This window comes from Trichomycterus rosablanca, chromosome 14 (genome assembly GCF_030014385.1).
Source record: "Trichomycterus rosablanca isolate fTriRos1 chromosome 14, fTriRos1.hap1, whole genome shotgun sequence".
Taxonomy (NCBI): domain Eukaryota; kingdom Metazoa; phylum Chordata; class Actinopteri; order Siluriformes; family Trichomycteridae; genus Trichomycterus; species Trichomycterus rosablanca.
The window spans coordinates 22,116,072-22,237,002 of record NC_086001.1 but is presented as its reverse complement, the minus strand read 5'-3'; the positions used below and the strand labels follow the sequence as shown (position 1 = coordinate 22,237,002).

The window sequence follows — 120,931 nt, the reverse complement described above, 5'->3', positions numbered from 1 at the left end:
GTACAGTACAGTGTGGTACAGTATGGTACAGTACAGTGTGGTACAGTACAGTATGGTACAGTACAGTGTGGTACAGTACAGTATGGTACAGTACAGTGTGGTACAGTACAGGGTGGTACAGTACAGTATGGTACAGTACAGTGTGGTACAGTACAGTATGGTACAGTACAGTATGGTACAGTACAGTGTGGTACAGTACAGGGTGGTACAGTACAGTATGGTACAGTACAGTGTGGTACAGTACAGTGTGGTACAGTACAGTGTGGTACAGTACAGTATGGTACAATGTGGTACAGTACAGTATGGTACAGTACAGTGTGGTACAGTATGGTACAGTACAGTGTGGTACAGTACAGTGTGGTACAGTACAGTATGGTACAGTACAGTGTGGTACAGTACAGTGTGGTACAGTACAGTATGGTACAGTACAGTGTGGTACAGTACAGGGTGGTACAGTATGGTACAGTACAGTTTGGTACAGTACAGTGTGGTACAGTACAGTGTGGTACAATGCAGTGTGGTACAGTACAGGGTGGTACAGTACAGTATGGTACAGTACAGTATGGTACAGTACAGTGTGGTACAGTACAGTATGGTACAGTACAGTGTAGTACAGTACAGTGTGGTACAGTACAGGGTGGTACAGTACAGTGTGGTACAGTACAGTGGTACAGTACAGTATGGTACAGTACAGTGTGGTACAGTACAGTATGGTACAGTACAGTATGGTACAGTACATTGTGGTACAGCACAGTGTGGTACAGTACAGTGTGGTACAGTACAGTATGGTACAGTACATTGTGGTACAGCACAGTGTGGTACAGTACAGTATGGTACAGTACAGTATGGTACAGTACAGTGTTGTTAGTATTGGAGTCACTAATCAGTAGAAATAATAAGAGAAAGTGGATAGTGGGATTAGAACCTGTACTGTACTGTACTGTCCTGTGCTGCTACATCAAACCCACAACCTTCAGTTTCCTCCAGTTGTTGAGTTTCTTCTTCTCATATTGATGAATTTCAGGTGAAGTCACTTTAATCCCTGCAGAACTTGTGGCTTCTGTGGAACTGCTCTTCTCAGAGGACCAACAGTGTGGAGGTTTCCAGATGAAGCCTGTGAAGAAAGAAGAACCTGAAGATAAAGATGAACTCAGTAAGATATTTTTATCTTGAACAAAATAACATTTTTATTTTATAAAAAATTATTTGTATCTAATTTTTTTCTAGTATTTTCTAATCTTGTTTTTATTTAGGAATGTAAATGTTACAGCTAGTCCTGCTACTATTACCACTCATCACCACCCCACAACCTCTACTTCAAGTACTACTATTACCTCTCATCACCACCTCCAATACTACCACTCCCACAACTCTCAACAATACCACAACCTCTACTACAAGTACTACTATTACCTCTCATCACCACCTCCAATACTACCACTACCACAACTCTCAACAATACCACAACCTCTACTGCAAGTACTACTATTACCACTCATCACCACCTCCAATACTACCACTACCACAACTCTCAACAATACCACAACCTCTACTGCAAGTACTACTATTACCTCTCATCACCACCTCCAATACTACCACTACCACAACTCTCAACAATACCACAACCTCTACTACAAGTACTACTATTACCTCTCATCACCACCTCCAATACTACCACTACCACAACTCTCAACAATACCACAACCTCTACTACAAGTACTACTATTACCTCTCATCACCACCTCCAATACTACCACTACCACAACTCTCAACAATACCACAACCTCTACTGCAAGTACTACTATTACCACTCATCACCACCTCCAATACTACCACTACCACAACTCTCAACAATACCACAACCTCTACTGCAAGTACTACTATTACCTCTCATCACCACCTCCAATACTACCACTACCACAACTCTCAACAATACCACAACCTCTACTACAAGTACTACTATTACCTCTCATCACCACCTCCAATACTACCACTACCACAACTCTCAACAATACCACAACCTCTACTACAAGTACTACTGTTACCTCTCATCACCACCTCCAATACTACCACTACCACAACTCTCAACAATACCACAACCTCTACTACAAGTACTACTATTACCACTCATCACCACCTCTAATACTACCACTACCACAACTCTCAACAATACCACAACCTCTACTACAAGTACTACTATTACCTCTCATCACCACCTCCAATACTACCACTACCACAACTCTCAACAATACCACAACCTCTACTACAAGTACTACTATTACCACTCATCACCACCTCTAATACTACCACTACCACAACTCTCAACAATACCACAACCTCTACTACAAGTACTACTATTACCTCTCATCACCACCTCCAATACTACCACTACCACAACTCTCAACAATACCACAACCTCTACTACAAGTACTACTATTACCTCTCATCACCACCTCCAATACTACCACTACCACAACTCTCAACAATACCACAACCTCTACTACAAGTACTACTATTACCTCTCATCACCACCTCCAATACTACCACAACTCTCAACAATACCACAACCTGTACTACAAGTACTACTATTACCTCTCATCACCACCTCGAATACTACCACTACCACAACTGTCAACAATACCACAACCTCTACTACAAGCACTACTATTACCTCTCATCACCACCTCCAATACTACCACTACCACAACTCTCAACAATACCACAACCTCTACTACAAGTACTACTATTACCTCTCATCACCACCTCTAATACTACCACTACCACAACTCTCAACAATACCACAACCTCTACTACAAGTACTACTATTACCACTCATCACCACCTCTAATACTACCACTACCACAACTCTCAACAATACCACAACCTCTACTACAAGTACTACTATTACCTCTCATCACCACCTCTAATACTACCACTACCACAACTCTCAACAATACCACAACCTGTACTACAAGTACTACTATTACCTCTCATCACCACCTCGAATACTACCACTACCACAACTCTCAACAATACCACAACCTGTACTACAAGTACTACTATTACCTCTCATCACCACCTCGAATACTACCACTACCACAACTCTCAACAATACCACAACCTCTACTACAAGTACTACTATTACCTCTCATCACCACCTCTAATACTACCACTACCACAACTCTCAACAATACCACAACCTCTACTGCAAGTACTACTATTACCTCTCATCACCACCTCTAATAATACCACTACCACAACTCTCAACAATACCACAACCTCTACTGCAAGTACTACTATTACCACTCATCACCACCTCCAATACTACCACTACCACAACTCTCAACAATACCACAACCTCTACAAGTACCACTCATCACCACCGCCAATACTACCACTACCACAACTCTCAACAATACCACAACCTCTACTACAAGTACTACTATTACCTCTCATCACCACGTCTAATACTACCACTACCACAACTCTCAACAATACCACAACCTCTACTACAAGTACTACTATTACCTCTCATCACCACCTCTAATACTACCACTACCACAACTCTCAACAATACCACAACCTCTACTACAAGTACTACTATTACCTCTCATCACCACCTCTAATACTACCACTACCACAACTCTCAACAATACCACAACCTCTACTACAAGTACTACTATTACCACTCATCACCACCTCCAATACTACCACTACCACAACTCTCAACAATATCACAACCTCTACTGCAAGTACTACTATTACCACTCATCACCACCTCCAATACTACCACTACCACAACTCTCAACAATACCACAACCTCTACTACAAGTACTACTATTACCACTCATCACCACCTCCAATACTACCACAACTCTCAACAATACCACAACCTCTACTACAAGTACTACTATTACCTCTCATCACCACCTCGAATACTACCACTACCACAACTCTCAACAATACCACAACCTCTACTACAAGTACTACTATTACCACTCATCACCACCTCCAACTCTAACTACAGAGGGATAACATTGCTCTCAACCCCAGCCAAGATTTTTAACAGAGTCCTCCTAAATAGGATGAAGGACGTGGTCGACCCACATCTTCGAGAACAACAAGCAGGATTCAGGAAGAGTAGATCCTGCATAGACCAGATTACAACACTAAGGATTATCCTTGAGCAATCCTTGGAGTGGAACTCACCTCTGTATATCAACTTTATTGATTACGAGAAGGCTTTTGATAGTATAGACAGACAGACCATCTGGAGAATACTGAGACACTATGGGGTGCCGGAAAAGATAACCAACATCATTAGGAACTCATATGAGGGAATGACCTGCGAAGTGGTACATGGCCAACAGCTCACAGAAGCATTTCACATACGAACAGGAGTTAGACAAGGATGCTTACTATCACCCTTTCTTTTTCTGTTAGCGATAGACTGGGTAATGAAGACATCAACTGCCCAAATGAGGAATGGCATCCAATGGACACCTTGGTTGCAACTGGAGGACCTAGAATTTGCTGATGACCTGGCACTTTTTTCCCACACTCACCAACAAATGCAGGAGAAAACCACAACCATAGCAACTCACTCAGTACGTCTTGGCCTCAATATACACAAAGGGAAGAGCAAGATCCTCAAAATTAACAATAACAACATAACCCCTATCAGGCTAGAGGGAGAAGCACTAGAGGAAGTGGAGAGTTTCACGTTTCTTGGAAGTGTAGTGGACAAAATGGGTGGGACCGATGCCGATGTAAAGGTACGGATTGGAAAGGCAAGGGCAGCTTTCCACCAGCTGAGGAATGTATGGGGATCGTCTGAACTGCCACGCAACATCAAAATCAGGATTTTTAACTCTATGGTGAAGCCTATACTGCTGTATGGCGCGGAGACCTGGAGGACAACAGTCAACACCATGAGTAAAATCCAGACATTTATAAATACCTGCCTCAGGCGGATCCTAAGAATATACTGGCCAATTACTATTAACAACCTGGAGCTGTGGCATCAAACAGGGCAGCAGCCCGTAGAAGAAGAAATCCTCCAAAGAAGATGGAGGTGGGTCGGCCATACCCTTCGCAAACCTGCATCAAATATAACAAGACAGGCCCTCTTCTGGAATCCACAAGGGAAAAGGAAGAGGGGCAGGCCAAGAAACAGCTGGCGCCGTGACCTAGATGCGGATGTGAAGAGGTCGGGGTACACATGGGGACAACTGGAAAAGATGGCCCAGAATCGCGATGACTGGAGAGCACTTGTTCGTGGCCTATGCCCAAAGTTGGGTGGTAAGGCGTAAGAAGAAGACCACCTCCAATACTACCACTACCACAACTTTCACCAATACCACAACCTCTACTACAAGTACTACTATTACCACTCATCACTAGGGCTGTCGCGGTGAAAGAATTTCCCCTTGCGATATTCAGTACTACTACTATTATTACTACTATTACCACTCATCACCACCTCCAATACTACCACTACCACAACTCTCAACAATACCACAACCTCTACTACAAGTACTACTATTACCACTCATCACCACCTCTAACACTACCACAACTCTCAACAATATTACAACCTCTACTACAAGTACTACTATTACCACTCATCACCACCTCTAATACTACCACTACCACAACTCTCAACAATACCACCTCTACTACAAGTACTACTATTACCACTCATCACCACCTCTAATACTACCACTACCACAACTCTCAACAATACCACAACCTCTTCTACAAGTACTACTATTACAACTAAATCCGAATGTATTTATGTAGCACAGAATCCAGGACCGACAGACCAAAAACCTCCTGTTGAGCAGCAGAGGGCGACAGTGGCATGAAAAATAAGGTACCTTAAATAAGGTAGAGGAAAAGACAAGATTTCTAGGCGTGGTGCTAGATGATGAGCTGTCTCTGGTCCCGTGCATGATCACTAAAAGAAAGACGTCTGAAAGCCATAATAACAGTGTTAACAAAAGTAAAGTGGGGGAGGAAATAGATTTATACTGCTGCATCTGTACAGATCCCTGATCTGATCTCGTTTATTATTGTAGCATCATCATCTAGAACAGAAAATCTTAGGAACATCAGATACAGTGCAGCACCAAGGACTCTCCCTAGGTGCCTTCAGAAGATCCCTAATCCCAAGTTTGTATGTGGAAGCAAACGAACCACCACTGAGCATGAGACTGGTTTATAGAACATTACTAAGCTTAGAGCTAACAAGCAAAACCAGCTCACTTTCCACAGCCAATCAATCTTCTCCATCTTTCTCTGTCCTGAACATCCTCATCTGCACAAACCCAAACCATGTCCCTGTAATAAATTCACTCCCCGTGAGAATCACAGCATCTTCCTCTCTGGCATTTCCAGCTCCCTCCTCTGTCTTTTAGTCAGTGCTGCTGTCTCCATCTCTCCAGGCTCAACTCAACCTGCTCACCTCTCCTGCTACAGATCACAGTGTCATCAGCAAACATCATATTCCTGTCTGAGCTCGTCTGTCAGCCTCAAATTCCTCAAACCCCAGTTCCTCTCTGGGCACTTTATCATGAGCTTCCTGTAGAAAAACCCGCAGTGCAACAGCTCCTTCTGGCCTTCCCTAAACTTCTCTATCAACATTCTCAAAATGCAAACATCAAATCTGCTCACTAACTCTGACTTGTTTTCTAAGTTCAGCTTCCACCAGATCTTCATTCTGTAGCCCATCAACTTGATGTCCCTGTAGTTGCAGCAGCTCTGCAGATCACCATTATTTAAAACATCTGAACCATTACACTTCTTCTCCACTCCTCAGGCATCCTGTCACTTATGCCGCCTGTGCCAACTGCCTTTTTACTCTTCATTTTTTATAGCTGCCACCTTGTCCTCCTTGCTAACCCAAGGCACTCCCTGTTGTAATATTTCTAATCCAATTTACTTCCAGCTCTCATCATTTGTCAGTTCGTCCCCATCTGTATCCTTTATCATTCTAACCTGCTGTATATCCTTCCTAACTCTGTTTCTTTTGTCTTTCCTAGTGTCCAACTTCTCATGTAGCTCAGCATACTCCATTTTCTTTACCTTCACTACATCTTCTTGTACTCCTGCCACTTTGCCTCTCTGCCTCTTCCTTCTTAAACTGTCCTGCATTTCACCTCCAAATCTCTTTTTCTTCCTTTCTCTGTTCAGATTTTACACAAAGTACCTTTCTAGCTTCACCACTTTGTGGTCATTGGCAAGTCGTTTAGCTCCCCTTCACCACCATTCAGTCCCTGAATTTATCACCAGTTTCTTCCTTTACTTTCCCCTATCTGATGCTTGGTTCACTCTCCCTCTTCCTCTTCACCTTCAAAACCATCCTGCAGACCAGCATCTGCTGCTGTCTAACCACACTTTGATGTCTCTTTGATATTGCTTCTTCTGTGTAGGATATGGTCCACCTGTGTGCACCTTTCCCAACGAACCAGGACCAGGATACTGTTTACAGATAAGTCAGTTCTTGCAGTGGTTCTGTATGTCATTCTGGATGTGAGGCATAAAGAACAACACGTGTTCCTCTTTCCCTCTTCTGAGCCATCATAGATTCCAGACCAATGTCACTGGTGTCAGCTATGAAAAGGGTTTTCACTTTTATGTGAGCAGGAATTTAATGATAAATGCAGGATGAATCACGTTACAGGACTTTTAGCATCAGATCTCAGTTTAACAATTACTAACAGAATTTATTATTTATAATGTTATAAATGTATTTTATTATTTATAATGTTATAAATGTATTTTATTATTTATAACGTTATAAATGTATATTATTATTTATAACGTTATAAATGTATATTATTATTTATAACGTTATAAATGTATTTGATTATTTATAACGTTATAAATGTATTTGATTATTTATAACGTTATAAATGTATTTGATTATTTATAATGTTATAAATGTATATGATTATTTATAACGTTATAAATGTATTTGATTATTTATAATGTTATAAATGTATATGATTATTTATAATGTTATACTGTGGTGCTTGAAAGTTTGTGAACCCTTTAGAATTTTATATATTTCTGCATAAATATGACCTAAAACATCATCAGATTCCTAAAAGTAGATAAAGAGAACCCAGTTAAACAAATGAAACAAAAATATTATACTTGGTCATTTATTTATTGAGGAAAATGAGCCAATATTACATATTTGTGAGTGGCAAAAGTATGTGAACCTCTAGGATTCGCAGTTAATTTGAAGGTGAAATTAGAGTCAGGTGTTTTCAATCAATGGGATGACAATCAGGTGTGAGTGGGCACCCAGTTTTATTTAAAGAACAGGGATCTATCAAAGTCTGCTCTTCACAACACATGTTTGTGGTAGTGTATCATGGCTCGAACAAAGGAGATTTGTGAGGACCTCAGAAAAAGAGTTGTTGATGCTCATCAGGCTGGAAAAGGTTACAAAACCATCTCTAAAGAGTTTGGACTCCACCAATCCACAGTCAGACAGATTGTGTACAAATGGAGGAAATTCAAGACCATTGTTACCCTCCCCAGGAGTGGTCGACCAACAAACATCACTCCAAGAGCAAGGCGTGTAATAGTCGGCGAGGTCACAAATGACCCCAGGGTAACTTCTAAGCAACTGAAGCCTTCTCTCACATTGGCTAATGTTCATGAGTCCACCATCAGGAGAACACTGAACAACAATGGTGTGCATGGCAGGGTTGCAAGGAGAAAGCCACTGCTCTCCAAAAAGAACATTGCTGCTCGTCTGCAGTTTGCTACAGATCACATGGACAAGCCAGAAGGCTATTGGAAGAATGTTTTGTGGACGAATGAGACCAAAATAGAACTTTTTGGTTTAAATGAAAAGCGTTATGTTTGGAGAAAGGAAAACACTGCATAAGAACCTTATCCCGTCTGTGAAACATGGTGGTGGTAGTATCATGGTTTGGGCCTGTTTTGCTGAATCTGGGCCAGGACGGCTTGCCATCACTGATGGAACAATGAATTCTGAATTATATCAGAGAATTCTAAAGGAAAATGTCAGGACATCTGTCCATGAACTGAATCTCAAGAGAAGGTGGGTCATGCAGCAAGACAACGACCCTAAGCACACAAGTCGTTCTACAAAGAATGGTTAAAGAAGAATAAAGTTCATGTTTTGGAATGGCCAAGTCAAAGTCCTGACCTTAATCCAATCGAAATGTTGTGGAAGGAACTGAAGCGAGCAGTTAATGTGAGGAAACCCACCAACATCCCAGAGTTGAAGCTGTTCTGTACGGAGGAATGGGCTAAAATTCCTCCAAGCCGGTGTGCAGGACTGATCAACAGTTACCGGAAACGTTTAGTTGCAGTTATTGCTGCAAAGGGGGGTCACACCAGATACTGAAAGCAAAGGTTCACATACTTTTGCCACTCACAAATATGTGATATTGGATCATTTTCCTCAATAAATAAATGACGAAGTACAATATTTTTGTCTCATTAGTTTAACTGGGTTCTCTTTATCTACTTTTAGGACTCGTGTGAAAATCTGATGATGTTTTAGGTCATATTTATGCAGAAATATAGAAAATTCTAAAGGGTTCACAAACTTTCAAGCACCACTGTAAATGTATTTGATTATTTATAATGTTATAAATGTATTTGATTATTTATAATGTTATAAATGTATTTGATTATTATTAATGTTATAAATGTATTTGATTATTTATAATGTTGTTAATGTATTTGATTATTTATAATGTTATAAATGTATTTGATTATTTATAATGTTATAAATGTATTTGATTATTTATAATGTTATAAATGTATTTGATTATTTATAATGTTATAAATGTATTTGATTATTTATTATGTTGTAAATGTATTTGATTATTTATTATGTTATAAATGTATTAGATTATTTATTATGTTATAAATGTATTTGATTATTTATTATGTTATAAATGTATTTGATTATTTATAATGTTATAAATGTATTTATTATTTATAATGTTATAAATGTATTTGATTATTTATAATGTTGTAAATGTATATGATTATTTGTAATGTTATAAATGTGTTTGATTATTTATAATGTTATAAGTGTATTTGATTATTTATGTTATAAATGTATTTGATTATTTATCATGTTATAAATGTATTTGATTATAATGTTATAAATGTATTTGATTATTTATTATGTTATAAATGTATTTGATTATTTATAATGTTATAAATGTATTAGATTATTTATTATGTTATAAATGTATTAGATTATTTATTATGTTATAAATGTATTAGATTATTTATTATGTTATAAATGTATTAGACTATTTATTATGTTATAAATGTATTTGATTATTTATTATGTTATAAATGTATTTGATTATTTATAATGTTATAAATGTATTTGATTATATATAATGTTATAAATGTATTTGATTATTTATAGGGCTGTCGAAGTTAACGCGATAATAACGCATTAACGCAATCTCAATTTAACGCGATTAAAAAAAATAGTGCCGTTAACGAAAATTCTATTTGGCCTTGCGAGTCATCCGTAGTTCATGTTGAGACTTACCAGCGTTTTTCATTTGCGGTTTGTTATCATAATATAACCGAGCGTTGTAGTGATGCACTTGCTTAATAAAGAAATAAATACACAGTATATTCACAAGTTGTCGGGAGCAGAAAACTTTTATTACTTTTTCTGTTACGGTACCGGACAACTAGTCATCGCGTTAGCCAAGCATGCTAGTCCATGAACTATGGAAGCCCCAAAGGGTCAAATCACACTCACTTCGTGTAGAAACGTCCATCAAATGTCACGATACAAGCACAGAAAAGTCTGTTACAATAACTACGCCTTATCCCACCTAAAGCACCGCTGATCTACAATATTTGGAGAAATTCTAACCTACAATCTGACAAATATACGAAGTCAGGGTTCTCTGCTGGATAGTATTTCTGCCTAGTATGTGAGTGAATTACAGTTTTCTCTTGTCCCAGCAGTTTTTAACATCAGTACATTTAGCATAAAATGTGTTCACCATTTTAATTGTAACATTTCACTTAAAAATCCTTGTTTTCTTCTTTTTAAAAAAAATGTGATTAATCGCGATTAACTATATGAAATTCTGAGATTAATCGCGATTAAAAATTTTAATCGTTTGACAGCCCTAATTATTTATAATGTTATAAATGTATTTGATTATTTATAATGTTATAAGTGTATTTGATTATTTATTATGTTATAAATGTATTTGCTTATGTATTATGTTATAAATGTATTTGATTATTTATTATGTTATAAATGTATTTGATTATTTATTATGTTATAAATGTATTTGATTATTTATAATGTTATAAATGTATCTGATTATTTATAATGTTATAAATGTATTTCATTATTTATAATGTTATAAATGTATTTGATTATTTATAATGTTATAAATGTATTTGATTATTTATAATGTTATAAGTGTATTTGATTATTTATAATGTTATAAATGTATTTGATCATTTATTATTTATGTTATAAGTGTATATTATTATTTATAATGTTATAAATGTATTTGATTATTTTCTGCTTCAGAACTGAACAAGGATTTCTGCTGCTCCTCGTGTCCACGTTCCTCTACAACCCAAAATCAGCTCCACAATCACATCAAGAGCTGCAACCATGATAAATATGAGACTCTGGTGAAGATTAAGACTGAACATGAGGATCTGACGCCCACCAGAAGCTCCAGTAATCAGCAAACGTCCTCTGGTACTGTCAGCATTAACGCCTCTCTCAGTCCCACACAGGAAGAAGGAAACGTCTGCTCACAGTGTGGGAAGAGCTTCAGGTTCCTGAGTTTTCTCAAAATACACCAGCGCATTCACACTGGAGAGAAACTGTATCAGTGCTCACAGTGTGGAAAGAGTTTTATTACACAGGGTAATCTCAAAATACACCAGCGCATTCACACTGAAGTGAAGCCGTATCAGTGCTCACAGTGTGGGAAGAGTTTTAATCAACAGGGTAATCTCAAAATACACCAGCGCATTCACACTGAAGTGAAGCCGTATCAGTGCTCACAGTGTGGGAAAAGTTTTAATCAACAGGGTAATCTCAAAATACACCAGCACATTCACACTGGAGTGAAACCGTATCAGTGCTTACAGTGTGGGAAGAGTTTTAATCAACAGGGTAATCTCAAAAAACACCAGCGCATTCACACTGGACAGAAACCGTATCAGTGCTCACAGTGTGGGAAGAGTTTTACTACACAGAGTGCTCTCAAGATACACCAGCGCATTCACACTGGAGTGAAACCGTATCAGTGCTCACAGTGTGGGAAGAGTTTTAATACCCAGAGTGATCTAATAAAACACCAGCGCATTCACACTGGAGAGAAACCGTATCAGTGCTCACAGTGTGGGAAGAGTTTTATTAAACAGAGTAATCTCAAAATACACCAGCACATTCACACTGGAGAGAAACGTATCAGTGCTCACAGTGTGGAAAGAGTTTTATTACACAGAGTAATCTCAAAACCCACCAGCGCATTCACACCGGAGAGAAACCGTATCAGTGCTCACAGTGTGGAAAGAGTTTTTTTACACAGAGTAATCTCAAAATCCACCAGCGCATTCACACTGGAGAGAAACTGTATCAGTGCTCACAGTGTGAGAAGAGTTTTAATCAACTAAGTAATCTCAAAACACACCAGCACATTCACATTTCACAGAAATGATGCTCACAGTGTTGGAGCTGATTTGCTCATTTATCAGCACTTAGACACAAGTGTGACTCATCAGATTTTACCAAACAAGCTAAAATATAAAAATATAAAATATAGTGAGTGAGAGAGTGTTGGGGAGAAATAGTTAGCAATGAATAAATTATACTGTGTAATTAATAGGTAATTAATTACACAGTAAACATTAATAGGTAAATAGTAATAATAAAAGTATAAATCTTTAGGTTAAACTATTACTGGGAAATAATGTGATTATCTATAGTGGAGTGAATGGTGGGTAGAACCAGGAGGTTTAGAGCCTGATGTAAGTTAATGCTATCAGTTAATAGTGGAAGTGAATTGAAAACAAAAGGTATTGGATCGGCTAGCATATATTGGTCTCAGTGATGCTGTGCTTGATTGGTTTTCTTCATACATTTCTAGACGTGTAGAGTATGTTCACAGTAACTCCTGTTACTAGTGGTGTCCCTCAGGGCTCTGTCTTGGGGCCTCTACTATTTATAATTTACCTGCTTCCCATTGGACGTGTCTTTAGGAAATACAACATTCAATTTTATTGTAATGCGGACGACACCCAGTTATACCTGTCCTATACCTGTCCACTGTGCTCACGGCTACTCTTCCTCCTCCATCTCTCTCTGATTGTCTAATAAAATTAAGAACATGGATCTCTTACAATTTTCTCAAATTAAATGCTGATACAACTGAAATTCTTCCTATAGGTAGAAAATCTCCTCTCTCTAAATCTAACAAATTCTCGGTGATGATGAAGAACTCAGTCGTCTCTCCTTCCACTCAAAATCTTTCATTTCATGCACATATTAACAATATCACACAATCTGCTTATTTCCATTTACGTAACATAAATCGTCTACGTCCATTCCTTTCTCCTAGAAGTGCTGATGTTCTTGTTCATGCCCTGGTCACATCTGAATTGATTATTGTAACTCTCTCCTTTTTGGTCTACCTCATATGGGAGCTAGAGCTTTTAGCTACTCTGCCCCACATCTCTGGAACTCTCTCCCTCCTGACATTCGCACCATTGATTCAATCTCTAGTTTTTAAAACATGCCTTAAAACGTATTTCTTTAAACTTGCCTACCCTTAATCTGTGTCATTAATTATGTACTGATGTTTTGTATTGTAAGGTGTCCTTGAGTGTTTTGAAAGGCGCGCATAAATAAAATGTATTATTATTATTTTTATATGTTGGCACAGATGTTACTTATATTTGTTTTTCACACATTTTCATAGTTTGGCTTATACAGAGGTGGAAAGTTACAAATTACATTTAGTCGTGTTACTGTGATTGAGTAGTTTTTTGTGTACTTGTACTTTTTAAAGTAGATTTTACAATTTGTAATTTTACTTTTGCTTAAGTATGTTTTGTATTAAGATTTGTAATTCGCTACATTTTAAATAACTTTCGTTACTAAAAAAAAGTAAACAATTAAAAAAAGTCAACATCAAACATACTTGTACTTGTACCGTTGCAGTCGTAGTCGCAATTTAACTGTTACGGGACGCGTTTTGTTCTGTATTTTTATCAGTGGGAGAGAAATGCTGCAGATTAGACTGAGACAGGGTGATGTGTATGAAACTGAAAGAAAACCGTGGGAATTAGGAAGTGTTTAGTTATTATTTTAAGTAGTGTTCACTTTTAATCTTGGTGACGCCGTGTGTGCAGGTTTAACAGCATAACAACCTGTTTATTACTCCGCTGTTTGAGTAACGCAGTGGGCAGAGCCCGTATTTTTCTGCCCTAGATTCGAGTCCAGCTTAGGGCGAAACTAAATCAACGGGCATTGCTCCCCCTGGATTTTCTCACTGCCCGCCTAAGCAACACAGCCAGAACCGGGGCTGCATATCAGTGTGTCAGTGTCACCGGATCATTAAGCTCCACTTGGCTACAACTATTAAGATTCTGGAGTGTATATGTGGGAATTTGTGCACGTCCGTATGTGACAAAAATGCCCAGGTTTTATCCCAAGTTAAGTTGAGGTCAGGGCTCTGTGACACTGGAGTTTCTTTCAATCAACTTTTCTTCATGTAAAACAGGAAAGGGCCTTCCCTAAACTGTTGCACTTTGTTTAAATCGTTGATTTACTACACCTGGGAGAGTCCTGACACTTACAGTACAGGTATGTCCGGGTGGTGTTTTTTAGAAAGTGGTGCAACAGCGACATCTAGAGTTTACATGCGATACCGCTCAGAAATATAAAGGACCATAACTCTGTTAATAACAGTGCTGCTGGGTCCTAGTGCCCTATAGTTCATCTTAAAATAAATGCTAATCACAACAACCGATAAAATAAAAACATTAGTTTAGCATTACGTGCAAAATGGAGAAAGCTTAAAAAAAACACAAATAAGGGGATAAAAAAGCGTGTGAGAAATACATGTGAGAAACAGCATGTCTAAAATATATATATATAAAAGGTTTGTTCAGAGCATTTCTTTCCTTAGCTAACTTTGCCAGTTCGTTCAGTCTGCCGTTTTGAGTGAAGACTATCGGCCTCGTTTCAAATGACGCCTACTCCCTACTTAGTGCACTACTTAAAATAAACACTGTAAAAACATTCACAATAAATACATATTTTGTTGGATAAATACTTTAATTTAATTTAAGATTTTTAGCAAGAGAAATAACTCACATCAGCATTTTATAAAGGCTTTTACAAAGCATTAACAAATTGAGACGCGTCCTAAATCAGCTGAGGTAAACAGTACAGACTCCTCTATACTACCTGATTACAGTTTTACCTCACTCACTTTTAATTACTAAATTTTCTTTATTCTTTTACACTATTGTAAATTGTTCCACACTAACACACCACCACCATGTCAGTGTCACTGCAGTGCTGAGAATGATCCACCACCTAAATAATACCTGCTCTGTTTTTCAATGTGACCACTGAAAAACAGAGTAAGAGCAGGTAGAGAAAAAGGTGGACTACAGTCAGTAATTGTAGAACTACAAAGTGCTCCTATATGGTAAGCGGAGCTGAGCTGATAAAATGGACTACACTGATCATCCATAACATTAAAACCACCTCCTTGTTTCTACACTCACTGTCCACTGTGTAGTGTTAACTGAACAGAGATCTGAACACAGTCATGTAGTGTGAACTTGGTATTAGTGGTTAAGGTACTGGGCTAGCAATCAAAAGGTTGCCGGTTCAAGCCACACCATTGGTGAGTTGTCACTGTTGGTTCCCTAAGCGAGGCCCTTAACCCTCGATTACTAGAACTGTGATAAGTGTAAGTAAAAATTGGAGTAGTAAATTGGTTCCTTTGCCATGTACAGCCTCTTTTCCTTAAATATCTGGACACCTTTACTTCCTCTGTATTGTGTCCACATTCCAGTTCCCAGTTTGTTCCCACATCTCACAACTCAGATTCCCTCAAAATAAAGAGCAGCATGGAGAGCAACTGTAACTTTAATCTTCCATAAACCTTCCACTCTTTTTCAGCCTCTGTCCCAACTTTTTATAGCAGTCAGTGAAATCATTGGAAATCTTTTTTTAAGAGAATAAAGACACCAGAGAATGAACGAATCATAGTTTCTTCTTTTTATTACATTTTTACAGAACATCAGCTTTTAACACATTTAGATCTGGTTCACGAAGTCATCCGTCGTTGTCTTGATGTAAAGACGTCGTCTTAATGGCAGCACGTCTCTCTGAAATCCCGATACATGCTTCCACATCAGTGGTATCCTCACACGTCGCCCATGTCGTGGGTCCTGATGCACCTCCACAGGTACAGAAACTGTGAACACATTAAAAACACTTAAACCACCAGACCTGCATCCCTGACAGTTAAATAAAGGTTCTAATCACGGTTGGCCTTTAGATGTCTTCTGTTTCCAGCTTTTCATGAAACCGTCGGCGGCTCCGCCATAAAAGCGTCTCCAGTGCAGCAGCCAGGGCTTCAGGTTCTGCATACAAGACTCGTCCAGAGTGAAGATTTCATCCAGGAGCTCAGCATCTCAGTCTGAGAGAGAAAAATAATAAATAACAGATTACTAGCAGACAGTTCTATTCGAGATCATTCGTGATGTAAAGAACACGCACCTGAAGATGGAATAAATAACGCTCTGTGTACTGCCGTTCAGTCCATCTGGGCGTAACGCACGAATAGATGAGAGCAATCAGCCGGTCCAGAAAGAGCTTTCATCTCCGGTACTGCGTCAACTAAACAATGGTGTGTTTAACTACACTTGTAGTGCAGCACAGATTAATTCTAGACTCTATAGAGCACAGACTCTCTTACTGAGATGATCTGATGCACCCTCGCTCTTCACAGAATTCCCAGCAGCACCAGCTCAAAGACGATGGCCATAAAGTTGACGTACTGGATCTGTGAGTAGAAGGAAAACAGATTTTCTATTAGAATGGTAGGACTGTGGTTCTGACTGATGGCGTAGTCGCTATGGGTAACTGCATGGGTGGCATCTGGCAGTCGACACATACAGTGTATCACAAAAGTGAGTACACCCCTCACATTTCTGCAAATATTTTATTATATCTTTTCATGGGACAACACTATAGACATGAAACTTGGATATAACTTAGAGTAGTCAGTGTACAGCTTGTATAGCAGTGTAGATTTACTGTCTTCTGAAAATAACTCAACACACAGCCATTAATGTCTAAATGGCTGGCAACATAAGTGAGTACACCCCACAGTGAACATGTCTAAATTGTGCCCAAAGTGTCAATATTTTGTGTGACCACCATTATTATCCAGCACTGCCTTAACCCTCCTGGGCATGGAATTCACCAGAGCTGCACAGGTTGCTACTGGAATCCTCTTCCACTCCTCCATGATGACATCACGGAGCTGGTGGATGTTAGACACCTTGAACTCCTCCACCTTCCACTTGAGGATGCGCCACAGGTGCTCAATTGGGTTTAGTCCATCACCTTTACCTTCAGCTTCCTCAGCAAGGCAGTTGACATCTTGGAGGTTGTGTTTGGGGTCGTTATCCTGTTGTAAAACTGCCATGAGGCCCAGTTTTCGAAGGGAGGGGATCATGCTCTGTTTCGGAATGTCACAGTACATGTTGGAATTCATGTTTCCCTCAATGAACTGCAGCTCCCCAGTGCCAGCAACACTCATGCAGCCCAAGACCATGATGCTACCACCACCATGCTTGACTGTAGGCAAGATACAGTTGTCTTGGTACTTCTCACCAGGGCGCCGCCACACATGCTGGACACCATCTGAGCCAAACAAGTTTATCTTGGTCTCGTCAGACCACAGGGCATTCCAGTAATCCATGTTCTTGGACTGCTTGTCTTCAGCAAACTGTTTGCTGGCTTTCTTGTGCGTCAGCTTCCTTCTGGGATGACGACCATGCAGACCGAGTTGATGCAGTGTGCGGCGTATGGTCTGAGCACTGACAGGCTGACCTCCCACGTCTTTAACCTCTGCAGCAATGCTGGCAGCACTCATGTGTCTATATTTTAAAGCCAACCTCTGGATATGACGCCGAACACGTGGACTCAACTTCTTTGGTCGACCCTGGCGAAGCCTGTTCCGAGTGGAACCTGTCCTGGAAAACCGCTGTATGACCTTGGCCACCATGCTGTAGCTCAGTTTCAGGGTGTTAGCAATCTTCTTATAGCCCAGGCCATCTTTGTGGAGAGCAACAATTCTATTTCTCACATCCTCAGAGAGTTCTTTGCCATGAGGTGCCATGTTGAATATCCAGTGGCCAGTATGAGAGAATTGTACCCAAAACACCAAATTTAACAGCCCTGCTCCCCATTTACACCTGGGACCTTGACACATGACACCAGGGAGGGACAACGACACATTTGGGCACAATTTGGACATGTTCACTGTGGGGTGTACTCACTTATGTTGCCAGCTATTTAGACATTAATGGCTGTGTGTTGAGTTATTTTCAGAAGACAGTAAATCTACACTGCTATACAAGCTGTACACTGACTACTCTAAGTTATATCCAAGTTTCATGTCTATAGTGTTGTCCCATGAAAAGATATAATGAAATATTTGCAGAAATGTGAGGGGTGTACTCACTTTTGTGATACACTGTATAGTAGTAAATATAGTGCCAGGTTCAGACTGAGTCAAACTCACCCCGATCTGCGCCAGCTCCACTTCGGCCCACATCAGTCCGATTCGCCAGCATCTGTATCAGCCGGTCGTACCTTCAGTGGAAGACGCGCAGATCCTAGGAGAGAAACGCTATAAAGACGCTATAAAGACGTTATTAAATCATTCGCACATCGCTTGAATTATTAGATCTGTGTTTTTCTGTCGTGTTACCCTCTTTTTTGCAGCCGCCAGTACGAGTGTAAAGATCTACACCGTCTGGACCTAGTCTTCGGGTTACTCATTGAACCACCCGTGCAGGAGGATCTGCCCGAGGTTGAGACGCTTGCTGGGCTTCTTCTTGAGGCATTGTTCAATCAGATGGCAGCAGGCTGGCGAGTGCGACAATGCACATTCAAATTATAATGTGTTTAGATCTGAAGAAGATACACCGATCAGGCATAACATTATGACCACCTTCCTAATAATGGCCTCCATTGATCGGACTCGTTTGTCCAGCACATCCCACGGGCGCTCGGTTGAATCGAGATCTGGGGAATCCATGGAAGGGTGGACGTGGTCCTCAAATGCTTAGGTAGTAGCTACGACCCAACCCAAAGTTTCTCAGCAGAATGTTGGCAGAACTTCTTCCCATAGTGCGTCCTGGTGCCATGTGTTCCCCCAGGTAAGCGACGTGGACAGGGGTCACCATGGGCATCCTGACTGGTCTGCTGCTACCTTTGAGCTACAGGAGCTTGTCTGTTGGATCGGGCCACACATGCATCAGTGAGCCTTGGCTGCCCATGAACCTGTCGCTGGTTTACCACTCTACCCTCCCTGGACCACCCCACAAGAGCTGCAGATTTGGAGATGCTCTGACCCAGTCATCTATCCATCACGATTCACTCCTTGATAGAGTCACTTCACCTGTCAGTGGTCATAATGTTATGCCTGGTTAGCATATGTGCAGGTCTTAATGTATATATTTCCTTACCATCAGACACACCAGGTTTGAACACTAGATACCAAGACAAACAGAAGTACGCCCAGACTCCAGACGGTCGCAGGGCAGCCATAGTACTTCTGCTTGGTTATCCACTCAGGTGGCGAGTATACCCACGTGCCTACATAAACAAAGAAGACAAACTAGTACCCAAAGTCCAAACCAAAGTAACCATCCCCCCATTGGTGCACAGTTACCTGAATATGTGTTGTAGGGAGTGTCCTTCAACAGGTCGCCGCATCCAAAATCGATCAGCTTCACCTCCAGCGTCTCTGTGTTCAGAAGGACGTTCTGGAGCTTGATGTCCCTGTGCAGGACCCCGCGATCCCGGCAGTGGAGCACCGCCAGGACCACCTGCCGCATTACGTGCCGGGCGAACCGCATCCTCAGCCTGCCCGTCTTGAGCATCAGCTGGTGGAGGTCTACACAGGGGACGGGCCGCTCCAGGATCAGGATGCAGCGCTCGGGCATGTCGAACCACTCCAGGAGCTTCAGCACGTACGGGCTGGCGGGCGGCCTGGACACCATGCGCATCAGGGCCACCTCGACGGGGAGCAACTCTGTCTCACCGGGCTGATGGTAGAAGAGACAAGGATAAATGATTTAATGTAAATCCAGTCCATACAGTATTTACTTCATCTGAAAGGTAAAGTCACTTACAATCCTGGTAAATCTGAGGTCCTCATCCTTCACCACGTATTTGATGGCAACCTAAGCAAATACAAGTAAACAATCATTAGTAGATTTTTAATACAAGGATTGGGAGAGACTCGAGAAGGTCCTAGTAGGACGCCATGGGTGTCTGGAGCCGTGCTGACTGCATTTGCTCAAGGCGCTCCACAGGGTTCAAGTCTGGGAAGCCAGCTCACGAAACGAGACCTTCTTCAGGAGTAACTCGGACCGCCGACACGTGGACTCCATGAGACATCCAAAGGCATCCCGTGGTATCCGGTATCACCAGGGACTCAGATCTTCTTAGTGTGCATTCCGGGTTTGTCTCAATAATGTCCCGGTAGGTTGTAGGGAGGATCCTGGGGAGGATCCGTAGATAGGGAACAAAGGGAATTCAGGGTGAAGGGTACTCGGAAGCCCCTGTGACCCTATAAGGTCCTGGAAGGTTGTCACAGGTATCTGAAGCAAAGGGAGGATCCAGGGGAGGATCCGTAAAGCCAACACGACCATTAAGGAGGTCCCACAGATGCTCAATTGGGTTCAAGTCTGGGACCAAAGGGAATTCAGGGGGCCAGGGTGTTACTCGGAAGTCCTCGTGACCCAATAAGGTCCTGAAAGGTCGTTGCAGGTATCTGGAGACATAGGGCCAGGGTAGTACTCGGAAGTCTTGGTCATGCTCTTCTAGCTGTGCTGGAAGATCCCATCTGTCCCAGTGACCCAATAAAGTCCTGGTAGGTCATCACAGGTATCTGGAGTCATAGGAGGATCCAGGGGAGGATCAACACAACAAACTGATACTCACCTGGTTCCCGTCCACCTTACAGACGCCTTCGTAGACTGAACCGCAGCCTCCCTTTCCCAGCAGCTCTCCAATGGTGTATCGGCTCTCGAAGCTGTTCGGGTTCGTGTCGGTCGTCTTCTCCTCTTCACGTCCTCCATCGGCAGTTTCTCCTTTAGTGGTTTCATGTTTAGCGGTTTCTCCTTCACCGGGTTCTCTTTCAGTGGGTTCTCCTTCAGCGGGTTCTCCTTTATCAGTTTCTCCTTTACCGGGGTCTCCTTCAGTGGGTTCTCCTTCAGCATCTTTAACACAAGTATCACCAATGATGCTTCATGTGTTATGTGGACCAAAAATAAGGGTCCAAATAAAGGGCCGGCGTACTCACCCTTGTTCTCGGGAGCATCACAGACGACTTCTCCAGAACTGATCCCTCCTATGAAGCCCAAGGGTTAAATATATAGTCACTAGAGTTCAACAGTGTGGGACTCGAATGTGGTGGTGTTAAGGTTACCTGGAGCTTCAGAAGACGCCTGCGGTTCCTGTGATTCCTCCAACTGAATCTCCCCGTCCAATAACGTCTCACTGGAGTCTGATTTCGAATCGTCCTTGTACCCCTTCTGATTCAGACGCATTAAACTGGGGTTACAGAGCCGAGAACCGAACCCCTCCCCTCCCGGAGTATAGTGGTGATGATAATTCACCTCGCTCTCGACTGTTTCTTCTTCTCTCTCAGTCAGGTTCTGAATGGCGCTGATCCACGCCCGTCTACCTGCCTCACAGTCGGCCTGGAATGTACAGCTCCTGTACACACACGGTGATAGATTCAGATTACAGTGGGGTCAAAAAGTATTTAGTCAGCCACTGATTGTGCAGGTTCTCCTACTTAGAAAGATGAGAGAGGTCTGTAATTTTCATCATAGGTACACTTCAACTATGAGAGACAAAATTAGAAAAAAAATCCAGGAAATCACATTGTAGGATTTTTAAAGAATTTATTTGTAAATTATGGTGGAAAATAAGTATTTGGTCACCCACAAACAAGCAAGATTTCTGGCTCTCACAGACCTGTAACTTCTTCTTTAAGAAGCTCTTCTGTCCTCCACTCGTTACCTGTATTAATGGCACCTGTTTGACCTCGTTATCTGTATAAAAGACACCTGTCCACAGCCTCAAACAGTCAGACTCCAAACTCAACCATGGCCAAGACCAAAGAGCTGTCGAAGGACACCAGGAAGAAAATTGTAGACCTGCACCAGGCTGGGAAGAGTGAATATACAATCGGCAAGCAGGTTGGTGTGAATAAATCAACTGTGGGAGCAATTGTAAGAAAATGGAAGACATACAAGACCATTGATAATCTCCCTTGGGGTCAAGATCTCATCCCGTGGGGTCAAAATGATCATGAAAACGGTGAGCAAAAATCCCAGAACTACACGGAGGGACCTGATGAATGACCTGCAGAGAGCTGGGACCAAAGTAACAAAGGCTACCATCAGTAACACACTACGCCGAGAGGGACTCAAATCCTGCAGTGCCAGGCGTGTCCCCCTGCTTAAGCCAGTACATGTCCAGGCCCGTCTGAAGTTTGTCAGAGAGCATATGGATGATCCAGAAGAGGATTGGGAGAATATCATGTGGTCAGATGAAACCAAAATTGAACTTTTTGGTAAAAACTCAACTCGTCGTGTTTGAAGAAGAAGAACCCAAGAACACCATACCTACTGTGAAGCATGGGGGTGGAAACATCATGCTTTGGGGCTGTTTTTCTGCAAAGGGGACAGGACGACTGATCCGTGTTAAGGGAAGAATGAACGGGGCCATGGATCGTGAGATTTTAAGCCAAAACCTCCTTCCATCAGTGAGAGCATTGAAGATGGAACGTGGCTGGGTGTTCCAGCATGACAATGATCCCAAACACACCGCTCGGGCAACGAAGGAGTGGCTCCGTAAAAAGCATTTCAAGGTCCTGGAGTGGCCTAGCCAGTCTCCAGACCTCAACCCCATAGAAAATTTGTGGAGTCCGTGTTGCCCAGCGACAGCCCCAAAACATCACTGCTCTAGAGGAGATCTGCATGGAGGAATGGGCCAAAATACCAGCTACAGTGTGTGCAAACCTGGTGAAGACTTACAGGAAACGTTTCACCTCTGTCATTGCCAACAAAGGTTATGTTACAAAGTATTGAGTTGAACTTTTGTTATTGACCAAATACTTATTTTCCACCATAATTTACAAATAAATTCTTTAAAAATCCTACAATGTGATTTCCTGGATTTTTTTTTCTCATTTTGTCTCTCATAGTTGAATTGTACCTATGATGAAAATTACAGACCTCTGTCAAGTAGGAGAACTTGCACAATCAGTGGCTGACTAAATACTTTTTGACTCCACTGTATATAGGATGCAGACAGACAAACAGGTTGAGTAGATACATAAACAGACATTCAGACAGACAGATGGATAGACAGATAGATAAATAGTATGTCTATCGATCTGTCTTTTGATAATCTATCTGTCTGTGTGCCTATATCTGTCTGTCTTTCGATTATCTATTTATCTATAATCTATAATCTATCTTCCTGTCTATCCATCTGTCTATCTAGCATTTGTCTGTCTTTTTATTAATCATTTGTCTGTCTATTGATCATCTATCTATCTGTCTTTATATCAGTCTGTCTCTAACAGTCTGTTTTTCTATCTGTCTATCAATCATCTTGTCTATCTATTGTCTGTCTATTGATCATCTATCTGTCTGTCTGACTATCTGTCTGTCTAATATTTGTCTGTCTGTCTAATCTATCTAGCTATCATCTGTCTGTCTATTGATCATCTATCTGTCTGTCTATTGATCATCTATCTATCTGTCTGTCTGACTATTTGTCTGTCTAATATGTGTCTGTATGTCTATTGATCATCTACCGGTCTGTCTGTTGATCATCTGTCTGTCTGTCTGTCTATTGATCATCTGTCTGTCTATCTCTAATGATTATAGATCTGGTCTTTCCTTGTGGGCGTGACCACCCAGAAGCAGAAGTGTCTCCCGGCGTCCTCACAGCTCTGGACCGAACAGCGCTGCAGGTCTTCAGCCAGCACCGTGAAGTCACGCTGGGGGAATAGAACATAAAACCTTCTTATTTATACAGTCGATGATATAAACACCGGTGAAATCGTCCCAGACGTAACCGCGATGGGGGCGGTTTGGGACACAGCCCGGCACAGAAGTCCGCTGTGATACGCTAGAATTATGAGGGGCGTACGGCCGCGGTGCATTATGGGTATTTCACAGAGTCCAGGAGAGAGCTGATTTAGATCATGTAAAGTCATGTGACCTACCTTAAACCTCTTCTTGTATAGAAGCTGATTGTTCTGTATGATGAACCACCGCCTGCAGATCAAACACATCGTATATATATATAATATTGAGTGTATATATATAATTGATATTGATAATTATATATATAAATATATATACAGTGCCTTGCAAAAGTATTCAGCCCCCTTGAACTTTTCAACCTTTTGCCACATTTCAGGCTTCAAACATAACGATATGAAATTGTAATTTTTTGTGAAGAATCAACAACAAGTGGGACACAATCGTGAAGTGGAACGAAATTTATTGGATATTTTAAACTTTTTTTAGAAATAAAAAACTGAAAAGTGGGGCGTGCAATATTATTCAGCCCCCTTGCGTTAATACTTTGTAGCGCCACCTTTTGCTGCGATTACAGCTGCAAGTCGCTTGGGGTATGTCTCTATCAGTTTTGCACATCGAGAGAGAAATTTTTGCCCATTCTTCCTTGCAAAACAGCTCGAGCTCAGTGAGGTTGGATGGAGAGCGTTTGTGAACAGCAGTTTTCAGCTCTTTTCACAGATTCTCGATGGGATTCAGGTCTGGACTTTGACTTGGCCATTCTAACACCTGGATACGTTTATTTGTGAACCATTCCATTGTAGATTTTGCTTTATGTTTTGGATCATTGTCTTGTTGGAAGATAAGTCTCAGGTCTTTTGCAGACTGCAACAGGTTTTCTTCCAGAATGGTCCTGTATTTGGCTCCATCCATCTTCCCATCAATTTTAACCATCTTCCCTGTCCCTGCTGAAGAAAAGCAGGCCCAAACCATGATGCTGCCACCACTATGTTTGACAGTGGGGATGGTGTGTTCAGGGTGATGAGCTGTGTTGCTTTTACGCCAAACATAACGTTTTGCATTGTGGCCAAAAAGTTCGATTTTGGTTTCATCTGACCAGAGCACCTTCTTCCACATGTTTGGTGTGTCTCCCAGGTGACTTTTTATAGATATCTTTGAGAAATGGCTTTCTTCTTGCCACTCTTCCATAAAGGCCAGATTTGTGCAGTGTACGACTGATTGTGTCCTATGGACAGAGTCTCCCACCTCAGCTGTAGATCTCTGCAGTTCATTCAGAGTGATCATGGGCCTCTTGGCTGCATCTCTGATCAGTCTTCTCCTTGTTTGAGCTGAAAGTTTAGAGGGACGGCCGGGTCTTGGTAGATTTGCAGTGGTCTGATACTCCTTCCATTTCAATATGATCGCTTGCACAGTGCTCCTTGAGATGTTTAAAGCTTGGGAAATCTTTTTGTATCCAAATCCGGCTTTAAACTTCTCCACAACAGTATCTCGGACCTGCCTGGTGTGTTCCTTGGTCTTCATGATGCTCTCTGCGCTTTAAACAGAACTCTGAGACTGTCACAGAGCAGGTGCATTTATACGGAGACTTGATTACACACAGGTGGATTCTATTTATCACCATCAGTCATTTAGGTCAACATTGGATCATTCAGAGATCCTCACTGAACTTCTGGAGTGAGTTTGCTGCACTGAAAGTAAAGGGGCTGAATAATATTGCACGCCCCACTTTTTAGTTTTTTATTTCTAAAAAAAGTTTAAAATATCCAATAAATTTCGTTCCACTTCACGATTGTGTCCCACTTGTTGTTGATTCTTCACAAAAAATTACAATTTCATATTGTTATGTTTGAAGCCTGAAATGTGGCAAAAGGTTGAAAAGTTCAAGGGGGCTGAATACTTTTGCAAGGCACTGTATATAAATACGACCTAAAACATCATCAGATTTTCACACGAGTCCTAAAAGTAGATAAAGAGAACCCAGTTAAACTAATGAGACAAAAATATTGTACTTCGTCATTTATTTATTGAGGAAAATGATCCAATATCACATATTTGTGAGTGGCAAAAGTATGTGAACCTTTGCTTTCAGTATCTGGTGTGACCCCCCTTTGCAGCAATAACTGCAACTAAACGTTTCCGGTAACTGTTGATCAGTCCTGCACACCGGCTTGGAGGAATTTTAGCCCATTCCTCCGTACAGAACAGCTTCAACTCTGGGATGTTGGTGGATTTCCTCACATTAACTGCTCGCTTCAGGTCCTTCCACAACATTTCGATTGGATTAAGGTCAGGACTTTGACTTGGCCATTCCAAAACATGAACTTTATTCTTCTTTAACCATTCTTTGTAGAACGACTTGTGTGCTTAGGGTCGTTGTCTTGCTGCATGACCCACCTTCTCTTGAGATTCAGTTCATGGACAGATGTCCTGACATTTTCCTTTAGAATTCTCTGATATAATTCAGATATCATTGTTCCATCAATGATGGCAAGCCGTCCTGGCCCAGATGCAGCAAAACAGGCCCAAACCATGATACTACCACCACCATGTTTCACAGATGGGATAAGGTTCTTATGCAGTGTTTTCCTTTCTCCAAACATAACGCTTTTCATTTAAACCAAAATGTTCTATTTTGGTTTCATCCCTCCACAAAACATTCTTCCAGTAGCCTTCTGGCTTGTCCATGTGATCTTTAGCAAACTGCAGACGAGCAGCAATGTTCTTTTTGGAGAGCAATGGCTTTCTCCTTGCAACCCTGCCATGCACACCATTGTTGTTCAGTGTTCTCCTGATGGTGGACTCATGAACATTAACATTAGCCAATGTGAGAGAGGCCTTCAGTTGCTTCGAAGTTACCCTGGTGTCCTTTGTGACCTCGCCGACTATTACACGCCTTGCTCTTGGAGTGATGTTTGTTGGTCGACCACTCCTGGGGAGGGTAACAATGGTCTTGAATTTCCTCCATTTGTACACAATCTGTCTGACTGTGGATTGGTGGAGTCCAAACTCTTTAGAGATGGTTTTGTAACCTTTTCCAGCCTGATGAGCATCAACAACTCTTTTTCTGAGGTCCTCAGAAATCTCCTTTGTTCGTGCCATGATACACTACCACAAACATGTGTTGTGAAGAGCAGACTTTGATAGATCCATGTTCTTTAAATAAAACTGGGTGCCCACTCACACCTGATTGTCATCCCATTGATTGAAAACACCTGACTCTAATTTCACCTTCAAATTAACTGCAAATCCTAGAGGTTCACATACTTTTGCCACTCACAAATATGTAATATTGGATCATTTTCCTCAATAAATAAATGACCAAGTATAATTTTTTTGTCTCATTTGTTTAACTGGGTTCTCTTTATAGGACTTGTGTGAAAATCTGATGATGTTTTAGGTCATATTTATGCAGAAATATAGAAAATTCTAAAGGGTTCACAAACTTTCAAGCACCACTGTATATATACATATACAGGTCCTTCTAAAAAAATTAGCATATTGTGATAAAGTTCATTATTTTCCATAATGTAATGATAAAAATTAAACTTTCATATATTTTAGATTCATTGCACACCAACTGAAATATTTCAGGTCTTTTATTGTTTTAATACTGATGATTTTGGCATACAGCTCATGAAAACCCAAAATTCCTATCTCAAAAAATTAGCATATTTCATCCGACCAATAAAAGAAAAGTGTTTTTAATACAAAAAAAAGTCAACCTTCAAATAATTATGTTCAGTTATGCACTCAATACTTGGTCGGGAATCCTTTTGCAGAAATGACTGCTTCAATGCGGCGTGGCATGGAGGCAATCAGCCTGTGGCACTGCTGAGGTGTTATGGAGGTCCAGGATGCTTCGATAGCGACCTTAAGCTCATCCAGAGTGTTGGGTCTTGTGTCTCTCAACTTTCTCTTCACAATATCCCACAGATTCTCTATGGGGTTCAGGTCAGGAGAGTTGGCAGGCCAATTGAGCACAGTAATACCATGGTCAGTAAACCATTCACCAGTGGTTTTGGCACTGTGAGCAGGTGCCAGGTCGTGCTGAAAAATGAAATCTTCATCTCCATAAAGCTTTTCAGCAGATGGAAGCATGAAGTGCTCCAAAATCTCGTGATAGCTAGCTGCATTGACCCTGCCCTTGATAAAACACAGTGGACCAACACCAGCAGCTGACATGGCACCCCAGACCATCACTGACTGTGGGTACTTGACACTGGACTTCAGGCATTTTGGCATTTCCTTCTCCCCAGTCTTCCTCCAGACTCTGGCACCTTGATTTCCGAAAACAGTACTTTGGACCACTGAGCAACAGTCCAGTGCTGCTTCTCTGTAGCCCAGGTCAGGCGCTTCTGCCGCTGTTTCTGGTTCAAAAGTGGCTTGACCTGGGGAATGCGGCACCTGTAGCCCATTTCCTGCACACGCCTGTGCACGGTGGCTCTGGATGTTTCTACTCCAGACTCAGTCCACTGCTTCCGCAGGTCCCCCAAGGTCTGGAATCGGCCCTTCTCCACAATCTTCCTCAGGGTCCGGTCACCTCTTCTCGTTGTGCAGCGTTTTCTGCCACACTTTTTCCTTCCCACAGACTTCCCACTGAGGTGCCTTGATACAGCACTCTGGGAACAGCCTATTCGTTCAGAAATTTATTTCTGTGTCTTACCCTCTTGCTTGAGGGTGTCAATGATGGCCTTCTGGACAGCAGTCAGGTCGGCAGTCTTACCCATGATTGCAGTTTTGAGTAATGAACCAGGCTGGGAGTTTTTAAAAGCCTCAGGAATCTTTTGCAGGTGTTTAGAGTTAATTTGTTGATTCAGATGATTAGGTTAATAGGTCGTTTAGAGAACCTTTTCATGATATGCTAATTTTTTGAGATTTGAGATTTTTTGGGTTTTCATGAGCTGTATGCCAAAATCATCAGTATTAAAACAATAAAAGACCTGAAATATTTCAGTTGGTGTGCAATGAATCTAAAATATATGAAAGTTTAATTTTTATCATTACATTATGGAAAATAATGAACTTTATCACAATATGCAAATTTTTTTAGAAGGACCTGTATAGGGGGGCCCAAAATAATTTTTTGCACTGGGGCCCATGAGCTCCTAGTTACGCCACCGAACTCTGTTGTCTTGCGTTGTGTACTGATTTTATCAAAACTATACGTGGGGGCCCACAACCAGCCGTAGCCCCTGGGCCCACAGGCAGGTTAAAGCGTCTCAGCATGTGACCCATGTGTACTGTCCAATAAAACATCTGTACCTGTGTCTCTGTGGTGCAATCGGTTAGCGCGTTCGGCTGGTAATTGAAAGGTTGGTGGTTCAAGCCCACCCGGGGACGAGTGCCTTTTATTGCACAACCTGCCTGTTGATCAAATGGATATGAGACACAACAACAATGTGTAGTCCCACAGGATAGTGGAAATAAGTAACTGAAAACATCCAGTAAACAACAGTCCTACAAGCACAAATATCCACCTGATAAGTGACTATACAAAGTGGAAGAACGTCCTTTTGGTTTCAGTAGACGTTAAATGAAGATACTCTACCAACGTGGGGCTCGAACCCACGACCCTGAGATTAAGAGTCTCATGCTCTACCGACTGAGCTAGCTGGGCTTAAGCAACATGTCAGAACAGACAGCTCATCGATCAGACCATCAGAGAGATGTAGGTTTAATTCACTAACATCACGACCAGATTAAGAACTAATTCACAGTTTACAAACAAACACAATTCAGAATAAACAACAGAAACAGACACAGACTTACTGTCACTGTATTGTATTATAGTGTTAAATTGTAGCCTATTTTATTGAGATTATGCTTTAATGCTGTATTTTCTTACATTTATTTAATCCAGCACAATGGTTAAACTGCACAACCCAACAAGTTAAAATAACCCATCATGTGTTCTGTCCAATATTTACACAGTGCTGGTTTCCAAATAACACATTTTCACCTGCATTCATCCTTTTCTTTCCCGTATACCAAAAACAGTCGCCATTGCAGGTCTACAACACGTTACAAAAACACTTGGGACACTTTATTTTTGCTTTCTTTATCTTGCCGGTGTCATGTTGTATTGAAACTAAAATAAATAAATAAAAACTTAAAATTAAAAAGCAAGTGTTTAGGTTCATTCATCATCTTAACACATATTACAAACTAATCAAGCTCGTCAAATTTCAGACATTGTTCACGTAAACAAAAATCTCAGTTGGAAGCACAAGGTGATTCATTTATTTATAGACGGTGCTGTTTATGGTTTTATACTTTAAAACATGAACAGTTAAAAAATAACAACAAACACGACAACAACAATTTAATAATAATGTCACAAATCTGTACCCAAGCAACAAGCTGTAATTTATCTAGCACCACTAGATGGGAACGATCTCTGTACAACATTTCGAACTTCACTTTAAAAGTCAGTTCAGTGTGTTTTACTGTAGTAAGAATAGCTCCACATGTTTTGTATGTAGTGTTTATGGTATTTAAGCTGGATGGATAGATGGAAGTTAACATGTAATCTAAGGTGACTCTTAAGTTTATTCGCTGCTGTTGGTTTATAAAGTTTTACTGAACAAACTGGCTCGTATTTTGGCACTGATATACCTTCCTGAATGGTGATCTGCTTGGTTGACACAACTAGCACAAGTAATCGTGGTCTACACCCCACAAGCGCTCTGTTGTACTTGCGCATGTGCTGAACGCTACCATCCTGAAACTGCTAACGTTTCTAAACCTTGAAACTCACACCGGCTCCCAAATGAAACTTGCCATTTGCTGAGTAAAGAAAGACAAAAAGAAAAATACACACACACAACTTCAGACTTTACTTTTACATCTCAGATTTTTTAAACTTACATGATTGATATAATTCTGAGCTAATTTAGAAGTTTTAGGCAGTAAATAAAAGTAATTTTAGTTAAACATTACCACCCAAGTATTAAAAAACAAACTGTTCCACTGTTGGAAAATTGCACTGAGTTAAGTTTAGGACCCAGTTGGCCATTTTGGTGTTACAATTCGGCATAGAGCAGTCACAGGTGGAACACTATTCTCTACTCAGCATTGATAACAGTGTTTTTACCCAAATAAAACCAGGTTCCACCGAGATTTGAACTCCGATCACTGGATTCAAAGTCCAGAGTGCTAACCATTACACCATGGAACCAAGTTGGCTGTTAGATGGCGCTGTAAACAATGATTTGTGATTATATTTTGGGATGGAGCAGTCACATGTGGAACACTATAACACTACTAGTGCTATTATGATATTCAAGCTGGATGAATGGATGGAAATTAACATGTAATTTAAGGTGACTCTAAACTAGCACAAGCAATTGTGATGCTCTGTTGTACTGCACATGCGCTGAATGCTACCATCCTGAAACTGCTAATGTTTCTCAATCTTGGACCTCACACCGGGGCCCCTAAATAAAAGCATTAAGGTCCCACCGAGATTTGAACTCGGATCGCTGGATTCAGAGTCCAGAGTGCTAAACATTACACCATGGAACCCTGACACCACCAGAACTAAAGATAATGATTAGCCATTTGCTAAGTAAATAAAGCAAAAATACACAGCTTCAGACTTTACTTTTACATCTCAAGTTATTTAAACTTACATGATTTATATAATTGACTGAAATCAATTGACAAAACTGAGGTAAATTAGAAGTTTTAAACACTAAATAAAAGTAATTTTAGTTAAATATTGCCACCCAAGTATCAAAATCACAACAAAACGTTCCACTGTTGGAAAATTGCACTAAGTTCAGGATGCAGTTGGCCCGTCCCTCCTTGTCGCTCTGAAGCAGATGATTTGATGTTTGTGCACCTGTTCAGGAGATCACAAGTCACTAATGATCACACAGAAGTCACTTGATTTTAATACTGTTTGTTTTTGAAATGAGATCCAACAAGCTCATGGTAAGATGTCCAAATAATTTTTGCCACATAGTGTATCATTACTATTGCTAAGGAGTTAATATGTGTGTCTACATCACTTCATGTATCTATACGTGTCTAACATACGTATCAATTCTATTAATATTCATAAGCATGCACACACACACACACACACACACACATGCTTCCACATTCACATGTTTTTGCAGTATGTGTTATGTAGATAATATTTAGGTGATTTGATGTATTTTTTTTAGTTTAGAGGTTTTGTGTTTTGCTTCACTGTATGTATGGTGCATCATTAAACTGTTATACATTATTTATTCTATTTTGTATTAGATGAGATGGTTTGTCTCTGTATTGACTTGCGATTCATTTTTAAATGACAGCTAACGATAGTGATCCGACACTTTTAAGTATTGTGTATAACATATAAAATGTTGACTTCATCAAAAAGAATCGACTCCTTCAGCTTCTAACGGCTCATTGCTGAGTACGATCAACTTAGTGAATCGACTCTTTCGAGTTTATTTTTGTCGTTTGCCTTAAATAACCGGATTAAAGAATCGACTCATTTGATTCATTTGAACACGCAGACTCACTCGCTCTCCCGCTGTGAGCTTCTCAAACTGAACTGCGTCTTTCTGTACATGAGGAAGAAATCTATGTAGAGATCTCAAATAACATGAACCTGAAGGTATGAACTTACATTGTAGAAAAGAAAAACAAGCCAGTAGCAGCAGTGTGCACATTAAACCATTTACAGAAGGGTCATTAAGTTTGGCTAATAGAAATAATGGCATGTTTCTGACCTGAATGAGAGGGGCAGTAAAAAGATCTCACACTTGTCAGAGACAACGTTTGAAGTCCAGGTCAATAGGACCTGCTAGTTAGAGAAGGCTCACTTGTTTGTTAGTTTAAGTCCAAAAGTGGGTGTGGCCCGTACGGGGATCGAACCCGCGACCTTGGCGTTATTAGCACCACGCTCTAACCAACTGAGCTAACCGGCCTGTTCATCTATTCTCTCTTTAGATCTTTATACATAATTCTATTCTAGCAGCTGAAACGGACTTTCTTAATACACATCTAAGAGGTTTTGTGGGTTCTTATATGTGTGAACTATATAAACTATATATTTCTTAAAGTTCTTGACTGAGCTTAATGCCACCAACCAGTGACTGGAGCAGATACGACTCAGGTCCTGCACACAGTAAGTAGTGCTGATACACAGTACCAGCCTGCACACCAGAGAGGCTCCAAACGTCAAGTTTTTACTCATTAAATCATGTTTGTGAACTTTGTGGAATGAATGTAGGATTTGTACGTGTAGATTCTGGGTTTTAGGAAGTTGAGCTACTGCTAATATTGTAGCGTTTCTACGGCATCAAAGATGAAATGGGATTGGAAATCTGTTCTTTCAATGAACATGTGGACAAACACCCATTCACACACTTAGACATTCATACCACAAATACACAGCCTACAGCTGATAGCTGCAGAACCCAAAGCCATTGATGCATTTCTCGCATAGCCAGCCTATTTCCAGTGCTGAATAACACGGTCACGGTGGATCCTAACACCACAGCCGCAAGTCCTTCTGGGTAAGGCTTCTCAGCCACAGCAGCGGGTCGTTACAATATTTTTTCCCCAGTTGAACTAAACCTGAATTGATGTTTTAATTGTTCATTAAGACTTCACTAAGAGTTATTACCATCAAGCAAATGTAAAGCATATTTCTATATGAAGAGCATCTGTTTCCAGATAATATACACTGAGGTTTAATTGTCTGATCATCAGACATGGTTGTGCAGTAAAAGGCACACGTCCCTGGGTGGGCTCGAACCACCAACCTTTCGGTTAACAGCCGAATGCGCTGACCAATTGCGCCACAGAGACACATGCACAGCCAACAGCACAGCTGTTTCATTGGACGGTACACACAAAAAATCTAATCTCTCTCTATACAGGCTCACTGTGGAGGCAAATTGGTGGTTAAGTGGGCGGGTCTAAACTGATGAAGGCTGAATGAATGTACCACAATACAGTATAGTTTAGATAGAACACACATATAAGAACCCACAAAACCTCTTAGGTGTGTATTAAGAAAGTCTGATCATAAGAAATGACTAGACAGAGATGTCTGAAGTAGGACTGAGATCTCGGATCATTAAAATAACATGAAACTGCTGCATTTCTGGTACAATAACAACCAAATTCAGTTTAGGAGCCGCTCATTTCTACAGATCTTCACTGAAAGTGTGCAGAATCTCAAATGGTTTTTGTGCTGCCATGCAGCTGGTTGAATGGAGGTAGTGTAGAATTATGTACAAAGATCTAAAGAGAGAACAGATTAACTGGCCGGTTAGCTCAGTTGGTTAGAGCGTGGTGCTAATAATGCCAAAGTCGTGGGTTCGATACCCATGCTGGCCACACCCACCTTAATGATTAAAGCTAGCATGGCTGAGAGTCAGGTGAGCATGTGCTGTGTATCAGGACTTTCTAACCTGAGTAATTTAATCACTGAAAGTAAGAATACCACCCTGTTCTTCTGCCATCTTTAATTCTGGCTTCATTTCACCTAATGAACGTGGCATGACCTTTATAAATGGTTCGGACGCGACTGTGAGGTCGCTTTTTAGATCGGAGGCCTGAAAAAAGGTCTTGGTGACATGAAACCTGAAACGCAACCCTATAGGGTCGCGTGAGGCACGAGGGCGGTGTCAGATTGCCAAAAATTCAAATTTTGAGCTGGAAAGGGTGGGATTACAAAACTGGTATTAGATTACCAAACAGTCATGACAGCCTCCCAGGTCGTTTTGAGCCCAACCGATGTCATATACAACACCGCCGCGATGAGTGGGTCGCCCAGATGGCATCAGTTTGTCCCCAAGTGTCATCGTTCCCAAAGTAGGGAACTAAAGGTGCTGGGTTAGTATTTTTTTTTTGACGAACCCAAGGTCGAAACCTTACCAAAACTGTACAGGAGGGTCTGCCGTGCCGAGACGCATCAAATGACACGTTCCGTTTTGAGACTTTGTTTTGGCAAAACCTTAGTGTTTAGGGGTTAGGATCACCAAAATGACCCGGATAACCAAAGTGTTTTTCTCATTTTTAGGCCGAATCAAAGTACCAAACTTCACCAAGCTTGTCCACGGTGATCCCCTCGCCGAGCCGCACTAAGTGACTGAAGCATTTACCACTTGACTTAACCCTTTCAGCCAAAAAAATATCACAGTGTTAGAGCCTTACCGAAAAAATTTTTCAGAAACTGACTGTGCCATTTGGTGCGGCTCGGCGTGGCGATCCTCCAGGACGAATCTGGTAAAGTCTGGGCTATTGGTTTGGCTTAAAACCCTAAAAAACCCTTTTGGTAATCCAAGACGCTTTGGTAATTTTTTCCCCTAAACATGGGTGAAATGGTTCCAGAATGGAAGAAAAACCCGTTTTTCTCAACAATTCGCCATTTATTAACAACATGAACATATCACACACAAGCGCAACGGCAAAAAACACTATTTACGAGAACATTACTCACCGATACAAACCCATCAACAACACGTGGTCATGGCACATAAACATGTGCACCCGATATTAAACATATTCCGTGATTGAGTAAAAGAAATGTAAATATTCGTAAAAAAAAAAAAATTTTAACTTATAACTTAAAAACCCATTATACAAAATCAACTTGAACTTGCCCCTAGGCTAAACAACAATGTACTGCTGTGGTAACAGTAAAACACCCAAAAAAACATTAAACACTCTAAAACGTGGCACTGGGCTCGAGGGGCATTTCCTCCACTTGTTCTTCTTTGTCCGAGGAAGAAGAGGACGTGAGCACCAGCATGCTCAGTCGAACGGTGGGCTTGCCGGATTCGGTGATCGCCTTCATTGCATCCTGACTTACCTTCACTGGAGTCCCGACGTAGTTGTGTTCCGGAGAGGGCCCACCTCCCAAGATGTCGTAACCCTAGTTCAACATGAAAAGATACTAAAACATTAGACGATGCCAATGTTCACTGTCACTATTACATACGACAATCGACGTGATGTCTTACCGGGTGAGGACTAGACTTCCTGGGCATCCTCAAGACGAAGGGTTCATCCGACTCTGATGAAGTGTCCAGGATGGCACGTCTCACGTGCTTGCGCTTGGAACCTTGAACCTCTTCTGAAGAGGACTTTTCCTTCTCAGGTCGTCTGGTGTCCTCTCCAGAAGAGTCGGTGTCGACAGTCCCTGACTCGCCGAATTCCTGGCGGAGGCTGCGGAGGGTACTGGGGCGGCTGCTGCTGGGGCGGCTGCTGCTGCAGTGGGGGCGGTCTTCGGGCTCCTCCTCTCCCTCCTGCAATCTGCGAACACCAGCGGCCTCCTGTACCGTGTTCAGCGGCACATAGAATTTGGAGGCGACTGCCTCGGAATGGCACATCGCCCGGTGTATGGACAGCCTTTTGTGTGGAGTCAGGTTCTTTGTCTGAGAACACAACATTAAACAGATAAATCAAAATGAAACTTTATAACATTATTGAACATGCATTCTAACACCTCGATGACTGTACACTCACGTGGTGCACCATGGAGGTACGAAGATGGCGGAAGGTAAAACTGCCTCCAAACCCCATCCGTGTCCACTCAGTCTTGAAGTAGCTGAGGACCTTCTCGCACCTCCCGCCGACCGAGTTAAAGAAGAAGTACGGGGACTCACTGCCGACGAACTGGTCACGGACACTGAGCAGCCCATCGAACCACTGGAGCTCGGACAGTGTCAGGCTCAGCTGGGCGTGGTCTTCCACCTATGGGATCACAACACAAGACAACATTTTAGCAAGCCTAACCTCCCCCCCCACCCCCCCATACCACGAACTGGTCGGACCTAAAAGTACAACGTAACACTCACATCGATGGTCGCGTGTTCCCCGTCCACCTCAGCGTTCCGTACTTCTTCCACCTTCAGGTTCTTCAAGACTCCGGCCCGATGACCGGACATGGATACAAAGTATCCGGTCAACAGGCCGAACACCTGGTGAAGGCTCTCGGCTGAACCTTTTTTTAGAGACTCTATGAAAACAAAGAAACACTTCAATAGGGTTTATTTTTGTCTTGCACAATTTTGGAAATAATTAATGGGACAATACTCACTGATCTTGGCGGGGAGGATCAGACGAACCTCCCTGCGGAAGTTCTTCTGATCCTCCTCGGACACGATGTTTTCTGTAGGGCAAAACAGGCACGAAATTAGTATTAGTACAGCTACTTTGTCCATAACGTAAGTGTCATTTTCTCGGACGTGACACTTACTGGAGGCAGCTTTACGGACTGCTTGACGGTGACAAGTCACATCGCGTTGCATATCCTTTATGCGACTTGTCACCTCGGTGTTCAGCCAAAGAAAATCCACCCTGGTCAATTTTGTGGTCTTCCGAGGAACGTACGGCAGGTATTCGAAGAATTTCTTCAGACTCATCAAGTTGGCACGCACTGTTGTGGGCTTCAACTTGTCAGCCAATAAAACTCCGACCCAACTGAAAAAAAAAAATGTGAAAGCAATGATGAATGATCATGCACAGCAATAAACCAAAATGAGAATGTGTCTAATACTTAAAGTCTTACTCTTTGATGGAAGACTGCTTCTTTAAGAAGGAAAAATGGCCCTTCAGGAGACGGTCCTCACCCGCGAAGATGAGGAACCGCCTCACGTGACTGACAGACATGACACGTGACTTTGGCATTTTCCTTCTTCTTCTTGGAGGGGTTGGTCCCGACACAGAACCCCAAAAAGTGAAGGAGCACCTTCTCTGTGAAGACAATAGAATTAAGGATTAAAACAATGCCTTGCATTTCATGGAAAATGTTATTGTGTATGACAACCATAAATGTACTTACCGTAGACGGGAGAGTCCTTTATACGGAAGGTATCCCTTCGGGAAAACTTCTTCCGCAAACTTATTTGGGGGCTGCGGGACAAAAGCCGCTGGAGGCGGCCAAGCTCGTACATGGACTCTTGGCAGTCCTTCCTAGGGCACGCCCCCTGAGGCACCAGGTTGAGACGGGACTCCAGCACCCTCAACCTCCTTGCCATTGCCACGCAGGTGGGGTTCTGACAGTCGGTGCTGGTGCCCGGCTGTCCCTCGTCCACCTGGTCTCCAACACTGGCCTGCACTTCTGCGACAGGCGTCGCCTGGGAAGCAGCGGTGTCGGGTGCGGCAGAAGTGGCGGCTGGAGCGTACAGCCTCCCGGCGTGTCCGATGTCCAACGTAGTGACCATTGGCACTTGAGGGTGGCTGGCCCTCAATTCGGCGAGCTTGCACAAGACGTAATTCGTCTTCGCTTTGTTGGCGTAATGATTCATCTCGGGCAGCTGAAGAACAGAAACAGAACAAACCAATATTTTTAAGCTCGTTGTTGTACTTTTATAATGAATTACAATCATTTACAATAAAATTCAGTGTTCAACAAACATGAAAGATTACCTCTAAGTCACTGTGCACCGTTGCGTTGTGCCGGTCCAACCTCTTCACACTTTTGGACACGCACCCGGGCACGCAGCAAGTGAACTTGGACCTGATGCTAAATAGAAAGAAAATATATATATTTTTTTGGTTTAATACAATGCATCCAACTACTTATAATTTTAATGCATTTTTAATAACATTTGAATGGAATTTTCAAGCTCAGTCTTACCGCCCACTTGCCAGCTGCAGCAGGAGGGTCTTCTCCTGGGCATTACCAACAAGATGGTACTTGCGCAAATGCTGGGATAGGTTGGAGTAGTCTACCCCGCACACTGGGCATCGCTGAATACGATACGGCATCTAAACGTCACAAAAAACAATAAACACCAGTGAAAAAAACATTCAAAAACCAATAAATAACATTCACCTAACCTTACACCTCACCCTAACACATAACCTCAGTGTTTAGGGACTGGGATAAACCGATTGTCATTGGATCTCCTAGGTGTCACTTCCACCATGACACATTTCAGAAAACATTTTGAAATCTATAAACTTCACCAAACTAACCCTAAACTACTAAGTCACACAACATTGACTCCTAATCTTTCAAATTGCACAGCTGAATCCTCAAATCGTCCACTTTTCACTGACCACAAACCTCACCAGACACTATCCTCTGTCCTACAACAACCCAACAACTGTCACTTTCGGTTTCAAAAGGTCATTGCACATTTGAAACCTTAAAAACATTTCATTAATTCACCTGGGTGTACTGGAAATGTTTTGCAAAATATAAAACTAAATAATCAAACGTTTTGGAGCTTGGTGTTTGGTGACCCTGTGACAACCGGCCCATTTGCATCTCATGTGATGAGAAAAATGCAATGATGTATCACACCTAGTACTTGGAGTGCTCGTATCGGACCCAAACTTGACCCGACCTGACCCTGGTTGTGATTTTAGGTTTAGGGGACAGGATCACAGAAGTGTCATCGGTACACTTTAGTAAAAAGGGCCATATCTCTTCCACCATAAGACCTAGGATCCCCAAATTTTCACCCGGCGCACCGACTTGACAAAGGGCAGAAGGCTGACAGGGTGTTTTGAACCCTGGGTCCTTGTAGATGTACAGACTGGGAAAAAAGTCCTCCGAAACACTGAGTTTGGGCTCGGGTGCGTGGCCCCCGCCCGAAACTTCACGGGCGACCCCGCCGCGTGCCCCCGTAACAAATGTTGCTGCGCCAGAACTCAAAGTTTCTGGGAAAACCACTTAGGCTCAGGCATGGTTTACAAAAAAAATTACCAAACGGTTGTTGGGACCACTTCGGGGGTCTAGCCACACACCCCTGACCCCACCCACGTTTGGAAGGGTAAAAAGGCAATTCTAAAGAATGGGAAAGTTAGTATCCGTTTTTTTGAATATGTCATTTACACTTTTGCATATCCATGAATGGAAAAAATGACACTTCCGTGAAATAAACACTGACCCTAACCCTAATATATGCTAGCCGATCCAATACCTTTTTTTTTTTATTTACTTCCACTATTAACTGATAGCATTCACTTACATCAGGCTCTAAACCTCCTGGTTCTACCCACCATTCACTCCACTATAGATAATCACATTATTTCCCAGTAAAAGTTTAACCTAAAGATTTATACTTTTATTATTACTATTTACTTATTAATGTTTACTGTGTTATTAATTACCTATTAATTACACAGTATAATTCATTCATTGCTAACCATTTCTCCCCAACACTCACTCACTCACTATATTTTATATTTTTATATTTTAGCTTGTTTGGTACAATCTGATGAGTCACACTTGTGTCTAAGTGCTGATAAATAAGCAAAGCAGCTCCAACACTGTGATCATCATTTCTGTAAAATGTGAATGCGCTGGTGTAATTTGAGATTACCATGTTGATTAAAACTCTTTCCACACTGTGATACGGTTTCTCTCCAGTGTGAATGCGCTTGTGTAGTTTCAGATCACTCTGTCCATTAAAACTCTTCCCACACTGTGAGCACTGATACGGTTTCTCTTCAGTGTGAATGCGCTGGTGTATTTTGAGCACACTCAGGCACCTGAAGCTCTTCCCACACTGTGAGCAGACGTTTCCTTCTTCCTGTGTGGGACTGAGAGAGGTGTTAATGCTGACAGTACCAGAGGACGTTTGCTGATTACTGGAGCTTCTGGTGGGCGTCAGATCCTCATGTTCAGTCTTAATCTTCACCAGAGTCTCATATTTATCATTTTTGCAGCTCTTGATGTGATTGTGGAGCTGATTTTGGGTTGTAGAGGAACGTGGACACGAGGAGCAGCAGAAATCCTTGTTCAGTTCTGAAGCAGAAAATAATCAAATACATTTATAACATTATAAATAATCAAATACATTTATAACATTATAAATAATCAAATACATTTATAACATTATAAATAATCAAATACATTTATAACATTATAAATAATCAAATACATTTATAACATTATAAATAATCAAATACATTTATAACATTATAAATAATCATATACATTTATAACATTATAAATAATCAAATACATTTATAACATTATAAATAATCAAATACATTTATAACATTATAAAAAATCAAATACATTTATAACATTATAAATAATCAAATACATTTATAACATTATAAATAATCATATACATTTATAACATTATAAATAATAAATACATTTATAACATTATAAATAATCAAATACATTTATAACATTATAAATAATAAAATACATTTATAACATTATAAATAATCAAATACATTTATAACATTATAAATAATCAAATACATTTATAACATTATAAATAATCAAATACATTTATAACATTATAAATAATCAAAAACATTTATAACATTATAAATAATCAAATACATTTATAACATTATAAATAATCATATACATTTATAACATTATAAATAATCAAATACATTTATAACATTATAAATAATCAAATACATTTATAACATTATAAAAAATCAAATACATTTATAACATTATAAATAATCAAATACATTTATAACATTATAAATAATCAAATACATTTATAACATTATAAATAATCATATACATTTATAACATTATAAATAATCAAATACATTTATAACATTATAAATAATCAAATACATGTATAACATTATAAATAATCAAATACATTTATAACATTATAAATAATAAATACATTTATAACATTATAAATAATCAAATATATTTATAACATTTTAAATAATCAAATATATTTATAACATTATAAATCATCAAATACATTTATAACATTATACATAATCAAAAAATAATCAAATACATTTATAACATTATAAATAATCAAAAAATAATCAAATACATTTATAACATTATAAATAATAAATACATTTATAACATTATAAATAATCAAATACATTTATAACATTATAAATAATCAAATACATTTATAACATTATAAATAATAAATACATTTATAACATTATAAATAATCAAATATATTTATAACATTTTAAATAATCAAATATATTTATAACATTATAAATAATCAAATACATTTATAACATTATAAATAATCAAAAAATAATCAAATACATTTATAACATTATAAATAATCAAAAAATAATCAAATACATTTATAACATTATAAATAATAAATACATTTATAACATTATAAATAATAAATACATTTATAACATTATAAATAATCAAATACATTTATAACATTATAAATAATCAAATACATTTATAACATTATAAATCATCAAATACATTTATAACATTATAAATAATCAAATACATTTATAACATTATAAATAATAAATACTGTTAGTAATTGTTAAACTGAGATCTGATGCTAAAGTCCTGTAACGTGATTCATCCTGCATTCATCATTTCCTGCTCACACTGATCTGCATGAGCACAATACAAGCTTTCACTGTATGATGCTTCATCCCAGGTTCCTCTGATTCTATTCCATCCAAATCTTATTTTACTCAAGATAAAAAATATCTTACTGAGTTCATCTTTATCTTCAGGTTCTTCCTTCTTCACAGGCTTCATCTGGAAACCTCCACACTGTTGGTCCTCTGGGGTGAGGTGTTCCTCAGAGGTGACGTGTTCCACAGGGATCGAGGTTCCTTCACCTGAAATTTCTTTGTTTTGTGAAGAAAAAAAATAAGTTTGTTATTGTTGGTAGTAACGACCGACTTCTTTATTAAGCACTTAAGTTAGAACTGACAGACACGTACTTCTATACTATCTGTCAAAAAACACGACCTATAAACATTTGTTCAAACAAGGTTTCAGCAGATTTAATAATAATAATAACAATACAACCCCAAATCAGAAAAAGTTGGGACAGTATGGAAAAAGCAAATAATAATATAAACACAGACTTTGACTTTTATTTGATGTCAGACAGGATGAAACTGAGATGTTTCATCTTTTATCTGCTCAACTTCATTTCATTTATTAATAAACATCCATTCCTGCATTTCAGGCCTGCAACACTTTCTAAAAAAAGGAGGAGAGTTAAGATCTGGATGGAAGGTGCAGACTCATCTCTCCAGGACCATCAGCACAAACAGTCACGTATATATTGAATATATCAGCTTATATACTCGACTTTATTTCTTCTCATTCATTACCCGATCATTCAGCCACTTGTATTCACCTGGCATTACTCTGTAATTATGTACTAGTGTAAACACGGTACAGTCAGCATGATCTGTTTAATCTTCTTTATCTTCTGTCTCCTCATTTCACTCACCTGCTCACTTCTGCACTAAATATACTAAAATATTACAAGACATTCACACACGACCAAATTAGGAGAAATGATTTTGCTAATGTCTTACTGAGTTTATCTTTATCTTCAGGTTCTTCTTTCTTCACAGGCTTCATCTGGAAACCTCCACACTGTTGGTCCTCTGAGAAGAGCAGTTCCACAGAAGCCACAAGTTCTGCAGGGATTAAAGTGACTTCACCTGAAATTCATCAATATGAGAAGAAGAATCTCAACAACTGGAGAAAACTGAAGGTTGTGGGTTTGGTTCCTAATCATAAATAAATCCTAGTTAGATTAAAACTTAAATCCAGACTGGAGTGCAGCAGCTGTACTGTAATGTACCACACTGTACTGTACTACTGTACTGTACCACACTATCTGGTGGAAAAGTGGCATCATGCTCTATATTTACTTACAGAAGAAATCATCATCATCTTCCTCCTTTTGTATTAGTTTCTTCTGCAATTCTTCATGTTGTAGATCCACAGGGGTGACGTCTCCCTCTTCTGCTGACTGCATTATTAAAGATCTAATAGACAGACAGACAGACTATTCAACTATTAACAAAGTTCAGCTGTAAACAAAGTTCAACTGTAAACAAAGTTCAACTGTAAACAAAGTTCACCTGTAAACAAAGTTCAACTACAAAGTTCAACTGTAAACAAAGTTCAACTGTAAACAAAGTTCAACTGTAAACAAAGTTCAACTATAAACAAAGTTCACCTGTAAACAAAGTTAAACTATAAACAAAGTTCACCTGTAAACAAAGTTCACCTGTAAACAAAGTTCAACTATAAACAAAGTTCGACTATAAACAAAGTTCACCTGTAAACAAAGTTCAACTATAAACAAAGTTCAACTATAAACAAAGTTTAAAAATATGACGTGTTTATATAAAACTGAGATTTAATCATGAAGAAACTCAATCAGTTCCGCTCAATTGATTCATTTTGGTGGATCGGTTCAAATGAATCGGTTCATCAGTACTGAATCATGTGTGATGCTAACAGTTAGCGGAGCAGCTAATAGTTTGTGTGTTTAAATAAAACTGGAGTTAAAGCTCCTCAAATCCTCACAGTGATGTTTTATTATGAACTCTAGTTTTATTATTAATTAGAATGTGGTTATAATTAAATATAAGGGTTATAATTAAATACATATTTTACTTACAGATGAGGCTCTACAGTACAAACACAGCAGCTTCTTGTTCTTCTTATGATGTTTAATGGCGGTTGGCAGAACAACTTAAGACGCACCAGCGTCACCAACTGGACTGGAGTTGAACAGCAGCTTAGTAGTAAAACATCTCCATTAGCACATCTGTATTAGTGGTGTGCGTATGGAGGTAAATATGTAGCAAAAGTTTTGCACCTGTAAAAAAAAATCTGTAACTGTGAAAAAGATTTGTACCTGTAAAAAATAAATCTGTAACTGTAAAAAAGATTTGTACCTGTAAAAAATAAATCTGTAACTGTAAAAAAGATTTGTACCTGTAAAAAATAAATCTGTAACTGTAAAAAAGATTTGTACCTGTAAAAAATAAATCTGTACTTTTATTTTCGATGTGAGAATAAAAACATTGCAGCACAGTTTCAAATCTGCCCGCCACGAGTTTTGCAACAAATATCTCAAGTCAGCGTGTTGCAAAACTGATCTGTACCTGTAGCTGCAGGGGCGGGGCTTAGAGGGGCAGGGGGCGGGACTACTGGGGAGATAGACGTAATTACCGACCAATCAAAAGAGCTTGTTTGTAGCGCAGCAAGAAGCGTGTCAATCACAAGTTTCATTGTAGTTGGATCAGAACATCATAACTCACGTCATAACGTCCTTATTAGTGTTGCTGTGGGTATTATGGTGGATGTTTGCTGCGTGTTGTCTGCTAGTTAATGTGTTAATGCGTTTAACCCTGCTAGTTTTATACTGGACATATTGGACATTCGTCTGACATTCGAGTTTCTTTCATCTCGTTCTCGGCTAATAAACATTCAAAAGCGAATTAACCTGCACGAACTGACTCTGCAGTAAACAAAGCACAAACTACAATCTAATATGTTTTTAAAAGTCTTTCTGTTTATTTTTATTTAACGCTATTTCGTGATTGTGAGCTTTATCTGCCTTGAAAAGCCAAGGGAGCCTCTCAAAAGTGCATAAAACCCGTTTATAGTTCTGTATTACCTAGTGACATGTACCATTCACCACAACTGTATTAAGTCCTAAAGAAATCTAAACAAACATTTTAATGTAATAAGCAATGTAGTGACATGCACCACCTACTACCCCTAAATTACAGAAAAAAGCTCTACAGTGTGGGTATAGTAATAAACAATAAAATATAGCATAGAAACGTACATTTTTATACAAAAAAGGTTGTAGTAGTTACCATGTCACTTGCACTACTCACTATTTTACATAATAGTCTTACAGCAGCGATAAATCATACAAAGTCCTATAGTATAATAATAAAGAATGAAATATAGAAATTTTTCATTGCAATTTACATTGCTTATTACATTAAAATGTTTGTTTAGATTTCTTTAGGACTTAATACAGTTGTGGTGAATGGTACATGTCACTAGGTAATACAGAACTATAAACGGGTTTTATGCACTTTTGAGAGGCTCCCTTGGCTTTTCAAGGCAGATAAAGCTCACAATCACGAAATAGCGTTAAATAAAAATAAACAGAAAGACTTTTAAAAACATATTAGATTGTAGTTTGTGCTTTGTTTACTGCAGAGTCAGTTCGTGCAGGTTAATTCGCTTTTGAATGTTTATTAGCCGAGAACGAGATGAAAGAAACTCGAATGTCAGACGAATGTCCAATATGTCCAGTATAAAACTAGCAGGGTTAAACGCATTAACACATTAACTAGCAGACAACACGCAGCAAACATCCACCATAATACCCACAGCAACACTAATAAGGACGTTATGACGTGAGTTATGATGTTCTGATCCAACTACAATGAAACTTGTGATTGACACGCTTCTTGCTGCGCTACAAACAAGCTCTTTTGATTGGTCGGTAATTACGTCTATCTCCCCAGTAGTCCCGCCCCCTGCCCCTCTAAGCCCCGCCCCTGCAGCTACAGGTACAGATCAGTTTTGCAACACGCTGACTGAGATATTTGTTGCAAAACTCGTGGCGGGCAGATTTGAAACTGTGCTGCAATGTTTTTATTCTCACATCGAAAATAAAAGTACAGATTTATTTTTTACAGGTACAAATCTTTTTTACAGTTACAGATTTATTTTTTACAGGTACAAATCTTTTTTACAGTTACAGATTTATTTTTTACAGGTACAAATCTTTTTTACAGTTACAGATTTATTTTTTACAGGTGCAAAACTTTTTTACAGTTACAGATTTATTTTTTACAGGTACAAATCTTTTTCACAGTTACAGATTTTTTTTTACAGGTGCAAAACTTTTGCTACATATTTACCTCCATATGTGCGATACTGCAACATTTGGTATCGATCCGATACCAAGTAAATACAGGGTCAGTATCGCCGATATCGATCAGATACCAATATTTTGTACTTAGTTTCATGTAGGGAAGAGCAGTGTATCATGATTTATGAGGTGAATGTATCATCAATTTGCTTTGACTAATAAATGATTTTGTGTTAATTAGTTCATCATGTGCAGTGAAAACCCACTACAGTTTGTAGGTGAATAAAAAGTAATTTTATTAATGTAATAAACTAATGAAGTCTGGGGTTTTTGTTGAGAAACAATTATATAATAAGAAACATAATTCCCCTTCTCATTGTACACTCTGGCTTTTTGTAAAATAAAGTACAGAAAAAGTTCCGTGAGTCTCCAGCATATACATAGCGGCTCCCTGATTCCCGCAAGTCAGATAAAATCTCCCAGAATCTAGAACGAGCGGCCAAGAGAACACACACACACACACACACAGGCGACACAGATTTTATTAATACAATCGCGTATTAAATCCGTTATCTGATATACAATCTAGCGCACTGTGTAGGGAACATAAATCTATGATCAAATATACAATCTAGTGCACTATGTAGGGAACATAATTAATTATGTAATACACTATCTAGTGCACTATGTAGGGTACATAATTATGTAATACACTATCTAGTGCACTATGTAAGGAACACAAATCATCATCTAGTTATACTTTCTAGTGCGCTGTGTAGGGAAAATTAACCAATTGTCTAATTCACTATCTAGTTCACTACGTAGGGAACATAAATTCATATCTAAAATACTATCTAGTGCACTATGTAGGGAACATAAATCCATTATCTGATATACAATTTAGAGCACTATGTAGGGAACCTAAATCCGTTAACTAATACGCTACCTAAAGCATTATGTAAGAAACATAGGTCTATTATCTAGTACACTATCTAGTGCACTAAGTAAAAAACTAATTATTTTTTAATATACAATCTAGTGCACTATGTAGGGAACATAAATCTATTATCTTGCACACTATCTAGTGCACTATGTAGTACACAGTAATGTGTTTGTGATGCCAACAGTTAGTTCAGTAGCTCAGTAAGCAGCTCCTAAAAGTTCTGTTATCACCCATAATCCTTTGCTGTGTGCGAGAGGGTTTTAGCTTTGTTTTAGCTCCGTGAAATGAGTTTTTGCAACTTGGGATGTCTGACATGTGAACTTCTATCTATCCATCCAGCTTAAATACCATAAACACTACATAAAAAACATGTGGAGTTAATAGTGTAATTATTAACCTTTGTGCTCATTTCTTCTTTTATGGTGTAATGGTGTAGTGGTTAGCACTCTGGACTCTGAATCCAACGATCTGAGTTCAAATCTCAGTGGAACCTGGCTTTATTTAGGTAAAAACACTGTTATCAATGATGAGTAGAAAATAGTGTTTCACATGTGACTGCTCTATGCTAAATTAGAACACAAAGCGTCAAGTCATTGTTTACAGCACAATCTACCGGCCAACTGCATCCTGAACTTAGTGCAATTTTCCAAAACTGGAATGTTTTGTTAAGATTTTGATCCTTGGGTGGCAATGTTTACCTAAAATTACTTTTATTTAGTGTTTAAAACTTTTAAATTACCTCAGTTTTTTCAATTGATTTCAGTCAATTATATCAATCACGTAAGTTTAAATATAAATAATCTGATATGTAAAAGTAAAGTCTAAAGTTGTGTGTATTTTTCTTTTTTAATGTGGTGTCAGGGTTCCATGGTGTAAAGGTTAGCACTCTGGACTCTAAATCCAGCAATCCGAGTTCAAATCTCGGTGGGATCTTACTGCTTTAATTTAGGGCCCCGGTGTGAGGTCGAAGATTGAGAAACATTAGCAGTTTCAGGATGGTAGCATTCAGCGCATGTGCATTACAACAGAGCAGCGCAATTGCTTGTGCTAGTTAAGAGTCACCTTAAATGACATTCCTTCCATCCATTCATCCAGCTTGAATATCATAATACCACTAGTAGTGTTATAAGGCTTGTTCGACTTAACCCGGCGCTGCGCAGACCGATCGCCGCCTGGCTTGCGTCGGCGCCACTGGCGCGTCTCGGTGACAGACTCGTTATAATCTCGCGATAGCGGGGCGGCTGCAGGTGGCAGAACCGGTCCCTGCAGTTGCTCTCCACGGGCTGCGCTGCCTGAGAGACGGCTTGATGACGACAGAGCTTAATCTTCATTAGCTAGAAGCGCCGCTGAATCCTCTGGCGGTTGTTTCGTTTCATTCTAAAATGTAAATCTCAGTTTATTTGTCTTAAAGACCCGATATGTGTGAAATACTATCATGCTTTCTAGTAGCATGACAGTTTATTTTCGTACAAATTGCAACATTTCATAATTATCATTCCATATCATGAAAAGACTCAAGTAAGCTACCTGATATTTCTTTAATGTAACATATCTTTTTATCTTGATGTTTTTCTAGAACTTCTGATGGGTCTTGTCTTCTAATTTTATTAATATAAGGCAATCTAAATTGCTTTAATATTTTATATCTTAACTGTTTTAATACCACTATCACTATTACACTTTGATTATTTTTCATTGTTCTCTGTAAACTTTGTAAACATTTTAAAATATGCTACATTAATAAAAATGTGTGGATGTGCATGGTGGATGTTTACAAGAACCAAGGCCAGAAGGTAAGCTGTTCTGGAAGAACAAAACAATCTTGTTCAGAAGATGATTGTGTTAAGAGATTGATCTTCAATAAACCACAGCCACTATTCATCATCAATGCCTAAATAACTGATGTGTCAGTGCTCGAAGAAGCACAAACTTCTACACAATTGTACAATGTACTTATTAACCACATTATTCATTAGTGACTCATACTGGGCACATCGGTGAGCATACTGAAGTTTACTGTTTAACAATGTATAAAATACAGTGGCATGCCAACATTTGGGCACCCTGGTCACAATTACTGTTACTGTGAACAGTTAAGCAAGTTGAAGATAAAATGATCTCCAAAAGGCATGAAGTTAAAGATGACACAAAAACATTTTTTTTATTATGTCTCTATAATGAATTGCATCTTGGTTGTGAGGTTGTAGTGAATGCTGTTCATCATCCTCTTCATCCTGCACATCATCACCATGGTCTCCTGGCTCCAAGCAAACACTGTGTAGAATGCAACAGACACTGCTGAGCTGATGGACTGGACATTCCTCATGTGCAGGCATCGGAGTCTCCTAAACTTTGCCGAAGGCATGCTCAATGACCACACGGCCAGTGTTTAGTTTTCTATTAAAGCGCTTCTGCCTAGCTGTCAAGTGCCCATTGTCTCTGTAAGTCCTCATCAGTTGGGGCAATAGAGGGTAGGCTGAATCCCCAATTATATACATCCCTTGTGGGACCAGGGACAGACAGGGGATCTTCTTCTAAAAGACAAGCAACCTCTGTGAGGCGAAAGGCTCTGGCATCATGACAGCTACCAGGATGACCCACGCTGATGTGGGTGAACTGCCGGTGACTGTCACAAAATCCAGTGAGAATGATAGAATATAACTGTTTCCTGTTAAAATATGCCAGGGGGTTGTCACAGTGTGGCTTCTGAATATGAATGTGGCATCTATCTACTGCACAGATAGTGTTTGGAAATCCAGCTGCTTGAAAGCCTAACAAAGAATTGTGCAGGGTTTGTCCTAAAGGCCAGGAAATGTGGTGTGCCATGTGAGTACAAAACTCATGGAGATGTTTGGCAAGAGTGGATTTTGTGATATTGAATCTGTCTGAAATACCCCTATATATATGACTCCTGGTTCGAGACAGGCTAGGACACTCTTTGTCAGTGGCAATTTTGTCTGCTGTGGATTCATATAGACAGGGCCAATGGTGCTTATAAGATCCTACATAGTAAGTGAGAGAAAAGAAGGTTATCATATCGTACCTCCACTTGTCCTTTGGAGAGTCTGCAATGACCTCTAAATTCTGAGAGACTATAGAGGGGGACAACATCCTCTACAAAATGTTTTATTTTTGGAACAAGCCTAAAGAAGGGTAAATGTGATTAAGTCCTTACGTAGACAATATAATTAGACAGTTTGGATAATTAAGCCACTTTGACACAATATAATTGCAGTCTATTTATCATATACACAACCATAATGATTAAGGTCTGATTGAGTGCACTTTATAATTTCCATTTAATTATTTCTAGAACACTTTTACGTACATTGTTTATCATATTCACTAATTCTACCTTGAACAAACCGTATATTTGGAATTATGTATTCACACGTTTTCATGTGAAATGTCTCAATAGACAGTCTTGAAAAATAGGCTACATAGTTTAGGTCTATTCATTTAAATTGTTGTAGACAAATATTTAAATCTATTCAATAACATAAATATGTGTTTGATAACATGTTTGTTAGAACTTTTCTTTTTCACCAATCTACAAGATAAATGAATGATGAGTAAAACTATATTTATTTACAGATTAGAGAAACTTAGTTTGACACTTTAAACCCAGCTTTTGTTTTCCAAATCCATAGTGGTGAATATAGCTGACCATCATCTATATTTACCACTATGGATTTGGAAAACAAACGCTGGGTTTAACCTGCTCAATGATCAAGAATGTTTAGTTCGATTTCACGCAAAAGCAGAGCGATTTCTACTGCATTCACTTCATCAGCCACGAAGAAGGCAAACGCCACGAGATCCGCTGTAGCTCACATGGGTTGCAGGTGGCGACTGTCCGACTTGATGGCTTTCTTTTAACCTCCTCCCCCAACTGCAACCGGCAGCTCTCACTGACCACCAAGGCAAGGCGCAGTTCATCTCGAACAAGCCTACTGACTGATCAATCAGCTGCAGTTCATCAGCTTGGTTCACGTTAAACAGTTAGTTGCAGATTGGAGCAGCATTTCTTCCATAATGAAAGATAATTCAGTCTTGTCTTTACAAAGAAACACTTTCACAAAGCGTTCACTGGAACAAAAAAAAAAGGATAAAGAAGCTCGTTCCAATTTACAAATTCAGCAACAGGCAAGTGATCGAGGACGAGACTACACCCGAGCCTTTTCCAGCTCTTGTTATGACAAACGGAATTGGCTAGCTGGATGCGACGTAAGTAATGCCTTTTACTGCTTTCCCTGTTTGCTATTTCAAAGTCCTGGCACGGAGGCGTTGTGGATAACGACCGGGGTACGAGATTTAAAACATCTTTCAGAAAAATGCAAACGGCACGAAAACAGCCGCAGCCATCTAGACAATGCTATGAAGCTAAGTTTTTTTGGGAAACTTAGCATTGCTCAACAGCTAGATTAAGGTTACAGGATTGCTGTTAGAAGGCACAATGAAGAGGTGACAAAAAATCGGCACATCCTGTCTACGTAGAATAATAGACTGTGTGATTTTGTGGAGCCTTTGAGCTGGCCTTGCGTGGCCATGATGAAAGTAAGATCTCAGATAATCCCGGAATTTTTCGAAGGGTTGGAGGATTTTGTTGCTTCTCTTGATGGAGTGCTGAGAGAGCACATTGAGAATGCCACTGTGTTTAAGGGAACTTCAAAAACTGTGCAGAATGAGCTACTGGACTGTGTGTTGTCTGTTCTGAAGGAACATATAATCAAAGAAGCCCAGGGCAGCGATTTTCTTTCAATCCAGGCAGATGAGACAATGGATATTGCCACGCAGTGCCAGCTTGTTCTTGTACTACGCTATATTGATGCTAAAAACAATGTGCAGGAACAATTTTTTTAGTTCGTCCCTTTGCAGTCGGCCACTGCTGATTCCATTGCTACAGCCCTAAAAGAACGTCTTGCAACTATCCTTCCTGAGGATCAAAAGGGTAAGCTCATCTGCCAGGCATATGATGGAGCCAGCGTGATGAGGGGTGCCACTGCAGGTGTTCAGAAGAAGATACAAGACATGTACCCAAATGCACACTACATCCACTGCTACGCACATCAGCTCAGTCTGATAATGCAGCAGGCTACTTCTCACATAACCAAAGTGAGAATTTTTTTTTCTAACCTTGGTGGATTTGCCAGCTTTTTTTCCAGATCACCCAAGCGCACAAGTATTCTTGATAAAGTTGGGGCGCACAGACTACCAGCATCCAGCAACATCAGATGGAACTTTCACAGCCGTACCATCAATACTGTGTTTGAACACAGAGAGGACCTCATTCGCTGTTTTGAAAGCATACGAGACTCTGGTGACTTTGACCCCATTACTGTCAGAGAGGCAGGTGCGTTTGCCATGCTACTGGAGGATCAGGATTTTAAGTTCTTTCTGCAGCTTTTCCACCATATCATGCCTCATGTGGACCTCCTCTATTCCAAACTCCAGAAGAAGGTCATAGATTCAGTTTATATCAAGGAGAGCATTCAGCAGTTCCAGCAGGACATTCAAAAGATCAGGTAATGGTTGTACATTTTCCTCTTTTGTTTATTAGTATTATTGTTATTATTATTGTTATTGTAATTTTTTTCCTTTGCAGAAATTATCTCCATTCCATGGTTAAACAAAGCAGTGAAGGTAGCGGTCAGCCAGTAAAGAAGCGTCGGACACTCAGTGTAGAAGACCATGAAAGGATTGCTGCAGAGGTGAGTTGTGGAAGTCACAGTCCAATTAGATTTGTTTAGAGCTGTTTCTATGCTCTGCATGAATGATCAGTGTATGTTGGTGTAATGCTTGTCAGCAATATATGTTATTATTCTTGCTGTACTGCAATATATGGGTAATATGGATTAAAACAAATTCTCATAACATTTGGTTCCTGGATTTTCTATAAACCTGTTCCACAAAAATTCTGTTCCAAAAATGCTTTAACACATTTTGTCTTGAAAATAACAGCAAACTCATTTCTATGACTTGATCTATGACTAAATTTCAACAGTGATAGAAAAATAACTATTTAGATGTGAAATAAATAAATTATGATCACTTCATAATTTTCATGTTTATCCTTCTCTAGGTCTGTGATATCATACACACCAGTGAGCACTTTTCCTTCACAAACCACCTTGTTAGTGCCACACTCTTGCAGGGGGACAGGTTTGAACAATACAGGACAGCATTTCCTAAAGATGCACTGAGCAACACCTTAAAAGCCTATCCAGTGCTCAATCAAGGCAAGCTGAAGACAGAGCTTAGTCTTATCTACAGCAAGGAAGAGTTCAAAGCCTGTTGTGGTGCTGTGGGCCTATTCCAGCTGTTTATGGAAAATAATCTTGAAGTATTTTCAGAGACTGTCACTCTCCTGAAGATCCTCATCACCACACCACAGCAGAAGCTGAAAGGTGCTTCTCAACCTTGAAAAGAATTAAAACTTTTCTGAGAAACTCTATGACCCAGGACAGGCTGAATGCATTGGCCATGCTGTCAATGGAGAAGAGACTAGTGACTGAGATTACTGACTTTAACCATAATGTCATTGAGAAATTTGCAAGACAGAAGGAAAGGAGGGCAAAATTCATGTTCAAATAGTGCTACTTTTAAAGGCTTGTTTTTTTATTGTTTTGTTTTTAATTTGTTGTTTTGTTTGCGCCCCCCTCAAATTTTTTAGCACCAGCCGCCACTGCTTTTGGTGTTACAATTGGGCATAGAACAGTCACATGTGGAACACTATTCTCTACTCAGCATTGATAACACTGTTTTTACCTAAATAAAACCAGGTTCCACCGAGATTTGAACTCGGATCACTGGATTCAAAGTCCAGAGTGCTAACCATTACACCATGAAACCACACAGTGAGGTCTTACTTAAACCCAAAAGTGAATAATTAGTCATTTAAGAGCAAGTTGGCTGTTAGATGGCGCTGTAAACAATGATTAGCGATTATATTTTGGGATGGAGCAGTCGCATGTGGAACACTATAACACTACTAGTGCTATTATGATATTCAAGCTGGATGAATGGATGGAAATGAACATGTCATTTAAGGTGACTCTAAACTAGCACAAGCAATTGCGATGCTCTGTTGTACTGCACATGCGCTGAATGCTACCATCCTGAAACTGCTAATGTTTCTCAATCTTGGAGCTCACACCGGCCCCAAATAAAAGCAGTAAGGTCCCACCGAGATTTGAACTCGGATCGCTGGATTCAGAGTCCAGAGTGCTAACCATTACACCATGGAACCCTGACACCTCAAAAACTAAACGTAATGATTCGCCATTTGCTAAGTAAATAAAGCAAAACTACACAACTTCAGACTTTACTTTTACATCTCAAGTGATTTAAACTTACGTGATTGATATAATTGATTGAAATCAATTGAACAAACTGAGGTAATTTAGAAGTTTTAAACACTAAATAAAAGTAATTTTAGTTAAACATTGCCACCCAGGTATCAAAATCACAACAAAACGTTCCACTGTTGGAAAATTGCACCAAGTTCAGGACTCAGTTGGCCGGTAGATAGAGCTGTAAACCCACTTTAGGACTTAAACTAACAAACAAGTGATCCTTCTCTAACTAGCAGGTCCCATTGACCTGTGCTTCAAACGTTGTCTCTGACAAGTGTGAGGTCGTTTTAATGCCCCTCTCATTCAGGTCAGAAACATGCCATTATTTTAATTTGCCAAACTTAATTGCCCTGCTGTAAAAGTTAGCAAGTCATGTGACCCGTGTGTACCGTCCAATGAAACAGCTGTGCCTGCGTCTCTGTGGCGCAATCGGTTAGCGTGTTCGGCTGTTAACCGGAAGGTTGGTGGTTCGAGCCCACCCAGGGATGAGTGTCTTTTATTGCACAACCTGCCTGTTGATCAAACGGATTTTAGAAACAATAACTACATTCTGTAGTCCCACAGAATAGTGGAAATAAGTAACTGATAAACATCCAGTAAACAACAGTCCTACAAGCACAAATATCCACCTGATAAGTCACCAGACACCGGTTGTCCAAAGTGGAAGAACGTCCTTTTGGTTTCAGTAGATGTTAAATGAAGACACTCGGCCAACGTGGGGCTCGAACCAACGACTCGGAGAGTAAGAGTCTCATGCTCTACCGACTGAGCTAGCCGGGCTTAAGCAGCAGGTCAGAACAGACAGCTCATCGATCAGACCATCAGAGTGATGTAGGTTTAATTCACTAACATCACGACCAGATTAAGAACTAATTCACAGTTTACAAACAAACACAATTCAAGATGGTACTGACACACCCCCATACCATGACACACCCTGGTACTGGTACTAATAGTAATGCAGAGAGAAATTTTGACTGGGACAAACTAAGTCCCAGCTAACACAGAACGTTCCCGTAACGTTAGATTTTGGTTCCCCTATGGTTATTTTTAGGGAACCATCCCATAACGTTATGGTGACGTTCTATTTTCGTTAAAAAAATCAGCGCTGTTCCCGGAACGTTCCGGGAACTATGAAACCTAACGTTCTCTCATGGTTTTATGAAAACTAACAGAGAACGTTAGTTAAAGCTTGTAAAAGGTTTTCTTTCTTATGTGTATAAAGTAACGTTCCAGTAACGTTCCCAGAAGGTTTCTAAGTTAACCCAGCTAGCACAATCATCTGGCCCATGTTGAACAGCGTCACCATAGCAACAGTGCGACGCGAGCCGTTGAAAAAGAGGAATCGTTCGTTCGTGTGAGGTAAATAAACGTTTAATCTTAACAACTTTTTACTTAGTAAAATGTAAGCACAATGTCTATTAATGAGTTCTGGATTAAGATAGAGAACAATTTGGAAATGGAAACTGTTAGGTAATGTTATCTAGTGAGTTTCAGGTTAACTGGTAGTCTGAACTGAAACACTTCAGGTAACGTTAGCTAAAAGGCTAACAGTTTCTAGCATTAGACAACAGCTGCTAAATAATTGAAGCTCACTGAATACTGTAGATAACGTTAACTTAAAAGCTACAATAAGCAACAAGAACAAGAACAACAATAATAGTAATACAATAATAAGCAACAGACGACCTACCATCTCTGACTACATCCACAAGGTGGACCAACAAAGCAGGTGTGTATAATATAAGAGTGGACAGTGAGTGGACACGGTATTTGAAAACTCCAGCAGCGATGCTGTGTCTGATCCACTCATACCAGCACAACACACACTAACACACCACAACCATGTCAGTGTCACTGCAGTGCTGAGAATGATCCACCACCTAAATAATACCTGCTCTGAGGTGGTCATGTGGAGGTCCTGACTATTGAAGAACAGGGTAAAAGGGGGTAACAAAGTATGCAGAGTAACTGATGGACGACAGTGGAACTGTAGAGCTACAAAGTGCACCTATAGATAGATAACTTTATTAATCCCATAGGGAAAGTCAGTAAATGGTTAGTAAACTATCCGTAAACTATCTGTTAGTGGAGCAGATAGAAAAAGTGTATACATACAAGGAGGTTTAATGTTATGGCTGATCATATATAGTTTTATAACCCAAAGGTTGTCCCTTGTATTTTTTGTAGATATTCAAGTGTCCACTACCATCACTGAGCCACATTTGCTTATTCACCTCTCATACATGAGTAAAAACTATGAACACATCAGCCAAGGTTCAGCAAGAAGGTTCTGGGTTCGATCCCCAGGTGGGGCGGTCTGGGTCCTTTCTGTGTTGTTTGCATGTTCTCCCCATGTCCGTGCAGGTTTCATCCGGGTGCTCCGGTTTCCTCCCACAGTCCAAAGACATGCAAGTGAGGTGAATTGGAGACACTACATTGTTCATGACTGTGTTTGATATAACCTTGTGACCTGATGAATGTTGTGTAATGAGTAACTACCGTTCCTGTCATGAATGTAACCAAAGTGTAAAACATGAGGTTAAAATCCTAATAAACAAACAAACATTGCTTCTTTATATTGTTTATATACAGTATATATATATATACAGTGTATCACAAAAGTGAGTACACCCCTCACATTTCTGCAAATATTTCATTATATCTTTTCATGGGACAACACTATAGACATGAAACTTGGATATAACTTAGAGTAGTCAGTGTACAGCTTGTATAGCAGTGTAGATTTACTGTCTTCTGAAAATAACTCAACACACAGCCATTAATGTCTAAATAGCTGGCAACATAAGTGAGTACACCCCACAGTGAACATGTCCAAATTGTGCCCAAATGTGTCGTTGTCCCTCCCTGGTGTCATGTGTCAAGGTCCCAGGTGTAAATGGGGAGCAGGGCTGTTAAATTTGGTGTTTTGGGTACAATTCTCTCATACTGGCCACTGGATATTCAACATGGCACCTCATGGCAAAGAACTCTCTGAGGATGTGAGAAATAGAATTGTTGCTCTCCACAAAGATGGCCTGGGCTATAAGAAGATTGCTAACACCCTGAAACTGAGCTACAGCATGGTGGCCAAGGTCATACAGTTTTCCAGGACAGGTTCCACTCGGAACAGGCTTCGCCAGGGTCGACCAAAGAAGTTGAGTCCACGTGTTCGGCGTCATATCCAGAGGTTGGCTTTAAAAAATAGACACATGAGTGCTGCCAGCATTGCTGCAGAGGTTGAAGACGTGGGAGGTCAGCCTGTCAGTGCTCAGACCATACGCCGCACACTGCATCAACTCGGTCTGCATGGTCGTCATCCCAGAAGGAAGCTGATGCACAAGAAAGCCCGCAAACAGTTTGCTGAAAACAAGCAGTCCAAGAACATGGATTACTGGAATGCCCTGTGGTATATATACTGTATATATATACTGTATATATATACAGTATATATATATATATATATATACAGTGTATCACAAAAGTGAGTACACCCCTCAAATTTCTGCAAATATTTTATTATATCTTTTCATGGGACAACACTATAGACATGAAACTTGGATATAACTTAGAGTAGTCAGTGTACAGCTTGTATAGCAGTGTAGATTTACTGTCTTCTGAAAATAACTCAACACACAGCCATTAATGTCTAAATGGCTGGCAACATAAGTGAGTACACCCCACAGTGAACATGTCCAAATTGTGCCCAAAGTGTCAATATTTTGTGTGACCACCATTATTATCCAGCACTGCCTTAACCCTCCTGGGCATGGAATTCACCAGAGCTGCACAGGTTGCTACTGGAATCCTCTTCCACTCCTCCATGATGACATCACGGAGCTGGTGGATGTTAGACACCTTGAACTCCTCCACCTTCCACTTGAGGATGCGCCACAGGTGCTCAATTGGGTTTAGTCCATCACCTTTACCTTCAGCTTCCTCAGCAAGGCAGTTGTCATCTTGGAGGTTGTGTTTGGGGTCGTTATCCTGTTGGAAAACTGCCATGAGGCCCAGTTTTCGAAGGGAGGGGATCATGCTCTGTTTCAGAATGTCACAGTACATGTTGGAATTCATGTTTCCCTCAATGAACCGCAGCTCCCCAGTGCCAGCAACACTCATGCAGCCCAAGACCATGATGCTACCACCACCATGCTTGACTGTAGGCAAGATACAGTTGTCTTGGTACTTCTCACCAGGGTGCCGCCACACATGCTGGACACCATCTGAGCCAAACAAGTTTATCTTGGTCTCATCAGACCACAGGGCATTTCAGTAATCCATGTTCTTGGACTGCTTGTCTTCAGCAAACTGTTTGCTGGCGTATGGTCTGAGCACTGACAGGCTGACCTCCCACATCTTCAACCTCTGCAGCAATGCTGGCAGCACTCATGTGTCTATTTTTTAAAGCCAACCTCTGGATATGACGCCGAACACGTGGACTCAACTTCTTTGGTCGACCCTGGCGAAGCCTGTTCCGAGTGGAACCTGTCCTGGAAAACCGCTGTATGACCTTGGCCACCATGCTGTAGCTCAGTTTCAGGGTGTTAGCAATCTTCTAATAGCCCAGGCCATCTTTGTGGAGAGCAACAATTCTATTTCTCACATCCTCAGAGAGTTCTTTGCCATGAGGTGCCATGTTGAATATCCAGTGGCCAGTATGAGAGAATTGTACCCAAAACACCAAATTTAACAGCCCTGCTCCTCATTTACACCTGGGACCTTGACACATGACACCAGGGAGGGACAACGACACATTTGGGCACAATTTGGACATGTTCACTGTGGGGTGTACTCACTTATGTTGCCAGCTATTTAGACATTAATGGCTGTGTGTTGAGTTATTTTCAGAAGACAGTAAATCTACACTGCTATACATATATAAGCTGTACACAGACTACTCTAAGTTATATCCAAGTTTCATGTCTATAGTGTTGTCCCATGAAAATATATAATTATTATTATAGTTATTTTCTATGTATAGTATTCATATAGCTGTTATTTTGGTTCACTTTTGTAATTGGTCTTATTTATAATATCCTGATTATTATTATTATACTACTTGCTGCAATTATCTTAATAAAATACTTTCTACTGCACAATCTGTAGTTAATCTGTAGCATCTGTAGTTAATCTGTATCATAAATCTACTATTTTATCTATGAGGATATGTGAAAGGAGAAGAAAACGGTAAATAAATGATATCGTAGTGTTTCGGGGGCTATTCCGGCCCAGTTATGGGAGAGTCGGCGGAGATCTGGGATTTGGGCCAGTGTATTTGGCCCGATTCTGGGCAGTCATTTAAAAAGAGTCAGAGCCGACACGGGCTGCCGGTGTTACCGGAGTGTTATTGCAAGGTTGTCTAAAGTTTTCAATAATTTAAAGGTTAGTACAAGGTTCCCTTAAGGTTTCAATAATTTTAAGGTTACGGGAATGTTAGGGGAACGTTCCCACAACTATAATGCACAACCAAATGGGTACGTTCTATTTCCGTAAAGAAAACTTTCCCGAGGAACCAAAATGATCCGTTCCCAGAACGTTCTGGTAACCAAAAACTAACGTTCCCGGAACGTTCTGGGAACCAAAAATTGTTAGCTGGGGAAACAGTTGCAGGATGAGACATACATAAAAAGTAGATGTGTGTGTATTATTTAAAACTACACTGAATGATAATTGATTACCTTCAAATAATTGTGCAGCATGTGTTCCTGATTTACATTCAGTTAACAAGTAAAGAAGGACCCACCGCGACCCTGGCCAGGTTCCATCTCTCTCTCTCTCTCTCTCCTTTAGTTCAGTAGAAGTGAAACTGATCTGATCCTGTTCTGTTCGAGTGCGGATCTGTTCCGTGTCTGTGTTTGTAGTTTTGTTGATAATTGAAGTTGATGAACGCAGGTGAGTTTATACATTTCCACACTTCTGTACATTACTGTGTATTGTTACTTTATGTAGTTCTGATTGTTGATTTGATTTAAACACACTTGTTTTGAACAGAACACTCACGAACTAAACCAGGAAGTCTTGGACATTCGCCTGACATTCGAGTTTCTTTCGGCTAGTTCTCGGCTAATAAACATCCAAAAATGAGTGAAACTGCATTAACTGATTCTGCAGTAAACAAGGAACAAACTACAATCAAATATGTTTAAAACGTTTTTTCTGTAAATGTTTATTTTCTGTTATTTTGTAACTGTGAGGTTCATCTGCGTTGAAATGCTAAGGAAGTTTAAGGGAGCGTCTAAAAAGTGCATGAAGCTGAGGTGTAGTTATTACCCAGTGGCATGTTTGTTTGTTGTATGTTTATTAGGATTTTAACGTCATGTTTTACACTTTTGGTTACATTCATGACAGGAAACGGTGGTTTATCTTCACACAAGGTTCATCAGTTCACAAGTTTATATTGAACACAGTCATGGACAATTTAGTATCTCCAATTCACCTCACTTGCATGTTTTTGGACTGTGGGAGTGTAGTATTGTGTAAAGGGAACATAATAAGACTGACCTGTAATGGGGAGCTGATCCTGCGGGAGGCGCTGTTGCCTTTTGTTATTGTGGCGGTGCTGTAAAACAGGGTCAGAAGAAAGTTACGTTCGGAGAATGTGCACATGACTTTACGGCTTATCTAAGATTTGTTACTTTATAATAAAGATACTTAAACATATTATTTTGGGATGTGTTAATTGAAGATACCACATCTTACTGGCGACGAGGTGAACGGACTTCAGACAAGTTTGGCTGGAAAGTTGGAGTAATAGGACCTGCGGATAGCACACTAAGCTCAGTTGAAAAACTAGATAAATAAAAAGGGACAGCAGGGAGAGAGAAACAGAAAAATGGCAACTATTGGAAATCTGACAGCGTTTGACTCAAAAAGCCAGATCTGGGATGAATACTGTGAAGTTTTGGAACAATTTTTCATTGCAAACGGCATCTCTGAGGAGGAAAAGAAACGGGCCATCCTTATAAGTGTAGTAGGTGCGGCTACGTACAGTTTAATGAGAAATCTCCTAAGTCCTGTGAAACCCAGTGAGAAATCATATGCTGAGCTGGTGAGTCTCCTAAAAAATCATTTCAATCCAAGACCCAGTGAAATAGTGCAAAGGTTTAAGTTTGATTCCCGCACAAGAAAAGCCACAGAGACAGTGACTGAATTTGTAGCAGAACTGAGACGTCTGGCACAAGATTGTAATTATGGAGAGACTTTGGAGCAAATGTTAAGAGACAGGCTAGTGTGTGGCATTAATGATGATCGAATTCAGAGGAGGCTTTTATCTGAAACAAACTTGACTTTTGAAAAAGCATGGCAGATGGCACTGGCTGTAGAGGCTGCTAGTAAAAATGCCCAAGATTTACAAGGAAAGCAAGCGGACACCACCTGTAATGCCATACAAGTAAAAAGCAGAGCATCTGAAATAAAAAAGTCTGAAGGGAGAGTTATGAATGAATGTTATAGATGTAAAGGAAAGTCACATGCTGCCACAGAATGCCGGTTTAAACAAGAAAAGTGTCACGTGTGTGGAAAAATAGGCCACATTGCAAGAGCATGTCGGAACCGGAAGACAAAGCAACCCGGAGACAAAAAGGATTGGAGTTATGGGAATTCTCGAACAGGTAGATCTCATAAAGTTAGTGATGAGGAGGATACAACAGAAGCAGATGAACAAGCGTTTTCATTGTACAGCGTGGAAAGCACAGGCATGAAGAAAGTGAAGCCATTCCAAGTAGAAATGAAAATTCAGGGTCATCCCGTAAGTTTTGAGTTGGACACAGGCAGTAGTGTCACGATCATGAATGAATCAAACTTCAGGGCAGTTTGTAAGACGGAACCTCAGCACAAGTTAGCACCCACGGACTTACTCTTAAAAACATATACAGGGGAGCAAATTAGCATAGCTGGAATAGCTCAGGTTAAGGTTGCTTACCATAAACAAATAAAAACCCTGCCTTTAGTAGTAGTAAAGGGTACAGGTCCAAATCTGTTAGGCCGAGGCTGGCTGGAAGACATAAAGTTAAACTGGGCAGGGTTGAACTACACCAAAAGTGATGAGATAAGCCTGCAAAAAGTGCTACAGAAACATGCTGATGTGTTCCGGGAGGAGTTAGGAACACTGAAGGGCACCAAAGCTGTTGTCCATGTGGCTGCCAATGCCACTCCTCGCTTCTACAGACCCCGTGTTGTTCCTTATGCTATGAGAGTGAAATTAGAGCGAGAAATAGATAGGCTATTAAAGGAGAATATTATCACTCCAGTCAAGTATGCTGAATGGGCCGCTCCCGTGGTTCCAATACTAAAGCCTGATGGCACCATTAGATTGTGTGGGGATTATAAAATGACTGTAAATCAGGTAGCATCACTTGAGCAGTATCCAATCCCTAAAGTGGAAGATTTGTTTGCAGTGCTATCAGGAGGAGAGAAATTTTCAAAACTAGATATGAGTCATGCCTATCAACAAGTCACTTTAGATGAGGAATCGAAAAAATTGGTAACCATAAACACTCACAAAGGCTTGTATACTTACAATCGATTGCCTTTTGGAGTTTCTTCAGCACCTGCTATTTTTCAGAGGACCATGGAAAATTTGCTGCAAGGTGTGCCTCGTGTAGCAGTCTATTTGGATGACATTTTAGTCACTGGAGTAAATGACGATGAACATTTGAAGAATCTAGCAGAAGTGCTGAGGCGTCTGGAAGAGGCAGGATTGCGTTTAAAAAGAAACAAATGTGCTTTTATGGAATCAGAAGTTCAGTATTTAGGCCATATTGTAGATGCACGGGGGTTGCAACCCATGGAGGCAAAAATCCAGGCCTTGGAGGAAGCACCTGCACCGTCTAATGTGACAGAATTGAAAGCATATTTAGGTTTGCTGAACTATTATAGTAAGTTCCTACCTAATCTGGCTACACTGCTAAATCCCTTGTACCAGCTGCTGAGAAAGGACATACCATGGTCATGGCTAAAGCCACAAGAAGAAGCTTTTCAGAAATCCAAGCATTTGCTTAGGTCAGCGGATGTGCTTGTTCATTATTCAGTAGACAAGGAGCTCATACTCTCATGTGATGCTTCGCCTTATGGCGTAGGAGCGGTGTTATCACATAAAATGGAGGATGGCAGTGAAAGACCAGTGGGGTTCATGTCCCGCACATTGACGTCAGCTGAACGACGATATTCTCAGTTAGACAAGGAAGGTCTTGCTGTCATTTTCGGAATTCAAAGGTTCCATAAATACCTCTATGGACGAGTATTTACAATATATACAGACCATCAGCCACTAATTACACTTTTCAGTGAAAGGAAACAAGTTCCACAGATGGTTTCTCCCCGTGTTCAAAGATGGGCTGTGATGTTGAGAGCTTATGAATATAAAATTTATTACAAACCAGGAAAACAACATGCCAACGCGGATGCACTAAGCAGATTGCCAGTGCCTGGGAAGGATGAGAGCCCTGAGTTGGCTGAACAAGTGTTGATGTTAGACTTGTTAGATACTGGACCACTGACCGCTGAACAACTCAAAAAGTGGACAGCAAAAGATTCAACACTATTGCAAGTTCGAGAGTATGTGTTGAAAGGTTGGCCTTCCACGACGGATCCAGCATTACGACCATACCACACAAGACATCTACAGATGAGTGTTCGGGACGGTTGTCTGTTATGGGGGGCTAGAGTAGTAATTCCGCCCCAAGGCAGAAAAGTCATACTGAAGCAGTTACATCAGACGCACGCAGGGATGTCTAGGATGAAGGGCCTGGCCAGGTCATATGTGTGGTGGCCTGGAATGGACAATGACGTTGAAAATGAAGTAAGAGCATGTGTCGAATGCCAAAAGAATGCAAAGTCACCAGCAAGTGCTCCTTTACACCCGTGGGAATGGCCTGAGAAACCATGGTCCAGATTGCATGCAGATTATGCAGGTCCCTTCCTAGGAAAAATGTTTTTGGTACTGGTGGACGCACATTCAAAATGGATAGAGGCGTATGCCATGAATTCATCCACTGCTGTAGCCACTATTGAAAAACTGAGACAGAGCTTCAGTACACATGGGTTACCTGAATGTTTGGTCACAGACAATGGAACAAACTTCACAAGCGCAGAGTTTTCAGAATTCATGAAACAGAATGGCATTCGTCATTTAACATCAGCTCCTTTTCACCCTTCGTCAAATGGACTAGCCGAAAGAGCGGTACAAACGTTGAAGGAGGGGTTAAGGAAAATGGCTGGAGGAACAATTGAAACAAAACTGGCTAGAGTCTTGTTTAATTACAGAATCACTCCACATACAACAACAGGCCATTCTCCAGCTGAATTATTAATGTCACGAAAGTTGAGATCTACTTTTGACTTGCTTGTACCAGATCTAAAGGCAAAAGTGCAGCTTAAACAATGGAAACAAAAACAAGTCCATGATAGGGGCACTAAAATGCGAACATTCCAACCAGGAGATGAGGTGATGGTTCAGAACTACAGTTATGGGTCTAAATGGGTCCCTGCCACTGTGCATACTTGCACAGGTCCTGTGTCTTACACAGTCGTCACAGTAAATGGACAAATTTGGCGTAGACATGTAGATCAAATAAGAGCTAGAATCCAAGAGCCTATGCACCTGGAACTTGAAGACACCCTGGAGGAAAACGTTAAGGTACCAGAGGCTTGTGCCAGGGAACATCCGACTCCCTCAACCTTACTGGAAATTCCTACACCAGTAACGAGAGACACTATAACTGAAAAAACTATGTTAGAGCCTTCTACCAGTCCTCTACAAAAGGATGTTACACAAGAGTTTCAGACACTGAGGCGCTCTAACAGCGAGAGACGTTTCCCAGCACACATGAAAGACTATGTGAAATATATATAAATAAACACAAAAGAGTTTAAGTTAGACATTAAGGAGAATACAATTGAGGAATAAGGTTAAAATTTGTGTTACTGTTAGGTGAACTGTTGGGACCTTTGTGTTAGTGTTTTAGGGTTTATGCTACTTGCAAGACGTTAGTAAACTTTCAGCTTAAGGGAGGGGGGGTGTAGTATTGTGTAAAGGGAACATAATAAGACTGACCTGTAATGGGGAGCTGATCCTGCGGGAGGCGCTGTTGCCTTTTGTTATTGTGGCGGTGCTGTAAAACAGGGTCAGAAGAAAGTTACGTTCGGAGAATGTGCACATGACTTTACGGCTTATCTAAGATTTGTTACTTTATAATAAAGATACTTAAACATATTATTTTGGGATGTGTTAATTGAAGATACCACAGGGAGGAAACCGGAGCTCCCGGAGTAAAGCCACGCAGACACGGGGAGAACATGCAAACTCCACACAGAAAGGACCCGGACCTCCCCACCTTCTTGCTGTGAGGTGACAGCGCTACCCACTTAGCCACCGTGCCGCCCAGTGGCATGTACCATTCAATACAACTGTATAAAGTCCTACAGTATGGGTACAGTAACAATATATAGTGTCAAAAATTCTAAAATCAATCATTTTAATATAATAAACGATGCAATAGTTACCTAGTGACATGTACCACCCACTACACTTAAATTACAGAAACAATCCCTACAGTATGGGTACAGTAATAAAGAATTAAAAGTAAAAAAAAAGAAAGAAAGAAACTATTTCTTTTTATAACCAAAGATGTAGTAGTTAACTAGTCACTTGTACTAGTTACTACAACCACATTATAAAAGTTCTACAGCATGGGTACAGTAATAAATCATAAAATGTACTACAGTAAAGGTACAGTAATAATAAAATATAGAAGATTAACAAAAATCGAGAAACGGAAGTTTTGGTAAGACGAAGGCTGTAGTAGTTAACTAGTCACTTATACTACTTACTACAACAACATTACAAATTAAAAGTCCCACAGCATAAATACAATAGATAATCACGAACTAAACCAGAAAGTCTGAGCTGCTGTAAATAACTTGCTGTGTTTACTGGTGTTTCTGTTTACATGTAGAAAAATGGCTGAGTCTAAAATTTCAGTAACTCAGGACGAGTTCAGCTGTTCAATCTGTCTGGAAACACTGAAGGATCCAGTAACTACATCATGTGGACACAGTTTCTGTATGGTGTGTATTAATAACTGCTGGGATCAGGAGGATGATAAGGGAACATACAGCTGTCCACAGTGTAGACAAACCTTCACTCCAAGACCTGTTGTGAGGAGAAACACAATTCTGGCTGGAGTTGTGGAGAAACTGAAAAAAACAGAACTTCAAGCTCCACATCCTGGTCACTGTTCTGCTAAACCTGAAGATGTGGATTGTGATTTCTGTACAGAGAAAAGATGCAAAGCAGTAAAATCCTGTCTGGTGTGTTTGGCCTCTTTCTGTGAAACTCACCTTCAGCCTCATTATCGAATTCCTGTTTATAAGACTCACAAGCTGGTTAAAGCCTCCAGACGACTCCAGGATCAGATCTGCTCTCAGCATAATAAACTGCTGGAGGTTTACTGTCGTACTGATCAGCAGTGTATCTGTGTGTTGTGTACCATGGATGATCATAAAGGACATGATACAATATCAGCTGCAGCAGAAAGAACTGCGAAACAGGTACAAATATTATACAGCTCTCTTTAACAAGTAACAACTCATTAGCATTTACACTGATGTTGTTTATGTGGTGCTCATACACAATACAAGTAAATCCTGAATTGTTATTCTGTGTAGAAGCAGCTGCTGGAGATCCAGAGAAAATTCCAGGAGAAAATCCAGAACAGAGAGAAGGAACTTTGTGAGCTGATAAATGCTGTGGAGTCTCACAAGGTAAGTTTTATAAACAAAAAGCTCTCAGGATCAGTCTGACTTTCCTCCATTAAACCAATCTCCATAACAATGAGATATTTTATATCTCAGGTAACTTTGCAAGTGATGGAGCATTTTTGTTCATGAATTTAAAAAATCTTTAAATTCTGCCTGGTTATTTGGTAATTGATGCTGTACAGCAATTCTGAGGTTGTGCTAATAATTATAAGGGTGATAAGATCAGATTCGGACTGAGCCGCCCAAAAAGATTATTGATTGTTGCTTTGGATCAAGATGCTTAAACATAAATGACTGTATAAGATTTCTGGTAAAGACTTGAGAAGATCACTACATTGAATTTCCCAGTCCTGGCCAGGCTGCTGTTTTCTGTAACAGTATGCTACCACCAGCACATTTTACAGTATATATGGTGTTTTTAGGTTTTATTAGATTTAATCCACACATATAATTTTGAATTAAGGACATACAGGAGCAGGTGTGTTGTATCAAAATCTGTGAGGAAATATAACATGCTGATAAATGCAGTAAAAACTAAAGTGATGATGAACACTGAAGAAGTGCTGTAGTTTAAGGTGGAAGGTAGAAGACTGGAACTCTTTCTTATATTTGGGAAGTAGAGTATCAAATACTGCATCATGTGGACATGATGATGATGGAAACATTTTCAAGGGTATGAAGAATCAAGCCATTTAGCACCATCACCAAGCTATGAGTGATGAAAGTCTTAGTCTGGCCAGTAGCTACATGTGAATGTGAAGAATGGACAAATATCTGAGTGAGAAATGTTTCCTCTTTCTGAATCTTCTAACAGTGTTCTGCACAGACAGCAGTGAAGAACATTGAGAGGATCTGTACTGAACTAATCAACTCAATTAACAGAAGATGCTCTGAGCTAAAAGATCTGATCAGAGATCGAGAGACAGCAGAAGTAAGTCGAGCTGAAAAAGTCCTAAAAGTCCAGTTGGAGCAGCAGATTGTAGAGCTGAAGAGGAAAGATGCTGAACTGGAACAGCTTTCACACACAGAGGATCCCGTCCATTTCCTCCAGGTATCAGCACTAAAAATAATTATATTATTGCTGCACCAGTCCAAGTAATAAAATATGTTCAGAATGTTAAAAAACTTAATGACAGTAACATCAAAAAGATAAGAAATAGTATTTTGTGACTTGTAAACATCTGCTGGTTTTAGAAACACGTGATGCAGACAATAAAAGATTAGGTTTAATATTTAGGTAATGGTGCCTCTAGTGGACAGGTAGTGAAATAACAGGGCTTGTGTTGCTTGATGAAGAATGTTGTGTTTAAACTGTAGGATTATTTAATAATGCATTTTAGAGTCGTTGCTCATAAAAACTGGTCTGTACCTGAATGCTTCTTTTATACCCAAACACAGCTGGATTATCTGTTTAAGATGTTTTTGGAACATTTTACAATCTTCACAGTAGTCTAAATTTGTCCCTGTACCGACTATTTTCAACAGTTTTACAGAAACAAGTTTATTAGTTTATTAGTTTAATCTAATTCTGTGAACATTATCTGTCTGGATGTAGAATTTTCAGTCTCTCTCGGCTCCTGCTGGATCTGCAGAATCAGCCGCCATCACAATCAGTCCTTTCCTCTCATTTGATGATGTTACAAAGTCTGTATCTCAGCTGAGAGAGAAAGTAGAAGAATTCTGGAAAGATCAGTGTGAGAAGATACCAGATGAAGGTGAGTTCAAGCCCTCAGTGTTCCATTGTCTCCAAAATGCTTCAGTACTCAAACATCAAACAAAACAAACAAATCCACCAACATGAACATTTTACATCTAACAACATCATTCATTTACTCATTAACCCAGTACTGGTCATGGTCACAGTGAGTCCAGGGTTGAATGAAATACACTCACACTTGGTCAGTAACTTAGAATTAAGGTCACTTTAGACAAACACTAGGAGAACATGCCAAACTTCTTACTGGCGGTACCTGCGACAATTTCTGGTGCAAATATGTATTTACTGTGATTAGTGATTGTACTGTTACTCTTTCTGCAGTGAAGAAAGTCCGGATTACTTCACCTCCTGAACCTGAAATCAGAGAAGATTTTCTACAATGTAAGTTTCTTCCAAACACACAAACATACACAGTGCAGTGAAAAAGTATTTGCACCCCCCAGTTATCTGTATTTTTACATATTTGTCACGTTACTAGTTCAGATGCTACAGCAGCTCAGTCTGGTTTAAGTCTAAATCTGATTAAGTCCAAAACCTAAACTTTATTTCCTCAGATTTATTTTAACACAGATCTGCTCTTGTTATTTGGAATTGTTGTGTTTTTATATTGCACGAGTGTTTAATCTTTAAATCATGAACTGATGACCAGATGTTCTTCTTTAACTCTGAAACACCATCACACAACCACCACCATGACTGACTGTTAGTAAGATGTTTTTATTGTAAAATGCTGTTTTAGCTTCATTGCAAGTATAAGAATTCTGACTCATCAGTTCACAGAACATCATCACCAAAAAGCTTGAGGGTCATTAAGGTTCTTATATTGGTAAATGAGAGGCGAGGCTTTATGTTCCTCTTAGTTAACAGTGATTTTACCCTGTGACTCTCCCATGGATTTTATTTGTGCTCAGTCTCCTTCTAATACTGGAATCATTAAATCAGATCTAAATTGAGGTCAGCAGGTCCTGCGGTTTCCTAAATGTTTGTTTGGGTTCTTGTATGTTTTCCTTGATGAGACATTGATGAGCTCTTGAAGCAATCTTAACTGTTCCAAGTGTCATTTAGAGATCATGGCTCTTACTGTGGTTCGCTAAAGTACTAAAATCTTAGGATTGACTTTGTAACTTTTTCCAGACTGATATACAGGGTGGGCCATTTATATGGATACACCTAAATAAAATGGGAATGGTTGGTGATATTAACTTCCTGTTTGTGGCACATTAGTATATGGGAGGGGGAAAACTTTTCAAGATGGGTGGTGACCATGGTGGCCATTTTGAAGTCGGCCATTTTGTATCCAACTTTAGTTTTTTCAATGGGAAGAGGGTCATGTGACACATCAAACTTATTGAGAATTTCACAAGAAAAACAATGGTTTTCTCAAATTTCAATCTCTCTCTTCATTGGTTGTTGTATAAATGACAGTTTAGTGAGCGAATAACCAATGTAAGTTTTTTACTGGGAAAGCCGAGAGAATAAATGATCTACAATAGTTTTTATAAGGTGGGTATGGATTTATATATTCTGGAAACATACAAGATGGTCTTATATAAAGTGGATTATATATTTAATGGAACAACACATGGATATAGATCGGTAAGCAGATAAGTGGTTATGATTTTCTGCTGTTGTGTGATTGATCTGGGTCGCGGTTCTTCTGTTTACGGTACGCTTTCATTTTGCAACGATAGCAAAGCATTATGAAATATTGTGATTTTTGAAGTAAAACGGACAGCATAAATGTGATTGTAAGATTCTGCTGGTTTGTTTTTGATCATGTTCCTACGACGGTGTTGGATATGACGTCGACCCTGGTGAAGCCTGTTCCGAGTGGAACCTGTCCTGGAAAACCGCTGTATGACCTTGGCCACCATGCTGTAGCTCAGTTTCAGGGTGTTAGCAATCTTCTTATAGCCCCGGCCATCTTTGTGGAGAGCAACAATTCTATTTCTCACATCCTCAGAGAGTTCTTTGCCATGAGGTGCCATGTTGAATATCCAGGGGCCAGTATGAAAGAATTGTACCCAAAACACCAAATTTACCAGCCCTGCTCCCCATTTACACCTGGGACCTTGACACATGACACCAGGGAGGGACAACGACACACTTTGGCACAATGTGGACATGTTCACTGTGGGGTGTACTCACTTATGTTGCCAGCTATTTAGACATTAATGGCTGTGTGTTGAGTTATTTTCAGAAGACAGTAAATCTACACTGTTATACAAGTTGTACACTGACTACTCTAAGTTATATCCAAGTTTCATGTCTATAGTGTTGTCCCATGAAAAGATATAATGAAATCTTTGCAGAAATGTGAGGGGTGTACTCACTTTTGTAAGATACTGTATGTGTGTATGTGTTGTGTCTGTGTGATTGCGCAGTGTTTGTGTAATGTGTGTTTGAGTAGTATCTGTGTGTATATGTAGTGTTTGTGCAGTGTTTGTGTAATGTTTGTGTGTGATTGTGTAGTGTTTGTGTGATTGTGTAGGGTTTGTGTGTATGCGTAGGGTTTGTATGTGTTTGTGTAATGTTTGTGTGATGTATGTGTGTTTGTGTGATTGTGTAGGGTTTGTGTGATGTATGTGTGTGTAGTGTTTGTGTGTATGCGTAGGGTTTGTATGTGATTATTTAATGATTGTGTGATTGTGTCTGTGTTTGTGTGTGTTTGTGTAATGTATGTGTGTATGTGTAGTATCTGTGTGATTGTGCAGTGTTTGTGTAATGTTTGTGTTTGAGTTGTATTTGTGTGTATGTGTAGTGTCTGTGTGTATTTGTGTAGTGTTTGTGTGTTAGTGTAGGGTTTGTGTGTGTTTGTGTAATGTATGTTTGTGTGGTGAAGTCAAGATTCAAGAGTTTTACTGTCATGTGCACAGAAGAACCAGCAGTTACAATGTACAATGAAATTCTTACTTTGTTCATCCTCCAAACATCAATAAGTATTGTACATAAAACAAAATTAAACTAACACAATAAAAAAAATATTTACATTTAAACTATAAAAAAATGTTATAATATTATAAGTAATAAAAATAGAAATAAACTAAAGCAGTTCTGATAAATGTCCTGTAGTGCAGGGAAGGACGTTCCAGAAATTCTTTGTGCAGTTTTTATTACACGCTGGAGTGCCTTTTTTTAGTCTTCCTAGTACAGTCTCTGTTGTGACTTTTTGATGATGTGGTGTGTGTTGCAGGACCAGGTGAGATCCTCACTGATGTGCACACCCAGGAATTTGAAGGTTTTCACCTTCTCCACTACTGTTCCATCTATATACAGTGGTGTATGCTGTTCTCCTCTCCTCCTGGGGTCCACAATCAGTTCCTTTGTCTTGTTGATATTTAATGAAAGATTGTTGTTCTGACACCAGCCCACAAGATCTGCTACCTCCTTCCTGTACGCCGTCTCATCCTCCCCAGTAATAAGACCAATGACTGTGGTGTCATCAGCAAACTTAATAATACTGGTGGTGTTATAAGAGGCCACACAGTTATGTGTGAAGAGCGAGTACAGAAGAGGGCTCAGCATGCAGCCTTGAGGTGTCCCAATGTTTATGGTCTTTGTGCTGGATGTTCGCGTGCCAATCCTGACTGACTGAGATCGGTCAGATAGAAAATCTAGTATCCAGTTACAGCACAGCAGTCTCTGATCTCACGTTGTGTTGTTATCCTGGTTCTCAGCTCATCCAGCTTGTTTTCGAGGGAGCGAATGTTAGCCAGAAACAGGCTAGGTAGCGGTGGTCGTGTAGCCCTAGCCTTTAGCCTAGCATGAAGCCCACCTCTCCTGCCACGCTTCCGTTTTGGCCGCTCTGTTCGCCGTCTACGTCGCTCGTCCAATACCGGTGCTGCTGGGCCATGCTGCTCGAATTCGGGTTTGAGTGTGTTTGTGTAATGTATGTGTGTGTTTGTGTAGTGTTTGTGTGATTGTGTAGTGTTTGTGTGTATGCGTATGGTTTGTATGTGTTTGTGTAGTGTTTGGGTAATGTATGTGTGTGTTTGTGTAGTGTTTGTGTATGTGTAAGGTTTGTGTGTGTTTGTGTAGTGTTTGTGTGATTGTGTAGTGTTTGTGTGTATGCGTATGGTTTGTGTGTGTTTGTGTAGTGTTTGGGTAATGTATGTGTGTGTTTGTGTAGTGTTTGTGTATGTGTAAGGTTTGTGTGTGTTTGTGTAGTGTTTGGGTAATGTATGTGTGTGTTTGTGTAGTGTTTGTGTGTATGTGTATGGTTTGTATGTGTTTGTGTAGTGTTTGTGTAATGTATGTGTGTGTTTGTGTGATTGTGTAGTGTTTGTGTGATTGTGTAGGGTTTCTATGTGATTGTGTAGTGTTTGTGTGATTGTGTAGTGTTTGTGTAATGTGTGTGTGTTTGTGTGATTGTGTAGTGTTTGTGTGATTGTGTAAGGTTTCTATGTGATTGTGTAGTGTTTGTGTGATTGTGTAGGGTTTGTATGCATTTTTGTTCTGTTTGTGTAATGTGTTTTTTTGTAGTATTTGTGTATATGTGTAGTTTCTGTGTGTATTTGTGCATTGTGTGTGTAATGTGTGTGTTTTTGTTGTGTTTGTGTAATGTATGTGTGAGTTTATGTGATTGTGTTTTTGTGTAATGTATGTGTGTTTGTGTATTGTTTGTGTGTATGCGAATGGTTTGTGTGTATGCGAATGGTTTGTGTGTGATTGTGTAGTGTTTGTGTATGTGTAGTGTCTGTGTGATTGTGCAGTGTTTGTTTAATGTGTGTGTTTGTGTTGTATTTGTGTGTATGCGTAGGGTTTGTATGTGATTGTGTAGTTTGTGTAATATATGTGTGTGTTTGTGTAATGTATGTGTGTGTTTGTGTACTGTTTGTGTAATGTATGTTTGTGTTTCTTGTCATGTGTAGGGTTTGTGTGTGATTGTGTAGTGTTTGTGTAATGTATGTGTGTGTTTCTTGTCATGTGTAGGGTTTGTATGTGATTGTGTAGTGTTTTTGTAATGTATGTGTGTTTGTGTAGGGTTTGTGTGTTTATGTGATGTATGTGTGTGTTTGTGTAGTGTTTGTGTAATGTATGTGTGTATCTGTGTAGTTTTGTTATTGTGTAGTGTTTGTGTGTATGTGTAAAATGTGTGTGTGTTTGTGTGATTGTGTAGGGTTTGTGTAGTGTGTGTGTAATGTATATGTGTGTGATTGTGTAGTATCTGTGTGATTGTGTAGTGTTTGTGTGTAAGTGAGTTTGTGTGATTGTGTATTATTTGTGTAATGTATGTGTTTGTGTGTATGTGTGAGTTTATGTGTTTGTGTATGTGTGTATGCATGTGATTGTGTCTGTGTGTATGCTTAGGGTTTGTGTGTGATTGTGTAGTGTTTGATTGTGTAGGGTTTGTGTGATTGTGTAGGGTTTGTGTGATTATGTAGGGTTTGTGATTGTGTAGGGTTTGTATGATTGTGTAGTGTTTGTGTGACTGTGTAGGGTTTGTGTGACTGTGTAGGGTTTGTGTGATTGTGTAGGGTTTGTGTGATTGTGTAGGGTTTGTTTGATTGTGTAGGGTTTGTGTGGTTGTGTAGGGTTTGTGTGATTGTGTAGGGTTTGTGTAGTGTTTGGTTGTGTAGGGTTTGTGTGATTGTGCAGTGTTTGATTGTGTAGTGTTTGATTGTGTAGGGTTTGTGTGGTTGTGTAGGGTTTGTGTGATTGTGTAGTGTTTGGTTGTGTAGGGTTTGTGTGATCGTGTAGTGTTTGTGTGATTGTGTAGTGTTTGATTGTGTAGTGTTTGATTGTGTAGGGTTTGTGTGATTGTGCAGTGTTTGTGTAGTGTTTGGTTGTGTAGGGTTTGTGTGATCGTGTAGTGTTTGTGTGATTGTGTAGTGTTTGATTGTGTAGTGTTTGATTGTGTAGGGTTTGTGTGATTGTGTAGTATTTGATTGTGTAGGGTATTTGTGATTGTGTAGGGTTTGTGAGATTGTGTAGTTTTTGATTGTGTAGTGTTTGATTGTGTAGGGTTTGTGTGATTGTGTAGGGTTTGTGTGATTGTGTAGGGTTTGTGTGATGGTGTAGGGTTTATTTGATTGTGTAGGGTTTGTGTGATGGTGTAGGTTTTTTTTTTTATTGTGTAGGGTTTGTGTGATGGTGTAGGGTTTATTTGATTGTGTAGGGTTTGTGTGATGGTGTAGGGTTTATTTGATTGTGTAGGGTTTGTGTGATGGTGTAGGGTTTGTGTGATCTTGTAGTGTTTGATTGTGTAGGGTTTGTTCGATTGTGTAGTGTTTGCTTGATTGTGTAGTGTTTGATTGTGTAGGGTTTGTGTGATTGTGTACGGTTTGTGTGATTGTGTAGTGTTTGTGTAGGGTTTGTGTGATTGTGTTGGGTTTATTTGATTGTGTAGGGTTTGTGTGATGGTGTAGGGTTTGTGTGATCTTGTAGTGTTTGATTGTGTAGGGTTTGTGTGATTGTGTAGTGTTTGCTTGATTGTGTAGGGTTTGTGTGATTGTGTACGGTTTGTGTGATTGTGTTGGGTTTGTGTGATTGTGTAGGGTTTGTGTGATTGTGCAGTGTTTAATTGTGTAATGTTTGATTGTGTAGTGTTTGCTTGATTGTGTAGTGTTTGGTTGTGTAGGGTTTGTGTGATTGTGTAGAGTTTGTGTGATTGTGTAATGTTTGATGGTGTAGGGTTTGTGTGATTGTGTAGGGTTTGTTTGATTGTGTAGTGTTTGATTGTGTAGTGTGTCATTGTGTAAAGTTTGTGTGATTGTGTATGGTTTGTGTGATTGTGTAGTGTTTGATTGTGTAGGATTTGTGTGATTGTGTTGGGTTTGTTTGATTGTGTAGTGTTTGATTGTGTAGTGTGTGATTGTGTAGGGTTTGTGTGATTGTGTAGGGTTTGTGTGATTGTGTAGTGTTTGATTGTGTAGGGTTTCTGTGATTGTGTAGGGTTTTTTGATTGTGTAGTGTTTTATTGTGTAGGGTTTGTGTGGTTGTGTAGGGTTTATTTGATTGTGTAGGCTTTGTGTGATGGTGCAGTGTTTGTGTAGTGTTTGATTGTGTAGGGTTTGTGTGATTGTGTAGGGTTTGTGTGATTGTGTAGGGTTTGTGTGATTGTGTTGGGTTTGATTGTGTAGTGTTTGATTGTGTAGGGTTTGTGTGATTGTGTAGTGTGTGATTGTGTAGGGTTTGTGTGATTGTGTAGGGTTTGTGTGATTGTGTAGGGTTTGTGTGATTGTGTAGGGTTTGTGTGATTGTGTAGGGTTTGTGTGATTGTGCAGTGTTTGATTGTGTAGGGTTTGTGTGATTGTGTAGGGTTTGATTGTGTAGTGTTTGATTGTGTAGTGTTTGTGTGATTGTGTAGTGTTTGATTGTGTAGGGTTTGTGTGATTGTGTAGTGTTTGTGTGATTGTGTAGGGTTTGTGTGATGTGTAGGGTTTGTGTGATTGTGTAGTGTTTGTGTGATTGTGTAGGGTTTGTGTGATTGTGTAGGGTTTGTGTGATTGTGTAGGGTTTGTGTGATGTGTAGGGTTTGTGTGATTTTGTAGTGTTTGATTGTGTAGGGTTTGTGTGATTGTGTAGGGTTTGTGTGATTGTGTAGTGTTTGTGTGATTGTGTAGGGTTTGTGTGATGTGTAGGGTTTGTGTGATTGTGTAGTGTTTGTGTGATTGTGTAGGGTTTGTGTGATTGTGTAGGGTTTGTGTGATTGTGTAGGGTTTGTGTGATGTGTAGGGTTTGTGTGATGTGTAGTGTTTGATTGTGTAGTGTGTCATTGTGTAAAGTTTGTGTGATTGTGTATGGTTTGTGTGATTGTGTAGTGTTTGATTGTGTAGGGTTTGTGTGATTGTGTTGGGTTTGTTTGATTGTGTAGTGTTTGATTGTGTAGTGTGTGATTGTGTAGGGTTTGTGTGATTGTGTAGTGTTTGATTGTGTAGGGTTTGTGTGATTGTGTAGGGTTTTTTGATTGTGTAGTGTTTGATTGTGTAGGGTTTGTGTGGTTGTGTAGGGTTTATTTGATTGTGTAGGCTTTGTGTGATGGTGCAGTGTTTGTGTAGTGTTTGATTGTGTAGGGTTTGTGTGATTGTGTAGGGTTTGTTTGATTGTGTAGTGTTTGTGTGATTGTTACATTACATTACATTACATTTACATTTAGCCGACGCTTTTGTCCAAAGCGACTTACAATAAATGGAGTACATCTCTAAAAACAGCATAAATAATATAAAAAATAAGAAAAGAAAAATAAATAAACGAAATGATTTGCTAGATTACCAGGCCAGAAAGGTGGCATAGACAAAGAGGAAGAAGAACTAGAGGAGGAAGGGAATAAGGGAATAAGAATGAGGTTAGAGGTGTTAGTGTGTTAGAGGTGTTACGAGAGAAGGTGTTCCTTGAAGAGCTCGGTCTTCAGGAGTTTCTTTACCGTAGCAAGGGACGCCCCTGCTCTGGTAGTGGCTGGAAGCTTGTTCCACCATCGGGGGACTATGTATGAAAACAGCCTGGATTGCTTTGTGTGTACTTTCGGCAAAGCTAGACGGCGTTCTGTGGAGGAGCACAGCGGACGGAGGGTAACGTAAGCCTTTAGCAGTGAGTTCATGTAAGTGGGTGCCTGTCCCGTTATCACCTTGTAGGCGATTGTAAGAGCTTTGAACTGGATGCGAGCAGCAACCGGAAGCCAGTGGAGCTCAATGAGTAGTGGAGTAACATGTGCTCGTTTTGGTTGGTTGAATACCAAGCGAGCTGCTGCATTTTGTACCATCTGTAGTGGCTTTATGGTACAGGCCGGGAGGCCCGTTAGCAGCGCATTGCAGTAGTCAAGGCGGGAGATGACCACAGCTTGGACCAAGAGCTGGGTGGCATACTGCGTTAGGAACGGACGGATCTTTCTGATATTGTATAGTGCAAAGCGGCAGGACCGAGTCACTGAGGCAACATGGTTTGTAAAGGACAGCTGATCGTCAATCATGACTCCTAGGTTCCTAGCAACCTTTGTTGGAGAGAGTGAAAGCGAGTCGATGGTTATGCTGAGGCTGTGCTGTACGGTTTGTTTTGCTGGAAGAATCAGCAGTTCAGTCTTAGATAGATTCAGTTGAAGGTGGTGTTCCTTCATCCAGGAGGATATGTCTGAGAGGCAGTGTGATATCCGCGCCGAGATTGAGAAGTCGTCAGGCGGGAATGATAGATAGAGCTGTGTGTCATCAGCATAGCAATGGTAAGAGAAACCATGTGAGCGGATAATCTGACCCAGAGAGGTGGTGTAGATGGAGAAGAGAAGGGGTCCCAGTACTGAGCCCTGGGGGACTCCAGTGGATAGTGAGTGGGCTGAGGACAGTTGTCCTAGCCATGACACCTTGAAGGAACGCCCAGTGAGATATGAATTAAGCCATGAAAGTGGTTTGTTTGAGATGCCCATGTTTGAGAGTATAGTGAGCAGAAGGTCCTGATTGACCGTATCGAAAGCAGCTGAGAGGTCCAGTAGAATGAGGACTGAGGACTGCCCTGCAGCTTTGGCAGATTTTAAGGCTTCTGTCACAGACAGCAGAGCCGTTTCAGTGGAGTGCCCTTTTTTGAAGCCGGACTGGTTCTGGTCCAGGAGGTCATTCTGGGAGAGGAAACCAGAGAACTGTTTGTAGACTACTCTTTCTATCACTTTGGAAAGAAAAGGTAGTAGTGAGACCGGTCGATAGTTATCAACTTGGTCAGGGTTGAGAGTAGGTTTTTTGAGTAGTGGAGTTACTTGAGCCTGTTTGAAGGCAGTTGGGAACTCTCCATCGGCTAAGGAGGTGTTGATCACATGTGTGATAGCTGGAATTATCACAGGAGCAACTGTTTGTAACAGTTTTGTGGGAATTGGATCAAGCGGACATGTAGTAGGACGGCTACATGTAAGGAGAGTCAGTGCCTCGTCCTCAGTAAGAGGGGTAAACAAGGAGAAGGTTGCGCCCTTGACCGAGGTTGAATGAATATCTTTGGGTGGATCAGTGAACTGGCTGCTGATGGCCGACACTTTTCCAGTGAAGAACGATGCCAGCACATCGGCTGTGAGGCAGCTGGTAGGAGGAGGAGGTGGAGGGTTTAGTAGCGATTTGAATGCCGCAAACAATTTTCGTGAATCAGTGAGGGAGCTGATTTTATTTTGATAATAGTCAGCTTTAGCAGTAGTGATGCTGACCGAGAAGTTAGACAAGAGTAGTTGGTAACTGGCTAGGTCAGCCAGGTTCTTGCTTTTTTGCCATTTTCTTTCGGCAGCCCTGAGTTTTGAGCGTTGTTTCCGGAGTGTATCGTTATTTAGCCATGGCTGTGGTTTATTTGAGCGGATGGTTCGTGAGGACAGAGGGCAGAGACTGTCCAGGCATGAGCTCAGGGTAGAGCAAAGTGTATCTGTAGCCTCATTCACATTAAGAGTAGAGAAGGCGCTTAATGGAGGTATAGTATCAGTTACCAGTGAGGAGTACTGGTCTGCTGAGAGGTCTTTTAGATTGCGGCGGAAAGAGACCGTAGTTGGAGTAGCAGTTGGTATTTCTGGGATACGGACATTGAGTTGTACAAAGTAGTGATCAGAGAGGTGCAAAGGAGTGACAGTTAAAGAGTCGGTGTCACAATTCCTAGCAAAGATTAAGTCCAGGTTTTTACCGGCTTTATGGGTTGGAGGGCTGGGCACCCACTCCAGGTCGAATGACTGCATGAGAGTTTTGAAGTCTGCAGAACAGGGACTGTCAAGGTGGATGTTCATATCACCAAGAATGAGTATGGGACACTCATGTTCAGGGACAGAAGACAGCAGCATGTCTAGTTCATGTGTGAATTCGCCCATTTGCCCAGGTGGGCGGTAAATGACAATGATACCTAGTTTGACAGGAGTATTAACCAGTATGGCATGGTATTCAAAGGAATTGTAGGTAGTACTGGTCAACAGAGTAGCGTATTTTAAGCCATTCTTTATCAGTAAGCCTGTCCCTCCTCCCCGTCCTGATGGACGAGATGTGTGGGAGAAGGAATAGCCGTTTGAAAGTGCCGCTGGAGTAGCAGTGTTTTCTGGTTTGATCCAGGTTTCAGTTAAAGCCAGTAATTGTAGTGATAGGTGACTGGCATAGGAAGCAATGAAGTCAGCTTTGCTAACAGCTGATTGGCAGTTCCATAGCCCAACTGAGAAGGAGGCAGCAGTGGGTGTGGTTTGCCTGAGCGGCTTGAGGTTAGCATGGTTTTGGTGCCTGGAGCTATTTTTGCGCTTTCTGTGGGAACCAGAGATTACTGGAATATGCTCATAGCACATACTGTGAGGCAGTAGGACTGGCTGCCTTGTCGTTGGTCTTGCTCGATGGACTCGCGCAGGTAGACTCGCAGGTCTTTACCCGATAAGGTATTACAACCACTAGCTATGTACAAAACGTCATCTTAAAGAGTAGCAGCGGTGCTAACAGCCAGGTTCAGCAGAGTAGAGTAGCAGCGGTGCTAACAGCAGAGTAGAATAGCTGCGGTGCTAACAGCCGGGTTCAGCAGAGTAGAATAGCCGCGGTGCTAACAGCTGGGTTCAGCAGAGTAGAGTAGCAGCGGTGCTAACAGCTGGGTTCAGCAGAGTAGAATAGCCGCGGTGCTAACAGCCGGGTTCAGCAGAGTAGAATAGCCGCGGTGCTAACAGCCGGGTTCAGCAGAGTAGAATAGCCGCGGTGTATTTGTGTAGGGTTTGTGTGATTGTGTAGGGTTTGTGTGATTGTGTAGTGTTTGATTGTGTAGGGTTTGTGTGATTGTGTAGTGTGTGATTGTGTAGGGTTTGTGTGATTGTGTAGGGTTTGTGTGATTGTGCAGTGTTTGATTGTGTAGGGTTTGTGTGATTGTGTAGGGTTTGATTGTGTAGTGTTTGATTGTGTAGTGTTTGTGTGATTGTGTAGGGTTCGTGTGATTGTGTAGGGTTTGTGTGATTGTGCAGTGTTTGATTGTGTAGGGTTTGTGTGATTGTGTAGGGTTTGATTGTGTAGTGTTTGATTGTGTAGTGTTTGTGTGATTGTGTAGGGTTTGTGTGATTGTGTAGTGTTTGATTGTGTAGGGTTTGTGTGATTGTGTAGTGTTTGTGTGATTGTGTAGGGTTTGTGTGATTGTGTAGTGTTTGTGTGATTGTGTAGTGTTTGTGTGATTGTGTAGGGTTTGTGTGATTGTGTAGGGTTTGTGTGATGTGTAGGGTTTGTGTGATTGTGTAGGGTTTGTGTGATTGTGTAGGGTTTGTGTGATTGTGTAGGGTTTGATTGTGTAGTGTTTGATTGTGTAGGGTTTGTGTGATTGTGTAGGGTTTGTGTGATTGTGTAGTGTTTGTGTGATTGTGTAGGGTTTGTGTGATTGTGTAGGGTTTGTGTGATTGTGTAGGGTTTGTGTGATTGTGTAGTGTTTGTGTGATTGTGTAGGGTTTGTGTGATGTGTAGGGTTTGTGTGATTGTGTAGGGTTTGTGTGATTGTGTAGTGTTTGATTGTGTAGGGTTTGTGTGATGTGTAGGGTTTGTATGCATTTTTGTAGTGTTTTTTTAATGTGTTTGTGTGTTTGTGTAGTATTTGTGTGTATGTGTAATGTGTGTTTGTGTATTTTGTGTGTTTGTGTGTGTGGTGTTTGTGTAATGTGTGTGTGATTGTGTGTATGTGTAGGGTTTGTGTGTGTTTGGATTGTGTGTTGCTATGTATAATTACACACACACACACACACACACACACACACACACACACACACTGTACACACACACTGTACACACTCTCTCTCTCTCTCTCTCTCTCTCTCTCTCTCTCTTCTATGTTAATTGGTTTATTTTGTGTTTCCTCTGCAGATGTTTGTCGGTTCACACTGGATCCAAACACAGTAAATGAAAACCTCCGTCTGTCTGAGGAGAACAAAGTGGTGACCTACAGTAGAACATTACAGTATCCTGATCATCCAGATAGATTTGATATTTACTCTCAGGTTGTGTGTAGAGAGAGTGTGAGTGGACGCTGTTACTGGGAGGTTGAGTGGAGTGGGAATAATGGGGTTCGTATAGCAGTGTCATATAAAAGCATCAGCAGGAAGGGACGTGGTGATGAGTGTGGGTTTGGACGTAATGATCAGTCCTGGAGTTTGTTCTGTTCTCCATCCAGATTTTCATTCCTGCACAATAAGAAAGAGACTGAAATTCCCATAATGCCGAGTTCCTCTAGAATAGGAGTGTATGTGGATTATGAAGCAGGAACTCTGTCCTTCTACAGCGTCTCTGATACAATGAAGCTCCTCCACAGAGTTCAGACCACGTTCACTCAGCTCCTCTACCCGGGGTTTGGTCTTGGTTCAGGATCAAAAGTGAAACTGTCAGATTGAACAAATTAAATGTAAAATTTACATGAAAGTGTAACATTAAACTGTTTGAGTGATTTTAGAATCTGTGAGGCAGTGATACATTTATGAAGATTTTCTTTTTCAATTTATTAACCACCATTTATTCAGTGCTGTGAAAAAGTATTTACCCCCTTTTCTCATTTGGCAAGATGGCGGCGCGTGTACATCGCGTGTATTACTGCATTTCATTGGCTCTGTACTTGTTTACTCTGCACAATGACAATAAAGTTGAATCTAATCTAATCTGATTTCTTCTTTTCTTAAACATTTATCATCTAAATGGATTCAGATATTAAAACTAAATTAAATAAAAGACAAACTAAATATTTAAAAACATAAAAGAGAAGATTTCTGTACATTACAAAATGGTAAATGTGATCATTTTCACCTTAAACTTATTTCTTCTCAAGTCTATTACACTCCCCAAATCAGAAAAAGTTGGGACAGTATGAAAAATGCAAATAAAATAATGCAAATACTATTAAAAAGAATAAAAAATACATTAATAATAAAGTCACAAATCTGTACCTATTGAACAAGATGTAATGTATCTCTAGCACCACTAGATGAGGATGATGATCTCCACATGATTATAAACTCCACTTTAAAAGTCAGTTAAACAGTAAAGATTGTAATTTGGCTTTTTTAAGTTTAGCTAATAATAAATTCAGAACAAGGAGACCTTTGATTTTCAAAGGCAGTTAAACAAAGTTACTTGCTGATATCGGTGGTAATATTTTGTAATATTTATTTGTACCAGAAAAGTCGTCTTTGCTGCCTGCAACACCTTACAAACATATGGTACCGCTGAGGTAACTTGTATTTACATCATTTACTTTTCAGTCGCAATTTCATGGAATTACCCGGTGAATTTAAAGTGACAGCATCATTTATTTAAAAATGCATCAGCACTTTATTTGGCGGGCCGGATCGAGAGTTTTGCCGGGCCGGATCTGGCCCGCGGGCCGTATGTTGTGCACCCCTGCTTTAGACTGTTGTAATGGGCTGTTGTTATTGTTATAAACTGAAGCTACTGTGGCACCAGGCAGCAAAAAGTTATTTTGAATTCCTACAGTAAAATTATCTCAAAACCACAAGATTAGTACTAGAGTAAGTGTTCTTCATGGATGTCGGGGTGGCACCTGATAACAATTTGTTTTGTTTATTTTATTGCTCTTCAAAAAGTGGTATTAACAACCGAACAGACACTTCACATGAGTTTGAGATCCGATCACATCAAATTCCTCCAGTAAAAATGTCTGAAATGTATTTCATTAATAACAGAGTCGATGCTCTTCTTGAACTGAGTGGATTTTGTGCATCAGAACGCGGTAAATAATGTTTATTAAACTGTAAACAGCAGTTTTACCCTCTTTAACGCTTTGGGTACCGTAATACATGGTTTAGAGGTACAGTAACATGTTTAGTGTAGATGGTGCAGTGATAATTAAGTACACAATTAAGGACACTCGCTTACACTTTTCACCTGACTGTGACTATAAAACTCTACAAACAACCTGTAAACAAAGTTCAACTGTAAACAAAGTTCAACTGTAAACAAAGTTCAACTGTAAACAATGTTCAACTGTAAACAACGTACAACTATAAACAAAGTTCAACTGTAAACAAAATTCAACTGTAAACAAAGTTCAACTATAAACAAAGTTCAACTGTAAACAACGTACAACTATAAACAAAGTTCAACTGTAAACAAAGTTCAACTATAAACAAAATTCAACTGTAAACAAAGTTCAACTATAAACAAAGTTCAACTGTAAACAAAGTTCAACTATAAACAAAGTTAAACTGTAAACAAAGTTAAACTATAAACAAAGTTAAACTATAAACAAAGTTCACCTGTAAACAAAGTTAAACTATAAACAAAGTTCAACTGTAAACAAAGTTCAACTATAAACAAAATTCAACTGTAAACAAAGTTCAACTATAAACAAATTTCAACTGTAAACAAAGTTCAACTGTAAACAAAGTTCAACTATAAACAAAATTCACCTGTAAACAAAGTTCAACTGTAAACAAAGTTCAACTATAAACAAAGTTCAACTGTAAACAAAGTTCAACTATAAACAAAATTCAACTGTAAACAAAGTTCAACTATAAACAAAATTCAACTGTAAACAAAGTTCAACTATAAACAAAGTTCAACTGTAAACAAAGTTCACCTGTAAACAAAGTTCAACTATAAACAAAGTTCAACTGTAAACAAAGTTTAACTATAAACAAAATTCAACTGTAAACAAAGTTCAACTATAAACAAAGTTCAACTGTAAACAAAGTTCAACTATAAACAAAATTCAACTGTAAACAAAGTTCAACTATAAACAAAGTTCAACTGTAAACAAAGTTCACCTGTAAACAAAGTTCAACTATAAACAAAGTTCCACTGTAAACTATAAACAAAGTTCACCTGTAAACAAAGTTCAACTATAAACAAAGTTCAACTGTAAACAAAGTTCAACTATAAACAAAGTTCAACTATAAACAAAGTTCACCTGTAAACAAAGTTCAACTATAAACAAAGTTCAACTGTAAACAAAGTTCAACTATAAACAAAATTCAACTGTAAACAAAGTTCAACTGTAAACAAAGTTCAACTATAAACAAAATTCACCTGTTAACAAAGTTCAATTATATAAAAAAGTTCAAAAATATCACGTGTTTATATAAAAATGTGAGATTTAATCATGAAAAAGTTCCGCTCAATTGATTCATTTTGATGGATCGGTTCAAATGAATCGGTTCTTCAGTACTGAATCATGTGTGGTGCTAACAGTTAGCGGAGCAGCTAATAGTTTGTGTGTTTAAATAAAACTGGAGTTAAAGCTCCTCAAATCCTCACAGTGATGTTTTATTATGAACTTTAGTTTTATTATTAATTAGAATGTGGTTATAATTCAATATAAGGGTTATAATTAAATACATATTTTACTTACAGCAGCTTCTTGTTCTTCTTATGATGTTTAATGGCGGTTGGCAGAACAACTTAAGACGCACCAGCGCCACCAACTGGACTGGAGTTGAACAGCAGCTTAGCAGTAAAACATCTCCATTAGCAAGTCTGTACGGTGGCTGAGAAGTGCAAAACAATTTTACATTTCAGAAAACAAAATTACAAGAAAACAAAAACAAATTTACAAGTGCTTGGGTATCCAGTGTTTGTATATTTGTTTTGGCATATGTAAAAGTGTTTCAGCACTTGTAAATTTGTTTTCGGCATATGTAATTTTGTTTTCTAAAATGTTAATTTGTTTTGCACTTCTCGGCCGCTGATTTCTGACGGAAAAGGTAGGTACAATACACCGGAAGTGCGTGTTGCTTACCTGCTGTCAATCAAACTGTTTCTCAGTGGTAAAGTGAACGGAGTTTGTGATGGTAACGATAAACAAGGTTTTGTCTAGTTTGTGGAAATCATTTTATCCAGTTGATCCGCTATTGTTTTTCTTGTGGAAAGTTATTGGATTGTTTGTGCAGATGTTTAGACATGGCGTGTGCATCTCTATCTACCGTCCGCTATTCTAAACATCTAAGGAATTCCCACAAGAACAACAACACTGTAACACTTTTGTAACACTTGACTCAGTGTATCGGGGCTTGTATTAAACCAGCAGGAATGTCCGGGACTGATTCTAAGCTTTGGTGCTGTGTTTTATCTCACTCACTATATAAGAGACAATCAAACCAGGGTCACCAACCGTCCTGTAAAATACTTCTGTATAATAATTCTTTATTTGGAGTTCAGTATTGAACTGATACAGGACGCGCTTTGTTCCATATTTTTATCAATGGGAGATGAGGTGATGTGTATGAACCAGAAGGAAACTGCTACTGTGGGAATTAGAAAGTGTTTGGTTATTATATTAAGTAGTGTTCAGTTTTATTCTTGGTAACGCGGTGTGTGCGCAACATAACCTGTTTAATACACCGCTGTATGAGTAGCGCACTGGGCAGACTGCGTTTTTTGCCTAAAATATGGTTCTGACTTATTATTATAAAGAATGAAAATAATAAATGTTAAACACCATAAATAAAACTTTTGTTCTCATGACTGTGTAAGGTGCCCCCGTCCCCCCGCCCACTACGCTACTCATACAGCGGTGTATTAAACAGGTTATGTTGCGCACACACCGCGTTACCAAGAATAAAAGTGAACACTACTTAATATAATAACCAAACACTTTCTAATTCCCATAGCAGCAGTTTCCTTCTGTTTCATACACATCACCCCATCTCCCATTGATAAAAATACGGAACAAAGTATCAGTTCAATACTGAGCGCGGCATTTAGTCTCCAAATAAAGAAGGATTCTGTATTTTACATGATGGTTGGTAACCCTAGTTTGATTGTCTCTTATATAGTGAGTAAGATAAAACACAGTACTAAAGCTTACAATCAGTCCCAGACATTCCTGCTGGTTTACAGTTTTTCTCGATTGCTTTGGTGCATTTCTCTGATCAGAATTAAAATTCTCATAACTGTTAGTTCAACCTCCACAAGATTTAGTCATTTGTGCACATCATAGTAGCAGTTTATCATTCCTTCCAACAAATTGCAAATGCTTTTGGACATGCATCAATTGCTTCCATACAATTCTCTGCTGTTTTATAACATTATCATTTGCTTATGTCATGTCAGTCAAAATGAACTATACTTATGAATGCTGAATAGTCGTTCCCTATGAAACTAATAGTCCTCATTTCATTGCTTGAATCATTACATACAAAAATGTTGAACTAGTTGTCAAAATCAGTATGTTGTATGTTCCAATTCAGTTCCAATATGTACTGCAATATTGTTTACAGTTGTGCACAGCTCTACCCAAAGGGTGTTTCTTATGTTTGTTGTAAATAAGTTTGTACTTTGCTTTAGCACAATGCTGTGAACAAATTACAACCCCAATTCCAATGAAGTTGGGACGTTGTGTAAAACATAAATAAAAATAGAATACGAGGATTTGCAAATCCTTTTCAACCAATACTTTGTATTCAATTGAATACACTACAAAGACAAGATATTTAATGTTCAAACAGATAAACTTTATTGTTTTTTTTGCAAATATTCACTCATTTTGAATTCGATGCCTGCAACACGTTCCAAAGAAGTTGGGACAGGGGCAACAAAAGACTGGGAAAGTTGAGGAATTCTCAAAAAACACCTGTTTGGAACATTCCACAGGTGAACAGGTAATTGGAGACAGGTAAATGTCATAATTGGGTATAAAGGGAGCATCCCCGAAAGGCTCAGTCGTTCACAAGCAAGGTTCACCACTTTGTGAACAATTGCGTGAGCAAATAGTCCAACAGTTTAAGAACAACATTTCTCAATGTGCAATTGCAAGGAATTTAGGGATTTCATCATCCACAGTCCATAATATCATTAAAAAATTCAGAGAATCTGGAGAAATCTGTGCAAGTAAGCGGCAAGGCCGAAAACCAACATTGAATGCCCGTGACCTTCGATCCCTCAGGCGGCACTGCATAAAAAACCCACATCATTCTGTAACGGATATTACCACATGGGCTCAGGAACACTTCAGAAAACCATTGTCAGTGAACACTGACGCTGCCGCTCCATCTACAAGTGCAAGTTAAAACTCTACCATGCAAAGCGAAAGCCATATATCAACAACACCCAGAAACGCCGCCGGCTTCTCTGGGCCCGAGCTCATCTGAGATGGACTGACGCAAAGTGGAAAAGTGTCCTGTGGTCTGACGAGTCCACATTTCAAATTGTTTTTGGAAATCATGGACGTTGTGTCCTCCGGGCCAAAGAGGAAAAGGACTGTCCGGATTGTTATCAGCGCAAAGTTGAAAAGCCAGCATCTCTGATGGTATGGGGGTGTGTTAGTGCCCATGGCATGGGTAACTTGCACATCTGTGAAGGCACCATTAATGCTGAAAGGTACATACAGGTTTTGGAGCAACATATGCTGCCATCCAAGCAACGTCTTTTTCAGGGACGTCCCTGCTTATTTCAGCAAGACAATGCCAAGCCACATTCTGCACGTGTTACAACAGCGTGGCTTCGTAGTAAAAGAGTGCGGGTACTAGACTGGCCTGCCTGCAGTCCAGACCTGTCTCCCACTGAAAATGTGTGGCGAATTATGAAGCGCAAAATACGACAACGGAGACCCCGGACTGTTGAGCAACGGAAGTTGTACATCAAGCAAAAATGGGAAAGAATTCCACCTACAAAGCTTCAACAATTAGTGTCCTCAGTTCCCAAACGCTTATTGAGTGTTGTTAAAAGGAAAGGTGATGTAACACAGTGGTAAACATGCCCCTGTCCCAACTTCTTTGGAACGTGTTACAGGCATCAAATTCAAAATGAGTGAATATTTGAAAAACACAATAAAGTTTATCCGTTTGAACATTAAATACCTTGTCTTTGTAGTGTATTCAATTGAATATGTGTTGAAACGGATTTGCAAATCATCGTATTCTGTTTTTATTCATGTTTTACACAACGTCCCAACTTCATTGGAATTGGGGTTGTAGAATTGCAGTAAAAGAGCATATGCAGTAAAAATGTGAAACATACATATTGAGTGTCTTGTACTCATTTACCTCACTAAATACAGTAATGTGTAACTTAAATGTAGATTTCAAATGGGTGTGCTAATAGTGTACAGTGCTGTCTTGAGCATTTTCAGGTAGTGTCACCATGATCTGATTTTTTTGCATTGAAAAACACTTACAGAGTGAACTATCATAATGAAAACATGACAAAGCCATTTGACTATCTTGTTCATAAACAATGGTGTCAGGACTTTTTATTTTGATGACACTGACACTTTCATTGACATGAATACTTGCTTTTGAGAAATGAACTATCCATTTTGAGCAAGTGACACGCTTTTGCAGGTTATCAACTAGGTTTTGCAGTTTGTACTAATTGTTTTGAGAAATGCACTTACTGTTGTGCAAATGTTAATAGTGATGTGAGAAATGCACCAAAGCGACTGAGAAAAACTGTAATACAAGCCCCGATACACTGAGTCAAGTGTTACAAAAGTGAAACAAGCTTCAAAGCCTCGGTATCAATTGTTCCGTCCCTAAAAAACAATGTTTTGTCCATTTTGTGTTAATTATTTTCATTATTTTGCTTTTGTTTTTCTTGTGGGAATTCCTTAGATGTTTAGAAGAGCGGACGGTGGATAGAGATGCACACGCCACATCTAAACGTCTGCACAAACAATCTAATAACTTTCCACAAGGGGGGCTCTTGATGACAATTTGATTTGCTATTTTTATTGGACTTTAAACACAATCAAATAGAGACTTTAAGTACCATTCTATTATTTTAAATGCCTACAGTAAAAGTTTCCCAAAATCACAAGATACAGTGGGGCCAAAAATATTTAGTCAGCCACTGATTGTGCAAGTTCTCCTACTTAGAAAGATGAGAGAGGTCTGTAATTTTCATCATAGGTACACTTCAACTATGAGAGACAAAATGAGAAAAACAAATCCAGGAAATCACATTGTAGGATTTTTAAAGAATTTATTTGTAAATTATGGTGGAAAATAAGAAAATAGATTTGGTCACCCACAAACAAGCAAGATTTCTGGCTCTCACAGACCTGTAACTTCTTCTTTAAGAAGCTCTTCTGTCCTCCACTCGTTACCTGTATTAATGGCACCTGTTTGACCTCGTTATCTGTATAAAAGACACCTGTCCACAGCCTCAAACAGTCAGACTCCAAACTCAACCATGGCCAACACCAAAGAGCTGTCGAAAGACACCAGGAAGGAAATTGTAGACCTGCACCAGGCTGGGAAGAGTAAATCTACAATAGGCAAACAGGTTGGTGTGAATAAATCAACTGTGGGAGCAATTGCAAGAAAATGGAAGACATACAAGACCATTGATAATCTCCCTCGATCTGGGACCCCACGCAAGATCTCATCCCGTGGGGTCAAAATGATCATGAGAACGGTGAGCAAAAATCCCAGAACTACACGGAGGGACCTGATGAATGACCTGCAGAGAGCTGGGACCAAAGTAACAAAGGCTACCATCAGTAACACACTACGCCGAGAGGGACTCAAATCCTGCAGTGCCAGGCGTGTCCCCCTGCTTAAGCCAGTACATGTCCAGGCCCGTCTGAAGTTTGCCAGAGAGCATATGGATGATCCAGAAGAGGATTGGGAGAATATCATGTGGTCAGATGAAACCAAAATGGAACTTTTTGGTAAAAACTCAACTCATCGTGTTTGGAGGAAGAAGAAGAACCCAAGAACACCATACCTACTGTGAAGCATGGGGGTGGAAACATCATGCTTTGGGGCTGTTTTTCTGCAAAGGGGACAGGACGACTGATCCGTGTTAAGGGAATAATGAACGGGGCCATGTATCATGAGATTTTAAGCCAAAACCTCCTTCCATCAGTGAGAGCATTGAAGATGGAACGTGGCTGGGTCTTCCAGCATGACAATGATCTCAAACACCCCGCTCGGGCAACGAAGGAGTGGCTCCGTAAAAAGCATTTCAAGGTCTTAGAGTGGCCTAGCCAGTCTCCAGACCTCAACCCCATAGAAAATTTGTGGAGTCCGTGTTGCCCAGCGACAGCCCCAAAACATCACTGCTCTAGAGGAGATCTGCATGGAGGAATGGGCCAAAATACCAGCTACAGTGTGTGCAAACCTGGTGAAGACTTACAGGAAACGTTTGACCTCTGGCATTGCCAACAAAGGTTATGTTACAAAGTATTGAGTTGAACTTTTGTTATTGACCAAATACTTATTTTCCACCATAATTTACAAATAAATTCTTTAAAAATCCTACAATGTGATTTCCTGGATTTTTTTTCTCATTTTGTCTCTCTTAGTTGAAGTGTACCTATGATGAAAAGGTACACTTTTTTTTATAAATTTAGCGCATCCAATTTCATCCCCGTCAGTCAATCTCTCACTATCCCGGTCCCTGCTCTTGACTGGGGGCTGACGAGGCCGTTCCACGCCTCCTCCGATACGTGCACAGCAAATCGACCGTCTTATCACCCACACTTGACGAGTGGAGCGCGTCAGAGTATTGCGCACGGAGGATCACACACTCCACCGCACCCCCTCCCGTCTCCATGCAGGCGCCCCGAACCAACCAGCAGAGGGCGCAACCACCCCGTTCCTGAGAGAGTATCCCTCCGGTCTAAAGTCCCGCCCCCCACCTGAACAACAGGCCAATCGTTGTTCATATAGCCGCCCAGCCTTTCGACCGGTGAAGGCAGAGCTGGATTCGAAACGACGCTCCTTCGAAATCCAGCTCTGGTTGCAGCGCATGTTTTTACCGCTGCGCCACCTGAGCGGCGACTAAATACTTTTTGACCCCACTGTATATAATGACTCCCAGCAGTGCAGATCGGTTCCTTTATTTTAGTTTAAAGGGCCGTTCAATAGAATCGAATCATTCTACGACACATCACTAGTGGTTATACAGTTCAAAATGTTTTATGGAACTTAAATTACACATAACACATCACTAAATGTTTTAAATGTTGTATTAACATGTTTATTCTAATATATTTTAATTAAAAACAACTGTTGTGAGATTTATATCCACTTGTCTTGTTAAAAAAGTAACAAAGTAACGTTTACTCTGAGTACATTTTAAATGAGTTACTTTTTACTTGAGCAGATTTTTAGGCTAGTAACCAGTGGTGTATAAAGTACCGGAAGGCCATACTTGAGTAAAAGTACAAGTATCTTACCAGAAATGTACTTAGATAGAAGTAAAAGTCACCTTTTAGAATATTACTTGAGTAAAAGTCTAAAAGTATCTGATGTTTAATGTACTTAAGTATCAAAAGTAATTCGATATTAAATGTACTTAAGTATTAAAAGTAGAAGTAAAAGTAAATGTTAGTATAAATGGAAGTGGTCGTTTTAAATATAAAGATTGTTCTTTTAATCCTGTAAACCACCTTAACAATTAACCTGTTTTCTTCCTTTCATCTGAACATGATTTATGCCAATTCATGATCATAATCAACGGTTTGATTATGATCAAACCGTTGTTTGAAGTCAACCTGTTTGAAATCATGACATTAATCATTACTAGCCCTAAATGTTCCTGTTCCAACGTTTTTAGAATGTGAGTCCCATTTTTTTATTTGGGTAGTATATTTCAATAACAAAAAAATAATTTTGGCATAATAAATTTAAAGCAAAACTCAGGAGAGTTTAACAAAACGTGTGACACTTTTATCCCTTTAATGATCTGTTCAAGCATTAATTTAAATCAAAATATTTGAGTAAAATAAGCTGTATTTAAATCATCTTCTTTGGGCTGTATCTACTCACTGAATGGCATGTGTTAATCTAAAAAATATTGGTATTCTTACTTTAAGAAAACACCATTTCTAACTTGAAGCCAACAGCTGAAAAATCATTAATAATAAGTTGGATAAGTTGATTTTCTTGTTGAGATGATTAAAGTGTTTAATACAGAAGTTATCTGAGGAAATATTTGTCCGCAGGTGAGTTTTTAAAAATAATGGACGTGTCTTCATTTGTTTTGCAGTCAATGAATTCCAAACAAATTTAGTAATCGGTAAAAATGGTAGGTAGATATCTGAACAATGTTAATGCTAATAATATAAAAAACTGCTGATGCTGCAGCTTTAATTTGTTAATCATTGTTAACTTGCATCAGTGTGTTGGACAGGGAGCTTCTGAAATGTCCATATTTGCATGTCTTTGGGTGAACGACGCACTTTTAGAAAACTCTGATAGCTTTTAGAGAACGTTTGCACATGCGCATTAATGTGTTTAACCACCGTCTAACTTACAAGCGCAGATTCACCAAACCAGCTGCAGTCCGTCACACATCTCACATCATTTAACTTCATTCTGTAGTAACGAGTAACGAATTTACATACAGCGAATGTACCGGAGTAAAAGTACACAATTTCTTTAGAAAATGTAGTGGAGTAAAAGTGAAAGTTGCCGAAAATTTTTATACTCCAGTAAAGTACAAGTACTTCAAAAAACTACTTAAGTACTGTAACGAAGTATTATTACTTCATTACTATACACCACTGACACAGTGACTTTTTCTTCATCAAAGCTACATGAGACAAAGACACACATTTACCCCAATCATGTGTAAAAGACACACATTTACCCCAATCATGTGTAATTAATGGTCATTGTGAATTGCAAATGGACCTGATCACCAAGGACGGATTAAGGATAGTCTGGGCCCCTGAGCAAAGAGATCCTGAGTTCATTCTTAATACGAGCCAGTTTGGAGAATGAACGCTCCCCTTCACAATTTGTGATAGGCACAGTCAAAAAAAGTCTAAGTGCTATGTAGACATTTGGAAAGGTTGACTGTAAATTCAAATTTATCATGGTTTTGAGCATTTTGCTAGGACATTTTTCTTTTTCTGTTATGAATGATTTGTATTGTATCAATTCATCTGCCAGGCTCATGTTCAGATCTGAAGGATATGCTGCAGCGAGTGAGTTAGCCTTTAAAGTGAGCTCACTGTTGGACATATTGTCAGGCATGAAAAGAACATCAAATAGCTCAGTTAAGTGTGTGTATGCATTCAAACTGTGGTTGAGACAGGACACAAGTTTGTCAATGACAACATTGAAAGTTTCGATCCGAAACTTGTCCTTTCCGTTAAATGCTACACCTGGCTCTGCACTATCATCAGACATAATTTTGCGCTTCTTTGTACGCTGGAGGTCATGCCTGTACTCTTGGGAGACAGCAGTGGTGACATTTAAAGCTGCCCCTTCAAACACCTCCAAGTTATCTCTCTGTGCTGCCACAAAGTCTCGTAAAGACAAGAGAAGTTGTGTAGCTGTACATATGTCAATATCATGCTTCTGCAGCTGCAGGCTTGTGGCTTGGAACCTCTGTAGTATTGTGTCCCAGAAGTATGCCATGAAGGCCATCTCCAACGTGTCTAATTTGTCACAGAGTGCAGAGGCTTCACTTGGAGTTACACATTTCTCCTCCATATCTTTAGACATATCATTCAATGCCTCTCTCAGTTGTGCATAATATTTCCAAGAGCCTTAGTTGACTCAGCTCGTGTGCTCCATCGAGTACCTGACAGTGATTTCAGTGTGAGTTTGATATCAGTATCACGGAAAACCTTTCCCCACCTGTGTGTAGATGATGCACAAAATGTGTACATTGCCTGTACAAAGTCAAAAAAACGTCCAGCTTCTGGGCTACTGTCAACAGCATTGACACCAACTAAATTCAGTGAATGTGCTGCACAGGGGACATAACAAATCAAAGGGTTTCTTTGTTTAAGATGAGCTTGGACTCCATTGTACTTTCCCCACATGTTACTTGCATTATCATATGACTGGCCCCTACAGTTGGATAAGTCTAGGCCCAGATTCTCCACCATAGCAACGACACACTCTGCCAAACTGTCCCCACTATGGTTTTCAATAGGCTCAAAAGCTAGAAAACGCTCAACTACATGTCCGTCATTATTAACAAACCTGAAAATTAAAGTAAGTTGGTCCACATGAGCAAGGTCTGGAGTGGAGTCAACTATAACAGAGAAGTAATTTGGCTAGGGCCCAAAAGCATGGCTAGGGGCCCCAAAAGCATGGCTAGGCCCCCCAAGAGGCCCTGGGGTCGAAGTCCCTAATAGTCAGAGGATCCTTAAAATGGAGGGCCCTCGGAAATAAAAATATGTTGTATCATAAATGTTGATAGGCATCGCAAAATGTTTTGGTCCAGGGCCCCCCCGGGGCCCCCTGACCTCAAGGGCCCCTGGGCGCTGGCCCCACTGGCCCGGTCAGTAATCCAGCCATGCTGATCACCAGTTCCATTGTTATGCAATGGGCGGTGATCGGTCGTTATGCAAATCAACTGCATATAAGGTTGGGGTTCTTCACCACCAGCTCAGACTGAAGAAGTCATTCGGATTGAGTGACGAAACGTTTCTCTTAAGTATTGATGAACTGATTCAACTTTGTGGATTTAACTGTAATGCGTTACATTACTTTGTTACAGAAAACAAGAAAGAAGAACAAGAAGCTGCTGTTTGTACTGTAGAGCCTCATCTGTAAGTAAATAGTATTTAATTATAACCCTTATATTTAATTAACTACATTCTAATTAATAATAAAATTAGAGTTTATAATAAAACATCACTGTGAGGATTTGAGGAGCTTTAACTCCTCAAAACTTTAACAGATTTAGAGTTTATTCATTATTAAATCTAACATTTTTATATAAACACGTCACATTTACTTTGTTTACAGTTTTTAATGTTTAATACAAACAGCGAGTTCTTGTAGCTTTGTTTACAGGTTGTTTTACAGGTTTATAGTAAAAGTTAAAAGTATTAGTACAGCACTGTTATTGGGAGTGGATGAGAAACTAGATGTAAAGAACATCAGACTTAATCATTTCACTTTGGGCCACAAAACCACTTCCACCAAACTCAAAGGGTTGTTTCCCAGACAGGGATTAAGGCTTATAGTCCAGGACTACATTTAGCTTTAAATAGAGAATCTCCATTCAAAATGCTGTGTAGTCTAGGACTAGGCTTAATCCCTGTCTGTGAAACCAACCCAAAATGTTATATTAGAAGTCTTTTCTGCCTGATGCTGCTCAGTCCCACAATAGTTTCAACATTTTCACTCTGTTTACAGCCTCACAGTCTAAAAGAGTATTCCTGGATTTCTCTTTAATAGGGAATAAAGTACATTTGTCTATCTGTCCGTCTGCCTGTCAGATCTTTTAATAATACTGTGGAGAAGTGCTGATACACTCCAGTCTGGATTAAATGTAAGTAGTATTTATTTGTGGTAACTAAACCCACAACCTTCAGTTTCCTCCAGTTGTTGAGTTTCTTCTTCACATATTGATGAATTTCAGGTGAAGGAACCTCAATCCCTGTGGAACACGTCACCTCTGAGGAACACCTCACCCCAGAGGACCAACAGTGTGGAGGTTTCCAGATGAAGCCTGTGAAGAAGGAAGAACCTGAAGATAAAGATGAACTCAGTAAGATATTTTTTATCTTGAGTAAAATAAGATTTGGATTGAATAGAATCAGAGGAACCTGGGATGAAGCATCATACAGTGAAAGCTTGTATTGTGCTCATGCAGATCAGTGTGAGCAGGAAATGATGAATGCAGGATGAATCACGTTACAGGACTTTAGCATCAGATCTCAGTTTAACAATTACTAACAGTATTTATTATTTATAATGTTATAAATGTATTTGATTATTTATAATGTTATAAATGTATTTGATTATTTATAATGTTATAAATGTATTTTATTATTTATAATGTTATAAATGTATTTGATTATTTATAATGTTATAAATGTATTTGATTATTTATAATGTTATAAATGTATTTGATTATTTATAATGTTATAAATGTATTTTATTATTTATAATGTTATGAATGTATTAAATTATTTATAATGTTATAAATGTATTAAATTATTTATAATGTTATAAATGTATTTATTATTTATAATGTTATAGATGTATTTGATTATTTATAATGTTATAAATGTATTTGATTATTTATAATGTTATAAATGTATATTATTATTTATAATGTTATAAATGTATTTGATTATTTATAATATTATAAATATATTTGATTATTTATAATGTTATAAATGTATTTGATTATTTATAATGTTATTAATGTATTTGATTATTTATAATGTTATAAATGTATTTGATTATTTATAATGTTATAAATGTATTTGATTATTTATAATGTTATAAATGTATTTGATTATTTATAATGTTATAAATGTATATTATTATTTATAATGTTATAAATGTATTTGATTATTTATAATATTATAAATATATTTGATTATTTATAATGTTATAAATGTATTTGATTATTTATAATGTTATTAATGTATTTGATTATTTATAATGTTATAAATGTATTTGATTATTTATAATGTTATAAATGTATTTGATTATTTATAATGTTATAAATGTATATTATTATTTATAATGTTATAAATGTATTTGATTATTTATAATATTATAAATATATTTGATTATTTATAACGTTATAAATGTGTTTGATTATTTATAATGTTATAAATGTATTTGATTATTTATAATGTTATAAATGTATATTATTATTTATAATGTTATAAATGTATTTGATTATTTATGATGTTATAAATGTATATTATTATTTATAATGTTGTAAATGTATTTGATTATTTATAATGTTATAAATGTATTTTATTATTTATAATGTTATGAATGTATTTGATTATTTATAATGGTATAAATGTATTTGATTATTTATATTGTTATAAATGTATTTGATTATTTATAATGGTATAAATGTATTTGATTATTTATAATGTTATAAATGTATATTATTATTTATAATGTTATAAATGTATTTGATTATTTATAATATTATAAATATATTTGATTATTTATAATGTTATAAATGTATATTATTATTTATAATGTTATAAATGTATTTGATTATTTATAATATTATAAATATATTTGATTATTTATAACGTTATAAATGTGTTTGATTATTTATAATGTTATAAATGTATTTGATTATTTATAATGTTATAAATGTATATTATTATTTATAATGTTATAAATGTATTTGATTATTTATGATGTTATAAATGTATATTATTATTTATAATGTTGTAAATGTATTTGATTATTTATAATGTTATAAATGTATTTTATTATTTATAATGTTATGAATGTATTTGATTATTTATAATGGTATAAATGTATTTGATTATTTATATTGTTATAAATGTATTTGATTATTTATAATGGTATAAATGTATTTGATTATTTATAATGGTATAAATGTATTTGATTATTTATAATGTTATAAATGTATTTGATTATTTATAATGTTATAAATGTATTTGATTATTTATATTGTTATAAATGTATTTGATTATTTTCTGCTTCAGAACTGAACAAGGATTTCTGCTGCTCCTCGTGTCCACGTTCCTCTACAACCCAAAATCAGCTCCACAATCACATCAAGAGCTGCAACCATGATAAATATGAGACTCTGGTGAAGATTAAGACTGAACATGAGGATCTGACGCCCACCAGAAGCTCCAGTAATCAGCAAACGTCCTCTGGTACTGTCAGCATTAACACCTCTCTCAGTCCCACACAGGAAGAAGGAAACGTCTGCTCACAGTGTGGGAAGAGCTTCAGGCACCAGAGTGCTCTCAAAATACACCAGCGCATTCACACATGAGAGAAATCGTATCAGTGCTCACAGTGTGGGAAGAGTTTTAATATACAGGGTAATCTCAAAATACACCAGCGCATTCACACTGGAGTAAAACCTTATCAGTGCTCACAGTGTGAGAAGAGTTTTAACACACAGGAATCTCTCAATAAACACCAGCGCATTCACACTGGAGAGAAACCGTATAAGTGCTTAGAATGTGGAAAAAGTTTTATTCAACAGATTAATCTCAAAAGACACCAGCGCATTCACACTGGAGAGAAACCATATCAGTGTTCACACTGTGGAAAAAGTTTTATTCAACAGATTAATCTCAAAACACACCAGCACATTCACACTGGAGAGAACCCGTATCAGTGCTCACAATGTGGAAAGAGTTTTAATAGACAGAGTGATCTCAAAATACACCAGCGCATTCACATTGGAGAGAAACCGTATCCGTGCTCACAGTGTGGAAAGAGTTTTATTCAACAGAGTGATCTCAAAATACACCAGCGCATTCACATTGGAGAGAAACCGTATCCGTGCTCACAGTGTGGAAAGAGTTTTATTCAACAGAATAATCTCAAAAAACACCAGCACATTCACACTGGAGAGAAACCATATCAGTGCTCACAGTGTGGAAAGAGTTTTAATGGACAGAGTGATCTCAAAACACACCAGCGCATTCACACTGGAGAGAAACCGTATCAGTGCTCACAGTGTGGGAAGAGTTTTAATCAACAGAGTTCTCTCAAAAGACACCAGCGCATTCACACTGGAGAGAAACCGTTTCAGTGCTCACAGTGTGGGAAGAGTTTTAATGCAAAGAGTGAGCTTAAAATACACTTGTGCGTTCACCGTGGAGAGAAACCATATCAGTGCTTACAGTGTGGGAAGAATTTTTATACACAGTCTAGTCTCAAAATCCACCAGCGCATTCACACTGGATAGAAACCGTATCAGTGCTTACAGTGTGGAAAGAGTTTTAATATACTGTAAAGAGTGAGCTTAAAATACACCAGCGCATTCACACTGGAGAGAAACATTATCTGCATCCGGAATCGCATACTAACAGAGTCTGTACTAGATTGGAGGAAGTACGCAGCACTTTCAGTACAGAAGTAACAACACCCCTACTACATCTGCCATCTTACTAATGTCAAGTGATGACGTGATGACGTAATATCGCTATGGTTACAGACCACCATAGTTACAGACAAGTCCCACTTGCCAAATTTTTGGATATTTATCGTCTTTTTGCGCTAATCATAACGTTATTTAGGGTTGTACACAATAATAACATTTTTATTTTGTTTATCTTACTTAAACTTGTAAACAGAGGACTCCTCCTTCTCCCCAATTTCTTGTTTTCTCTTCCGCTTTGCAGCTACAGTTGCATTATGGGATACATTATGGGTTGCATACTCGAACATGGCTGCCCAAGAAGTAGGTCATCCGGGTACTTCCCGCGTACCTTTTTATGTATACTGAGTATTCAGACATACTAACCACTCTCGCGTACTGCTCTCGCGTACTATTGAGTATACAAGTATGCGATTCTGGACGCAGCTCTCATCAGTGCTCACAGTGTGGGAGGAGTTTTAATCAACAGAGTTTGTGCTGTTAATACAGTTCATGTGGTAAATGTTTACTGTTTGTTTAAGAGTCGTTTGGTAACTGATGATGATTCATAGTAGTGGTTCACTAAGTGAAGCGATTCATTAATGATGTTTTAATTTATGTTTATTAAGAGTATTAGTTGATTTTGTATTACAAGCTTGAATCAGGTTAGCTCATGATGCATTAAGTTAAATGAATTTGCACATGTTGGCTTATTAGTATTGAAATGCATAACTTGGAATAATATGCATATGGACTTTAAACTTAAATATTATTTGATATTCATGTCTTGATGTGCTGAAGTTTATAAATGTGTTGTTTTTACTTAATAATTTAATAAATTTTAATAAAAATGTAATTTAATACTTATTAAACAGAGTTGAACTAAACATCTTCTACAGCGTGGTGATTGGTGGAGGAGTTATCTGCCAGTTTATGCAGGGCGTATAAAGGTGGCAGAATAGAGTTAATACACACTGGAGAGAAACCATATCAGTGCTCTGTGTGAGAAAAGCTTTAATGTACAAAGTGACCATAAAATACACCAACGCATTCACAGTGGAGAGAAACCGTATCAGTGATCTTAGTGTGGATCCAAGAGTTTTAATCAACATTGTCATCTCAAATTACACCAACGCATTCACACTGGAGAGAAATTGTTTCTGGACTCTGTAAACACTGTAATACACAGGAATCAAACACAGGAGTTAGAGAAGCATGTTGGAGAACTAAACATGACATTAGAGGAACTGTTTGGAAGAACGTCTAGGACTGACTGTAGTCCTTTCTAAAGGTCTGCTGTTCAACTCCAAACATGCCATTATTTCAATTTGCCAAACTTGATGACCCTTCTGTAAATGGTTTAATGTGCACACTGCTGCTACTGGCTTGTTTTTATTTTCTACAATGTAAGTTCAGACCTTTAGGTTCATGTTATTTGAGGTCTGTGTTTTGTTCATTTATATGAATGCTTTCCATTCTTGCAGGAGTGTGGGTTTACCTTCCACTTCAATAGTGAGGCGTGTCCAGCCCTGTCCAGTCATTTTGATCCCTGTTAAAAACTTTAGCTTAGTTAAAGCAAATAAAGACACATTTAAAATGTTCATCTTGTATTACAGGTTTAAAGTTGCATATTTGAACCATGGTAAAAAAGAACCTCACAGTTGGGGTTTTGTAACAGCTCAGCACAGTGGTCAAACTGCACAGTTCATTGCATTCGGCCTTTTCTTTCCTGCATACCAAAAACAGTCGCCATTTCAGGTTTACAGAAACACTTGGGACAGAAGAGCCATAAAGTCACAAATCTGTACCCAAGCAACAAGCTGTAATTTATTTCTAGCACCACTAGATGGCAACGAGTTCTGTACAACATTTTCAACTTCACTTTAAAAGTCAGTTGAATGTGTTTTACTGTAGTAAGAATGAAAGTATCAGCTGATCTTTGTCTCAATGTGTGTGTTTGCAAACCTAGTGAGCTGCCTTGCTGTCTTACTGTCTACACAGGCAGCTGCCTCAGTAGAGAGGATTCTAATAAGTCAATGACTTATAAGGCAGGTTATTCGAACGCGCTACTTAGACAACGATTCCATCGGGTTTAGCATTAAGCATCTTGCCATTAAAACCAATGGATTGAGGTAGCACAGCACGCTAACATGTCAATATAGCCTCCCTTCATGTACCGATAACGGTTACATTTCCTGACAAGCCTGAACTTGCAAATAAAAACACGTGGTACAAGTTTATACAAGTTAAAAATCAGTAATATTTTATTTACGTTTGAAAATAACTCGTTTCTCCGCACCGTCAGCCATGTTTATTTTTCTGTGAGAGAAGAGCACCGACCCGCAATGAATTCTGGGATTGCCTTAATCACCAAGGCAGCGTTGGATGCTCACTCATTTCTGAGTCAAAATAACATTGAAATATTAAGATGCCTCAGTACTGAGGGTATTAAGGCATCTAGGATTTCGAACAGCCTCCTTCTCGGGAGCGCGCACAGGATGACGTAAAATGCTGCCTATGTAGAGAGAGAGCTAGCTTTTCCAACACACCCATTGTGTAGCTTTGATGAAGAAAAAGCCGCTGGGTCAGTGTGTAACAGGAGGTTTGGAGTGAAGGTGGGTGTGTGTGGATAAAAGCTTCCAGCACCTGGTATTCCCAGGCGGTCTCCCATCCAAATACTAACCAGGCCCGACCCTGCTTAGCTTCCGAGATCGGGCGTTCTCGGGAGGCCATGTGGTGGTAAAACCTAGCTTTCATACAGTAAACGCTGAAATGCCATACGGTTGTCTAGTTGCCAATCACATGCTTTGGAAAGAGGGAGTACTTATTAAATTAAAATTACTGGGAATTGGTGGAAATATATATAATTGGGTTTTGGACTTCTTATATAACAGATAAATACAAGTAAGAGTAGGAACAGAACATTCCAGAAAGCATACAGTGGAGAATGCTTCTCAGAAAAACACAAAATTACACCAATCTCAAAATATATGAACAACCTCTTCAGCAAGTAAAGGCTATTAGATTTCTTGGAGTCTGGTTTGATGAAAAATTACCATGGCACATTCATTTAGAGAAAGTTAAAAATAAATGTAAAAACATCATTAACATACTACAATGTATGGCAGGACAGGACTGGGGAGCAAGTAGAAAATCAATGCAAAATATTTATGAAGCACTCATGAGAACAGTTTTTGATTACGGATGTGTAGCTTATATGTCAGCAGCAGAGTCAAACCTTAAGCAACTAGACACATTACAAGCCCAGGCGTTGCGAATATGTAGTGGGTCATTCAAAACATCCCCATTAGCAGCAATGCAAGTGGAAATGGGACAAATGCCACTAAGAATAAGAAGAATTAAGCTAATGATGACATACTGGGCTAATCTACAGGGACAATGGGATACACATCCTGCCAAGAATATAATAAGAAATTGCTGGGAACACAATAAGACAAATTATAAAAGTTTTGGATGGATTGGCAATGCAAAGGCAAGAAGCATGGGATTACATAAATTACAGTATAGTCCCACAGTACCAATATCCCACATTCCTCCTTGGCTATTTCCCTTGCCAAAGGTAGATCTTAACCTTCAGAAAGAATTAAAAAACAAATTTTTGCATGCGACATAGTACAGAAATACATAGATAGATATTACTCAAACTTTATTCTCGTGTTTACAGATGGTTCCAAAGACCCCAAAACAGGAATTACAGGTGTGGCAGTGTATATACCAATAAATAATATACATATTAAGAAAAGGACATCAGACCATCTGGCAGTATACCCCATAGAATTATTGGCCATATTTTTAGCACTACAATTGATAGAAAAAAGGGAAATAAATAATACAGTTATTCTTTCGGACAGTTTTTCAGCTCTGATAAGCATAAAGTATGGTAAATCCTCAGCCAGGACAGATATTGTTAACAAAATATTCTATATGTTACACAATTTGAAAGATAAATGTATATCCACCAGCTTTCTGTGGGTTTCTGCCCATGTAGGAGTGGAGGGAAATGAAACAGTAGATATCCTAGCCAAACAAACCCTTAGATTAAAACAAATAAATCTACCGGTACCTTTGAGCAAAAATGAAGTTAAGGCCATAATTAGAACATGTGCAATATGGCAGGAGCATTGGGATTTTGTTCAAACTGGAAGACATATGTACAATATTCAAAAACAGGTTGGAGCTGGGAGGATGGCAGGTTCTAGAAGAAGAGAAGAAAACATTATCACACGTCTAAGAATAGGTCACACAGGACTTAACTATACTTTATGAAAAATAGGCAAACACCCAACCGGAATGTGTAGCTTTTGTAAAGAACCCGAAACAGTAGAACATATACTCCTCAATTGTAAGCAATATAGTACCAATAGAACACAACTGTTTGAATCAGTACAGCAGGCAAAACATAATGATCTTTCATTATCAGGACTCTTAGGAAAAGAGGTAGGGAGGATAAGTTATTACATCAAGTTCTTAACAGAAACAGGTCTAGCGGAAATAATCTAACAGAAATGTGGTATATTATTTATTATTATTATTATTATTTTTTTTTTTTTATGTTTCTTTATGTATTTATGTATTTTTTATTTTATTTTATTTTATTTTATTTTATTTTATTTTATTTTATTTTATTTTATTTATGTTTTGTTTGTTTTGTTTTATTTTATTTTATTTTATTTTATTTTATTTTATTTTATTTTATTTTATTTTATTTTTTTATTTTATTATTTTATTTATTATTTTATTTATTTTATTTTATTTTATTTCCCTCCTTCCTTCTGTACAATCTCCTGTTCCAAACACAAAACAGTAAGTGGCGGTAATGCACCTTTAAGCTGGTATGCCAACCGCCAATAAACACAAAAGAAGAAGAAGAAGTTCAGCAGAAGTGAAACTGATCTGATTCTGTTCTGTTCGAGTGTGGATCTGTTCCGTGTCTGTGTTTGTAGTTTTGTTGATAATTGAAGTTGATGAACGCAGGTGAGTTTATACATTTCCACACTTCTGTACATTACTGTGTATTGTTACTTTATGTAGTTCAGATTGTTGATTTGATTTAAACACACTTGTTTTGAACAGAACACTCACGAACTAAACCAGGAAGTCTTGGACATTCGCCTGACATTCGAGTTTCTTTCGGATCGTTCTCGGCTAATAAACATCCAAAAATGAGTGAAACTGCATTAACTGATTCTGCAGTAAACAAGGAACAAACTACAATCAAATATGTTTAAAACGTTTTTTCTGTAAATGTTTATTTTCTGTTATTTTGTAAATGTGAGGTTCATCTGTGTTGAAATGATAAGGAAGTGCTAAGGGAGCGTCTACAAAGTGCATGAAGCCGAGGTGTAGTTCTTACCCAGTGGCATGTACCATTCAATACAACTGTATAAAGTCCTACAGTATGGGTACAGTAACAATATGTAGTGTCAACTAGGGGTGTGCTATATCGTATCGTTTACGATAATACCGGTATAATTTTTAAAACGATAAAAAAATCCCATATCGTGATAACAGCGATATTCTGCGTTGTTTACGTAATGACGTCACACACACAGCTATGCAAATGGCGTACGTTCGTTACGTGGATCATTTGGGCACAGCAACGAGTATGGCGGAAAGCGGCTCTGCAGTGGAGGAGCTCGTTCCACAAACTCCAAGTCCACCATAAATTAATATTTGGCAACCCAAACCCCAACCACCGCTTTGCCGGCGACTTTTTTGCGGAAGTATTTCTGCACAGGGACTCAATTCAACAGCGCACCTCCACCAAACAGTGCAGGAATACTCTTAACATTAATGTCAACCACCAACACAGAAGTATTACTACTGCTACTTAGCACTACTACTACTGTACTTAGTAGTAATTGTGGCGCGCTACAAGTAAAGGCGCCACCGGGCTCTGCTCGTTCCAGTGTTGCCAGATTGGGCGGTTATCCACCAAATTGGACGGATTTTGTTGGGAAACAATTTAATAGCAGTTAAATAACACTTCTATTTAAAAGAAAATATTCCGTTTTAAGAAGCTCCAGCATTGTAGAAGGCTATTAAAGTAAAGTCAATTTTCAATGCTGATTTGGCTTAATAGTGTTGGTCAGTCTGTATCATATTGTTGAAAGAAAATTAAACTTAGTTTACCATGCATTCACACTGGCATGCTCTGGGGTTCAAATGAGTCTCATCATTACACACAAGTTGGCAGCCAAATGATAAAGTATTGCAAAGGAATATCTTTCTTCCTCATAATGTTAAGGTTGCTATATTTTGGTTTTTCACTTGTCAGGGAAAATGAAAAGAAAAAAAGCGTATTATTATTATGCGGGTCTTCGTGATGTAATTCTACATGGCATTCACTGCCTGTATAGGTAAATGAGTGAGTGACTACATAAGAAAAAGGTATCAGTTTCTGTGTGACCCCTGTGTGTGAGCAATGGTCAGTCTGGCCACCCCTATGAAAATTGTCTGACTCCGCCATTACATTGTTACATTATTTTTATTGGAAAGACAAAATTCAGAAAAGTGTGCGTAATTCTTACATACTTCTTACATTTTTCTACGAAGTGTTTGAAACTTATATTAATTCTAAATCAAACCTGAACATTATTTTTTTTGCAATAGTGTTTTCTTGAAATAAATAAAATATTTTTCAGTGTTTTGTTATATCGCCAAAAATATCGTTATCGCAAAAATAACCTGAAATATCGTGATATTATTTTAAAGCCATATCGCCCACCCCTAGTGTCAACAATTCTACAAACATATATAACATATATAATATAATAAAAGATGCAAGAGTTACCTAGTGACATGTACCACCCGCTACACTTAAATTACAGAAACAAACCCTACAGTATGGGTAGGGTCATTCCTACTATTTGGTGCCATTTCAGCTTGGTAACTTTCTATCAAAAATGCAAAACTTTCCATAATTTTATCATTTTATCTGAAGGAGGGCTTGTTAAACTATAAGAAATATATATTAGTCCAGCTCAGGATATTATACTCTAATAATTTTGACCAAATTATTTGCATAGGACATAGTTGACATAGGACAAATGTCTCCCCTGTTACAGGACGTTCTCGTCTTTATTATTAAGTGTTTTGAATGCACAGTTATTGCAATATTTACATTTTTTAAGAGCTTAAATGTCCCTCACTTTAGCCTGCAAATGTATTTTAAGAATGAATTAATAAACAAGCATTATCTAAAAACAGATATGTTGTATTTTAAGGCACAATGTAATTTGAATACATTTCTTTTAGAATAAAAAGGAATTTCAGTGGAATTTGGCTCCATTTTAATTGATTTCATTTTACTGATTCATTTCCTGCATGTAACCACAAAGATATGAATACTCATTGTTGATTTTATTAAATTAATATAAAAAAAGCACACAGGTAACAGGGTGGACAGAGGAGAAACAGAGTGGACAGGACGAAACAGGTTGGACATCATACCAGTGAACAACAGTACATCACAAAAAAAGAGCAACTCGTGTCCCCCACCCTGACCCCCCACCTTCAACCATCAAATGTACTGAACACCTAAAGTAATTATCAGGAAAATTTTTCAGTCTAGTGATCTTATAGATGTTTCAGCAACAGTACGTTATGTAACAACCCAGCATCCCAAGTGTTTTTCTAGGAAATTCCACACTGTCTTCTCTAGTTTATTTAAAGGTTGTGGCTCTTTCATCAGGCATATAATCTGTTCATCCCTGTACCAGCTAATATCCTCTCGTGGACTTGGCCAATAGAACTTGTTTGCCCCATTCTTATGCATGCATTTCACTCTTGCATCTTCTTCAACCTCCAGAATGATTCCTGGGTAGGGTTCACCATCATTGTTGACAATGCACCACTGCCCAATATTTTCTTTCATGATGACCTCAGGCCGTGATAGTTCTTCAATGAAATGTGGCCTTCGTCTTCTCCCAGGCTATAAACATTTCCTTCTCCCACAAGTAAAAGTTCCACCAAAGTGTTCATGTTCCTTAAATGGAAGAACATGGTCTCTGCAATGGGAATGTCTCCTCCATAGTGGACAAATTTGTCAGCTGATTCTTTAAGGGTAGCCCCAACACCATCTGGAGCCCCCTTTCCATGGCTGGCCTTAAAAAAACAGCTGATGTCTTTAAAGCCTTTTTTAAAAGGTTCTTTTAATAGTAGGTAAAAGTTGCCCTTCTGTTTGTATTGAGTATCTGGGCCATCACTGAAGACATGGAGATATCTCTCCCTCACCATGTCTAACACAGGGCTGAGGTGGGCCCAGATAGCTGGGTGATTGTGCCACTTGGAAGGTGAGATGGAGCAGAAAGTCACTAATAATAAATACAATACTTGCTGGAAACACCTATTCATCTTACATCCACCCTACTATGTGTCCACCCTGTCACTGTGCAAAACAGCAACAGGGTGGACAGTAACAGGAGGGACATTTTATTCTAAACTTACCATGATGAACAACAGGCTAGTTCATGGTGACCACAGATGAAGATTTTTAACATGTTTATTAACCATATTGTAAAAATTACAAAAATGTACCAGTTTCCTCTATAAATAAGCATAACAGAGTGGACATGTTATGCTTTACCACATCAGTGAACCTTTTTAAAACATTGGAAAAAGATTAATTAAAGAATGATATTTACTCTAGATGATTATCCTCCAAAATGTATGCTACTTCCTGAGAGTCATGTGACTAGAGGAAGAGTCAGGGAGACAGTCCAGACAGATTTTCCTTCACAGTAACAGGTGGGACAGTCGACTCTGGGACACAACTTATTTTAAAGACTAAGTATTAAAAATGTATTAATAACAAAAAATAACATTTGGTGAGGAATATTATAAATAAGGCTATACAAAAATAATGAAAAATGTAGAATTAGTTTGTTTTTTATTACTTATATTTGTTAATGAATTTGAGAAAACGTGATTGGGGACATGGCAGTTTAGCCTTCTTGCGCTAAAATTGAGTAATTATTTTAAATTAAATAATCCTGGGAACACAATTGTTTTCTATGGTAGAGGAGGGTTAATCATGTAAGACAAGCTTTTAAAAATATGTATTAGCCCATTTTTACACAAAATATACCATATTATGTCATGGGGACTCAAATGGCACCAAATGCTAGTAATGACCCGGTACAGTAATAAAAAAATTTAAGTAAAATGAATAACAAAAATAAAGAAACATATTTTTTTCATATAACCAAGGATGTAGTAGTTAACTAGTCATTTGTACTAGTTACTACAACCGCATTATAGAAGTCATACAGAATGGGTACAATAACGAATCATAAAATGTTCTACAGTAAAGGTACAGTAATAATAAAATATAGAAGAACAATTGAAAAACACAGATTTTCATATAACGAAGGTTGTAGTAATTAACTAGTCACTTGTACTACTTACTACAACAACATTGCAAATTAAAAGTCCCACAGCATGAGTACAATAGGTCATCAAAATTCTTTTTAAATTAACAGAAATTGAGAAACGTAAACATGAACATAACGCTCACAAAAGAAACCAGGAAGTCTGAGCTGCTGTGAATAACTTTTTTGTTTCTGTTTACGTGTAGAAAAATGGCTGAGTCCAAAATTTCAGTAACTCAGGATGAGTTCAGCTGTTCAGTCTGTCTGGAAACACTGAAGGATCCAGCTGCTATTCCATGTGGACACAGTTTCTGTATGGTGTGTATTAACAACTGCTGGGATTGGGAGGATGATAAGGGAACATACAGATGTCCACAGTGTAGACAAACCTTCACTCCAAGACCTGTTGTGAGGAGAAACACCATGCTGGCTGGAGTTGTGGAGAAACTGAAGAAAACAGAACTTCAAGCTCCACATCCTGGTCACTGTTTTTCTGAACCTGAAGATGTGGATTGTGATTCCTGCACTGGGACAAAATCCAAAGCTATAAAATCCTGTCTGGTGTGTTTGGCCTCTTTCTGTGAAACTCACCTTCAGCCTCATTATCAAATTCCGTCTTATAAGAAGCACAAGCTGGTTAAGGCTTCCAGACGATTCCAGGATCAGATCTGCTCTCAGCATGATAAACTGCTGGAGGTTTACTGTCGTACTGATCAGCAGTGTATCTGCGTGTTGTGCACCATGGATGATCATAAAGGACATGATACAATATCAGCTGCAGCAGAAAGAACTGAGAAAAAGGTAAAAATATTATACAGCTCTCTTTAACAAGTAACAACTCATTAGCATTTACACTGACGTTGTTTATCTGGTGCTCGTACACAATACAAGTAAATCCTAAATTATTTTGTGTAGAAGCAGCTGCTGGAGATCCAGAGAAAATTCCAGGAGAAAATCCAGAACAAAGAGAAGGAACTTTGTGAACTGATAAACGCTGTGGAGTCTCACAAGGTAATAAAACAAACAAAAAGCTCTCAGGATCAGTCCGACTCTCCTCCATAAAACCAATCTCCATTAAAAATGAGATATTTTATATCTCAGGTAACTTTGCAAGTGATGGAGCAATTTTGTTAATGAATTTAAAAAATATTTAAATTATGCCTGGTTAGTTGATGATTGATGCTGTACAACAATTCTGAGGTTGTGCTAATAATGTTTACTGATACTCAAAATAATTTCTGTAACAGTATGCTACCACCAGCACATGTTACAGTACATATGGTGTTTTTTTATTTTTATTAGATTTAATCCAGACATATAATTTTGAATTAAGGACATACAGGAGCAGATGTTTTGTATCAAAATCTGTGAGGAAATATAACATGCTGATAAATGCAGTAAAAACTAAAGTGATGATGAACACTGAAGAAGTGCTGGAGTTTAAGGTGGAAGGTAAAACTGGAACTTTCTCTTATATTCGGGAAGTAGAGTATGAAATACTGCATCATATGGACATGATGATGACGGTAACATTTACAAGAGTATGAAAAATCAAGTCATTTAGCACCATCACCAAGCTATGAGTGATAAGTATTAGTCTGGCCAGTAAGCTACATATGAATGTGAAGGATGGACAAATATCTGAGTGAGAAACGTTTTCCTCTTTCTAAATCCTCTAACAGTGTTCTGCACAGGCAGCAGTAGAGAACATTGAGAGGATCTGTACTGAACTAATCAACTCAATTAACAGAAGATGCTCTGAGCTAAAAGATCTGATCAGAGATCAAGAGACAGCAGAAGTAGGTCGAGCTGAAAAAGTCCTGAAGCAGGTGGAGCAGCAGATTGAAGAGCTGAAGAGGAAAGATGCTGAACTGGAACAGCTTTCACACACAGAGGATCCTGTCCATTTCCTCCAGGTAACAGCACTAAAAATAATTATATTATTGCTGCACCAGTCCAAGTAATAAATTACAGCGGTATCTTGTAACTTGACGTCCCCTAAACTCAAAATCTTTAAAACGTTGATGCCTTTCGTCAAGAAGTTTGTTCTTTTAAACTCGATTATTTTCATTCATTCAGACATGTTGGGGAGAGCCGGAAACGCAACAGCAAAGCATTTAAAGGCGTCTCACCCCTGATGGTAGCTTTGCGCATCTTTGTTCATCTTCCACAACTCTATAACATAGGGAAACCCCCCCTACACAAGACACATTATGACCCATAAAGTCTCGGGGTTCTAAGAAATTGTAAGAATCCAAATCAGCTTTTTTGAGAGATCATGAAATACTGTTAATGTTATTTGGAGAAACATCACACTGTGCTTCATGTCTGTCGTCTATTATTTGTGATTCATCATCATCTTGTTGTTTCTCTGTGAACATTATTTGTCTGGATGTAGAATTTTCAATCTCTCTCGGCTCCTGCTGGATCTGCAGAATCAGCCGCCATCACAATCAGTCCTTTCCCCTCATTTGATGATGTTACAAAGTCTGTATCTCAGCTGAGAGAGAAAGTAGAAGAATTCTGCAAAGAGCAGTGTGAGAAGATACCAGATGAAGGTGAGTTCAAGCCCTCAGTGTTCCATTGTCTCCAAAATGCTTCGGTACTCAAACATCAAACAAAACAATCAAATCCACATTTTGTTCATTCTTTTTGCAGTGAAGAAAGTCTGGATCACTCTGCCTACTGAACTTAAAATCAGAGAAGATTTTCTACACTGTAAGTTTCTCACAAGCACACAAACATACACAGTGCAGTGAAAAAGTATTTGCACCCCCAGTTATCTGTATTTTTACAGATTTGTCAGTTCAGATGCTACAGCAGCTCAGTTTGGTCTAAATCTAAGTCTAAATCTGATTAAGTCCAAAACCTAAACTTTATTTCCTCAGATTTAATTTAACAAAGATCTGCTCTTGTTATTTGGAATTGTTGTGTTTTTGTTTTACACAAGTGTTTAATCTTTAAATCATGAACTGATGACCAGACATTCTTTAGCCCTGAAACACCATCACACAACCACAACCATGACTGACTGTTAGTAAGATGTTTTTATTGTAAAATGCTGTTATAGCTTCATTGCAAGTATAAGAATTCTGACACATCAGTTCACAGAACATCATCACCAAAAGGCTTGAGGGTCATTAAGGTTCTTATATTGCTAAATGAGAGGCGAGGCTTTATGTTCCTCTTAGTTAACAGTGATTTTACCTTGTGACTCTCCCATGGATTTTATTTGTGTTCAGTCTCCTTCTAATACTGGAATCATTCAATCAGATCTAAATTGAGGTCAGCAGGTCCTGCAGTTTCCTAAATGTTTGTTTGGGTTCTTGTATGTTTTCCTCGATGAGACATTGATGAGCTCTTGAAGTATCTTAACTGTTCCAAGTGTCATATGGATATCATGACTCTTACTGTGGTTCACTGCAGTACTAATACATTAGGATTGGCTTTGTAACTTTTTTCAGACTGATATGTTACATTTACTTTTTGGTTTATTTTGGAATTTGTTTGGACAGTGGTGAATCATTCAGAATCCTCAGATTAGGAACATTTTGAGTCACGTTTCAGTAACGTTTGTTTGTGTGTGTTTGTGTGATTGTGTAGTGTTTGGTGTATGTGTAGGGTTTGTTTGTGTGTGTGTTTGTGTAGTGTCTGTGTATGTGTGTGTTTGTATGCGTGTATTTGTGTAGTGTCTTTTTGTATGTGTGTTTGTGTAGTGTTTGTGTATGTGTAAAGTCTGTATGTGTTTGTGTGATTGTGTAGTATTAGTATTTGTGTGATTGTGTATTGTCTTTGTGTATGTGTGTGTTTGCATGTTTGTGTGATTGTGTAGTGTCTGTGTGTATGTGTAGGGTGTGTATGTGTGTGATTCTGTAGTGTCTGTGTATGTGTGTGTTTGCATGTTTGTGCAGTTGTGTAGTGTCTGTGTAGGGTGTGTATGTGTGTGATTCTGTAGTGTCTGTGTGTATTTGCAGCGTTTGTATGTGTGTGTATGTGTGATTGTGTATGTGTAGGGTTTGTATGTGTATGATTGTGTAGTGTATGTGTGTATGTGTAGGGTTTGTATGTTTTTGTGTGATTGTGTAGTGTCTGTGTGTTTGTGTAGGGTTTGTATGTGTGTTTGTGTGATTGTGTAGTGATTGTGTAGTGTCTGTGTATTGTTTTTATGTGTGTATTTGTGTGATTGTGTAGTGCCTGTGTGTATGTGTAGGGATTTTATGTGTGTGTTTGTGTGATTGTGTAGTGTCTGTGTGTATGTGTAGGGTTTGTGTGTATTTGCAGGGTTTGTATGTGTGTGTTTGTGTGATTGTGTAGTGTCTGTGTATGTGTTTGTAATTGTGTAGTTCCTGTGTGTGTGTGTGTGATTGTGTAGTGTCTGTGTGTATGTGTAACGTTTGTTTGTGTGATTGTGTAGTGTTTGGTGTATGTGTAGGGTTTGTGTAGTGTCTGTGTATGTGTGTGTTTGTATGCGTGTGTTTGTGTAGTGTCTTTGTGTATGTGTGTTTGATTGTGTAGTGTTTGTGTGTATGTGTAAAGTCTGTATGTGTTTGTGTGATTGTGTAGTATTAGTATTTGTGTGATTGTGTATTGTCTTTGTGTATGTGTGTGTTTGCATGTTTGTGTGATTGTGTAGTGTCTGTGTGTATGTGTAGGGTGTGTATGTGTGTGATTCTGTAGTGTCTGTGTGTATGTGTGTGTTTGCATGTTTGTGTAATTGTGTAGTGTCTGTGTATGTGTAGGGTGTGTATGTGTGTGATTGTGTAGTGTCTGTGTATTTGCAGCGTTTGTATGTGTGTATGTGTGATTGTGTATGTGTAGGGTTTGTATGTGTGTGATTGTGTAGTGTATGTGTGTATGTGTAGGGTTTGTATGTTTTTGTGTGATTGTGTAGTGTGTATGTGTAGGGTTTGTATGTGTGTGATTGTGTAGTGTCTGTGTAAATGTGTAGGGTTTGTATGTGTTTGTGTAGCATTTGTGTGTTTGTCTAGTTTCACACTCACACACACACACACTTTCTCGCTCTCTCTTCTATGTTAATTGGTTTATTTTGTGTTTCCTCTCCAGATGTTTGTCAGTTCACACTGGATCCAAACACAGTAAACAAATTCCTCCGTCTGTCTGAGGAGAACAAAGTGGTGACCCGGAGTGAAACAGAACAGTCGTATCCTGATCATCCAGATACATTTGATATTTACTCTCAGGTTGTGTGTAGAGAGAGTGTGAGTGGACGCTGTTACTGGGAGGTTGAGTGGAGTGGGAATGTTGGGGTTTATATAGCTGTGTCATATAAAAGCATCAGCAGGAAGGGACGTGGTGATGAGTGTGTGTTTGGATGTAATGATCAGTCCTGGAGTTTGTTCTGTTCTCTATTCGGATTGTCATTCAGGCACAATAACAAAGACACTAAAATTCCCACAATGCCGAGTTCCTCTAGAATAGGAGTGTATGTGGATTATGACGCAGGAACTCTGTCCTTCTACAGCGTCTCTGATACAATGAAGCTCCTCCACAGAGTTCAGACCACGTTCACTCAGCTCCTCTACCCGGGGTTTGGTCTTTGTTTAGGATCAGAAGTGAAACTGTCAGATTTAACAAATTAAATGTAAAATTTACATGAAAGTGTAACATTAAACTGTTTAAGTGATTTTAGAATCTGTGAGGCAGTGATACATTTATGAAGATTTTTTTTTATTTAATTTATTAACCACCATTTATTTAGTGCTGTGAAAAAGTATTTACCCCCCTTCCTGATTTCTTCTTTTCTTAAATATTTATCATCTAAATCAGTGGTTCTCAAACTGTGGTATGCGTACCACTGGTGGTACCTGAAGCAGCATGAGGTGGTACGCCAGATAATCTCGGAAAAGTAATTATATGCACCGAAAAAATAAATCATTTAATAATTATAAATAAATAAAAAATAATGAAACAAAATGTGTAAATTAATAATAAAATCTGTTTCAAAGTTCTTATAATTCTGTTTTAATAAAATCAGTTTAATTAAAACAAATTGAATTAAAACGAATGTGTTTTTAAAATTTTTCGGGGCTACGCAGACACCGTACTTCATTACGTCTATACTTCACATTCGTGGTTTCCATCTCGAAATTTCCGAAACGTTATCAGTAGCTCTCTCGCTTTTGTCAGAGCCAGATCTGAGTTTGAAGCTCACTAATCTCGTTCCTGACTTCACCAGGCTGTGCTCTGCTATACAGGCGCTCCCCTCTCACTCACATGCTCAGTGCTAACTGCATATATAGTGATGGGTCGTTTGCGAACGATCCGATTCTATTGAACGGATCTTTGAAATGAACGAAAGGAGTCTTTTATTTCTGCACAGTTCCTATCGACTGTAATCCACTCATTCAGCTTTGCATCAGTAGAGGGAATTATCGTAATGAGAGCTGTTTATTGTCGATATACAAATCCGAAACACAGTATTACGGAGAGCGAGCAACACACACACACACACACACACACACAATCTCAATCCGCTCCCTACTCACTCCGCCTCCGTTTGCGCATTATTATTATTATTTTTTTATTTTAAACAACATAACATACAGAACAATAAAAAAGAATACAATTTCTCGTGGAGGATGTCATACCTATAGATTACAATCTAGGGGGCGCAAAATAATAATAATAAAAAGAAAATAAGATAAAAAAACAGAGGAACAAGCCATACAATAATACAATGAGAATCTTAAAACAGTAAGTTTTTAGAGATCTGATGTGAGATGATTCTAGCAGTTTTACAGTTTTTCAATCTATTTAATACAGAATAGTATGATTTAAATTCAGTCATGAAGCAGAGGAAAGAGGGCTTGTTACCCCTCCACTTACTGCAGTGAATGTGGTATTTTGCTAAAAGTACTACTACATTTATAGCATCAAAGCAAGCTGAACTTAAGTTTTCCACATAAATAAAATGGCATCAATTTCAAAAGAAGGAATGTTAAGTTTAAGATTAATTCAGTTTCTAATGTCCATCCAAAAACTTTGTGAATATTGACATGAAAAAAACAAATGCTCCAGGGATTCTTCTTCTGACATACAAAAGGCACATAAATCAACATCAAATTTAAATCTTCTTTCAAGAAACATGGCTACAGGATATATCTTATTTATTATTTTGAAATGAGTCTCTTCACTTTAGGAAATAGGGGCCATTTGACAAATTTGTAATGAGTAAAAGTCATTATGGTTTTATAATTTGTATTAGGAAGTTTCTTGAAAAAATCTCTATTATATTCATAGTGAATCTTTTGTCTCTGACCATCATTGATAATATTGTTATTACACTTGAAGTCAACCAAGTTACAGCCATTTACTTTTAATGTAGGCACTGAAACAGTCACCTTTGAAAATATCATGACATTTTTAATAAGTTGAAGCAATGCTAAAGGAATCGCTTTGCATACCTTCTTAAAATCGTTATAACTACAACTAAGATCATATTTTCCAACAAAGGATGAGAAATTTAAAAGATCTCCATGACAATCTAAAAGATCCTTTACAAATATAATACCTTTTTCATACCAATCTTTTTTAAATATTGACTTCCTACCAACTGTGATTACCCTATTATTCCATAAAATTGATCCATGAGGAGAGAAGTTATGTTGAAATATCATTTTCCAGAACTGGAGAATTTGTTTGTGGAAGTATGATAGTTTAACTGGAATCTTACTCATTTCAAAGTCACACTTCGCAAAGAATTCAATTCCTCCCAGTTTCTTAAAAATGGAACCAGGAATATGAAACCACATTGAATTTTGTTGCATAATAAAGGTTTTTAGCCATTTAATCCTAAATGCACCAATCATGGCTTCAAAGTCCAATGCATTAATACCACCCTTCTCATATTTTTTTACTAATTGGGACCTTTTAATATAATGAGTCTTATTTTTCCACAAAAACTGAAAAATAATGGAATTAGCTTTCCTTATATTATGTGGTGATATATACATAGAATGACTTGGATAGACCACCTTTGAAATGCCGTCTGCTTTAGTCAACAGGTTTCTTCCAAAAATAGTCAAATCCCTTGTCAACCAACGGCTAAGACTTTTTTTCATATCTATTAAGCAGTCTGAGATGTTAACGTCTTCTCTTCTAAGTACATTCTTAGATACTAATATTCCCAAATATTTCACTTCATTTTCGACCCTGATTGACGAAATGTTTTTTTGTATACAATTATGAATGGGGAGAATCTCACATTTTTTAATGTTAAGTCCTAAACCTGAAGCCTTGGAGAATAATGAAATTGTATTAAGGGCTCTTTCAACCATTAAATCATTTTTTAAAAACAGCGCTGTATCATCAGCAAAACTGGCTAATCTTGTATTCTCGATCAAAAATATTAATACCTATAAACTCGGAACTATTATTAATTTGAAGGGCTAATAATTGAGTAGTCAAAATGAACAGCTTTGGGGAAATAGGGCAACCCTGACGAATACCTCGCTTGATCTTAAATCTAGAAGTAAGTCCTGGATTTAAGGAAATCGAGCTATATATATCACTATATAACATCTTTATTAGTCCACAAAAATTATTCCCAAATCTCAAAAACTTTAAAGCATCTAACAAGAAAGCATGTTCGATCGTATCGAACGCCTTATAAAAATCAAGGAATAAAATCAGGCTATCATTGTCAATAAAGTCACAATAATCTAACATATCAAATACCAATCTAATGTGATTATGTATGTTTCTCCCCTTAACAAAGGCTGATTGACTTTCATCAATTATATCTTTCAATCCTCTATTCATTCGGTCAGCAAAGACATGAGCCAAAATTTTATAATCAGTGCATAGCAAAGTAATGGGTCTCCAATTATCTAAAAAAATTATATCTTTATTAGGTTTTGGAATTAAAGTGATTATTCCTTGTTTCATTGTATTAGAGAGATTGCCTGTCTCAATACACTCTAAGAAAGCTTTGTACAACATCTCTCTAATATCATTCCAAAAAAACCCATAAAATTCGGTTGTTAGCCCATCCAAGCCAGGCGACTTCCCAGAGGACATCTTTAAAATAACCTTATCTAACTCGTCAATCTTAATTTGTTCATCCATAATTTTTTTAAAATCTGTATCAATCACTTTTTCAAAATCCCTTATAGTATTTATAAAAAGAGAGCAATTTATCTCAGAATAATTGGATTTGTACAAGTTGCAATAAAAGTCATGTATTTCTCTCTTAATTTGGCTTTCATCTTCAGAAACAGATCCATTTATATTCAATTTAGTAATTTTCTTTTTTGACTGCCTATGTTTTTCAAGATTAAAAAAATAAGAAGTATTTTTCTCCCCTTCTTCAATCCAGCGAGCTCGAGAACGTACAAAAGCACCCTTGGCTTTTTCTAAGTATAAGTTATCAAGTTCGCTCTGAAATTTATTTAATTCAGCAAGTTCCTCAGGTGACAAATCAGTCTTTTCACAAAGATTATTAATATTATTAATGATTTTAAGTTGTTTTTGTTTTTTAACTTTAGATAATTTTTTACTCGTATGAATAGCCAGTTCTCTTATCTTAAATTTAAGCCATTCCCATTTGCTTACAGGTGACATTTCCAAGGCATTGATTTCCATAACCAGTTGTCTTATATCTTTACAAAAACCAGAATGCTCTAAAAGAGTATTATTGAATTTCCAAACATGAGTAAGACCAGGATCTGACCTTAAAAACAACAGAGATATAGAAATAACACAGTGATCGGTTAAAGGTGAAGCAGAGATATCACACTTATTAATATAATTTATCAAGGAGGTAGAAATGAGCCAGTAGTCTATTCTAGAACTTAGACCATTCCCAGAGGCATTGAACCAGGAAAACTGTGAAGTCCCAGGATTTTTAACCCTCCAGTAATCAATCAAATTTGCACTATTCATCAATTGAACAATTAGGTCATCATATTTATGACATTGGACCCTAGGTGGATTTCTGTCTAGCCAAAGATCGGGCACCAAATTAAAATCCCCCCCAACTATAATTTTATCAGTTGAATAAGAATGCATACTATCTGTGATATATTTACATAAGTCAGAAATCAAAGTCCTGTTTTTGCCTCTCTCATTGTAACCATAAACACACACTAGGATAAAGTTTTCATCATTAATTTCTGTTATCACTATCAACCAATGCCCATTTGTATCACTAGTATGAGTTATAATTTTACCAGGAAATCTGTTAAACAGAACCATAACACCAGCTGAGTGTGATGTCCCATGACTGACAAAAATTGACTCACCCCACTGTAACTTCCAAAAATTCACATCATCTTCAACAGAATGAGTTTCTTGTAGAAAAACACAATTAGCTTTTTGTTCCTTACAAAAAACAAAAATAGCTTTTCGCTTCACATTGTTTCTTAGCCCCCTAGCATTTAAAGAAATAAAAGATAATATACTTAAGTATTTAGATGAAACACTAAATTATAAGATGCGCAGGAATGAGAATTCTCGTCCTATCAACAGTCAGAATAAGGTGCATTTTACCTTCAAAACTTGTCAGATGAATCAGAACAACAAATATTTCAAATGAATAGCTCTGCCTAAGTAGGGTCGACCCTTTGATTGTTAATCAGCGCATATCCTTCCTTTAGGAAAGCTCTCTGCCCTTTCTGTCTGGCATCCCATACCAGCGGCCACAGCTTCTTGCGAGCTTCCCTATCTTCTTTGGAGAAATCTTCTTTAATCTGAATATGCAGCTCCTTACAGACCCTGGCATCCTTGGATCTCCTCCAAACGTCATCTCGAACCACCCTCGCCACGAACTGGATTATTATTGACCGCGGAGCGTTGTTTGAAGTAGTGGGATTACTCTTCTTACCCAAGCGATGTACGACGTCAATCGTCTCGCGAAGCCGATCCACTGAAATGGGCACCACTCTTGTCAAAATGCCAATGACAACCTCTCTGGTATCCTCTCCCTCTTTTTCAGCCAGGCCATTTAACCTCAGATTCCACCTTCTTTTATATCGAGCTTGTTCTGTCACAAATTCCTTGAGCCGTTTGTTTTCCTCTTGAAGCTCACTGACTTTTTCCTGCAACCTTCCAATGTTTTTTTTGTTCTCAATAATAGCGTATAGTGTTCTCCTCAATTCTTCTCTCAAACTTCAGCAGAAGTTCAGTCTGTGTATCCATCTT

At 38.8% G+C, this 120,931-nt stretch overlaps 5 protein-coding genes, 1 long non-coding RNA gene and 7 other non-coding genes across 13 annotated transcripts; 5 read left to right on the top strand and 8 right to left on the bottom strand.

Moving 5' to 3' along the window:
• Positions 1 to 11,889: 11,889 nt before the first annotated feature.
• LOC134326348 (zinc finger protein 32-like) lies at positions 11,890 to 12,447 on the top strand (the record flags this gene model as incomplete). The annotated part of the gene is made up of 1 exon (XM_063008496.1): positions 11,890 to 12,447. A coding segment is annotated over one exon (558 nt), but the record flags the coding sequence as incomplete, so codon positions are not given.
• Positions 12,448 to 16,302: 3,855 nt separating this feature from the next.
• LOC134326870 (uncharacterized) lies at positions 16,303 to 18,984 on the bottom strand. The gene is made up of 4 exons (XR_010014620.1): positions 18,846 to 18,984; positions 17,010 to 17,096; positions 16,811 to 16,930; positions 16,303 to 16,730 (listed from the first exon to the last, which is right to left on the bottom strand). It is a non-coding gene; the product is annotated as an uncharacterized LOC134326870 (long non-coding RNA).
• A 10,684-nt stretch (positions 18,985 to 29,668) lies between these two features.
• On the top strand, positions 29,669 to 29,742 carry trnat-ggu (transfer RNA threonine (anticodon GGU)). Its single transcript has one exon. It is a non-coding gene; the product is annotated as a tRNA-Thr (tRNA).
• A 1,765-nt stretch (positions 29,743 to 31,507) lies between these two features.
• On the bottom strand, positions 31,508 to 31,579 carry trnaq-uug (transfer RNA glutamine (anticodon UUG)). The gene has a single exon. It is a non-coding gene; the product is annotated as a tRNA-Gln (tRNA).
• Positions 31,580 to 31,854: 275 nt separating this feature from the next.
• On the bottom strand, positions 31,855 to 31,926 carry trnaq-cug (transfer RNA glutamine (anticodon CUG)). Its single transcript has one exon. It is a non-coding gene; the product is annotated as a tRNA-Gln (tRNA).
• A 1,326-nt stretch (positions 31,927 to 33,252) lies between these two features.
• On the bottom strand, positions 33,253 to 33,326 carry trnai-aau (transfer RNA isoleucine (anticodon AAU)). The gene has a single exon. It is a non-coding gene; the product is annotated as a tRNA-Ile (tRNA).
• An 812-nt stretch (positions 33,327 to 34,138) lies between these two features.
• trnan-guu (transfer RNA asparagine (anticodon GUU)) lies at positions 34,139 to 34,212 on the bottom strand. Its single transcript has one exon. It is a non-coding gene; the product is annotated as a tRNA-Asn (tRNA).
• A 1,547-nt stretch (positions 34,213 to 35,759) lies between these two features.
• On the bottom strand, positions 35,760 to 40,804 carry LOC134326204 (uncharacterized). The gene is made up of 11 exons (XM_063008393.1): positions 40,692 to 40,804; positions 38,996 to 39,126; positions 38,785 to 38,881; positions 38,205 to 38,672; positions 37,925 to 38,109; positions 37,613 to 37,836; positions 37,454 to 37,525; positions 37,212 to 37,372; positions 36,880 to 37,107; positions 36,375 to 36,788; positions 35,760 to 36,286 (listed from the first exon to the last, which is right to left on the bottom strand). Exons 1-11 carry the CDS (start codon positions 40,692 to 40,694, stop codon positions 36,080 to 36,082), a joined length of 2,190 nt encoding a protein of 729 aa, XP_062864463.1. The 5' UTR covers positions 40,695 to 40,804; the 3' UTR covers positions 35,760 to 36,079.
• A 13,883-nt stretch (positions 40,805 to 54,687) lies between these two features.
• On the bottom strand, positions 54,688 to 54,759 carry trnaq-uug (transfer RNA glutamine (anticodon UUG)). Its single transcript has one exon. It is a non-coding gene; the product is annotated as a tRNA-Gln (tRNA).
• A 325-nt stretch (positions 54,760 to 55,084) lies between these two features.
• trnaq-cug (transfer RNA glutamine (anticodon CUG)) lies at positions 55,085 to 55,156 on the bottom strand. The gene has a single exon. It is a non-coding gene; the product is annotated as a tRNA-Gln (tRNA).
• A 6,938-nt stretch (positions 55,157 to 62,094) lies between these two features.
• Positions 62,095 to 66,114, top strand: LOC134326203 (uncharacterized protein K02A2.6-like). Its single transcript, XM_063008392.1, has one exon. The coding sequence runs from the start codon at positions 62,095 to 62,097 to the stop codon at positions 66,112 to 66,114; it is 4,020 nt and encodes a 1,339-aa protein (XP_062864462.1).
• A 447-nt stretch (positions 66,115 to 66,561) lies between these two features.
• On the top strand, positions 66,562 to 83,272 carry LOC134326652 (tripartite motif-containing protein 16-like). Its single transcript, XM_063008835.1, has 7 exons — positions 66,562 to 66,609; positions 67,217 to 67,811; positions 67,929 to 68,024; positions 68,836 to 69,072; positions 69,577 to 69,736; positions 70,060 to 70,119; positions 82,488 to 83,272. The coding sequence occupies exons 2-7, from the start codon at positions 67,221 to 67,223 to the stop codon at positions 83,009 to 83,011; spliced, it is 1,668 nt and encodes a 555-aa protein (XP_062864905.1). The 5' UTR covers positions 66,562 to 66,609; positions 67,217 to 67,220; the 3' UTR covers positions 83,012 to 83,272.
• Positions 83,273 to 109,960: 26,688 nt separating this feature from the next.
• LOC134326660 (tripartite motif-containing protein 16-like) lies at positions 109,961 to 115,717 on the top strand. Its single transcript, XM_063008843.1, has 6 exons — positions 109,961 to 110,572; positions 110,687 to 110,782; positions 111,454 to 111,687; positions 112,170 to 112,329; positions 112,430 to 112,489; positions 114,836 to 115,717. The coding sequence occupies exons 1-6, from the start codon at positions 109,982 to 109,984 to the stop codon at positions 115,369 to 115,371; spliced, it is 1,677 nt and encodes a 558-aa protein (XP_062864913.1). The 5' UTR covers positions 109,961 to 109,981; the 3' UTR covers positions 115,372 to 115,717.
• The last annotated feature ends 5,214 nt before the right edge of the window (positions 115,718 to 120,931 follow it).

Bases quoted from the DNA above. Each gene is read 5' to 3' on its own strand.
- LOC134326204 (XM_063008393.1), bottom strand. The intron at 36,789-36,879 runs GTGAGTGTACAG...TTGTGTTCTCAG, and splicing joins GTACCTCCATGGTGCACCAC to ACAAAGAACCTGACTCCACA. The intron at 36,287-36,374 runs GTAAGACATCAC...ATGTTGAACTAG, and splicing joins GGAAGTCTAGTCCTCACCCG to GGTTACGACATCTTGGGAGG.
- LOC134326203 (XM_063008392.1), top strand. From the start codon at position 62,095: ATGGCAACTATTGGAAATCTGACAGCGTTTGACTCAAAAAGCCAGATC.
- LOC134326652 (XM_063008835.1), top strand. From the start codon at position 67,221: ATGGCTGAGTCTAAAATTTCAGTAACTCAGGACGAGTTCAGCTGTTCA. The intron at 69,073-69,576 runs GTATCAGCACTA...GTCTGGATGTAG, and splicing joins ATCCCGTCCATTTCCTCCAG to AATTTTCAGTCTCTCTCGGC. The intron at 69,737-70,059 runs GTGAGTTCAAGC...CTCTTTCTGCAG, and splicing joins TGAGAAGATACCAGATGAAG to TGAAGAAAGTCCGGATTACT.
- LOC134326660 (XM_063008843.1), top strand. From the start codon at position 109,982: ATGGCTGAGTCCAAAATTTCAGTAACTCAGGATGAGTTCAGCTGTTCA. The intron at 111,688-112,169 runs GTAACAGCACTA...GTCTGGATGTAG, and splicing joins ATCCTGTCCATTTCCTCCAG to AATTTTCAATCTCTCTCGGC. The intron at 112,490-114,835 runs GTAAGTTTCTCA...TTTCCTCTCCAG, and splicing joins CAGAGAAGATTTTCTACACT to ATGTTTGTCAGTTCACACTG.